The 144,179-nt window shown below is 38.1% G+C and overlaps 1 long non-coding RNA gene across 3 annotated transcripts; it reads left to right on the top strand.

The window, feature by feature from the left end:
* The first annotated feature begins 56,709 nt into the window (after positions 1–56,709).
* Positions 56,710–97,029, top strand: LOC126291888 (uncharacterized). 3 transcript variants are annotated; one of them, XR_007551905.1, is made up of 7 exons: positions 56,710–57,440; positions 64,426–64,696; positions 68,571–68,760; positions 94,383–94,682; positions 95,606–95,801; positions 95,969–96,335; positions 96,481–97,029. It is a non-coding gene; the product is annotated as an uncharacterized LOC126291888 (long non-coding RNA). The 3 variants fall into 3 exon arrangements; XR_007551904.1 differs by lacking the exon at positions 64,426–64,696 and adding an exon at positions 68,834–68,942 and having other exon boundaries at positions 56,954–57,440; positions 96,481–97,010; XR_007551906.1 differs by lacking the exon at positions 56,710–57,440 and adding an exon at positions 68,834–68,942 and having other exon boundaries at positions 63,818–64,696; positions 96,481–97,010.
* Positions 97,030–144,179: the final 47,150 nt, after the last annotated feature.

Genomic DNA, 144,179 nt, shown 5'->3' on the forward strand with positions numbered 1-144,179 from the left:
CACGCCAGGTGATACGCCAGTATGGCGATGACGAATATACGCTTCCAATGTGCGTTCACGACGATGTTGGTAAACACGGATGGGACCGTCATGATGCTGTAAACAGAAACTGGATTCATCCGAAAAAATGTCGTTTTGCCATTCGTGCACCCAGGTTCGTCGCTGAGTACACCATCGCAGATGCTCCTGTCTGTGATGTAGCGTCAAGGGTAACTGCAACCATGGTCTCCGAGCTGATAGTCCATGCTGTTGCAAACGTCGTCGAACTGTTCGTGCAGATGGTTGTTGTCTTGCAAACGTCCCCATCTGTTCAAAATGGTTCAAATGGCTCTGAGCACTATGGGACTTAACATCTGAGGTCATCAGTCCCCTAGAACTTAGAACTACTTAAACCTAACTAACCTAAGGACATCACACACACCCATGCCCGAGGCAGGATTCGAACCTGTGACCGTATCAGTCGCACAGTTCCAGACTGCGAGCTTAGAACCGTCCCCATCTGTTGACTCAGGGATCGAGACATTGCAGCATGATCCGTTACATCCATGCGGATAAGATGCCTGTCATCTTGACTGCTAGTGATACGAGGCCGTTGGGATCCATCACGGCGTTCCATATTACCCTCCTGATCCTACCGAATTCAAATTCTTCTAACAGTCATTGGATCTCGACCAGCACGACCAGCAATGTCGCGATACGATAAACCGCAATCGCGATAGGCTACAATCCGACCTTTATCGGAAACGTGATAGTTCACATTTCTCCTCCTTACATGAGGCATCATAACAACGTTTCACGAGGCAACGCCGGTCAACTTCTGTTTGTGTATGAGAAATCGGTTGGAATCTTTCCTCATGTCAGCACGTTGTAGGTGTCGCCATCGGCGCGAACTTTGTGTGAATGCTCTGGAAAGCTAGTCATTTGCATATCGCAGCATCTTCTTCCTGTCGGTTAAATTTCACGTCTGTAGCACGTCATCTTCGCGGTGCAACAATTTTAATCGCCAGTAGCGTATTTATTGCACCAATAATTATTATACTGCTTCTAACGAACCTATCAAAAAATTAATTTTTGCTCAAGAAAAATTATCACAATTTCGCTGTTGATTTGACCTAAGACGTTTATCTCGAATCCCATTTCGAGTTCGATTCTTCTTTATGCTGTAATTTCATTAATATTTGATGCAGAAATAGGACTACGCTTATCCACTCCAGTCATTATGAAAACATCAAACATTATAATCTGAACAAACTTGTAGCAATATTTTGCAAAAGATGGTTATTAATGCAAGTAGGAAAAGAACAGTGGAACTGCACATAATATGCTCCTGAAAGTTGATCAGCTGAATGGCTACAATGCCATTTAGTTTTATGGAGTTGCATTGTAGCTGCTAAAACATACAGTTGATGGGCCAGTGTCATGGGGTTAGGATACAAGTCAGTGGCCATTCAGGGTGAAGGTGGTATTTTGCATGTTGGAAGATGGGAGAGAGTGAGTCTCAGTGGTCGATAGATTTCTCTCCTACTGAATCGGATATCTATAGGAATTTCAAAATGCATTCCCATACATTGGCATTGGAACCTATTAATCTAGCAGTTCTGCAGCTTAGGTGGATGCCGCACTTGCTTGGAGAACGCCTTAGAATTTTTGCCATTTTGAGGCGCCATTCCGCCAATTTCTGATGCAGGCTACTGCATATCGATGCATTAACACCATGCTTAGTAGACAAAAAGTAGGAACCACCATGATGGATGACGAAATGGTGATCAACTGTACTGCAAGGCGTCCACTGGGTGATACTTGGTTGCCATTGCTGTGGTACCTAGTTATGAATGAGCTAACTGATAAAGGTTACTGCAGTGCAGACTGTTTAGTGAAATACTTGGAAAATTTGTAAATACTGTCAAAACTCAGACAAAATGTGCTCTGAACATTGGGGAACACTTGTGTTGGAAACGATCTATTGGATAGAACCAGGAAAATTGTTGCAGTACCGTTCATGAGGAAGCACACTGAGCAGATATATGGGAACCTAAAGATCGACACTGAAATTCTCGTTTTAGAGGGGATAGTGAAGAATCTTTGAATAACTATGAACGCAAAACTAACGTTAATCCTTTACATAAAGAAGATGTGTCCAAAATGAAAGTTGCTCTTACATGTACCAGGGAGCTGTGAGGAAATAAAACTGAGGTCTTACTCTTAAGGGAAATAACTGGGTTTATACCATTGTAAGAATACGTATGGTAATTTTAAGGTGACTGTAAGATGGCTTTAGGTTGACCAAACGCACCTGCTAAGCAGTTCGTGAAGGTGCAGCATATCGGCGATGACACCATTTTTTGGACCAGAATTGTTCTGTCACCAAAGTGATCGTAAAATCTACACTACAAAACTGGATAATGAGGCAGTAGTTAGACATTGTTGGACAAAACTCAAAGGCAAAAACATGGCAAGCTAAAGACGCTGAAGCCATGTTTAAAGAGAAGTTCCCTAAGGCTAGATTTGGCGACCAGCCATGGGAATTTCAAGAAACATTTGTGTACGATGAGAATAAAGAATCCCCTGAGGGAGACCATGTGGTAAAGTGGACGAAACAGCGCTGCATTTAATGATCCAATGGAAAGAACTCGAGTCAAAAAGATGGAGAATTCTTGTATCAGTTCCCCAAGGGAATGTTGCTGACACAGACGCAATAAAGAGACATCTCCGTTTAAGGGTAGAGGTTGGTTTCACGTGAAACATAGAGATAAGTCCTACACAATAAACTTTGATTCAGTACATGTAGCAGGGGCACGGCCACATTTTTCTTGTCTGCATGCCTAATCAAGTCAGATCAGATCAGTGCTGATAGATTATTGGAATACCATCGAAAAGATAAGGTAGAATCGATTGCAGAGGTCTATATAACTTATCTGTAATGAGACACTAAAAACTAAACATCGTACATTGAAGAAACCCTCATTTGATTAATGTGTATGAATATTTTTTTTAGTAAACTTTCCAATTTCTTGTGGTCTTTTTTCCTTAACGATGGAAAGCCTCCCTCATGAACTATTATAGCAAAATAAATTATGTCTGCCTATACGCCGAGAGACCTCAGTAGACACGTTAAAAGAGGGCGCAATTTATGATTCGAAGCCATTACGCAGCAGGTGGTATTTAATGAACAAAGTTTGCTATGTGACAAAATTCTCCATTTGTTAGCTTGATGTTTTTGTGTGTATCTTTTGTTTCTTTTTAAGTTCAAACTGTTGTTCACTTTTGTTTCAGAGTAGATTATACACAGCATTTTGTTTACTTAACATACATGGAACACATCTACAAGAAGAGAATGGTAAAAAAAACAATAATAGCAATAATGTGTTGTTAACAAATACAACTTGCCTGGAATTTTCCTTCATTGTCCTTCATACACGAGGATGTCGACAATTGACCTAAAACCTTCGGTGTGTCTTATTTCCCCCTGTTTTATTGTTTATAGTGTTGCCAACTGCCTCTACGTGTTTCTTAGTCGCCTTTTATTTGCATTGAGGCCTGTGCATGCTCTCTGACATTCATTTATTTGTTTTGAAGGCGCGTGTTTTATTATATGAAGCAATGGGGAAGTCTGAGTGGATGAAATTTAATTGTTTTTTATGGAAGTTTCTGTGGCTGGATGTTTTAGAAAGTTACTGACTGATCAATTTATGTTCTACATCGCGATTTGTTACTGTTATAGACGCTGTCGAGTTGTGAATCGTTAATTTTCTCATTTTTACTTTAATCTTCATTACAAGACATACTTATACATTAAAATTATCTTACAACATTTTGAACTTCACGGTAGATTGTTAATCCCCATGCTTAAATAGGTGATTACCAAAGGTGTACCAACTGTTTTCATTCGTCCAGGTTCGAATATGTTCTCCAATTGTGAAATTGCAGTGTGAAGAGTTTCTCTCTATGCTACTATCCACATGGCGAAATATATGTATTATTCCATCTAATAGTGTTCACTCTTATATTTTGTATTCTCAGGTGCATTATGTATGACTCATAAAGTTATTGTGATCAAGAGATAGGCGAAACATCACTGATTCACCTAATATATAATGTCCAGCAGATGTACATGGCGTTCTGGAAATTTCTCCACTCCCATAGTATGCGTGTGCAACAATCGCTGTTGGTCTGACATGAGTGTCAACAAGTATTCACTGCTGGCTCTGACTTCATGGCAACCACTATGTGCATTGATTGGGCTATTGCTTTGTGATAATATGGTTCATCTGTCACCCTATGGTGCTAAAATATCCGTACATATACGACAACTAATATTATTTAAGCTAGATGAGCTCTTTTTATCATGTCAAACGCTAACATGTTTCATCACAACGTAAATTACGTGTACATTCAAATTTCTCGACTCCACAAGTTGCATCAATAGAAATCCACCACCAGTTGTACCTAGATGCTGACATAAAATGCACCAAAAGTAATCTAACTCTTATATGTATTTTTAGACTAAAATGTAAGAAATATGGGAAGGTAAAGTAGTGTTGTGTAGAATGTAGTGATGAACAAGAGCTATTTCTATAGGTTTGCTCTGGTGACATCACACATCACAACACTGAAGTGTCAACTATGGACTGCTCACACGATTCTGTATCATTTCTGAGAAGCGACAAGTTATCTTTTACTAGTGATTTCCTCAGTGCATGCACTTAATTTTCGAATGACCTGTTTTCTTTCTGAGTAACTAATACTAGTTTTCTTTGTGTAACTGATATTATTCTCCGTATTGTAGGTAGTGAAAATATCACTCCCAAGTAATAACAATGGCAATGTTACACTATCTGAGTGCTATGTACCGGTACTGACTGTATCATGCAAAGAAATTACACCTTGTACCAGAGGATATGGTTAGCATAAAAACTTTAACAGAGAAAGATGGATACGTTGGACATAATTTGGACGAAAACAATATAAATGAAGCCATAAAACAGTCAGATATATTCAAATGACAAGCAGGTAAAATAGTGCAACAGGAAACAGACTTAAATCTTTATGGGAAAACAAAGAAGTGACCATTACACGTGTATTGTGAAACAATATGTATTCCTTCTAGCACCTATATTAGGAAATAATGTCCTTTTTCTAGGAGATTTATTGATGGACAGGAAAGAGTATTGCATGACCTTGTTAACAATTTAAACTGCCTTTCAATAAAATCAGTTGTTAAATCTACTGTACAAGTGTGCAGAAGTAAAAGCTTTAGTTCAAAATGACAAAGATCAGAGTGGGCAAGTACAGTGTATATAATTTTATTAAACTGTATAATGGCTTGAGCCTGAGGGCAGCTGGATACATGAGTTTGCAGCGAGCACTGCATTTCAGCAAGGAACAAAGCTAATGATTGTTTGAGATTGTAGGTGAACAGGTTGATAAATTCAAGTTTATAACAATTTATGATCCAAATAAAACATCTTCGTTCCAAAAACAACTGTATTACACATTAAAGTTTTATGTATGGGTCAACATCCGCAAAAAATGACCAAAATGAAAAGGGTGTTAACATGAGAAAAAATTATAATTACATTTAGTAGTACATTGTAGTAATGGGAACACAGGAAGAAAACTCTAAGCATGCGCTGTGTGTTATGTGAAATGAAACTGCATAACATTTACTCTTACAATTCCTTTTCACTGACAGACAAATGACATCAAATATTTGTGTCCCAGATTCCTGAAGGCACTGATGAGGAATTAGACATTGTAAAAAGTTCTCACACTGTTCAAGAATGACATGGAGAGATACCTTACAATAAACGAAACTTAGTGTAAGTTTGGGCAACAGGAGCCTATAATTAGAGGGCAGTCGAAAGTGAAACGTGTATACAACGTTCTATAAAAAAAATTTAAATACTTCTTCTATTTTAAGAACTCTGCATTTGATTGCTCTCTCATTCCCAGCTATTTCAGATATAATTAACTGTTACATTATTTGCAACCATTGTGTGAAAAAATTCAACTAACGATCAAGAAAGAAGATCACCATCTGAATGTCGATTTAATTGCTATAAAGCTCTTAATTTTTTATGTAGCAATTGCATTAGTTTTATCAACTGAAATTATTATAAAAAGATCAAACATTATAGATTCAGTAGCTTAGAATCAGTGTTTTGCCTGTGGCAAAACGGTTGTCTTACTCCCAAGAGTGTGAACTGGATATGCAGTTCAGTAATAAGACCTATAACGATTTATGGGGCTAGAGTACGATGGAGAAAGGTAAACGAGAAGGAGTTTGATTAGGTACTGAGGTTATCCATAACATGCGGAATCAACAAACACACTGCTGGAATGTAAACCATGATGGACATGTCCTCATTACATCTTTAGGCTGTAACGAAAGTATTAGCAAGGATATAAGAAGTTAAAAATGGATACACGTAAGACATCTGGGATCCGACACTAATATAATGAAGTTGGTAAGTATAGAAACGTTTCGGGAAATACCAGCTTTGTACATAGTAACTTTCAGTTGCTCCAGTACACTTTCTTATGTAACGGTGTGAAGTAGGAAGCTGTAGAAGAAAAGACCACGATAACGCTTCGGTGATATAGTCCGATGAATTGGCGAATCGAAAACAGGCGAAGGTACTGGGACCATGGTACATGGGCTGCAGCATTGAGTAGAGTGTGTAGTCTCTGTAGAACCAGCTCGAACATGTCTGTTAGCCACTACAATGGGATCAAAGATCTCTTCAGAACCCCGTGAAGCTCTTGTGAGCTAGAAGAAAATTACACAGTAGAATTTCTGTGAGCTCCTGGCCACCCGGGAAATAGTGGCAACGAAGAAGCTGATAAGCTGACCTCGCTAGAGGTGACGACTCCGTTTGTTGGACTGAAAACTGTTCTATCACTAAGGTGTTAGTAAAATCTAAACTAGCTGGATCATGACGCAGGACGTAAATCAGTGTCGCAAACAACAATATGGCGAGCTAAATATGCCGAAACTGTGTTTAAAGAGAAGCACTCTAGAATGAAATTTTCACTCTGCAGCGGATTTTGCGCTGATATGAAACTTCCTGACAGGTTAAAACTGTTTGCCAGACCGAGACTCGAACTAGGGACCTTTTGCATTCGCCGGCAAGTGCTCTGTCACCCGCTGTGGATAGTAGGAGACGAGGTACTGGCAGAATTGGGGCTGTCGGGACATGTCGTTAATCGTGCTTGGGTAGCTCAGTCTCTAAAGCACTTGCCCACAAAAGGCAAAGGTCTCGACTTTGAGTCTCGGTCAGGCACAGAGTTTTAATCTACCAGGAAGTTTCAAAGTGCTCTAATCCTGTATTTGAGCAGGAGGCTGATTACTCTCACATTAAGTTTGATAACTGACCATGGGAACTTATGGAAACATGTGTACACGATCCAAACAGAGGAAAAAAGCTTCTAATTACGGACTATGTGGTACAGGAGATGAAACCACATCACTTTTAACTTCCATTGTCAAACGCTGGAGGGCAATAGACAAAAAATATCTGAGTTACTAATTCGTGTAGAAATTGTAGCTTACAGATACCTGGTAAATAGAGTCCTTCTGTTTAAGGCTACTGGTCAACATTACTAGAATGATAGGGAAAGTTATGGCACAAGACCGTAGTTCCAGTGTGGGCAACAGGAAGTTAAGACCACTTCTGTATTCTCTCCCTGGTTAAATCAAATGAAATCAAATGAATTGTCATTTAGTATTGCAGTGCAGTGAAGAAGATGTGGAGGAAGAACTACCTCGTTTCATTACACTTTATGAATATTTCTGTGGGAAAAGGTAGACTTTCGAAATTCCTCCTTTCCTTTTCAATTGAGCAAAGCCTCAACGATGAAACGTGAGACAAAATGAAATTATTTGTATCTACGTGCTGAGGGGCTTCACCGAATACTTAAAAAGAGGCTGGATTATTTGACGTGAACCCATTAGCTAGCTAGAGGTTGTATTTAATGAGCAAAGATAAATATGCAAGATGTAATAGAAGACAAAAGTCTCCATTTATTCCCTTGGTGTTATCGCCTGTATCGTGTTTATCTTTGGCTTCAGACTGTTGATGCCGCTTTGTTTACAAAGGAGATGATCGATGGGAACTGCTAGAACACAGCGTTTTTTTTTAGTTTGCATAGCTGTGCCACATATTCAAGAAATAATCATAATATCTTGGTATCACTGTTATCACAACGTGTCGTCCTGGAGTTGTGCATTATTGTCCTGCATACACCAGGATTCGAGGGCAGAATTCACCTCAACAATGCACTTTCACTGTTTGTTACTTGAACATATGTCTTATTCGTTTTTATTTAATATTTACAGTGCTGGAAACTGTTGCTGTGTGTTCTTCAGTAAGTTATTGTTTATGTTCCTGTACCTGTATGCAGCTAGATATTGCTTTATCTTTATCTTTTATGTACATGCATGTCCTAGATCTCGGTGTGTTGTTGTTTTTGCGGGTAAGATGATCAGTGAATTTTTACTTATATGACATTCCTCATTTACTACTTTCTTCTTTGTAGCAAAAACTCTTGTATGCGAAACCTAACTTGTAGTGTTATGAGGTTTTTGTTGCAGTTTTTATGCTAATAATTTTCAGATTTTGTTCCATGTTAGATGGTCCTTGCCAATGCTTTATTTCGTGTTCCATAAAGGTATCATGAGTACTATAATACTTGAAGAACTTAAGTGTTCTTTCTAACTAATTTTCATATTTCAGTCTGTATAATTTCCTGTGATTTAAAATCTACCTGGAGAAATTTATTTTCTGTTGCATCTAATAGTGTACTTCTTTATTTTATACTCTTAGGTGCACTGTTTATGACTCATAACTTTATTGGAATTAGGGGACAGTGCAATATGTCTCTGATTCCCCTCATATACAACGACCAGAGAAAGTATACGGTGTTCTGAAAACTTCAGCATTTGGGTGACACGAATGTGGAGCAATGGCTGTTGCCATGAATACAACTATAGGTTTCTCTCCTGCCTTTGACATCATGAGACTCTTCCGTCCGCCGATTGGTCAATCGCTCTGGAATACTATTGTCCATCTGCCATCCTGCCGTGCTCCAAATGTCTGGGCGAACTCTAAAACCAGTGTTCTGGAGGCTAGGTGAGTTACAGTGATATAAAACCTCCATCAGTTATAAATATCTGGGTCCGAATTATGAGATAAAAATAATATAAAAAGTGTCTTCATTTATGCACTCAAATCCAAAAAATAATGGAAGGTCGTGTAGTATGGGATAGCAGATATTGGACAAGAGCTGTTTCTAAACTCTTGTACTGCTGGCAGCATGTGTCACACCATTGCAGCATGAACTAAAGTAGGTCAAGACAGTTCACAAGATTTCGGACCATTAACAAATTATCTGTTCCTAGTCAGTGTTTTGGTGTTCAAAGATAACTTTTGATTCCTATATTTTTTGCAAGTAATATTAAATTTCTATTGTCTTTCATTTTCTTTTTCTGTATTATCTGACTGATATTATTTTCTACACTGTAGGCTGCGAGAGTGTCTATCCCTAGTAATGACACTGGCAATGTGACACTACCCCAGCACTACATTTGGATTATATCACACAAACAAAGTTCATGTTGTACCGGACAGAACAGGGAGCATAAAAACTTAAATTTGTACAGTATCTTCTTTTTTAACATGGAAAGATGAAAACGTAAAAGTCATAAATGGAAGGAAACACAATGATGGAGGCCGCAGAGGATTGTGGGATCTATTTTAGAAAATAACCAGTTTTCTCCAAGAACATGTGGTGATGGACAACTTTATGAAAACCTCTGAAGTCTTAAACCTGCAGCCAGACCAATATATGAGTTGTCGTGAGTAACAGGTTTTTTCAATCAATGAATAAATTGACAGATTAGCTGAAATAATGAAGAAATTAACATTTAAAATGGTTTATGTTCCAGAAAAAACTTTTTTCTGCAGAATCAACTATTTAAAAGAAGCAAACAATGGATAATCGGGGATGGAATTTAACAATAATCTGAAAAGGAAAGTTGCTACTCATAACACAGCACAGATTCTGAGTTACAGATACGCACAACAAAAAGACTGTCACAAATACAGCTTTCAGCGAGTAAGCCTTCGTCAAAATTAGACGGCAAACCCACACATACACACTAAACGCAAACGTAACTCACACACACATGACTGCAGTCTCAGGAAACTGAGGCCACACTGCGAGCAGCAGTAGAGCATGATGGGAGTGGCGACTGCATGGGGGTAAGGAGGAGGCTGGGACATGGAGGGAGAAGGATAACAGGGTAGAGGTGTCAGACAGTGATGTGCTACTAGGGAGCATGCAGGGATGAAGTGGAAAGAGGGTAAGGAAGCTATGTTTGACAGAGGGCAGCAGAGAGGTGGAGAGGGGGGGATAGCGGCAAAGGAGAAAAGTAAAAAGACTGGGTGCGATGCAGGAACGAGGGCTGTGTAGTGCTGGAATTGGAACAGAGAAGGGGCTGGATGGGATAGGACATAACTAACGAACGCTGAGGCCAGGAGGGTTATGGGAACATCAGATAAATTGCAGGGAGTTCCCACCTGAGCATTTCAGAAAATCTAGTGTTGGTGGGAAGGAGCCGTATGGCATAGACTGTGAAGGAGTCATTGAAATGAAGGTTGTCATGTTTGGCAGGGTGCTCAGCAACAGGGTGGTCCTCTTGTTTCTTTGCCACGGTTTGTCAGTGGCCATTCATGTGGACAGACAGCTTGTTGGTTTTCATGCACACGCAGATTGCAGTACAGTGGTTGCAGCTTAGCTTGTAGATCACATGACTACTTTCACAGGTAGCCCTGTCTGTAATGGTATAGTTGATGTTTGTTACTGCATTGGGGTAGGTGGTTGTTGGAGGATGTATAACAGGTCTTGCATCTAGGTCTATTACAGGGGTGTAAGCCATGAGGTAAAGGGTTGAAAGTAGGGGTTGTGTACAGATGGACAAGTATATTGTGTAGGTTTGGTGGATGGTGGAATACCACTGTGGAAGGGATGGGAAGGATAGTGGGAAGGGAATATCTCATTTAAGGGCACAATGTGAGATATTCGAACTCCTGGTGGAGAATGTAATTCGGTTGCTCCAGTCCTGGGTGGTGCTGAGCTATGAGGTAAATGCTCCTTTGTGGCCAGATCGTGAGAGACTGGAAAGGTAAGACCTGGGAGATCTGTTTTTGTACAAGGCTGGAAGGATAATCAATTAATCCTCCTGGCAACAATAATTATTGATGTAACAACAGGAATTGAGGTATTTAGCTAGACTCCATGGGATGAAGTTCAAGTTTAATCCTGTGTCTTTATCGACACTTGTAGCCATTTCTCCAATCAAAATTTCGCTATTAACATTGCTAACATTAGCAGATTCAGCCACTGGTAATGTTTTTCATGGCAGGCACTATATTTTTTCACCCTTCCATTTTCTAATATCAGTTTTACCTTTCATTTTCAACCAAACAGGTTGATGAATAATCAAGAAAACCAATTTTAGTTCTGTTTCACTATATGTCCTGCTCCAGTAATTGCCGTATTACTTATAACCATTCTCTCAAAAATTATTTCATGATTGTGAAAAAACAGTCAGCATTTGGGTGTGGAAGTGACCTGAAACATTAGCTCAAATACTATTTTACCGTCGATTATTTTTAATTGGTCTAATTTTCCTAGTTTTTATGGTAGAAATTGGATTAACCCGATGGACTGTCACTGTTATAAAACACAAAACATTATAATTTTGACACACTTGAAGCAGCATTTTGCAGAGGACGGATGTTAGTGCAGACAGAAAAGACCAATAAAACTACGTGTAATATGCTCCTGTAATTGTTCAGCTCAAAGGTCAGAAGACAACATCGTGCAGCTTCTTTAAGGCTCTCGAATTCGATAGTCAGAGGGGTTCCACAGAGGTGTATGACAACAGGGGGCTTCTCTTGACTAGTTTAAATGAAAAGAAATCAGTCCTGATATAGTATTGAAATTCTGTCCAGAAAATAAGGAGCAATTTGTCAGCAATAATTAAATTCTAATGAGACAATTAAAATAAACCTTCATTTCGTTACACTTGATGAACGTTATTGCAGTAAAAGGTAGACTTTCGAAATCTATCTGTTACTTTTCAATGGTGGTAAGCCTCAATGATGAACAATGATGGAAAAATAAAGTATTTCTTTCTGTTTGCTGAGGGGCATATCTAAATACATTGAAAAGGGGCTGGAGTGTATGACATGTAGCCATTAGCTAGCTGGCGCTGCTATTTAATGAACAAGGAGGACCAAGTGCTGTATAATAGAAGACAAAAATCTCCATTTGTTCCCCTATGAGATTTTTATTTTTTACTTCAGACTTCTACTGCGTTTTGTTTGCACAGGAAATAACCTGTGGGACTTGCAAGAAATCAGCTTTTTATTTAGTTTGCACAGATGCACCATATCTTCAAGTTATGCTGATAACAGCTTGTTAGTATGTATGTGTCCCACTGAATTTTGCCTGATTGTCCTGCTTACACATGATGTACTAATTTCATAACTCATCAGCATAAATTTACCTAAGGACTTCACTTTCACTGTATGTTATTTAAAAACAATGATGTATGTCTATGTTTCATTGTTCATAGTGTTGTCAACAGACATTGTGTGTTTTTCAATCGTCTTCTTTGTGCATTATGGTGACTGAATGCAGTTTGATACTCGTTTGTTTCTTATATAGTGGAGTATCTTACTATGAGTGATGGGAGATGGTAGGGGGAATCTGACTGGATGTAATCATGACATTTTATTGATGTATCAATGGGGTGGAGTTCAAATAAGTCATTAATGTACCTAGTTATATTCTGCAACGCTACTTATTGGTTTAGTGGCTAACATACTGATTGAGTTTTTACTTATTTAAGTTTTGTCATTTATTAGTTTATTCTTAATTGCAGTAGCCCTTCGTATCTGAAACTTATCTTTAAATGTTAGGAGTTTTCAGTTGCAATTTTTAATTATAATAATTTTCAGATCGTCTTCCATGTTAGATGTTTCATGCCCAAAAGTTAGAAAGAGTATTTTCAAGCTTCCAGATCTTTAGATATTCATTTTATGTAACTATGAAATATCATTCCGTAGATTTTCTTGCGGTCCTATACTGCACATGGCGAAATTAATGTACTGTTCACCTAATTAGTTTATACATGTATACTTTATATTGCCAGGTGATTTGTGTGTGATTCATAAATTTATTTGAATTAGGGAATAGGGGTATACATCGTTTCATTCATCTCATGCACAATGACTATCAGATGTACACAGTGTTCTGACTGCTTTGTCATTCAGGTGGACATGTGTGCAACAGTTGTTATTGTTCTGTTGCAAGTGCACACATAGTACTCACTCATGCCGCTGATGTCATGACATGTGTAGTGTGTGGGAATTATTTCGATCAATCTGTGATGCTATAGTCCCTCTGCCCTCCTGTGATGCTCCAAGTATCCAGACTATTGTGACGCCAGTTGTTCTGGAGACTAACGATTTCAATCACAGTGTTGTTTCTGTGTAAATATGAATTTTTCTGCTCTATGACTTACATCTATACATAATCATCATCAGTTATTAATATATTCCAAATTGATATGCAGTAAAAATAATCGAAAAGTTTTTGCTTTTATGCATTCAGTGCCAAAAATTATGGAATGTCGTGTGGTATTGATAACAGATGTATCGGACAAGAGCTGTTTGTATACTCTAGCGCTAGCATTAACATCCAGCACGCCATGACAATCAAAACTAATGAGGACCAAGACAACACACAACAGTCTGAATCAAAAGAACAGTGAATTTCCGACTGGGAATAAGTTATCTGTTCTTAGTGAGTTTTTCAGTACACTAAAGGTAAATAATATTACACTTTTATAATTTTTTTAGATATGACTGAAATTAGTCTCTATATTGTAAACTGTTAGAAGGTGTATCCATAATAATAACACTGAGAATGTTACACCACCTCAGGAGTACATTTGGATTGTATCACACATTCGTGTTGTACTGGATAAGACAGATGGCATAAAAACATAAATTTGTGCAGCATCTTTTTCTTTAACAGACAAAGATGGAGAAGTCAGCATGTAAATTGGAAGAAAACTACACAAGAAGGAAGTCCTAGAAAAAGGTCAGATGTCTTGTAATTACAAAGAGGGAAGTGTAGAGAAATATTTAGTTCCAAGAAGTGCATTAGATGATTTAAATCCTTACGGGGAGAGAGAAGTGTCACCTGTATTAGGAAGCAATTCTTTTTCCCAAGAAGATATAGTGATGGACAGGAAAGAGTGTTGTACCATCATGTTAAAAATTTAACAACTTTAAACATAGCTGTGTGCAGCAACTGTGAACTCTTTTTTGTAGTAAAGACAGCCCGCTGGTTGCAATGGATTTTGTAGTCGCATTGACCATGGTTTCGACTCCTAAACTAAGGGCGTCTTCATGAGAATTTATATTACATACGGAAAATGTTGAACATTGCAGCTCTTGTCATACAATTTTATCACCAAAAAGGCCACATCACATAAAAAATTACAGATTGTCACTAAGGGCTGCTTGTGTATACTAACTATTAACTAGAAATGACAGTAAAACTTTTACATAAGATGTTTTATTATGTGACGTCCTTTTTGGTGTTAAAATTGTATGACGAGAGCTGCAATGCTCAACGTTTTATGTATGTAATATATATTCTGATGAAGACTCCCTTAGTTTAAGAATCGAAACCATAGTCAATTCGACTATAGAATCCATTGCAACCAGTAAGCTGTCTTCACTAAAAAAAATTAAGAATTTAGATACGCAGTGTATGTCTTAGAGTAAAAATGAGTTCTTGGGAGTAGTGCATGAGTATGAAAAACGACTGAAGACGAAGCATTAGTTCAATAAGACCAAAATCAAATGTGTTAATCTGTCTTAGTATAATTTCACAAAGACTCAGAAAGAGCAAAAGATGATGATAGCTAAATTTGCAGCGAGCAACAGGTTTCAGGAAGGAACGAACTGACAGTCTTTGACAGAGTAGGTGTCGTGGTCGGCAGTTTAATATCGAATTGAAACTTTTCTCCTACAAAATTACGCAGTTTTCACACTACAGTTTCATGTCTGATGGACATCTCTAAAGACGTAATTACCAAAATTTAAGAGATGGAAAAGTATTAAGAAACCAATGAGCATATTCTCTTATAACATATGTTTTTTACTAATGTTTTATAGTGTGTCTTAATATTATGAATATTCGAATACAACCTTCAGTAAAGATTACTATTTAGAATAAACTTAACATCTCCATTTCTACCAGAACTTCCACCACATTGAGCTGAAGATTAATGTTAGGAGGAAGTTAACATGTGGTTGAAACCAGACACAACTTGGACTTACCAGGTACAAATACTGTACCGTCAACTACCATGAAACTTAGATACCATCTTACTTTGATTCTACAGGATGAGGTCATCCTATTTCATACCAATATTTTGTATAATTTTTTGGTCACCGAGACAATTATCATTTAATACTACGGGCATTCAGTATTATTTTACACATACAGTGTGAAAACAGTGATAAAAATGGTTCTCTTGGAACATTAAAGGTAATATATGCTATGTTTTCAACTGTATTAATAGTATTTATTGTATGATATCACCATTTATTTACAGCAGGAATGGATGATTAGATAAGATTAGATTTACCTTCATTCCAATTGATTCATAGTGAGGAAGATCTCCATGGTATAGAACATGTCAGAAAAACAACAATACATGATAAATATTATAACTCAAACAAATAAGCTAATGTACGATTTCACTGGTCCCAAGTGGAATTATTGTCATTTTTTAATGAACACTATATGAAAGGATCATTTTACAAATCTAATGCACTAAATTTAAATTAAAAAAGTTTATTTATTTATTTATAAAATAATAAACGTGTAATACAACTACTATAATACTTTACAATGTACACATTACTGCACTGAAATGGTGCAGAAGTTAGATTGTACTTAGACACACACACTTATTTACAATTAACGCACTACTGTACTAAAATTGTGCAGAAGTGATATTGTATTTGTATGTATACACACACAAGTCAGTTGGTTCTACTGAGAAATTCATCAATGAAGTAGAAGGAGTTGGCCACCAATAAATCCTTTATGCTTCTCTTAAACAGAATTTCATTTCTTGTTAAGCTTATCATGGCTGCTGGCAAGTTATTGAAAATGTGTGTTTCTGAATAAAGCACACCTTTTTGTAGAAGACTACATGACTGTAGATCCTTGTTAAGATTATTCTTATTTCTAGTATTGATTCCATGAATTGAGCTGTTCCTTTGAAAAAATTATGTATTTTTAATGACAAATTTCATTAAAGAATAAATATATTGGGAAGCAGTAGTTAGTATCCCTAGTTCCCTAAACAGACTTCTGCAAGTTCACATCAGATATTACTCTTACTGCACTTTTTTTTGCCCAGAAAACTTTAGCTCGCCTTGATGAAATATCCCAAAACATGATACCATATGACATTATGGAATGAAAGTAAGCATAGTATGCCAGCTTTTTCATTTTTATATCCCCTATGCCTGACACAATTTGCATTGCAAATAGAGATTAGTTAAGACGCTTCAGCAGTTCTGTGGTGTGCTTTTTCCAGTTGAATTTATTATCAAGCTGTAATCCCAAGAATTTAATACAGTCCAATTCTTCTAACTGCTTGTCACTGTATGTTAGGCATATGCTCGTGGGACACCCCTTAAAAAGTTTTGAACTGTATGTAGTGTGTTTTTCTAAGTTTAGTGATAAAGAATTGGCTAGGAACTAGTGATTAATGTCTACAAATATTTTATTAGCTGATATTTCTAAGACTTCACTTGATTTGCTATTTATTGCACTGTTTGTATCATCAGCAAACAAAACGAACTTGACATCTGGAATGGTTACTGATGAAAGGTCAAGTAAATACACAAGGATATATCATACCATTGACACTAAATTAGTCCCTTACCAAAAGGAATTAAGATATTTAGTCCAAGAACAAAGCTTAACTGTAATACTAGATTATTACAAGCAACTGGATTCATTTTCCTATTCAAAATTTAAAGACTAACAGATCTAATATTAGCAAATTCATCGATTGATATGGTTCCTCATGACACTTACTATTTTGTTGCCCACATCCACCATTTTAGTATTAACAGTACATTCAAATTTGAATCATAAAGCTTAATTATTAACAAAAATATCGATTTTAATTTCTGTTTTATGTTTATTGTTCCAGTAGTTGTTATATTCCTTGTAACTATTCTATCAAAAAATTAATTAAGCTTCAAGGGAAAAAGAACACCCTTTTTTGTTGATTTGACCTAAAACTTTAAGCTCAGATACCATCATGAATTCTATTCTTCTTAATACTGTAGTTTTATCAATTTTTAATGTAGAAATAGCAATACTTTCATCCATTCCTGTTATTGTAAAAAAAAACACTTTAACCAGAACAGCCCTGAAGCAACATTTAAGGATTGTTGTTAGTGGAAGAAGGCCTATGAACTTGCACATAACACGCTTCTTGACCCTGACTGGCTGAATATCGAAATTGTAACTCAGCTTCGTGACATAAAGGGTTGATGCGCCACTGTCGGGATTGTGAAGTACAATTCAGTGGTAGTTGACAGTGAAAGTGGTATTACATGTATGAATTCGGAGGTGAGTGAGCCTCAGTGATAGATAAACTTTTTCTGCTGATTTGGACACTTATAGAAGTTTCAAAGTGTGTATCTGTACTGTTGCATGGGAACCAATTAGTCTGGTAGTCTTGGAGCTTAAGTGAATACTGCACTTGCTCGCTCAGAGAGGGCCTCAGAATTTTTATCTTTTGAGGCGCTGTTCGGAACTTACAGAAGCGTTCTTCACAGTTGTCTCACGCTTGCTAGTGCATGTAGTTGCATTAAAACGATGTAGAAACCACCGTAATGGATGACAGAAAGGTGAACACCACGACTACAGGGTGACTGTTAGGTGATATTTTGTTATCACTGCTGTGGAACCTAGTGATGAATGAGCTCATTACGAGCTAATTGCTACAAGTTACGTTTTACAAGGGCAAATAGATGGTTTAGTGAAACACTTGGCAAACTTGTAAATGCCTTTAGGACTCTGTCACAATGCGCTCTGAACATTGGGAAAAACTTATGTAAGGAACAAGATATAAGGAACAGACCCAGGGAAACTGTTGTGCTGTTCACAAGGAAGTGTATTGAGGACACATCCTGGGACGTTAAGGTCTTCACCGAAATTCTAGCAGTAGAAGGGATAGGGAGGGATAAACATGAATGCTGGGCTGAAAACGATGTTACAATGGATGCAGCAGCTAGGTTATTATAGTTAAAAAGTGTAAAAACAGGAACTGTTTAGGCTGTGCAGTATCCCAAAATAACACTATCATTGTGGTAAGTAAAGGAATGTTCGTCGAAATTCCATGTGACTATACCATAGCTTCTAGCTGCTTAAGTAAACACTCTAGTGTAACTATAAGAAGTAGAAGCAGTGAAGTGCAGAACTAAGATAATACGCAAGGAACAGTCTGGGTTACTGTCGGGTTGAAAACAAACAAACTTGCTGAGGTAGGGTATGTGAGTCACAACTTAGAATGGAGCTCATAATTCTTCTAGGTAAGCAGAACATGATATATCAGGCGGAGATGTTCGTTATTAGAATTCACACAGAGGAAAATCTACATAGTGCTCCAAAGATAGAAGTATATACAGTCATTAAGAAAGTGAGTGGCTCTGATATCTCTATTAGCCCTTGCAACTAGTTTTAAGGTCGCAGTGGAATGTAATTACAACCTTGAGAGGATATGGAAAAACTAAATTTAAACTCATTGTGGTTCCTTGCCCACTCAAGTATTTGTGCTAACAAACAACCTGATAGGCTAGCCAGGATAGCGGCGATGACATCATCTGTTGAACTGTCACTAAGATTAAGGTAAAAGTTGCACTATATAGTTGAATTAGAAGGCAGCACTTAGATCACTGGACTAAAACCGAAAACAAAACTTGTTTAAATAGGACAGCTGTAATCCTGAGTTTGAGCAGGAGACAAAGTAAAGTACGTGGGAATTTCAAGAACATTGTTGCACACTTACTGCAGAGAATATTGTATGAGGGATGATACTGCATTCCATTTAATTATGCAATGCAAAGCATTGGAACTGAAGGACATAAAATTTTTGTTGTCGCTAGTTCCTCAAAGAATAGAAGCTGACAGAGACCTAGTGAATACCTATCTACTACCTAAGGCTTTACTTGTATGATAGGGAGATGTACTGCACAACAAACTTAGTTTCTGAGGATGCAGGGGGAGGCAAAGGCCACCGTTTCCTTTTCTCCATGGGTAATTCAATCAAATCAAACCACATGAGATACAGTATTGGAATATCGTCGATAAGATCAGTAGCAATTGTTTGTAGAAGTCAATATAATTATCCTCTAAGGAGACACTAAGATTAAAAGTAGTATATCGAAGAAACTCTCAGTCGATTAAACTTTGCGAATACTTTTGTACTAAAACTTAAACTCTTCGAATCCTCTAGTTTCTTTTTAATGATCTAAACCCTCACTGATGAAAAAATACAAGAACAAATTATTTCTATGTAAACACAGCAAAGCAAGTACATTAGTAAGGGGCTCAATTTTATGATGTGAGACAATTAATCTGCAGGAGGTGGTGTTTAACGAAAAAAGTTGACTATGCAACAGAATTATCCTCTTGTTTGCATGGTGTTTTTGGTTGTGTTTTTTTCTCCTTTTTTACTTCAACTGTTATTCCCTTTTTATGGACGCAATTATCGGTGGCATTTAGCAAAAACCAGCTTGTGATATAGTTTGCATACATAGATCACATCTTCAAGAAGAGAATAATAATAATATTTTTATTTATGAATTTGGCCAGCTATGGAAAGCGTACAACTTAAGACTTATGGTGTTTCTTTTGCTTCCTTTCTTCCCAGTACTTCTTCATTTTCTCTCCAACTGCTTGTCTCTGTTCATCTGTCCACACTCTCTTGGGTCGAGGTTTTTGCTCATCTTCTTCATAGTCTGCGTTTTCTTTCACTAGCCAGAAGTGATTCTTGTTGTGTATTATTTCCTCTGTAGCACCTACTTCGTTGACATCTTTCTTTACTGCTTCTATCCATCCTACAGTTTGTTTTCAGATTACTAAGATAATTAAAAATTTTCTTTGTAATCTGTGTTTCCTCCATTCTTTTTAATTGTGCATAAAATTTTAGCCATCTCTTCCTCATTGTATATCTGATCTTTTCTTTATTTCTGTAGGAATCTTCATTTCTCCTTTTAATCGACCTATTTTCATTGTTTTTCTCAGGACCTAGAATTTTTCTTAGTATATTTCTCTCTTTTTTTTCTAGTTCTCTTAATTCGACTTCCATATTCAGTGTTAGGCGCTGTGATCCATATGTATCCTGTGTCCTAATAACTGGAAAAAAACAACCATCAGTTGCGGAAAGTAATATTCAAAAGCTCTTAACCTAGGTTTCAGCTCATATAAATGGCCCTCCTTCAGAAGTCTTATGATGTTTTACATGCTGATCATGATGTGCCGCCAATAGGCTTACTCACAATTAGAACTGGCAGTAGTAAAAACAGCTTTATTGTTTTGTCCTACACAAAATAGTGGCCATATTAGATGTGGTGTGTGTGACCAGTAACACCTGTTGCTGCAGCCATGCTTAAGATTCTAATAATAACAATAATTCTAATAATAACCACGAATGTCTCGACCTGGAATTGTACCTCGATGTCCAGCATACACCAAGTTGTCAACAAATCACCTCAAACCTTTTGACTCTCTTTGCGTGTTATTTAAAGACTTGATGTCTGCCTCTGCTGTATCGTTCATAATGCTGCTAGTTATCGTTGTCTATTTCTCAGCCACCTTCTGTTTAGGTTGTGGTTTGTGTATGCAGTTGTATATTCATGTTTTGTTATGTAGGTGAGTGATTTATGTTTATTACTTCTTATGGAAGTATCAGTGGTGGGGAGACTGAGGAAGTTATTACTTGATCAAGTTACGTTGCACATCGTATTTTGTTATTGTTAGTGGCTAACATGATCAGTGAACTGTTACTTATATCAATTTGCTCACTTATTTACTTTCTTCTTCCTTGTATGTGAAAATTGTGTCGTAGTGTTAGGAGTTTTCTATTCAAATTATTCGATGTAATAATTTGCAGGTCCTGTTTCAAGTTTGATAGTTAATCCCTATGCTTAATTAGGTGTTTACCGAACATGGAGTGACTATTTTCATACTTCCAGTTTTTGATGTTGTGTGGATAGTTTCTCGTCACAGTATGATACGCAAAGCGAAATCTATATACTCTTCTGCCTAATGGTGTTACCTTGTGTCCTATGTATTCTGGCATGAATTGTGTATGACTGATAAATGTATTGGGAGAAGGAGATAGGCGAAATATATTTGAATCAACCTGTAAACCATAACAATTGCAAGTACATGGTAGTCTGAAATTTTTGGCACTCATATGATACGTGTGAGCAACCACTGCTTTTGCTCCAAAGCGAGTACAGACCCAGTATTCACTGTTAGCTATGACGTCATGACACCTGTTACTAGTGACAACCCAGCTTAAAATAATTACTTTAGTTCTCTGTACTACGAGGTAAATTCTATATGACTCATTTGGTTTACAAAACAGGTGAAATATAGTTCACTCACGTCATGTACAATACTTTGGTTCTTTGTACTATGAGGTGAATTCTATATGACTCATTTGGTTTACAAAACAGGTGAAATATATCTCACCCATGTCATGTGCAATGATCACTGGAAGTACACAGCACACTCAAAATTCCACCACTCGCATAGTATGGGTTTACAGTAATTGCTGATACTCTGACATGTGAATACACTGTATTCACTGCTCCCTGTGACATCATGGCATCAGTGTGCTGATTAAACCATCACTCTGTGATGATATGGTCCATCTGTCTTCCTGCACTACTCCAAATACCCAAATCTATTTGACAGTAACTACTGTTTGAAACAGGTGAGTTCTGTTGATGCTATCAGATTCCAACGTGTTTTCCAAAAAGTAGTTTATTTGTAAATATAAATTTGTCTGCTCTGTAAGCTGCATCAGTATACATCCACATAACTATAATACAGCCTCTGAAGATGGCCGATGTGTGGCTAAAGCCTAACACAACTTTATTTCATCACTTTATCTTGGGAATTAATTTTTGAACTTCCAGTTCTAGCACATGCTAATACTACTACACTGTCAATATACCAAAACTAGGATACATCTTGCTCTGAACTTAAAGCATCAGGTTCTCCAGTTCTATACAAACTTTTATTTTTATTCTTTTGTCATTTGGAACTTGGCATTTTAATTGTATAAATTCCACATTAACAAGTTGAAAAAAGGAAAAACACATGCAACAATAAGAGTAACACGTGATATAAACAGGATAAAAAGGGACTTGGTGATTGAGCACACCAAATATTTATGGTATGGTAGGTAAGACTGTAAATACATGAGGATACTTCACACCAGCAAGAATAAATTATTGTCTTACAAAAAGGAATCACTGTACTTAGATCAAGAAAAAATTGAAGTTTATTCCTAGATTGCAGCGCCCACTTGGATTCCATTTCCTGTTTAAAATCTGCAGATCAATGGACCTAACATTAGGAAATTAAGCTATTAATATTGTTCTTCATGACACTCTCTATGATGTTGTGTACTTCCCTTTTTCTAGGATAAATAGTACATTTGACTTCCAATCAAAATACTTGATTACCAATCAAGAAAATCAATTTTAGTCACATTTCACTACTCTTCTTTTGTTATGTTATTTGTGATCCTTCTATTAAATAATTAATGGTGAAGATAATGGATCACTGTCTGAGGATTAGACCTTAAAAGTACAGCTAAAATACCATTTCAAATTTGATTTTTCTTATCTGCAGAAATATTCTTAATTTTGTTGTATAAATTGCATTAATTTGTTGTAATAACTGGCAAGATTAGAATCTGAACAGATTGAAGCAGCATTTTGCAGAGGACAATTGTTAGTACAAGGAGGAAATGGCCAATGAAACTACACATAATAAGCTCCTTGAAGTTAATTTGATGAAATGCCAGAATGCAACTCAGTTTCATGGAGCTGATTTGGAGCTCGTGAAATCAGTAGCTGATAGGCAGCTGTCCTGGGTGTAGGGATCGAGTCACTGGCTTTTGGGGTGGAGGACGTAATTAAGAGTCTCCCATCTCCGTAGCTGGACGTGTTAGTAACTGACGAAGTTATTCTTCTGATATGGGAACCTGTAGGGTTTCAAAGGCGAGTTATATGCGTTATCACATACCTCTATTAATCTATCAGTTTTGAGTTTTAAGGACCATGCATGTACTCATTGGGAGGAGGCTACAGTATTTCTGCCCTTTTGAGAAGATCAGCAAGTCTTACATGAAAGTTTTCTGATGCAGATGTAACTGGATTAGGACTATGCGGAGTCGACAAAAGATAGAATGATGAATGCACTCGTTATGAAGCAAAATGCTAAAAGTTAGTTTTACCAAAAAGCAGTCAAATACTTGGCCAGTTTATGAGTACCATTAATACATGTGCACAAAGTGTTCTGAACGTTATGGAAAACTGATGTAGGATAAGGATCTTAGATTTAGTCCCAGGAATACTCCCATAAAAGTATTCATGAGTAAGAATACACAGGTTAAGGTCGGGGCAAGCATATTCAGGACAAATTGTGTGATTGTAACCACTTCTATGACATTCTAGCTGTAGAGGGGATTGCGAAGTAGTGAGATATCTAGGGGCAACCATGAATGCAAAACAAATGTCCATCTGACACAAATAAAATGAGTTCCAAGACGAAAAGTGCCCTCACATCTACTAGGAGGACCTATAGAAACGTGTTCTGTGTTTGAAAAACACTCACATTGAAGTCATAGGAAGTTCGATGACTGGACATGAGGACATCAGGAAACATCTGTACACAATGGAAATAGGGGAGAACATCTAAGTATAGACTGTGTTACAGGGTACAAAAGAAGACCACTATTAATCTTATAATGCAAAACACTGAAGGCTAAACGGCTTAAAATGTTTGCTTCCCTAATTCTTGAAGAAACTGTTGTTGAGTGACACCTTTTAAAGGGGCCCTAGTATCTACCGTGTAGCTATAGTAGAATGACAAGGATAGAACCATCACAATGAACTTAGTACTCTTGTAGCCACTAGGAGACTATGACCGCTGTTTTCTTGTATCCTTTGTTAAATCAAATCATTTCTTACACAGTACTGGAATTCTATCTAGGAGATAAGGAGTAGTTGACTGTGACATACAATAATAAATAACATATAATGAGAGAATAAAACTGTAACTGCTACATAGAAGGAAGCCCCATTTGATTAAATATTATGAACAGTTTTGAAGTAAAATATAAACATTCCAAATCCATGTCTTCCTTTTCAATGATGGATAGCCTCACTGATGAACAACGATAGAGGAACAAATTATTTCTATCTATACGCTGAGAGTCCTCAGAAAATACACTTTGTGACCAGATTGTATGATGTGAAGTCATTACTCAGATGTAGGTGGTAACTGATGAACAGAGTTGACTATATGACAAAATTATCGAATTATTTCCTTGGTATTTTTGTGTGTTTCTTTGGTTCCTTTTTGACTTGAAACTTTTGTTGTCCTTTTTTAAGGGAGGAGACTGTCGGTGGAAGCTAATAGAAACCAGTTTTTTTTAGTTTGCATAGATTGACCACGTCTTGAAAGAAGGATAATAATAATAGCAAAAATTATAATAATATGAAGAAGAATGTTAAAAATGATAACACTAATAACATCTTGTAATCACATAGTCTCACCCTGGAATTTTTGTCCTTCAAACACCAAGATGTCGATAGTAATGCTCAAACCAACACATTCACAAGGTATAATTTCAAAGATGTGTGCCTTTGTTTTATTGTAGTACTGCCAACCATTGCTGTGTGTTTTACTGTGGTTTGTCTTGTGCTGTGCATATGCCGTTTGATAGTACTTTGTGTGCTATGTAGTGCATGTCTTATTATGTGTGAAGGAAGAATTGGAGTGGATGGAATTACATTATTTTTATCGAAGTATCAGTGGTGGCAGACTGAATAAATTGTTAATTGATCAAGTTTCGTTCTAAATCGCGTTCTGTTACTGTTTTAGTGGCTGACATGATCTGTGATTTGGTAGTCATATTAATTTGCCTGTTTATTACTATGTTCCACATTTAGAGGGCTTCTTGTTTGCAAAAATTGTCTTGTGATGTTAAGAGTTTACCGCCGCAGTTTTTAGTTATAATAATTTTCAGATCCCATTTCGTGTTAGATGGTTAAAACCTATGCTTGATTATGTGTTTAGTGAAGGTTGAGTGATTGTTTTCATACTTCTGGCTTTTGGGTGTGTTCTTTGTCTCTAATTTTTAAATATAAGTGTGAATAGTTTCTCTTTATGCTATTGGCGAAATTTATGTATTATTCCATGTATTCTCGTGTACATTGTACTCCTAGGTGATTTCTGTACGACTCATAAATGTAGTGGTATTAGGAGAAACATGGTTGATTTACCTCATATCCAATTATGAGTGGAAGTAGATGGCATCTTGAAAATTTCGACTCTCGCATGATGTGTGTCAAAGTAATGGCTTTTATTCCACCACGAGTATAGATACAGTGTTCACTACCATCTATAACGTCAGGACACAGGTTACGTCCGCTGACTGCCCAAACGCTCAGCGTTGACATGGTCCATTTGAACTCCTATGGTGCTTCAAATATCCAGACACATTTGACAGCTACTATTGTTTAAACTTGGTGAGTCTAGTTTATGCTATCAAACTCTAAGGTTTCTTTACAATAAAGTTGATGAAAGGTAAATATAAATTTATCTCCTGTGTAAACTGCATCGATATACAGCTGCTGACAGTTATAACTATAATATTTAATATGAATAATGTGCACTGAAAACAGTCAATATATGGGACGTATTTTTATACCAAAAAGTGAAAAATATGGGAAAGTTAAGTACAGCAGTTGGTATTGGACAAGAGCTGTTTATAAACTCTAGTTCTACCTACAGTGCATGTTTGTGACGGACGACAAATTATTTATTACTGGTAATTTTTTTTTGGTGTATGGACCTAACTTTTAAATGTTTTGCTTTGTTTCTGAGTAAGTAATAATAGTTTTTCTGTACAACACTTCTTCTTCTCTAAGTCGTACACTGTGATGATGTCTATCTCACGTAATTACATACTGATTGTATCACAAAAAGACGATTTCACATTGTACCAGACGAAATGGATAGCTTAAAACCTTAAATTGTGCAGTATCTTTCTGTTTAACAGGGAAAGATGGGCAAGTCAGACATACACGGGATACATCAAACAAAAACTGGATGAAAACAATATCAGTGAAACCATAGGAAAAGTAAGAGATCTAGAAATGATATTCAGGGAAACAAGTGATGGATATTTAGTTCTTAGAAGTACGTTAGGTGATAGACATAAAACATTATGGAGAGAAAAAGGGGCCCAATGGCACCTGTATTAGGATATAATCCCTTTTTAGTACCCTTACTGATAAACAGTATCAGTACTGTATGATCATGTCACCAATTTAAATAACCATGTTATCTCTATGAGAATAATGAGGTGATAATTCTACTATACAAGTCCGCAAAACTACTAAAAGTAAAGCATTAGTTCAATACAACAAAAATTAAAGCAAGTAAATACATTTATTGTATTTGTAAGAAAACACATAAAGACTTAAGTCTGAGGACAAGTGAATACATGATTCTATATTGAGCGCTGCATTTTTGAAAGAGGCCAGTTGACTGATTTTTTAAATAGCAGGTGATCATACTCACAAAAATTAAAATTAATAACACATTTAATACAATTCTGCACATTCTCAAATAACCGAAATGTAAAAAACAGGAAGACACAAAGAATGTACAGTTTTATGACACCAAATTTGATACTTATATTAAGTAATAGACTGTTTATTTTTTAGTGTACTGAATGTTCCACTACAACCTTCAGGAAATATTATAATTAAGAAAACGATATGCGGTCAGTACTACCAGATATTTGCCCATAATCGTCACCGTAATGCGTTGAAGATTAATGGCATCTGAAGATGGATGAAAACTGACACAATTTTCTCTCACCACACTATATTGTGAATAAATATTGAACTTCTAATTTTAGGATATCCTAATACTATATTTTCGACATTCTGAAACTTAGAAACATCTTTCTTTGACCCTGCAGTAGCTGGAGATCGTACTGTACGCCAACATTCATTTAGAGTCTTTAGTTGTCTGAAAATTTACATTTCAGTTTTGCATGTAGCAGATCAAGAAACTGAAAAAAGAAGAACCATTTGGGCCAAGAAGAATACGCCATGCTATCTTATGATCTGAATAAACAGGATTCTCTGAGCGAGCACACCACACCTATGCAGTAGGAATGGATGTAAATACATGGCCACACTTCACAACTTCACCAATAAATTATTGCCCTACCAGCAGGAATTAAGGTATTTACCTCAAGAACAAAGTTCAAGTTTAATACTAGATTATTAGGAGCCCCTGCATTCATTTTCCTATTCAAAATTTGGGGAGCGAGAGAGCTAATATTAGCAAACTTATCCACTGATATTGTCCTCCATGACACATAGTACACCTCCAACTCTCTGGTGCAAATAGTAGATTTGTCATCCAATCAAAATGCTTGACTACCAATCAAGAAAAACAATTTTAATTGCACGTCATTACACTTATAGTACAATAACTGTTATATTACTTTGAACCAAATAAATAAGTAATTATGAAGGAAAAATCACTGTTTGAATGTGTATTTGAGCTAAAAGTTCAACTCGAATACTATTTTGCATTTGTTTCTTCTTAGTGGAGTAATTTTAATGATTGCATTGCTTTTATCAGCTGCAGTTATTATAAAACATCAACCACTATAATCCAAACAGACCTGTGCAATGCTTAACACAGCACACTTGTTAGTGCAAGCAGGAAAAGGTCTGTAATATGAAACCATGAAGTTCATTGGCTGAATGACCAGAATGCAATTCAGTTTCATGGAGCTGCTTTTTGGTGTGTCACGATCATGAGTGTGGGGTTCAAACCAGTGGTCTTTTGTGATGAAGTTGGTATTTTATCTGTAGAATGTATGCAGGCAGGAGTGAGTGAGCCTCTGTGATTCATAAAGTTTTTTTGTTGTTCTGATTTTACAGTAATTTTGAAGTACATTTTAGCACAACGGTGCAGGCAACTAGTAATCTAGCAGTTTTATGGCTTAAATGAACACTGCACTTTCTCGTTGCAAAAAGCTTCACCATTTTTGACATTTTGAGGTACTATTCTTAACTTTCACTAAAGTTCTTTACAGTTTTCTGAGACAGACTAATTCATACAGGAGCAGGAAACCATTCTGAGTAGCCAACAAATAGATACCACCATGATGGATGACAAAAAGATGATTTACATGATTACTGGGTGGCCACAGTTGTAGAACCTACCCATTACAGAGTTAAATCCTAAAGGTAACTTTCGCCAAGGACATATAGACTATTTACTGAAATAATAGGCAAATTTGTAAATACCATCCTAAATCTGGCACAATGTGCTCATAACACTAGGTAAAACTTGTGTAAGAAACAGAATCTCTTATTGTACCATTACGGGAAATCATATTGTCGAGATATACTGGAACCTTAAGCTACTGAACGAAATTCTAGTAGCAGAGGGGATACTGTAGCGTATAGTGATAACCAAGAATGCGAAGGTAGTGTGGACCCCTTAGATAAAGTAAATGTGTACCAAGACAAAAGGTACTGTCATGTGTACATGGAGGCGATGTGGAAGAAAACTAGGGTTTTACTGCCAAGACTATAAATTGGATATACACTTTAATAAGAAGCCTTATCATAGATTTAGGACTACTATTATTTAGGCATAACAGGCGGAATTAACACTGCACACACTACTGGGTTGGACATCATGCTGGACACAACCCTATTATACCTTTGCTTTGTATACAAGTTAGAAAGTGAAAAGGACTGAAAATCTTTAGGATATCTGGAATCCCATGATAACATAATGAAGTATAGTATTTGTGGGCGAAAATACAGCTGATTGTATTGTAACTTCCAGCTGCTTCAATAAACATTTCAGTGTAACTTAGAAAGTGTGAAGCAGTGGAATAGGCAACTACGACTGTGTTCAGGTTGTAGTGTGGTTTACTGGCAGTCAGAGACATATCCGCTTGCTTGGGACAAGAGCATGGGCACAGCCTGAGACTACAGAACTCAGTCTCTCTTGAGAAGGGAACTATGTAATCCTGAGTTTGAACTGGAGGCACGTCAAAGCCATGGTTACTTCGGTGACTGACCATGGTTACTTCAAGAAACGTTCTTACACGACTAGAATAAAGAAACAAGCCACTAACTGTAGATCATGTTGTACAGGGATGAAACTGCACAGCATTTAACCATGCAGTGTGAAGTACTGCAAGCCAGTAGAAACAAGATTTTTCGTTCAGCAGTTCCTCAGAGAACTGTGGCTGATGGAGACCTAGTAAAGGGTCATCTTCTATTTAAGGGTACTGGTTCGCTTCAGTTGAATGACAGGGAGCGGTCCTGCACAATAAACTTACCTTCTGTGCATGTCGCTGGGAGCTTAGGCCTTTGTTGCCTTGTCTCCATGGGTAATCAGATCAAATCATATCAAGTCTGGTACAGTACTGAAATTCCATCGATAAGATTTGTTTGTAGAAGAAGTCAATATGGTTAATCTCTAATGAGACAATAAAATTAGAAATGATACATACAAGAAACTCTCAAATGACTTAACCTTATAAATATTTTTCTATTAAAACATAGACTTTCCAAAACCTTTTTTGCTTTTTTACTTTTGAACAACTATAGAAAAACAAATTATTTTTATCTATATGCTGAGATACATTAAAAAGGAGCCTGAGAGTATGATGTGAAGTCATTAGTCAGCTGGAGGTGATATTTAATGCAGAAAGTTAACTATGCAACAAAATTCTCCATTTGTTTGTGTGGTGTTTTGTCTGTGTCTTTTGTTCCTTTCTGACTTTAAAGTTGTATTCCGTTTTTTAAGAAGGCGATCATCGGTGGAATCTTATAGAAACCTGCTTTTCGGTTAGTTTCGATCCATGGACCACACCTTCAAGAGTAGAATAATAATAACAGTAATAATTTCTTGTTATCACATGTGTCTCACCTTGGAATTGTGCCTCGTTGCCCAGTGTATAACACGACGTCGACAATTCACCTCAAATCTTTACTTTCACCATGTGTTATTTAAAGATGTGTGTTGTTTGCCTCTGTTTTATTGTTTATTTTGGTGTCAACAGTCCCAGGATGTTACTCAGTCCTCCTTTGTTTGTGTTGTGATGTACTTGCAGTTTGATTTTTATTTGTTTGTTATATAGGTGAATGGTTTATTATGTGAGATGGCAGAAGCTATGGAGGAAATTAATGGATGGATTTACATCATTTCTTTTGTGGAAGGTTCAGTGGTGAGGAGATAGAATGTGTTATTAACTGACCAGTTTTGTCCTACACAGCAATTTTTTATTGTTTAGTAGTTAACATTATCAGTGAATTTTTACTTATATTAATTTGCTGATTTATTTTCTTCCTTCTTCACTGATATTCGCCTTCTATATGAAAATTGTCTCATAACGTTAGAAGTCTTTCGTCGCAATTTTTTAATTATAATAATTTTCAGATCCTATTTCATGATAGATGCTTAATCCTCACACTCAGTTAAGTGTTTAGCGAAGGCTGCTTTTATACTTCCAGCATTACACGTGTTCTTATTTCTCTAATTTTTAAATTTCAGTATGAAGATTTGCTCACTATGCTGCTATTCCCATGACGAAATTTATATGCTGTTCCACATAATTGTGTTACCTTGTATCCTTTCTATTCTCAGGCAAATCTTTGTATGAATGATATGTGTATTGGGATAAGGAGAAAGGCGAAATATAGTTGATTCACCTCATATACAGTAAAAAGTGGAAGTACATGGTACTGTGAAAATTTCTGCACTCTCATGCTATGTGAGTGAAGCAATGGTTTTTGCTCCAAAGCCGGTATAGAAGAAGTATTCACTAACACATGTGATCTCATGACACTTGATACGAGTACCTATTGTCCAATCGTTCTGTGATGGTATGGCTCATCTGGCCTCCCATGATGCTTCAAATATCTGGACATATTCGACAGCTATTGTTGTTTAAACTAGGTAAGTTCGGTTTATGCTATCAACTCTAGCGCTTTTCATCACAAAATATTTTGTGTGTGAATATAAATTGTACTGCTCTGTAAGCTGCACTGATATACTCCATCAGTTATACCAAAATATGATTAATATGCACTGAAAGTGATCAAAAACTGGGAAGTACTTTTACACCTACATGCCAAATATATGGAAAGGGGGAGCAGTATTGGATAGCAGACGGTATTTGACAACAGTTATTTCTAAACTCTAGCGACAGCAGATGTTGCACCACTGTAGTATGGACTATTGAGCACCATGACTGCTCACAAGATTTTGAATAGTTTTTCAGGCACCGAGTTATCTATTACTCGTGAGTTTTTTGGTGTGTGAAACTAACTTTTGACTGTTGTGTTTATTTCTGAGTAAATAATATTACTTTTGTTTAGATAAAGTGCATAGTAATCTGTATATTGTAGGCATGACAGTGTCTACCTCAAACACTACCACTGGGAATGTTAGACTACATCAGTGTTACATAGTGATTGTATGAGTCCAAGAAAATTTCGTCTTGTGTCAGACAAAACAGATAACAAAAAAACATAAATTTGTGCTGTATATTTTTCTTTAACAGGCAAGAGTGGATAAGTCAGACGTAAATGGGATCGAAACAACATCAAGGTAGCCTAAAAAAATCGATAAATGCCAATCAGGGAAACATCTGAGAATATTTATTTCTAAGGAATACTTAAGGCGATAAAGGTAAATCGTTACAGGAAGAGAAAGAGGTGTCCATGACACCTATATCAGGAGATAATTCCTTTTTTTTCTAGCACAGTTAGTGATGGGAAGAAAACGGTATTGTGTGGTCAACTCAACAATTTTTGTATGGATGTTATGACTTTGAGTAAAATGTATTGTCAAATCTACTGCACAAGTGTGTAGAGATACTGAATATAGAATTTTTATTGTATATGATAAAAATCAAAGCAGGTAAGTATGTTTACTATATTTTTATGATTGCACACAAAGATTTAAACCCGGGGAGAGCTGAAAACATGAGTCTGTAGCGCGTACTGCATTTCAGCAAAGTGTGGACTGACTGATCACTTGAAATAGTAGGTGAATAAATAGAAAAATTCTGGTTTATAAGAACTTAATGTCCAGTTAATACATTTTGCTGCAACAATAACTACTTTACGCATTACAAACTTATGTAATATAACTCTGCAGAGATTGAAATGCTGAATACGTAAAAACGTGGTAAATATGATAACAAACAATGAATGTATACACTTACGAAAACAGATTTTATGATTATACTGTGTAATACATTTTAGTATTGTTTAGGTGTTCAATGTTCCTTGAAGCTGATTAGCTGAACGGCCATAATGCAACTCAGTTACGCCTAGATGCATTAGTGCTCCTGAAGTATAGAGTTGCTGGGTCACATCAGTGGCACTGGATTCACGTCAGTGATCCTTCGAGTTGGAGGCGGTATTTTACTTATCATGTGTATGAAGTCAGGAGTGAGTCTCAGTCATCAATAAAGTTTTTCCGCTGATGCAGAAACTTATAGGAATTTGAAAATGTGTTCCATCACATTCTCGCATAATGTGCTCTGAACGTTGGGAAAAAGTTGTGCAACAAACGGGAACCAATTAATAGGCCGAACAAAACTGTTGTTCACGATGAAGCAAGTTGAGGAGATGTGATGGAACTTTAAGTTCTTCGACAAAATTCTACTAGGAGAGATGACAGTCTAGGAATAATCATGAATGTGAAACTAAAGCGGATCCCTTTTGTAAAAAAATGTATACCAAGACATAAGGTGCTCTTACATGTATTAAAGAGGGCATTTGGAAAAAGAAACTGGTGATCAAGTCCCAACTGCATGAACTGGATATACATGCCTGTAGGAAGAAGTATGGTAACTCTAGGTTGACATTAAGGTAAAATAATGAAGGACAAATGGGGCTGTTAGCAGATCGTGAAGGGGCCCATTACACATTACAGTAACAACAGATGCAGCAGCAGAGTTTGTATACGAGTTAAAAAGTAGAAAATTAGAAATTTTTTATGATATCCGTAATACCACAATAACACAATTAATTTGGTAAGTATAGAAATGGTCGGTGAAATTCCAACTGAATATACCATACAGATTAAACTTGTTGTAGGTTTCTGGCCACTCAGGAATTACTGTTAATGAACGAGCTGGTAGGCTGGCCAGGGAAGGGTCGGTAGTTCCGTTTGTTGGATAGTAATCTGCTCTGTAACGCAGCTGGGGTAAAATCTACACTACACAGTTGTATTAGAAGGTAGTACTTAGATCATTGGACAAAAACGATTAGGAAATACATGGCAAACTAAATACGCCAATACCATGTTTAATTAGAAGTTCTATATTCCTGGGTCTGAACTGTAAGCTGATTGATCTCATGGTCACTTTGATGACTGGCCATGGGAACTTCAACTAACATAAATACACAATGAGAATAAAGAAAGAAATTCCTAAGTGCTGACTGTCTGTTATGGGGAATGAAACTGTAATATTTGGTCATCCAGTTCGAAGAACCAGAGGCAACCAAACAAACAGAAAATTTATACATCACTATTTGCACAAGAAATTGTGGCTTTGGAGACATAGTGAAGGAATATCGCCTATTTAAGGGTACAGGACAGGTACTGAACAATAAAATATGATCCTGTGTCTCACAGGGGGCTAAGTCAACTGTTGTCTTGTCTCCATATGTAATGAAATCACATCAGGTGTGAAATACACTCCTGGAAATGGAAAAAAGAACACATTGACACCGGTGTGTCAGACCCACCATACTTGCTCCAGACACTGCGAGAGGGCTGTACAAGCAATGATCACACGCATGGCACAGCGGACACACCAGGAATCGCGGTGTTGGCCGTCGAATGCCGCTAGCTGCGCAGCATTTGTGCACCGCCGCCGTCAGTGTCAGCCAGTTTGCCGTGGCATACGGAGCTCCATCGCAGTCTTTAACACTGGTAGCATGCCGCGACAGCGTGGACGTGAACCGTATGTGCAGTTGACGGACTTTGAGCGAGGGCGTATAGTGGGCATGCGGGAGGCCGGGTGGACGTACCGCCGAATTGCTCAACACGTGGGGTGTGAGGTCTCCACAGTACATCGATGTTGTCGCCAGTGGTCGGCGGAAGGTGCACGTGCCCGTCGACCTGGGACCGGACCGCAGCAACGCACGGATGCACGCCAAGACCGTAGGATCCTACGCACTGCCGTAGCGGATCGCACCGCCACTTCCCAGCAAATTAGGGACACTGTTCCTCCGGGATATCGGCGAGGACCATTCGCAACCGTCTCCATGAAGCTGGGCTATGGTCCCGCACACCGTTAGGCCGTCTTTCGCTCACGCCCCAACATCGTGCAGCCCGCCTCCAGTGGTGTCGCAACAGGCGTGAATGGAGGGACGAATGGAGACGTGTCGTCTTCAGCGATGAGAGTCGCTTCTGCCTTGGTGCCAATGATGGTCGTATGCGTGTTTGGCGCCGTGCAGGTGAGCGCCACAATCAGGACTGCATACGACCGAGGCACACAGGGCCAACACCCGGCATCATGGTGTGGGGAGCGATCTCCTACACTGGCCGTACACCTCTGGTGATCGTCGAAGGGACACTGAATAGTGCACGGTACATCCAAACCGTCATCGAACCCATCGTTCTACCATTCCTAGACCGGCAAGGGAACTTGCTGTTCCAACAGGACAATGCATGTCCGCATGTATCCCGTGCCACCCAACGTGCTCTAGAAGGTGTAAGTCAACTACCCTGGCCAGCAAGATCTCCGGATCTGTCCCTCATGGAGCATGTTTGGGACTGGATGAAGCGTCGTCTCACGCGGACTGCACGTCCAGCACGAACGCTGGTCCAATTGAGGCGCCAGGTGGAAATGGCATGGCAAGCCGTTCCACAGGACTACATCCAGCATCTCTACGATCGTCTCCAGGGGAGAATAGCAGCCTGCATTGCTGCGAAAGGTGGATATACACTGTACTAGTGCCGACATTGTGCATGCCCTGTTGCCTGTGTCTATGTGCCTGTGGTTCTGTCAGTGTGATCAGGTGATGTATCTGACCCCAGGAATGTGTCAATAAAGTTTCCCCTTCCTGGGACAATGAATTCACGGTGGTCTTATTTCAATTTCCAGGAGTGTAGTATTGAAATTCCGTTGAGAAGATAAAGACCAATTGTTTGCAGAAGTCTCTATAATTAACCTTTAACAAGACACCAAAGTTAAAACTGGTATGTAGAAGAAACTCTCATTTGATTAAACTTAATGAAGATTTTTGTAGTAAAACGTAATCCTTGTGTTCCATTATAATGTCCTAAAGCCTCAGTGATAAATAACTACACAAAAATAAATTGCTTCTTTCTACCTGCCGATAGGCCTCACTAAATACATTAAAATGAGCTCAATAATACTAGTCAGCTAAAGGTGATATTTAATGCAAAAATTTAACTGCATGACAGAATCTCCCACTTGTTCCTGTGGTGCTTTTCTGGTGTGTCTTTGTTCCTTTCCGACTTCTGCCTTTTATTCCCTTTTTTTAAGTAATCGGAAACTACTTTTTATTTAATTTCCATACGCTGACCACATCTTGAATATCAATATCAATAATAATAATAATAATAATAATAATAAAATCTTATCACAAACATCTCACCCTGGAATTGTGCCTCACCATCCTGTGTACACTAGGATGTCGACGAACCACCTCAAAGCTTCACCTTCACTGTATGATATTTAAGGATATGTACTGTTTGGGTCCGTTATATTGTATATAGTGCTGCCTAGAGTAGCTGCGAGTTATTCGTGATCTTTTGTTTGTATTGTGGTGTATGTACGCAGCCCAATATTCATGGGGTATGCACTGGGGCAATATGAATGGATGGAGCTGCATTATTTTTTGTGGAAGCTTCAGTAGCGGGGTGATCGAGAAAGTTACTGATTGGGCAAGTTATGCTTTACATCGCATTTTGTCATTGTTTAGTGGCTAGCGAGATCAGTGAATTGTTGTTTATATGAATTGGCTCATTTATTTTCTTCTTCTCCAATTCATTGGCTCCTTATGCGTGAAAATTATCTTGTAATGTTTCTGGTTCAGTTTTTCAGTATAACAGCTTTCAGAATCCTGTTTCATGTTAGATGCTTATCGAACATGAAGTGCCTGTTTTCATGGTGATGTGATAATTTTTAAATTCCATTGTGAATAATTTTATGCTATGCTATGATCCATGGGGAGAATATTATATACTACACCAAACAGTGTTTACTTGTGTAAACTTACGTATGACGCATAAGTATATTGGAATTAGGCGATAGACGAAATATAGTTGATTCATATCATATCCAAATACCAGGGGAACTACACAGCAATCTGAAAATTTCACCATTCACATGATATGCGAATGCAACAATAGCTGTTACTCTGATAGGAGTATAGACCCTACTGACTGTGACATCATCAAACCAGTTTCACGAGCTGATTGGCCAGTCACTCTGTGGTGGCTTGGTCTATGTGCTGTCCAATGGTGCTGCAAATATCTGGACACATTTGACAGCTACTATTGTTTAAATTAAGTGTATTTGGTTTATGCTATGAAACACTAACATTCTTCATTAGAAAGTAATTTACGTGAAAATACGAATTTGTCAGCTCTGTAAGTTTGCATCGATATAAACCCATCACTTATAACTATAATATGCCCTCTAAAGATGGGTAATGTGATGCGATTTACTCTGACCACTTCATGTTGCGAATAAACATACAAATTTCCAGTTTTAGCACATGCTAGTATAATACTGCTGAAAGTTAGATAATCTTCCTTTTACAAGGTAGTGTACTAACCCCACTACTGTGGAATCTAGTGGTGAGAGCACTCATTGTGATGCTAAGTACTAAATGTTCGTTTTGTCAAAAACTGGGAGTTGATTTAGTCATGTGGTTGCCCAGTTTATGAGTACCATTATTACACTGGCACAAAGTGTTCTAGACATTGTGGAAGAGTTGTTTATGAAACAGGATCTAAGGATTAGTCCTAAGAAAATTCCTGTAGACCGTTCATGAGTATGCATATATAGGATACAATCTGGAATTGTAGGCTTTTCGACGATATTCTAGCTGTAGAGGGGGTAATGAAGTATCTGTGTATCACCATGACACAAATGTGGTTCTCCCACATAAAGAAAATGAATCCCAGGACAAAAGGTGCTCTTTCGTCTACAAGGAGGAATTGTGGGAAAACATTATGCATTCTTTTGTTTGAACAAGCGGCAAATTAACGTCATGGTAAATTTGGTAAATGGAGATGTCAACCTCAAGAAACATCTGTACACGATAAGAATAGAGAAAGAGGCGCTAAGTGCAGACTAAGTGGCATGGGATATGAAACCAGACCACATTTCATCTTACAATTCCTAAACATTGAAGACCACAAGAAAACAAAAATATTTGTTTCTCTAATTTTTAACCAATTGTTGCTGAGCTAGACCTATTAAAGAGACCCATACTGTCTGTGGGTACTGAGTAGCTATTGTAGAATGACAGGGATACATACCACACAATAAACTTATTACTGGTACTGGCACCAGCAGGCTAACAGAACTGTTGTCTTGTATCCCTGGTTAAATCAAATCAAATAAAAACAGTTCTTATATAGCACTGGACTTCTATTTAGAAGATAAGGAGCAGCTGATTGAGAAATAATAATTAACTTCTAACTAGACACTAAAATTAAAGGTGTTACATAAAAGAAAGGCCCTTTTGATTCAACTTCATAAATATTTTTGTAATAAAAGGTTAACTGTCCTAATCCTTCTTCTCCTTTCAATGTGTGGCTGAATGTGTGACTGAAACCAGACATAATGTTCCATCACTGTTCTATATTGAAAATAAGCTCTTGAATATTCAGTTTCTGAGGGTGCTAATACCATACTATCAACAGCCCAACACTCAGACGTATGATTCTCTGACGCTACAGGATGAGGTTATATTATTTTGTAATAAAATGTAATTTGAATTTTTTATAACCTCCACATAAACATTTTAATTTTACCAGTTTTCGGTATAATTTCAGGTATTTGAATGAAAATGAAAGTAACAAATCAATCACTGGGCACATTACAAATAATTTATGCTGTTAGCAACTGGATTTATAGGTATTTGAATGAAAATGAAAGTAACAAATCAATCACTGGGCACATTACAAATAATTTATGCTGTTAGCAACTGGATTTATAGGACTGATTGTATGAGTGTACCACTTACTTACTGTAGAGCTGGATGTATATATGTGAGCATAATTAATCCTATACCTCACGTTTTATCCTACATTCTTATCAGCACTAGAACTGATTTCCCTATTCAATGTAGAGAGATTAATTGGGTTACTACTAGCAAATTCAACCACTGATATTTATTCTTCATGGCACTTAGATGTTATTGCACACTTACATTTTTTATTTAGAACAGTACATTTCACCAACATTCTAGTATCTTGATTACTAATGAAGGAAACCAATTGAAATCCATTTCATTACATTTATTGTACCAATAATTATTATATGTAATCATTTGATCAAAAAATTACTTAATGATCAGGGAAAAAAGATATAATTTGAGTGTAGAAACGACATAAAAAATTCAGATCGAATACCGTTTCATCTTCGATTCTTTTAAAGTACTACAATATTGTCGTTTTTCTGTAGATATAATGTTGATTTTATTCATGAAATTTTTGTAAAAGTATAACTCTGCAATTTTTACAGATGTGAAACATTCATTTTGTAGAGGATGGTTGTTGATATGAGCTACAAATGGCCATTGGAGTTGCACATAATATGTTCCCTGAAGTCAAAATGCAAAACAACTTTGTGGAATTTGTTTAGAGCTCCCAAAATACAGAGTTTTTGGGCCACCATTGGGTGTGTAGATTTCAAGTAAGTTGCACTTTGGGGTAGGGGAGCTATTTTGAGTGTGCTGTTTATGAAGTTGCAAGTGAGTGTTTCTTAGTGACTGATAACTTTTTCTGCTGCAATTGAAGCCTACAGGAATTCGAAAGAGGATACCGGAGCTATTTTGAGTGTGCTGTTTATGAAGTTGCAAGTGAGTGTTTCTTAGTGACTGATAACTTTTTCTTCTGCAATTGAAGCCTACAGGAATTCGAAAGTGGATACCTGGGCATTGGCATGTAACTTTATTAATCTAGCAGTTTTTGTGATCCTGCATTTGCTCAGCAGAGAAGGCCTCAGTATATTTGCCTTTTGAAGGCACTGTTCCACTATTCATAATAGTTCTTCGTGGTTTTCTGATGCAGACTGCTGGCTGCAGGTAGATTAAAATCGCGCTGAGTGGATAAAAGACAGATTCCATCACGATGGCCGAGAAAATGGTGATAAAGGCCACTACAGTGCGCCCAGTGGATTGTGTGTGTTTTTTTTCATCACAACTGTGGAACCGAGGGGTGTATGAGGTCATAACTGTGCTAAATGCTAATACTTGCGTTTCCAAGGACACGCAAACAATTTAGTCACACACTTGGAAAATCTGTAATCCTCGTTAGAACACTAGTCACAATGGGTTCTTAAGATTGTGAAAAACTGTTCCAGAAAACAGAATGTAAAAGTTAGTGCCAGGAAAACTGTTGCAGCACTGTGAAACAGGGTGATTCACGAAGATGCGCAAAAATTTTGAAATGTTATTATACAAGTAGACCAAAAGAAACACGTTCATCTAAACTTAGATCCGCAAATGTTTAGTTATTGAGTTACAGCTAAAACAGTATTTGGCCTGAAATTTAGGAATGTCGCTAATATTAAGTCATTGCAAAACTGCTTGAGGTTAAAGTAGAGTACGATTTCCATTTATTTTGCTGTTATTGGTCTGATGAATCTCATAAAACATGCCCAGGCGTGTGCCTGCAGTAGTTTTCCAGAACATCCAGAGAAGAAAAGATTATTATGCAAGCAAATTTGTTTACTTTCGATTAAGAATGTAGAAATGTTTATGTCATTGTTGCAACTCTTAGTGAGTTGTATGAACACTGTATAACTTCCTTAACACTGAGCTTTGTTTTTTCCCGTTTAACATGAATTCATATGTGCTATGGTTTTAATAAAACATTATCTGACACATTTATACAGTTTCAGTTAACATTATTACCATCATTTTTCCAAAATTGAATTCTCTACAACTTCTGTTGAAAACATTGTGCAATTGTCTGGAATTTAAAAAACAAATTGGGCCAAGTAGTTAATAAATTAAAAAAATTACGAATTAAGTCTTTACTTCTCTGGATATTCTGAAAAACTACTGCCGATACATGTCTGGGATATGTTTTATTAGATTCACCAGATCCATAACAACAATATAAATGGAAATCTCCCACATGAACCTTGGACCTTGCCATTGGTGGGAGGTTTGCGTGTCTCAGCGATACAGATAGCTGTACTACAATTGAGGAGTATCTGTTGAGAGGACAGAGAAATGTGTGGTTCTTGAAGAGGACAGCAACCTTTTCAATAGTTTCAGAGGCAACATTCTGGATGATTGACTGATCTGGCCTTGTAACATTAACCAAAATGGCTTTGCTATGCTGGTACTGCGAATGGCTGAAAGCAAGGGGGAAACTACAGCCTTATTTCTTCCCGAGGGCATGCTGCTTTACTGACAATGACAATGACATTCACTTGGGTAAAATATTCCAGAGGTAAAAGAGTCCCCAATTCTGATCTCTGGGAGGGGACTACTCAGGAGGATGTTGTTATCGGGAAAAAGAAAACTGTTGTCCTATGGATCACAGCATAGAATGTCAGATCCCTTAATCGGGCAGATAGGTTAGAAAATTGAAAAAGGTAAATGGATAGGTGAGAATTAGTGAAGTTCGGCGGCAGGAGGAACAAAACCAAATAGGGCTAATGCAAAATTAATTATTTTTTTTTGGTCGTCAGTCTACTGACTGGTTTGATGTGGCCCGCCACGAATTCCTTTCCTGTGCTAATCTCTTCATTTCAGAGTAGCACTTGCAACATACGTCCTCAATTATTTGCTTGACGTATTCCAATCTCTGTCTTCCTCTACAGTTGTTGCCCTCTGCAGCTCCCTCTAGTGCCATGGAAGTTATTCCCTCATGTCTTAGCAGATGTCCTATCATCCTGTCCCTTCTCCTTATCAGTGTTTTCCATGTATTCCTTTCCTCTGCAATTCTGCTTAGAACCTCCTCATTCCTTATCTTATCAGTCCACCTAATTTTCAACATTCGTCTATAGCACCACATCTCAAATGCTTTGATTCTCTTCTGATTTAGTAACTAACAAAAAAGTATGAGCACGGGTCAGCTAATACAAACAGCATAGTGAACCCATTATTGTAGCCAAGATAGACGCGAAGCCCACACCTACCACAGCGGTAGAAGTTTATATGCCAACTAGCTCCGCAGATAACGGAGAGATTGAAGAAATATATGAGGAGATAAGACAAATTATTGAGATAGTGAAGGAAGACGAAAATTTAATAGTCATGGGTGACTGGAATTCGATAGGAGGAAAACGAAGAGAAGGAAAAGCAGTAGGTGAATGTGGAATGGGGGTAAGGAATGAAAGAGGCAGCGGCCTGGTAGAATTTTCACAGAGCATAACTTAATCATAACAAACACTTCATTTCAGAATCATGAAAGAAGGTTGTGTACGTGGGAAAGACCTGGAGACGCTTCAAAGTTTCAGACAGGTTATATAATGATAAGACAGAGATTTAGGAACAAGGTCTTAAATTGTAAATTCCTAGGTGTAGTTATGGACTCTGATCACGATCTGTTGGCTATGAACTGTAGATTAAAACTGAAGAAACTGCAAAACGGTAGGAATTTAAGAAAATGGGACCTGAATGAACCGAAAGAACCAGAGATTGTAGAGGGTTTCAGAGCCAGAATTGGGGAACGATTGATGGGAACAAGGGAAAGAAATAGAGTAGAAGAAGAATTGATAGCTTTGAGAAATGAAACAGTGAAGGCAGCAGAGGATGAAGTAGGTAAAAAGACGAGGCGTATTGGAAATCCTTAGGTACTACAAGAGATACTGAACGTAACTGATGAACAAAGAAAATATAAAAATACAGTAAATGAAACAGGCAAAAAGGAATACAAACTTCTCAATAATGAGATCGACAGGAAGTGCATAATGAATAAACAGGGATGGCTAGACAACAAAAGTAAGGATGTAGAGGCATACCCTACTAGGGGGAAGCTAGATACTGCCTACAGGAAAATTAAAGAGATCTTTGGAGAAAAGAGAACCACTTGTATGAATATCAAGAGCTCAGATGGAAACCCAGTTCTAAGCAAAGAAGGGAAAGCAGAAAGGTGGAAGGAGTATATAGAGGGTCTATAGAAGGGTGATGTACTTGAGGGCCATATTATGGAAGTAGAAGAGGACGTAGGTAAAGATGAAATGGGAGATATCATACTGCGTGAAGAATTCGATAGAGAACTGAAAGACCTAAGTCGAAACAAGGTCCAGGGAGTAGACAACTTTCCATTATAACTACTAATAGCCTTGGGAGAGACAGCCCTGACAAAGCTCTACCACTCTGTGAGCAAAATGTATGTGACATGCGAAATACCCTCAGACATCAAGAAGAATATAATAATTTCAATCCCAAAGAAAACAGGTGTTGTCAGGTGTGAAAATTACTGAAATATCTAATAAGTTACGACTGCAAAATACTAACAAGAATTCTTTACAGGTGAATGGAAGAACTGGTAGAAGCCGACCTTGGGGAAAATCAGTTCGGATTCTGTAGAAACGTTGGAACACGTGAGGCAATGCTGACCCTACGACTTATTTTAGAAGATAGATTAAGGAAAGGTAAACCTACGTTTCTAGCATTTGTAGACTTAGAGAAAGCTTTAGACAATGTTAAGTTTAATACTCTCTTTCAAGTTCTGAAGGTGGCAGGGGTCAAATACAAGGAGTGAAAGGCTATTTACTATTTGTACAGACACGAGATGGCAGTTATAAGAGTCGAGGGGCATGAAAGGGAAGTAGTGGTAGGGAAGGGAGTGAGATAGGGTTGTAGCCTATCTTGGACGTTATTCAGTCTGTATGTTGAGGAAGCAGTAAAGGACACAAAAGAAAAATTTGGCGTAATTCTGTCAGAGACAGCAAAGGACATGGAAGAGCAGTTGAACGGAATGGACAGTGTCTTGAAAGGAGGATATAAGATGAACATCAACAAAAGCAAAACAATAATAATGGGATGTAGTCTAATTAAATCAGGTGTCACTGAGGGAATTAGGTTAGGAAATGAGACACTTAAAGAAGTAGATGAGTTTTGCTATTTGGGGAGCAAAATAACAGATGATGGTCGAAGTAGAGAGGATATAAAATGTAGACCGGCAATGGCAAGAAAAACGTTTCTGAAGAAGATATATTTGTTAACATCGAGTAAAGATTTAAGTGTTAGGAAATCTTTCTTAAAAGTGTTTGTATGAAGTGTAACCAAGTATGAGTGTGAAAGATGGACGATAAATAGTTTAGAGAAGAGGAGAACAGAAGCTTTCGAAATACGGTGCCACAGAAAATTGTTGAAGATTAGATGAGTAGATCATGTAACTAATGAGGAGGTACTGAAAATAATTGGGGAAAAGAGGAATTTGTCGCACAACTTGACCAGAAGAAGGGATCAGGTGGTAGGATATGTTCTGAGGCATCAAGCGGTCACCAATTTGGAATTGTAGGGCAGCGTGGAGGGTAAAATTCGTAGAGGGAGACCAAGTGATAAATACACTAAACAGATTCAGAAGGGTGTAAGGTCCAATAGTGCCTCGGAGATGAAGAAGCTTGAACAGGATAGAGCAACATGGAGGTCTGCATCAAAACAGTCTCTGGACTGAATACCACAAGAAAAACAACAACAACAAATGGAAATAGTGCTTTACTTTAACCTCGTGCAGTTTTGTGATGGCTTCAGATTAGCGAAGTTGCTAAATTTCAGCCAAAATCTTTTATTATCCGTAACTCCGTAAGTAAACATTTGCAGACCTATGTTTATCTGAACTTTTTCTTTACTTTCACTTGATAAATAACATATTAAAATATTTGCATATCTTCACGAAACACGATGTATAACTCTGTAATAGAGATGTCATGATTTATAGCGCTACAATACGGTGAAGTGAAGTAAAACAAAAGTGGCTGTTAAAGAACTTGGAAGAGCGTAGAGATTGGTCTGTATGGCTGTAACTGGTGGAATTAGCAGCACACACACACAGCTGGGTTGGAGACCATTCTGAACCTTCCGGTATTACATCTTTGGCTTACGGATGTAAGCAGTGGCAGCATCACAAAAACTGTAAATCGTTCGGATACCCAGAACCGCACGCTAATATACTAAATGCTTTAAGTACTATGAATGATTGTAGAGGGTTTTAATTGCTTCTGTGTCAATGACAAGAAGCAGTGGGAGTAGTTACCACGATAATGTACAGGTAACATTGTTTGGCTTACCGATGGTTCGAAAACAGAGAAAGGTGTTGGGGCCCACGCTATACATGATACAGCCTGAACCACAGTGCAGGCCAGAGTGCAGGCCACTGTATTCCAAGTGGAGGCAGTTCTTATCACAGTTTGCGTGGAGGATGATGTATGTAGTTTCTACGTGAATTCTCACAGCCAAGCATATCTTAAATTTCTAATAGTCACTGTAACGAAATCATAGATCGTTGCAAAATGCCATGAAAACCTCACGAGGGTATGGGAAAGCAAAGTAAACCTGCTGTTATCCTCTGGTCATTCAGGTATTAGTGGTGATATATGAGCTAATAGGCTACCGAGAACAGGGGCAACAGCCCCATTTGTTGGACCAGAACCTGTCCCAACGTTGGTGGTAAAACAGAGCTATGTAACTGATCGAAATGTAACCCATAGAACTTTGTACTACCACTGGAAAACAGAAACATGGCAAGCTATTGATGAGTTCTGTAATTCTAGGTTGGAACAGGAGCAAGATTAAACACACAATAAGTTAGATAACAGGTCACAGAAAATCAAGAAACACCTTTGTATGATGGGCATAGAGAAAGAAGGCCCTAAGTGCCTGCTGTGTGGAACCATGGATAAAACAGCACTATGTTTAATCTTATAATGCGTCCAAAAGGTACAAAATATTTTGGTCACTGATTTCTGTAGAAATTGTGGCTGATGGATACCTAGAAAAGGGACTCCTACTATTTTCCAGTTGTATTTAGCTTTACTAGACTGACAGGGAGAGGTACCACATAGTACAGTTAGTATTGGTGTGGGAAACATGCGGCTAAGATTAAATCAAATCAGTTCTGCTCTACTAGTGGAATACCATGGGGAAGCTAAGCAGCAGTTGAATGTAGAATTCCGTAACAATTAACTTATAATTAGAGATTAAAATCAAAACTGTTATGTAGGATACACCATTATTTGATTAAAATTCTTGAATACTTTTGTATTTTCGATGGTGGCAAACCTCAGTGATGAACAATGATGGAAAAAGTAAATTATTTCTATCTATGTGCTGAGAGGCCTCCCTAAATACCTTAAAAATATCCCAGACATATGATGTAAAACCGTTAGTTAGCAGGAGATGGTGTTCAATAAACAGGGAAAATATGTGAGAACTAAAAAAAAAAAAATATTTTTACTGTTTTTATTATGTGTGTCTTTTGTTCATTTTGAATTCAAAGTGTTATTCCATTTTGTTTCTAAAGGAGGTTCTTGGTGCAATCTGCTAGACCATCTCTATTTTAGTTTGTGCACCACAACTTCAAGAAATTAATAATAATAATAATAATAATAATAATAAATCGACATCTGACTTCCAAAATTGAAGAGCACAATTCACCTTAGCACTCTACTTGCCCTGTGCATTATTTAAAAGCATGTGTTCCTTGTCTGTGCTCTATACTTTACAGTGTTACCAACCGTTAATGTTAGTTTTTCAGTCATGTTTTTTGTGTGTGTGTATGAATGTATGCATGTGGGGAGGGGGGTGTTGTGATATCTGTATACAGATTGATATTCATTTGTATGTTAAGTTTGTGCGTGTCTCATTATGTGTGATGGGCAATGCAATGGGGGTATTTGTGTGGGTGGAATTGCTTTTTTGCATGTCAGTGGTGCGGAGGTGAAGCTACTAATGTCTCTATTTATGTTCTATACCATGGCCTCTTATTGGTTTAGTGGCTAACATGATGAATGAGTTGTTACGTATACTGCTTTTGTCATTTATTACTCTCTTTCTCACTTCAAGGATTCTTCATAAATCAAAATGTCTTTGAATGTTAGGAGCTTTGAGTTGTAATTTTTCATTCTTATAATTTTTATATCCTCTTCCAATGAGAGGGTTAATGCCATCATTTATTAGGTGTTCAGCAAAGATATAATGAGGATTATTATACTTCAAAGTTCTTACATGTTCTTGTATCCTATTTTGAAATTTAGTTCAATAGAGTTTTTCGCGATTCTATGATCCACATGGCGAAATTTATTTACTATTACACCTAATGATGTTTACACTTGTATTTTGCTTGCTCAGTTGAATTGTGTATGACTCTCTAATTTATTGGTTTTAGGGGATAGGAGCATACATGATGATTCAGCTGGTATACTATGTCCAACAAAAGAAAATGGCGTTCTAAAAATTTCGCCACTCGGGTGTTGCATGTATGCAAACAATGGCAGTATTTCCGACGACTGGAAGCACAGTATTCACTGCTGCTTATGAAGTCATGATAACTGCTGCATGCTTTGCTGGCCGGTCAGACTCTCACGGTATGGCCCATCTGCCATCTACGGCGCTCCAAACATCCAGACGAATTCGACGGATACCATTCTGGAAACGAGTCGAGTTAGATTTATGCAGTCAAAGTCTAATGCACGTCATCACAAAGTAGACTGTGATTTAACGTCAGTTCATCTGGTCTGTAAGTTCCATAGATTTACAACTATCATCAGATAAAATTCGATGACGAATTGATATGCGCTAAAATTAATTTTAAAAAGTTGTTTATAGTTATGCACTAAAAGGCCAAAAAGAAGGGAACTTTGGATAGGCTGGACATCGGATTGTATAGGACAAGAATGTTTCTAAATTCTGGAACTAATGGCTGCACTTAAAAATCTTTCCTTCAGGGGAGACCACAGACATATAAACTTTTTTTAAGGAAATTTCCGCCACTTGTCTGTTAGTTGGTCATTTAATTCACACAATCACGATTTCGGTTTTGTACCCATTCTAAGTGTGTGTTGAACTTAAAATTAGAAAAGCATAATCGTATATATGTTAGAATGGAGGGGATAGAAGCGAGGGGTTATTAAGTGTTGTCATCACTCAACAAACATTTCTTATGTCTCATGGCAAAGTCAGTTGACCAACAGAAGTCATAAATGCAGGGCACAGGAATACATTAGCTGTTAAATACGCCACTGCATATTTTAACGGTTTCTCTTTGTACACAGTGTCAGCCACATTATATATTTTCGATACATATTCGTATTCTAAAGTACAACAAGTAGTCTTAATGCTAGAAATATTTTTGTTTCACAATGACACATCACGGATAGGTCAGACATATTTTAACATGGAATTAATTTTTCAGTTAGGTAATAAATGCTTGTTTCTCTGCTTTGTACTGTGCTTGATTAATTTTCAGTTCAACATTCACTTCAGAATGGCTGCAAAACTGAAATCATGACTGCGTACATTAAATGAACCATTAACAGTCAAATGATGGAAATTTCTTAAAAAAGGTGTGGTAGCACTTGTTGTGCCACTGCAATATCAGCTGTAGAAGAACGACACCACTCACGTGATTCTGAATTAGAAAAAAAGTGCACTTCAGAGTGGCAACAAGTTATCTGTTCAAAATGAGTTTCTTGATTGAACAACTTCACTTTCAGAATCGTGTTTCCTTTGAAAGTAATTAATACTATCTTTATTGCATCTTTAAATGCAACTCATGTTATATTCTATACTGTAGGATATGGCAATGTCGAACCTATGGAATAACAACAGGAATGTAAACAACCACAACAGTACATTCAGACTGCATCAGAAAACACAACTATATGTTGTTCTGCACATAACTGTATAAAACTTTAAATTGTATGACTTTTTAACGGCCAAAAATTGAAAAAGCAGGAATCAAATGGAACAGAAAATCATGAAAGAAGATGTTGAAAAAGTGAGACTGCTTGAAATTCCAATCAAAGAAGTTAATGAGAAATATTCAGTCGAGGAAGTGTGTGTTAGGTGCAAACAACGAAAACAAAAGAGAGCGGCTATGAAACCCCTTTAATGAAATATTAAGTTTTCATGCGTACATTAATGATGAAGAGGAAACAGTATTCTGTATTCATACTAAAATTTAGAGAGCGTGCTTATGACTTCGCATGTAATTGGGATTTTAAATGTAGCATATATATATATGCAGTGCAACTGAGAATAAAGCAGCAGTCCAGTAAGACAAAACTGAAAGCACATAGCGTTTTAGTATAATTTTATGAATTCATAAAGACTTTATTTCACATTACAGTTTTACGCTCAGTATAACTCTCTCAATATTTAAACGACCATAATACAAAGGGTTCGACAAATATTTAAAAAAATCAACAATATTGGTTCTCATGACATCGAGTTTCATAATTCTATTAAATAATAATAATATATCGTGCTATTGTTTGGCATGAAGGCAGTTTCAAGTATCCTCCAGGAAAGTTACAATTTAGAAGAAGCTTACATATCCCATACAACCCAAACTTCCTCTATGACTGTCATTAGTTATAACTAGATACTGAATTGAAACGCTTTAAAAATAATCATAAAGTATGCATTTATAGACTAAAATGGCAAAAATATATATTGAAACTCTAAAAATATTTTCCATCATTTGCAAAATATGTAAAAAGAACACCGACCACAAATTTCAAACACACTGATAGAAAACAGAAACGTTTTATAGGCTGAAAGACTGTGCTGACAATTTCTAATATCAATGGTAATCATTTCACCTTTCTAATAACGTTTTGCCATGTCAGCTACAATACTGTCGAAAACTATGCTGCATGCAATGAGGAGTGACAGTTGGCGTCGCTGGCTGTCTTGCTACAGATGGCCAGTTCTAATCCGATCACTACTAAATGGTTATTATTTACTTTCTATCGCTTTGAGAACCTTCCATAACTGCCATAAGCACCACATTTGGGAGACGATGAAAGAGGTATGACCGATTCCCTAATGTGGTCTCTAGGGAGTCGTGATCTCGCTTCTCTAAGTCTCCAGATAGTGAGAGACAAGATGCATCAGTTTATGACAGATGGAAATGTTGGACCAAGTATGCAAGATATGGCTGCAACGAATGTCGATCTCATATGTTAGGAGGCAACAGAGGTTGTATAAATCTTCAGCACCAATCTTCACCATGAGTTAAATGCGCCAGGAAGAATGGACCAAACCAATTCGCACTTTGTCTATCTCAATACCAATCTCTAACTTCAGTCAAATGCGCATGAAAGAATGGACTTGACCAATTCAGACTTCATCAGTCTTCAACGCCGAATTTCCAAGATCAATCAGATGTGTCAGGGAGAATGGACTAGATCAACATGGATGGAGTTCAACATGTCGAACGTGCCAAGAAGAGTGGATTCGACCAGCATTGATGTATGCCACAGCTGTCGAACGACACCCAGCGCCATACAAATGCAGGTACATCTGACTCTTCTGTCAAGAATAAAGCCTGGCGGAAGAACTGACATATGGAGAACAGAGTACAACAAGGCAGTCTTTTTTCACTGTGTACCTCCAGAACACATTGTACAGTACTGCAGAGAAAGAATTCGAGTGTTCGATAGCTATTACACCAAAAGACCTCAACCATCACAAGAAGTCATAAGCATGGCATTCAGCTGCTGACGATTATAGTAGACGTGTGTGACGAAACCGTCTCCATACCCTGGAAGAGGTCAGTCCCCAACATGCTATAGCTGCTCCCTGTCGCCACACAGAGCAACAAGCCACTCGCATAGCTGACGAATCGATGGAGGTGAGACCATTAGAAACGAATGTGATCCGTGGACGACAGTTACCAAGATCTCAGGCAGTCTCATCGCCATCTTTATCAACGATTACAGTGTTGGATCATTAGTCTATTCAATGACTTCTTTTTCCATAATCACCTAAAGAATACTATGTTCCATAAAATGAGAACGATTGTACTGAAGTCGAGAATGAGAAATACATCCAGTCGACAAAAACATGTTTTGAAAGAATAACTATCAATTAGAGAAACAACCTTTCAAATTTATCGCTTTAACACAATGTAATCATAATGTTATGGCTGCATTGAACTCCTTGCAGACATCACAAGCAATCAAAGACTGTGGCAGATCATACCTCCAGATTGGTAAAGGAATTCCAACAAGCACACAGGACAAATACTACACTAGGTAGTTGTTTGCTGTTGAAGTAGTCACAGTGTCATCATCAGTAAGATGGATTCCAGTCCTCAATCTAGATGCTAAAGCAAAACTGCAAAGCTTTTGTCGATTGGATACAGCTACTTGGGTTCCCAAAACAGATTTACATTCCAGAGCAATCACAAGCATTTTAGGTGGTGAAGGAGAACCTTGATCCCTAAATGTCATAGGCAGCAACAACTCATCGCAAAAGGTATGTGTGTTGGAACAGGAAAACCATACAGAAAGGGTAGCAATGTGTCATAGAAGATTCATTCTGCTCTCTTACAGCTGCAGACAGCACGGTGGAGGTAGTTACTAACAAAGTGCCAATAAGATCTGTCCTGAATGAGGAACAGCCTGGCATGTGTCGGCCATTCTGACACAGTTTTTGGATGCTTTCAAATCTGAAATAGGGAAAAGACAGGCCGAGCAGACTATGATAAAACAACATATTAAAACCAGTGGGGATCATCCACCAATTATCTATTGTTCATATAGGTATCACTAACTGCATGACGCATAATTTTAAGAAATTAGAGAAGATGCTGCAAGATGACATCATTGAACCTCCAGACAGCTCTTAGTCTGTCGCTGTGGCCCTTGTGATGAAGAATAATGGCACATAGCGTTTCTGCACGAGTTACTGATGACTGAACAAAATCATGGAAAAATATGTCTGCCTGATACTGTGCATTGATGGCGATGACACTCCAGATTGGTTAAGAGGAGCAAAACATTTCTAGACTGTGGATGTGCAGACAGGCTGTTGGAAAATCTGTGTTGATCCAACTAAACTACTCCAAAATGTGTGAGTAACATTTGCATCTTCCATAATCGTTGAAGTAATCATAGTGGAAATATTATCCAGTCACCTATATTTTCAAATTTAAGACCACTAAATTCTTGTTTATTGTGTTTACTGAAACACAAACAAAGTTGGAGTTTCCTTCATGGACAATATGATAACACTACCTAGGACACATATAGAAGTTACATAACGAGCCACGGATGAAGGATGAGTAAATTTGAAAGACAACAGATGTATTGCAGGATGAACCATCAGGCACTTGGCTTGCGAATTCATACCACCAAGATACCGAGATGATGCAAATTTCAATACACATTAAATGTTAGATCACAGAGACTGGAAAATGATCCAGCAGCCCTACAGGAATGCGACAGCAGTTGTCAAAATGAAACACAGTGATGCAAAACTCTACAAGAGTGAGTTAAGGTTTTCCACAGCGATGCAACTTCCTCTTCATTCTCCAACACATATGTTGAGGGCGCAATACACAAATTTAAAGATACATATGTTAAATGGAGAAATAATAATACGGCAGTACAGGTAATACGGCAGTGCTAGAGAATTTGAAAATAGCCTCGAAACGTCAATAGAAGGCTAGAACAAGGTGCTTTCAGAAACATACAAAATAAAAGTGAATGAAAAATAACAGGTATCCTTATGTGTAGTATGGTTCCAATATCAGTAAACGTACGTCTGGATGGAGAAAATCTGATGCAAGACGCCAGCTTTATTTACATGGTATCAGAATAACAAAGTACTGTAGATAATGCCAGGAGATTTGAAACAAACAGCATCCTCTGTACTGGAAAGGCTTGTGCAAGACAGTGAAAAATGGAGAACGAAAATTGTTAACCTTCAACCTATGGATTGAGGAAAAAAAAAGTGTTGACTGAAGATCATGGATCGAGAAGGAAGGTAGACTTATGGAATGAGCATGCAAGTTGCAGAGTGGTTACAGCTCCCTGACGATAGAGGGCAGAGATGTGGCAAGATGCAGTCATTCACTCTGTAAATGGTGCAAGTCTTTCATTGGTGACAGCTGCCAAGCACATAGTGGAACTACAAAATGAAGTATTAATACTGATATACCTGAACACAAGAGGAACTCGAATTAAAAAAAAATTAAAAATCAGATGTAGTGAAACATTCTTTAGGGTATGGAGCACTCCAAATAAAATTCTGTGTGATGTGAATTTTAGACAATACATTACAATGTAATGCAAGCTTGTATAGAGACACAACAGAAATTCGTAAACACCATAACAATTTTTCACAGGAAGGGAGAGGGGGTTAAATAAAATGAAAGATGGATGCTGCATTATGACGAAGAGAGACATTGTAGCAATCACTTACTTTTAAACAAGAAAGCTGTCACTCATCAGAGACATTCATCATGACATCACTACATAGTTTATAATACCCCTGTCAATTCGGGCCTTTTTTAGTTTTATTTGCATTTGCTAGTGTTTATCCCTGAATATGTGATGAAGAGATTTGGAGGAAACATTAGTGAATGCTTTTATGGGATTACCTTGACCACTCAGTCAGGACATTTGAAGACAAGTGTTGTGAACTGTTTAAAACCTATTACAAACTCGTGTAAATTGATTGTTATGGGAGGTGTTGCAGGCTGTGGTTAATGCATAAGTTAGCAAATGAATATCAATATCTAACATATAATCACTGCAATAAAATTAAACCATTTAAGAAAGATAATAAGCATATGATTTGCTCTGTTAGTGATTCCACCTGTCCATTGTATATATCGATTGCGGCACATCATATGAAGAAGACCAACCACTACCTTTGAAAATAAAAATAAAAATTTGAAGAAATGTCTGAGACAATAGTAACAGACGTAGAACATGTGTGTGTCAAATTACAAACAAGAAGTGTTGTGTTGCATTATTGAAAACAAGTGAAAAACTGAAACTCAGATTGTGTGCTATAGAAATATCCATAAAGAAGTGCATTCAGCTTCCAGCTACGAAACATCTGGGAAGATGCTAAAGTAGTATTGTTGTTCAAGAAGGATGACTGAGAAAATCTTGATAATTATTCCTCAGTAAGACTTCTAACGCACCAAATAAATTAGTAGCTCCATTCCTGACAACCAGTCGAACATGCAGGACTTCACAAAGGTTTCTCAACTGATGACCACATGCAGACCACCTGAAGTGTGCTTGAGTAACCATAAAATGCAACTACAGCTTACAGTTAATATTCATCCATTGTCGTAAAACGTTTGATTCAGCAGAGGTGTGAGCAGCTATGAAAATAGGATTAATGGTGTCAGTGAGAAGTGCTTATGGGGTCACAAATGACATTTACAAACTGACAACAGTGGTGGGCTGGGTAAATGGAGATAGTATAATAGACAAGATATCAGGGGGTGAAGGAGTTTACCGTATATGTACAGTACCTCAAAAACCTTTTATTATGGCCACAGAAGATGTCATCAAAGACTTGGTCTAGGATAGAAGCATCTAAATTGATGGCCAGTCACTGAATCACCTTCTATTTACAAATGTCATTGTCGTTGTAAACTGAAGACCTTAAATAAACGACAGCCCTGACTAAAGAACTGAAAGTTATATCTGCAACAGTTTATTTTTAGCTGATTTTGGTAGAAGCTATAATTTGAGTCCAGACAATCAGCTAAGTATAGTTGACAATGAAGCTACTAAAGTCGTCTCCCAGTATATCAATCTTGGCCATAAAAATCAGCTGGACAAAATCAACCTAATGGCTAAAATCAATGACCTGGAGTTGGACTGCATTCAGAAAGCTTCAGTGCATCCTCTATGGAACGAGTGTTGTGATAATTTTCAAAACAAAAGTGTACAATATATGCTATGCATTCTATCAGTAACAACGTATAGTTAAGAAATATTCATTTTCACAGAGTCACCTATTCATAGGTTGTAGATTACAGCGTGTACTAGCAACAATGGTGATGTTAGTGAAGGGCATTAACAGCAGAGACAAGATCAACAACAAGTCATCGGGAGAGCAACACAGTTACAGACATCCAAGAGCAAAGTACAAGACATAAATGCCAGTGGGTTTACGATATAGCTAAAAGTGGAAGAATTTGGAAGTGCCCTTCATTTATCAAAGGATGAATAACGTCTTAGGATGAAAGAAAAGAAGAAAACTGACAGTTTGACTGTCACTCAAAATTATTTGGAATCTTGACAAACTATTTTACCTTGAATGATTTATTCTGTCACTTCACAAAATATCTGTCTCAATCTTCTTGTGCTGTCCTATACAGATTACACATACTTGGAAAATGGAAGACAGTTGAGAAAACCATTTAGTTAAAATCAACATGTGAACCACAGTAGGACGTACTCCAATACATTGGTAACTGCAAAGTAACATCAAAAAGGTCCAAAGTATACTAGAGGATGCTCGAAGGAACTATGAGGTAAGTAGGATGCCGAGTATCTTATCGGTTTAGTAGTGAAAACTGTAGAGACAAACTACAGGGATGGCACTGACATAAGCTGGAGGACAGTATGTGAAATACAAACACTATTTTCCACTGCAGATGCCAACTTACCTTGCATTACTATACTATCATACACTCTGGAATATTAAGAACTTTCAAGTCACAGTTGTAGGTTGATAGATATTGAAGTAGCTGCCATGAGCGACAGGACGGTAAATAGGTAATTTCACATCATGAATAATCTACCAGACATCAGTCAGTTCTATAAAAAATGTAATCATATTAGAATGAATCCAAAAAATATAATATTGAAACAATATTTAGGAACAGGTATCAGCCAATGCAATTAAAAAATGTTAGGTAACAGAGCGATACCTGTCTGTAAGTGTAACAGATTAGGAATTTTCAGAAGAGGAATTTTTAACTATAGGGAATTATAGGAAAAGACATGTAAATGGATAATTTAGGTTTTGTCTTTGCTTAAAACGTTTTTATTTTTTTAGTTTTATTGTTTCTCCTTTCTGGTGCCCAATTCCTTTCTTATTTTCTTTGATTTATTTTAATACTTCTTTTGTCCATGTGTCTTAATTTGCTTTTAGTTTCCTCTTTCATTTATGTACATTACCTTTTGCTGTTGTGTTTTACTGAACGACCTACAACCACCTTTTATTTTTTCAAAGGATTCTTCAGCTCTTTCTGTCAATTAAATACTAATCAGGTTTCGTATGTGCATGCAAAATATAAATATTTTTCTCCAAATTTCATTCATAACTTTTTCCAGTAGATTTGTATCGTTGTGTATTATCTCTTATTTCAAATACTGGTGCTATTGTTGTATTGTTTAATATCATACCCAACATCTTTCTTTCTTCTTCCATGATGTTACTTTTTTATCACTTCTGAAAGTAGTTTCTCTGAATAATTACTTTCTTGTATTGTAGATTTTTTTATGTCTGTAGATGGTGTTGTTCTTGTAAGCATTTTTCTAGATATAATCCTAAATTTGACTTCCATAATTTTATTCTGACAACTTCCATTTCTCCTCTGTTAGGATTGTCGAATTTTTTCCAATATATATAATATGATTCTCATGTTTTCTTTAGTCATTTTAATTGAGTCTCTTTATCATTACTCAACACCAGTTTTTGTAATAATTATTATTACCAAGCTATAATTAATTTCGTCATTTTTACTGTTTTCCGTCTTATCCTTTAGTTGCTTTAAATTCGTGGAGGTATGTGCCGTCTATGCAACTAAATGAAGGCAGTTTGTTTGTTGCCATACGCGTTTCGCTTCATTTATTTGGGAAGCATCATCAGTGGCGATTTCCAGCACTGCTAACACATATATGTGTTTCTGGAGATGTATTTGTTGGTCTTCATGCTCCAGTTAGCCGAATCAGGTGTTTTTTAGCCACTTGTCACATCACATTTCACTTTCACTGCCATTTGGCGATCAACATATGTGTGTTTGCAGTGTGACACTGCAAACACACATATGTTGATCGCCAAATGGCAGTGAAAGTGAAATGTGATGTGACAAGTGGCTAAAAAACACCTGATTCGGCTAACTGGAGCATGAAGACCAACAAATACATCTCCAGAAACACATATATGTGTTAGCAGTGCTGGAAATCGCCACTGATGATGCTTCCCAAATAAATGAAGCGAAACGCGTATGGCAACAAACAAACTGCCTTCATTTAGTTGCATAGACGGCACATACCTCCACGAATTAATTTGCCTCCCAATACATATGTTAGATATAAAAGACAATAAGTTACAGATAAAAATAAGATGTTACCTACTTTTGGGAAAGTTTGACTAAATGTTACTGTGTCCTGTTTGTATAGAGCCTTTCTATATGTTTCACTGCTGTGTCTATAGCTTACAGCAGTCACAGAATTGATATGCAGACTTTTTTCTTAGCACAATTTAAGTTCAACATAAGTAACTAAAGAGAACTTCAATCTTTCTTGTGAGCACAACTTCATCACTTACATAAAGCAGTTATCATTGTGAACTAAGAAAATCGTATTACATCTCCAATTGGATCTTGAGTCAACACCTACATATTATTTAACTGTTCCATATGCCTGAATGTGTGAAACAACCAACTGGAGATCTCATCAACCCTACACTGTGTGTCAAGAGCTGGCTGACTTTACAGTGTGACCCTGGAGTACTACCTCTTTCCTTCAGAGTACAGCTTTTTGGTTCAATGAGGTGAGTATTCCTTGCACAGGACGCATTCTAATACTCCTGTAATATGGGAACTGTAGGTGTCGCTGAATACACATTATTGCCTTTTCTGTACCATTTATTTCAGTATAAAGAACAAAATCTGTGAGCAATACTGTAATGTGTGAAAATCACAGTATAAAGTCATTTTCTGTTGATGAATGGTATAAAATAGTGGTATTACAGACAATGGTGGCTGCCTCATAAAGAAGACTGAAAATAACTGATGAAGCAGCAAACAGAAATATTAACAAAGAAAGGGAGCTGCAAGGACGTAACAGCAGTTAGCAAAACTGGGCTATCATTAATGATTACTTGGCAGCTAATTGTAGGCTATACAACTGAAAGTGCTTCCAATGTCGCCATGTGCTAAGAGATTCTAGAGATTAGACTGTATTAAAATGCTGCCTAAGGAGCTTTAAATATACACCCTTTACTAAATTAGTTCCATATAACATCCCTGACAAAGTGTGACATGTAGAAACGTGAATTTTTTGAAAAAGTTTGGCTATTTTTGAGATACTATAATTACAGTTTTGATCTCTCAATTTGTTTGTGCACATGTCATCCTGTGACTCCTAGAGTTTATCTTGTCTGAGATACCAAAGAATGGAATGGAGCATCTGAAATAATTCCCTTTCCATTCTAACAAGTATTTGTTACTTGCAAGTCATGAGTTAAGTTTGCTTTAAACAAGGAACTTTACAAGCAATCTGATGACTCCAGCGACATCTTGATTCTCTTCATGGTGCAAAAGTTGACAACCATTTATATATATATATATATATATATATATATATATATATATATATATATATATATATATAAGGTGCAATAAAAAACTGGATTTTTAAAAAAAAAATAGTTCTATTTATTCATTTTGCCACTAGAAGCAGTCCCAACTGGATATTATGCACTTATCCCAGCATGTAGTGCAATCCCCAAAACTCTCTGCGAGCTCTATCTACAGGACAGCTTTTAGCTCTGTCAGCATTACTTTCTAATCTCATCTTGCTCGTAAAACGTAGGCTCTTTGAGAGTTTTTTTTATTTCGTGGGACACTCAAAAGTCACATATGACCATGTCTGGGACGTCATTGTGATATTCCTTTCAGCCAAAAATTAACAAACATGGAACAAAGTGCGAACAGATTCATTACTGTGGTGAAAAAGCTACGAATTGTTTCACAATAAACGTAGTCATTTCTTTAGGACCGCGTGACGCAATCGGCTTTGCACTTATAAGCAGTATTTCTTACTGAAAATTTGGCCACTAAAATGAAGAACACCATGAGCAAAATAGTGATATCATTCCACATTTGTCGAGCACTTTTTCGGTCATCGCAATTCAGGATGCTTTCACTCAGACAACTGAAGCACAGTTCCAACGTAATACCCATAAACGCCATTCGTCACCTGTTATGACATGTGTCAGTAGATCTCCATTGTCGTAAACCTCAAATAAGAACACCTGAGAAAACTGCATTCGCTGCTGCTGTTGGTGTTCTAAATTCAGCACTTTTGGAACAGATTTCCCTATCGAAGTTTCAGACCCAAAACAGTCAAAACATTTCATATCTCGAGCCAACTCATATTACAGTACATTACATTAATCGTATTCCATGGCTACCATGGAACGTCGTCTCCAGAAGTCAATGATGTACATTTCATTTAATGTAAACACAGTACAGTGAAATGACTTTGCAGTATTGTATTACAGTGGTAATTATGACTATAGACTGGCCATAAAAGTTAAATTTAAGTGTTTCAGTGAAGATATCCTTTGATGGAGTAGGAGTTTCCTAACATAAAGCTCTTCAATACAGTCTTCAACTACACTAAATTATCTACATGACATTCAGAATGCTTGAGTAGGTTGCTCAATGCATGTGTATGATGTTACTGACTCTGTATTAATGTTAACACCTTGAACTGATTCTAGAGATTGTTTTTAGTGCTAGTCTTGCATTTTCAGTATTTTTACAGAAAAGACAAATATTGGTAATGACAAAAGACGTTAACGAATATATTTATTGTGAGGTACTTGTCAAAACTCCCTTTTTCCTGAAGAAAGCTTTTCAGTCTGTTCTAGGAAATAGTCAATAAATGCTGAGTTCACTGGAAGGTAATTCCCTAACCTCTTAGTGAGAGGCTTTATGCAAAAATAAACTATTTTCTTCATTTTTAATATCAGTGTAACAGCAATATTTGTACTTCAAACAAAGCTGAACAAAGGTCATTCGTTAGGCACTGTAAGATTTTACTCTTATGTGGAGCCACAGTAATATAAAACTTTTTGAAAGATGTAAGCACCAATTCACTGTACAACAGATTTTAATTCCACAGTCTAGATTATGTCTTTAGGCCTTAATCAAGTCTTATAAGTATCCAAAATCGTTAGAAATATATCGAACACAAGTCACTGTCAAAATGTGTATATTCGATTACATAAACTAATTTTGTCAAAAGTAAATGTGGGAACATGGTGTAAAAGGCTAATTTACTGGCAATTACTGGCAAACAGCTTAGACACACCGTGACGAAGTTAAAAACCTGTCAATTGTTCATCTGTTTTACCCCACAACCATATAAAGTGAAGCAGTCATGATAATTGCCAGAAAATTAGCCTATTACACAAATGTTATCTCATTTACTTTCGACGACATTGCTTTATATAACCAAAGATACATATTTTGACAATTACTTGTGTTCTACTTAAATGATTTTATATTATCTTGTAACACTTCATAATGGTCATAGGCAGAAATGTGAATTGTGGAATGAAACCTGTTGTACAGTAAAATCATGCTTATATCCTTGAAAAAGACTAGGCATTGTGTTTCCCAATATAGATAGTGGTCCAGGTACAGGTCCAAAATCTTTACACTTTGTACTTCTATTTCGTTGATAAACCTACTTCATAGTATATATAAGCTTGATGCTGATTTACAGCTCACATGTGAATCATGATATGCCAATATCATCAATGATGATTTGTAGTTGGTTCATAGCCCTTTATTTCATCCTTTCCACGATTTGATTGCCTTTGATATGCTGTGGCAGCCAGGGCATTTGTAATATACAATGTCTTCAAGAATTTCTTCAAAACGCTTATGTCGCTTTTAAACCATTGTCTTACTCAAAGCAGACTCTCCAAAGCAATGTTCAATATTTCTAAGTGTTTGCAGCATTTCATTCCATTCTTGTTAAAAAAACTTTGAGTTTCTCTGATCTATTCTATATAAAATAAAAAACTGCCAGTATTACCAAATCACAGCTAACAGCAGACAAAGTATCTGATACCACTTACAATGAACAGACTTTCTGGACATGTTTACCGGCATAACAAAGAAAGAATACTCTGTAAGATAATCAGAAGAAACCACAGATTTCACACAGACAATTACATTTTTTGAAGCTGTGTTTAGTGTTAACATCGGAAAGGAACTCAAATAATTGTACAGTAAAAGTTTCACAAATATCATATGATATGCACAATAGTGCGCTACTGCAATAAAGAAACACAGAAGTGTGAGCTAGAAACAAATATTGAAGTTTGTTAGATTTTTCTTAGAAATTTCAAATGTTCAGATTTGGCTGATATACTTGTATAGTGATACCTCATTTTTTGCTTGTTTTGCAATGTGTATCACATATTCCCAAGACACTATAAAAATTATTTCACTCAGAGGACTTCAAGTACACAATAAGCGAAATTAGATATTAAATTTGTATGTAATCTCAGGAATAGTAATATCCTTGTAAATATTTTTTCTGAAATGCATTGTAATTTTTAAACATTTATAGTATATGGATGTAATCACTAAAAAACTAAAGTGATGCAAATACCTTACAACTGCTGATATATCTATAAATGAGTTTAATTGTGTTACCTTATAATAAGTTTTGGTTGATGAACACATGTGAAAAGAACTTCTCTGTGTTTGTTTTGTTATTTTGTCATTCTGTATATTGCTACCATCAATCTTCAGGATTTGTTTTTTCCTGTAATCAAAGGGTCAGTCCTAATGAGAAATTTATTTTCTGAGAGTGAGTGCAGTTTTTCGTAAGGGAATGCAGTTAACTTTTGTATCATTACGTATCAGCCATTCAGTAGTTTTATTCCATTATTTTTTGGTAAACGAATTTTCATTTAGTTCTGAAAGAGAAACAATCACAAAAAGTTAACACTTCTTCATTAGCTCAGGGATAATAAGATATTAATGCTAATAAACCGAACACTATTCCTTAAACATGTTGTTACCATTAATATCCTAACACCATCCCTTTCAACAGCTGTAGATGGCTAGAATACAAAATAAATTGTGGTTATTTTCAGTCTTCAAGTTCGTTTCATTCATGTGATATCAGGTTTTCTTACACAGTAGCTTCACTGAAATACATATTAAAATGATCAATACTTATCCACTGTGGTATGGTTCATGGAGGAATTAGAAAACAAAATTGTTCCACTTGTTGTAATTACAGCCATTTAACTCTGTAGTTCGTGTTTTGTGACCAGGTACTCCTATTAAACACCTCCAAGCAAAATTGCTAAACGACTTCATTAGAAGTACTATTAGAGGTTCTTAATGTTAATTTTTATATCTATAATGTTAGTATTTACTTCTAAAAGTATCAGTTTTAGGCAATACTTTGCAATGCTTTCCATAACATGAAGACATCAGTGTTTTATGTTTCGTTGACTGATGTTGCAAATTATTGAGTTTAAATGAAGCACAAAAAGAGAATTCATGTTCTTGAAATGTTTAATTGGTATTCTAACTCATGTCATTACAAAGCATGAGAGTATCATGTTAGGTAAATGACAATATTTTAAAAATGATCATAGCTTCAATATCATAAATGGATATAGATTTTATACCATTATAAGTTAATAGAAAAATGTTTTACAAACAAAAAATTTCAATAGCCTACTTTTAGATTAGTTGAAAGTTCATAACAGGCAGGCACAACATGAACACACAAAATGAAAGATTTTGATGTGGCTACCTGCAGAAGCGTATATTACATGACACCACTCACTGATGTTTGGTGTGAACCTGTATGCAAAAAGATCACATCAAATTCATCAGATCTAAGAATGTGGTTATTTAAAAAGATGTAATACTAGTTGAAAATATTAATCATCAACTGTCAATTACAAAAAGTGCAAATCTGCTAAGCGAACTGGTTTCTCTGGTACATTAGGTTTGAAAATATAACACAAATGTGTACTATTTGGCAAATTTCTGTGTCACAAAAGAAGAGAATTTATTCATGTATGTATGTTCTGTCTTTTCGAGTAAATGAAATGTTGTCTCTTTTTGTTTTTTGGCAAAAAACGAACTGCTCTTCATTTAGTAGCAAAGATAGAACATACCTCCATGAATAGTGATGCAACTAAGGAATGATGGAAAAAAGGAAAAAATGACAGTATCTAATATTTTCTACCAATAACCATGTCGCTGTTTAACTTGCATTTATTTGTAGCTTTAGACAGCGTAAAATAAATTAATGTTGATCTGTATGGCCCTATTAGAGTTGTACAGTTTCCTCTGTTCAACTCATAAACTGTTTTTCTTAACCATCACTGAGGGATCTCCGGTTGCTTCCATAATTCAAATCACACCTTTCTACTTAAATATATACAAAAAATACCGAATGTAAGATTTTTCTGTGACAAGAGAAACGTAGGATCAACTAAAGATCGAATAACGAACATAGAGACCTATATTTCCCACTTGTGCACTGTAACATGAATCCATACACTGAGGAAACTAAAGTAACTTTCAAGCATTGATTATTGTGACTAAACTAAATATCTCAGTGTAACATTATGTAACTGCACTTCAGTGACTGTGTTAATAACTATAATAATCATCATTACCATATTTTTGGAGGCCAAAAACACACCAGTAATGTTGGTCCCTGTATTGGCTGTAATCTGTATGACTTTATTGACAATTTTCTCTCATATAGTTACAAGTTCTGTGTACTGTGTCTTCATAGCCAAATCCTCCCCCTTTATTGGTTTTTGAACAGAGGAACTTTCTCAATCAGACTGAAAAATGTCTGTAAAAAAAACAATCAAAACACTGTACATGTTATGGACATGAAAGATTGTAGCATCTGGAAACTGATGATGATAACAAACTAGGTAAAAATAAAAAGTAAGAGATGGAATAATTAAAACTTTGTATTAGATTAGGATTAACATTTAAATACCCACAGTTATCAAAACAATGTTATCAAATGTTCGAGACTAAGACTACAGGTAACTGGAAAAGTCTCAAAGGAGCCTTAGCAGAAATCAGTAGTATTATAATATTATGAGTGGTCACATACATGAAATTGGACTTGGTTAATCAGCACAATATCGCTGAAGAGCTTGAAACACTGAATATTTTGATGCTGTAAACCATTACAGGGAACAATATTGTGCCATGACTTACAGATTTATTCCATAAATAGCCACAGCATAATTGCACTGAAACTGTGTGCACTGGATGAATAGATGGTTGTGTGACTGCTGCACTGAGCTCTAGAACTTTCTGCTCCACTCTTGGTGTTGTTCATAGACAGTATTGTAATATGTGATATATGGTGAGTCATTTTGACATATTGAATCTGTAAGACTCTAATGAATTAACGTCATAGCTGTGATGCTCATCCAATGTTTTCATGTTCTGCTGTGAAAAATGGAACTAAAAATTTTCATGTGGCTGCATAACATTGTTTTCTGAACAATAAGCACATATCTGAGCTCCAGTCTGATGTACAAAGTTTCCAAAGTAGTCACTATGAAGGTCCTGCAAGACTAGAACGTTGTGCAAGTAAGTGGTAACGGTATTTGTAGAAGTTACTGAGATTAATGTTGTTTGATCCAGTTACTGCGCACCTGCACGAAAAAAATGTTGGGAGGATAAATTGGGGACATTACTCTGACGTGCTTTTTGTTGCCTTTACAGATGGAGTGATATTTGGCTATGAGCATCTGTACCATATTTTCTCAAAACACATGCAATTAGAGATTACATATACTCTTTCACAATTCACCTCTGTCATTCATTATTGTAAAATTTTAAAATCAAACGGTTTGGATGGCAACTGAGAAGTGTCTGAAAAGCTGAAAATTTGTATTGATCGATGAGACATGTTTGGAGTATGTGTCAGAGCACTGTTTGTGAAAGACAGAAATCCAAGTCCTTCAATTTTAAAGTGTCTTACGCTACAAGCACAGTAAGTACATTACACACAATAAGTGTTTTTTTATCAATATGTGTGATTGTCCATTACATGTTAACACTGTTATTAAAGACCTGAAGTGCTGAGTGCTCACTGAGTACAAACCATCTCTCTAGAGTTTTACATTCATTTTCAGGGCAGTACACACAATAGCAATTTCATGCCTACAAAACATTTCATGTCTTTGTGGGATTCTTAGGCTTAGAAGCAATATTCTTTTAAGTTTGTCGATAAGTTCATGAACATTGAGTCATAATGTGCACATTATGCACATACTATTGAATCTTCATAGCTAAAGATTCTATAAAACCTAGGACAATATCATGGCTGAAATCAAAAGCAAGATTTCATGAACTGAAAATTTAAGCAATATTGAATATGTATAAACCTGAGCTATATCTTTGATATAATACTCAAATAGACTAACAAAGCATTTTGTTACTAAGAAGAAATTTACTCTTTCATTTCTGGACTTTGTACCTTCCAGTAATAATGCATGATTATAGTCAGCTGATTGTTGTGGATCCATGAATATTCTCTAATTATATCAAATTGGAAATGCAGTGATGGCACAACAGTTACGCTATTGATGCATAAAGACTCATTTTAGAGATAGAACGAATCTAAACACAAGTAAAACAACTCACAACTTTTACTTACATCACAATTTGCGCATAGTTTCATTTCAAGGCAGAAGTTCCTAATAACTTTCAAGTTTATTGTTCGTCTTTGTCAATAGAGGAATTCTAAATGTGAGAGGTAATGTAAAAAGAAATTATATTTTATACATTAACTGTTCTTACATACTCTATGATCTATAATGATTCTTTGCTTATTAATAGCATTTGTTTTTGAAGGTATTTCTTCTTCATTTAGAGTGAGAGTATGTGAATGTCGGTAACTCCTTCTCAATTCCTAAATAAATCGCTTAGCTTACTAGGCAATGCCTTAAATTATTTAATTCCAGCATAAAACACCCTGATAAAGAACCTAGACATAACGTACATTTATTGATGGGTTTATATTAATCAGGAAAGTAAATATAAATATGTTGCATGATCATTGTAGGAGAAGCATTTCATTTAAAGCCAGCTAACGAAATAACCTTTCGAAATTTATTAATACTTAACTGGACAAGTAATAGCCTATACAATTCAAAGCCAAATGCAGCTGAAATTAACCTTTCTAAACATTAGTTATTAGGTATTTGTTAAATCTTAGTTTTCCATAAGAAGGAGAAGTTCAAATATAAATTAAATGCTGATTATATGATTTCAGATTCCACTATTCTTTGGTTAACATGGTTATGTGGAACTTGAAGTACTTTATCCTAAAAGCTGGATTTCGTGAATCAAATACTTCATGTGGATATAGATTATTTACTTGTTGGGCGTTTTACATTGTAATATGGTGGAGAAAGTTTCATTTAGTTTATACTTCAAAGTAGTATTTCTAAAGATACAAGTGGTAATTCCAGCAGGATATTAAATGTTCATCTTTTAGCTCTGTTGTGATTTCAACTTACACCTCAGAATCACTTTTTAGATTTTTTGTTACTGTTATGGTAGTAGGTTACCTGTTGCCATAACACACGAAAATCTAAACTTTCCATTCCCAAAAAATACTGTCTTACAATTTGAAGTTGTGTAGACAACACACTATTATATATTTTTAAATGTTTTACATGGTCATTACTAATTTAGGTCCTAACTGTATGAAACATCTACAGAGTAATAAATTATGATTTCAATAAAATTCCATTTTCGCAATGGGTACCACTTTCAAAACTAATATTAGGATACCAGCATTTTCACTTCAGTTTTCAGGTTACTAAAAAGAATGTAAATTGTCCATTACAGTCATCTTATCAATATTTTCCTTAATGGGAGTAAGAACAGAATTTTTTTCACTTTTTTGGATTTGTATATCACTATAAAATTTGTAGTTTTCTGAATAAAATGATATATATATATCACTTATGAAAAAACATGGGAATTACTTTATTTTATGGTTTTAAATATAATATACATCGATTGAAAATACTAAAATTTTTATGTGCATTACTTCAAGATCTAACAAAATCGATAATTTTTTATGGAGAAGGCTGTGGATTAGTTAAGTGTTTGTATTAGTAGCACTGTGAAAAACATTATCGCAATGATGCACATATTCTGAGTCTGCTGAACTAAAAGGAGAACATAATATTATGTATAATTAAAATTATTTAGGATAACATACAAAAAAGTACAAAAATTTTAACTTTGTAATTGAAAAATTGTATTCCCGAAAGCAGTGGCTGAAATGCAATTATTGTAGTTCAGTAGACTCAGAACATAAAGATTAATGTCCTGCAAAAGTTTTATGTAAATGGCTACTGTGGTTCCTGAAATACAGGAATGCCAAGGCGCTAAATTTAACTTTGTCAGGATAGGACATTCCAACTCTTCTTAACATCAATGTATATAGTAACTCTTACTTACAGGTTTCTGATCTATGTTAGGCACATAATTATTTCCTATAAAACTACTACAGAAGTCACAAATAGTCAGTTATGAAACTTTTGAAAATATGCTTAGTCTAAGAATATTTCTTTTGAGTCATATGTTCACATTGTATGTGAAAGAAGGTATTTCATCTTATAAATAAATAAATCTTCTAAAGTTATATTTCCATAAAGTGCCATCATTATTCCAAACATATTTGGTTTAACTTTCTGTGCTCTATTCAATAACGAAAAGAGATTCTTTCCTACATGGCCCACCAACAAGACTAACAACTATAGCCATTGCAATCATGTATGTGTTGTGTTATTTTTTTATCTTTTCCCTCTGTCATAAAAACTAAACTCTATGTTTGTCCTTGATAGGGATCATTTTACCTCTCTTATTATTTTCATTAACTTTTTGGCATTTTTGGCATGTCATGCAGCCTTAAACAGAGAGATGTCTTGAGAATATTTAGTCTCATTGAAAGGCATAAACATTCCACAGATTGGTTAGAAGTTGCGTTGAGCTGATTGAAGTGGAAAAGAGAAGTCCATTTAGTAGATATTGAGGACAGATGTGCATACATGATACTAAAATATTGAAAGTGCAAGTTAACTGAATACAATCTTTCTGTCAGAAGAACTGTGTAAGGTATTGTAATTAATGGTTACAATACCATGAATGAAACTTCACAATGTAATATGCCATCATCAGTTTAAATATAAACTAGTGGAACAGAACAACTAGGGATGTAACTTAAATATGGCTTTCAGGATCTTTCTTATCTCACATCAGAAAACAAACAGTAAAGATATATCTACTTTCACTTCATGATTAAGAATAATATATGACAGCCCATAAATCGTTTATATCATAATAACTATCTTATTTATATTATGTTAACTGCAATAATATCAAAATTTGAAATGAGAGAGAGTGTAAAGCCAACAACAGAAAAGAGAAAGGAAAAAAATAAATAACTTTATAATATCTCAGACCTGTGCCTGAAAAGGAGATGGTAAGTAGAAATTATACACTGCATTTAAATCCAGAAATCACAAAGCTGCTATGTAATTTTATAAAAGAGCTTAAATTAGAGTCCCTATTACTGAGGAACCACTTCAGTTGCCAGAACGATTTTATCAGTGAATCTTAATTGTTCTTATATCATTTATTAATTGCATACGTTCTACCTCACATTGATTGAGCATACTGTGGCACTGTATTGACTTTTCCTGTAGCAATTTAATATATTGTATAACGCCATTATGCTACACATTGCATAACATCGAGTTTAAAATTTGTACCATATATTATATTGCTGAACATACCTGATAGAACTATTTAAAAGTGACATTGTTTTTCACGACTATTTTGTCTAGAGTCTGCTACGGCTGTTGGTTAACCAGCAAACCTGACTGCCATATTGATGACACAGGATGTGCAATTGGTATAGCCAGTGGTTGCCTTTGTTTGAGGACCAGACTGTGGTAAACCCCACTTGAAGAAAACAAGGATTCATTTGGAAGAGAAGTAATCGCAGCAGTACCACACATGGCATTAATGACTTCTGTAAGTAAGCTCCATTGACTAAAAATGAGCTATCTCTTGTGTCTAAGTTTACAATGAATTGTCGATGTTGCAGATAACCTGTACATGGTGGTGAAGGAGGTAACGCTTTGTGAGTTATATAGAGCAAAAGACCAAAGGAACAGAATGGCAAAGGAATGTACTCGTTTCCAAGCATACCAAAGGTGATCAAGTGACAGACACTACAGATGTACTATCACATGCTGTGTTACACAGTTATAAGAAGATGCAGATGTTTTGATCTACTAGGAGTTCCTACTGAAAGTGCAACTCAAAGACTAAGGGCCACAGGCAAAATGGGAGAGATATGTCTTGACATGCAAAAAGTTTAGGACTCAGGACACACCAGTGACTCCTAAAAACAAGAAAAAGGAAAAAAAGATATCCTCATTTGCAACTGAATCTCTGAATCTGAAATGTGATCCTCAAAACCCAACATGTTCCTCCCCTTGGAGAAACGTAGATCTCTGTAGTTATAGAGATTCTCCAGTGCAGTGTAGTACAGACATTATGGTCCATGCAACGTCTTGACCACTTAGCAAACTTCTTAGCGAACTCCTTTTACTGACACTGAGAGAAAGTGTCATCCAAAAAATTTAATATCCATTTGGATGTGTACAAAATATCTCTGTGTTGTAAAGGGTAGCAACTAAACATTAATGTGGTTATTTGTTCATTTCATGATACATAAAAACATTTTGGTCTTGGACTAGGACACTAGCATTTCACAAGTGGAGTCAATCAGGCCATAGAGATATTTAGAAGCAACAATGCTTTAGATATGATGCATGACAATAATGCAGTTGTAGATAAATGAAATGACATTTTTCGACTCATTCTGTGCATATTGGGATCTGCAAACTGTCTCCATAAGTTTTGTTTAGATACTTGAGAACTCATAGTGGTATGCACCTCAAGAGTACAGAACCTATGACAGAACAAACTAACAGGGAATGCGAAGGACACAAGAAAAGCAACACAAAATATCTCTTGTGTGTTTACCTAAGTGCAGAATGTAGAAAAATATCGATAAACTTCAAGTCGCAGTTAAACAAAAATGATACAAAAGCTCTCTATATGACCCACTAACAAAATAGCAGAAACAGTATTCAGAATATCATCTGTTCATTTTATATATTGCCTACATCAATAAGCTTATAGAATCCTGGAACACAGAATTAGATAAGTAACTGTATGTTCAGACTTAAATTACAAATAATTTGTCCCACATTCCATTTATGACTGTATGTAACATATGAAGACATTGAGCATATGTCATGATTCACCAATGACAATCACTTTTGTACAACACTCAACCACCCCCCCCCCCAGTCTTATTTCGAAATGAAAATTCTGAATAGAATTATATGATGTGGACAGTTTGTATCCTTATCACTGTCTTGACAAATCTAAAACTAACTCAGAGGAAGGGGAATTAACTTAGCTTCTTTTTTTACTGGAGATCATCAAACTTTTTTACCATCAGTCATTGTCCTAAGTTTTGGTTCGTATTTATTGTCCCTTCACACTATAAAAAACGCTGTATCTACTACTGAAACATTAGTAAACTGGTTCAACATACAATGCTAAAACTTAAAATTTTTCTGTCAACAAAGTATGTCACCCAGTATGGTCTATCCTGAAATGCCTATTTCACTTGCTGACAGTTCTCATTGGCTAGCTGTCTACATTGTTAATCATAGCTGTGGTACAATAACTGTCAGTTTCATCAAATTTAGGTTCAATTTAGAACATCCTGCCTGTTACTTTTTTTGGAGGAGATGAGTACAGAATCGCCACAGGTTAAATAAAAACTGACAATATGACATAATTGGCTATTACTAGCCACAGATTTGCCAGTTACAGAGAGTTCATGGATATCAATAGTGGTCCACATATGAATGTAAATGTAGTATCTTGTCAAATGGATTAGGAATCTGCCAATACATGAGTCATGTCTAGAGTAATGTTTACTGTAGAAATTTTGTAAGTCCTCCAAGAAGATAATGCTCAAGTTGTATTGCAATCTAGCATATACTACAATATAGTTGCACATATAATTTAATTATATGCTGAAGATCTGCTGAAGGTAATGGTAATATTGTTTCACAATGGATATTCGAAGCTCTTGTACAAACAAACGTTATTGTTTCCTTGTGATCTAAATGATGAATATAACACTTCCTGTGTAGTTACCAATTATGTCATTTCTAATATTCATTGGAGTTGGAAATGGAATATCATGAGAATATTGACAGAAGAAAAGCCAATAAATTATGAGTTTGACCTCATTAAAGTGAATAACAGTATAATTAATTGAAATTTATGTCAGTAGGACCTCTCAATAATTACTTTTCAAAAACGGGTTGGCAAATTTTGGCATACAGGGATGAGGAAAATAAGTATAAGAAAGGAAAGATGGAGACAAAATTTCATAAGACAGTAATTTCTCTTAAATACACAACTGTAATCATCAAAATCTTCAAAAGTAAAATTTAATACAGAGTTCATAAAATTTTGAATAAAATACAAAACATTGCTTTGAGATACCATATGTGCAACACATAATTCGAAATAAGATGAAAAACATTGGAACCTAGGATAAAGACAGAGTTAATTTTTTGTAAAATTTCAGCTGTAAGTTACTGTATTCTCTGTTGGAAATTTTCGCAGTGCACCTTATGGAAGAAATTTTACTTCTTGGTTTCTAACAATATGGAGAGTGTCTCATTGGCTATGCTAGCTCGTTTATAGTCCATAACTGGTTAATAAGGTATGGATTGTGTTGAACTGTTCCTGAATAGAACAGTTATTGTTTGGGATAGCAATTAGTAGATTTCACACTGATGAGTCATTGATTCTTTGAGACTATAACTTATCAGTAATCCTTTAAGCACAGTTCTTACATAGTATTAAATTTGTAATTTAAAATTTTAATATTGCACTTAAGTCATTAAATAACACCTCATAATAGCTATCGTTTGGTATTAACCTCTATCTTTGAACAGCAAACGATAACACATTAGTAGGTGATAAGAATTTTTGTGCTTGATTAAATTGATGGGTGCTTATGCCTTTCGTTTGTCCAGTCATTTCAGTTTCATATGCTGAACAGTGATGTAGTACAGTTAGCCACAGGTTGTTAAAAGTAAAAGTTTGCTATATCATGTAGTCACTGTATGGCTTCAATTCAATTAAAGAGCTAACAGATCTGCCACTAACATCAAAACATTAAGGCCATCTCATATTATTATGTGGCTCATATTGGAGTTGTTGTTCATAGTATATTTTGTCAAGCATGTCCCCTTTGCGGACATAAATTATTTCATAAGGTCAGCTGACCGGTTCCAGTGGTCTATGTCCAGAATCACAAAGAAAAAAGTGAGAAACATTTGATTGTATAGAAATACTTACACCTACAATTTGATCAAAGTGTCACTAGTATATAGTTGCAATTGACTATTTTACAAAATTTCAGTTAGGAATATTGAGTCTGAAGATGCTAAAAAACCACTTGTTTAGAGGCATATTGCGTAACTAAATTAAGGAGCTGCATATTAATGATACTGGTCAACAGAAATGTAAATGTAACAGTATAACACAAGCGTAAGATTTGTTGATCATACTTACTATGTAGATATCTAGCAAGTGGAAGCTACTTAATTTAGTACCTAGTGGTTCCTACACCAATCACAGCATTAACATTCATGTACATGATTTTACTGTAGAGCCTTCAAATGTTTTATTATTTTGTATAACAGTAGTGGAACTTGATACTGTTTCAAAGAAACAAAAATGTAAATGGCATGAAGAGCGACATACACTGAACAGACTATGAGCTATCTGCTTGTCATACTGTCTGTATAAGATTAAGAGTCCTTGTGGCTCATTGCTTAAAAGTGTATAAAACATGTCTCGCTTACAGTGGGGAAAGTATATTGACATTTTGCACAATGTGTCTTCAACCTACTAGGATCATTATTCTATGTTGTTGCAATTTATCATATATGCGTTTACTTTTGTGCTTTATTTTTTAATAAGTTGTGGTTAATCATTCCAACATATATTTTCGTTTTGTAACAGTTTATCAGTATGTGTATGGGCTTATGCAGCTGCACCATGCTAAACAATAACCGATTTTGATTTAAATGAGAAAGAAATCTTGGAAGTACGTTGTGTTCATACTAAAGTAAAGTACGATTTTTAGGCTAGGGTCGTTTTACAATATCAGAAGTGAATGAGTGATAATTTGTTCATCAGACATTTGTATGTGATATACATTCTTCCCTTACTCTCACCATTGAAGTGATTCCATTTTAATTTTTTTCGTATGTATTTGGCAGAAATTATTTTTGTTTTTTAGAACTAAAACATCATTATTATACTAAAAATTTAGTAACTACAAGGATATCTTACAATCTTATTGTAGTATAATTTCTATATAAAATTTAAATAATTATTTTCTTGGTTGTGGAAGTTCACTGGGTTCTGTGTTTCAGTTGACTTATGTGGACAATATGTGAGACCAAAAGGCTTCCCAGTAATCACTTTTGTTTAATACTTTTGTCCATTTTATATTGTAACGAATGCTTCTTTATGCTATACAAGATGTACAACTTTCACCATTCACCATTATTTGGAATATTGTTTTGTTTTTAACCCATCATAATTGTTTTCAGGCATGCATTTGATTTAAAATTACCAGTCCAGAATTATTTTGACTGTATGTATCACAACATCTTTTCACTGTGTGCAGAAAACTACACTACTGGTCATTAAAATTGCTACACCAAGAAGGAAAATATATTATACTATAACCGAAATGTGATTACTTTTTACGCAATTTCGGTGCATAGATACTGAGAAATTAGTACCCAGAACAACAACCTCTGGCCGTAATAACGGCCTTGATACGCCTGGGCATTGAGTCAAACAGACGTTAGATAGCCTGTACGGGTACAGCTGTCCATGCTGTTCAACACGATACCACAGTTCATCAAGAGTAGTGACTGGCGTATTGTGACCATCCAGTTGCTCAGCCACCATTAACGAGATGTTTACAATTGGTGAGAGCTCTGGAGAATGTGCTGGCCAGGGCAGCAGTAGTAAATTTTCTGTATCCACAAAGGCCCATACAGCACCTGCAACATGCGGTCGTGCATTATCCTACTCAAATGTAGGGTTTTGCAAGGATCGTATGAAGGGTAGAGCCAGGGGTCGTAACACATCTGAAATATAACGTCCACTGTTCAAAGTTCCGTCAATGCGAACAAGAGGTGACCAAGACGTGTAACTAATGGCACCCCATACCATCACGCCAGGTGATACGTCAGTATGGCGATGACGAATACATGCTTCCAATGTGTGTTCACCGCGATGTCGCCAAACACGGATGCGGCCATCACGATGCTGTAAACAGAACCTGGATTCACCCAAGAAAATGACGTGTTGCCATTCGTGCACCCAGGTTAGTCGTTGAGTACACCATCACAGGCGCTCCTGTCTGTGATGCAGCGTCAAGGGTAACCACAGCCGTGGTCTCCGAACTGATAGTCCATGTTGCTGCAAACGTCGTCGAACTGTTCGTGCAAATGTTTGTAGTCTTGCAAACGTCCCCATCAATTGACTCAGGGATCGAGACGTGGTTGCACGATCCGTTACAGCCATGTGGATAAAATGCCTGTCATCTCGACTGCTAGTGATACAAGGCCGTTGGGATCCAGCACGGCGTTCCGTGTTACCCTCCTGAACCCACCGATTCCATATTCTGCTAACAGCCAATGTATCTTGACCAACGAGAGCAGCAATGTGGCGATACGATAAACCGCTATCCTGATAGGCTACAATCCGACCTTTATCAAAGTCGGAAATGTGATGGTACGCATTTCTCCTCCTTACACGAGGCATCACAACAACGTTACACCAGGCAAAGCTGGTCAACTGCTGTTTGTGTATGAGAAATCGGTTGGAAACTTTCCTCATGTCAGCATGTTGTAGGTGTCGCCACCGGCACCAACCTTGTTTGAATGATCTGAAAAGCTCATCATGTGGATATCACAGCATCTTCTTCCTGCCAGTTAAATTTCGCGCCTGTAGCACGTCATCTTCGTGGTGTAGCAATTTTGATGGCAAGTAGCTTAGGTCATACAGAATTCATAAAGTAGTGTAACATCTGCTGTCCTTATTTGGGAAGTGGCATGGAGTAAGAGTCTTTAGTAGCCATGTTAGTTGTTGTATGTGACAGAAGACAATAGCTTTTGATACATATCACATAGGTTACATCTCTTCCATTTGACCATTCATACTCTTTGTCATTATTTTTTCATTACTACCAGAGAACAAAATATAATGCCAGCAGTCAGAAGTAATGAATTCAGAATAGTAGTGAAAGAAATAATTTTAAACTAAGGTCGGTGTCTCTCTGACTACATCTTAAAAACTACATTATTTCTTATTTTGACATCTTGAAACAATTTATAAGGATTTGAAAATTCTTTTAGTGATAAATTCTTGGTTAAAAGTGGGCCTTCTTAGATGATCACCATCATCCTCCATAGGAGTTTATTCTTGAAGAAGATGACGAATATCTTCAAAAGCTTGAGCTTAAACATAAGTACATTGACTTGAAAACTAAGAGGATTTTACGATGATTGACGCCATAAAAAACAATCTCACTTTACAGGCATATTTGCTGTAACATATGAATGAAATATATTTTGCCACATTTTAAAAATGGCATTACATCAGCTTTCTTTATTCCATTCTTAAGGAAATGTTGCTATGATATATGCAAATGTACTAATGAGTTAAAAATTATGCAAATATGTATATAAAAGTTCTGAGATATTGGATATGAAAGTTTAGTTTCCTTAGTATTGAAATGTTTCGGTGAACATTATGGAAGATAGTTTAAGTAGTTTACACAATGATGATTAATAATTTCTGAAAAGCTCTGCACCCTCATCTGTGACGGCATCTTTTCTATATACAAATTTTGTACTAATAAGATCTGTTCCTGTTATTCGTTTCTTTTTATGTCAATCAGATTTATTTAGGAGAACAGAAATTCAGTAATTTTCTGCATCTACAAGCTCCAATATTCCAACTTTTCTTTACTCATATAGGTCGGTACCTCTTCATTTACTACTGGAAATATATATATATATATATATATATATATATATATATATATATATATATATATATATATATATATTCTGGATTCTGAGTTCATTAATTCTGGGTGCTGGCATTTTATTCTCAGAATACCACGAATTTCATACAGGGTTTTTCAATATATAATGGTGCTGAATTCTGGATTGACAACTTGCATGTACACATTATAGTACTGGAACTGAGGCGACAATGACTTCAGTGCTTCAGCTTTATATCACAGTATTTCACAAAAAATAAAAATTTTTTGTTGAACGCCTCCTTATATGGTCATTGATTTCAGGTAACCTAAATTATCAAAAAATTCTCTTTCATTCCTATCAAAAAAGTAATCATTTCTTTACTTTTCCAGCTCTATTGGTAAGTTTATGCCAACTACCGTTTTAAAAGTGCTATTAAATGGTTCTCCATCCTTGTGAAATGAGTAAACAAAATCGTGAAACTACACTGAAGTTCTTTATCTGCAAGACAGATTTCCACTGGGCTTCATATGTTAACCATCAATGTTATTGTTTTTTACTGGTTACAAGTGGTTTCACCTCACTTCCTAAATGTCAAGAATAACAGATAATACAATGAAATTTAGGAAAAGCTAATTAATCGAAATAATTACACTTACTTTTAAATTTCTTTTTAGCTATAGAAATAATATGTCTATATGGTATATATATATATATATATATATATATTATGAATTGTGGGATGACATTGAACATCTGAAATTTTTCGTATGGTGTTCTATTTACAGTTCTTTACTGTAACTGAACTACATTTGTTTGAAAATTGTTTTGTTCACTCTTGCCTCATTGTGGTATCATATAAAGTGGTTCAAGCAGATGTGAGCACTATGGGACTTAACATACGAGGTCATCAGTCCCCCAGAACTTAGAACTACTTAAACCTAACTATCCTAAGGACATCACATACATTCATGCCTGAGGCAGGATTCGAACATGCGCCCTTAGCAGTCGCACGGTTCTGGGTTGAAGCACCTAGAACCACTCTGCCACAACAGCCGGCTTATCATATACAGCCCCAGAACAATTGTTTCAGTTTCATTCATACATATTCAAAACATCTCATATATATATATATATATATATATATATATATATATATATATATATATATATATATATATATATATATATATATATGCTTCCTGTTTGGAGAAGAGATGTCTAAGATGACACGCCAGGTAAAATTTTAGACAAATTTGATATTTGTGTCATGTTATTCACAGCATATGAGCTTATACGACACATGTGAATGTATAAATCATGTGAATGTTTGCATTTAAATAGGTCCATTGATACCATTAATCTTGGTTCTACGCACAACAAATATCCTGAATATTAATGCAAAAAACTCTGTGGTACATGCTGATGTATGGGATAAATTAATATAGATTGCAACAGTTAATTTCATTACCATTTTTGAAGTATCTGTCACTTTATCAGATCATATTAAATGAATGAGAGGGCAAAATGAAATTCCTGGCAGAGTAAAACTGTGTGAAGGACCAAGACTCTAACTCAGGACCTTTGCCTTTCGCGGACAAATGCTCTACAACCTGAGCTACCCAAGCACGACTCACACCCCGTTCTCACAGCTTTACTTCTGCCAGTACCTCGTCTCCTGCCTTCCAAACTTACAGCAGTCTCCTGCGAACCTTGCAGAGCTAGCACTCCTGAAAGAAAGGAGTCTCGGTCTGGCAAGCAGTTTCAATGCAATATGAGCATTAGGCACTGTATAAGTATCACACAGTGTATTGAACATGAGTGAACACTGTTGCATCTAGCAGTCTGCAGTTAGGAAATCGTATTCCATGTTCTCTACAAGCAGCAATAGCGTTTTCATTACAATACACATACATTTATACCATACTGGTATACTCAGTATGTACAAATACATGAGGCAGGTTTACTCACTACAGTACAGTAGACGTGGCCAATTCTTCAACGTCAACTGCAGCACGACTTCACAATATGGCCATACCAACCCAAAACAAGCTGTGTACCAACACACAAAACGAAAATGCGTTGAACTCAGCTGTATATTTGTACTCAGTAAAATTTAAGCACATGCCATAGGATACTTTTCATTGCAGTTAGTCCATACAGCCACCTCCTACAATATTTATCATTCCTCCTGAAACATTCTGTATAAAAATTAGCTATAGTTGTTTAAGTTATTGAATATGTCTGTTCTTTATTCTCTGGAGCTAATCAGCTTCCTTTACTGTCAGTGGTGTCTTAAACTCATCCCACATAAGAATTTTGTGTTACTGAAATGTTTATTTTAGTTTGCTCATATTTACATCATGAATTTTATTCATGTAATCTTTATTTGTGCTAGTGAAGTGAAAGTCTCTTTATAGTCATTGGTTTTGTGTTGATTGAAAGCGATTTCTATTTGTTGTGTATGTCTCATTACCTCTGTCATACAATGACACAATACACTTCCTCAAGTGTTTCTTTGATATTATAATTTGATGATAAATATATTATATTTTAACATACGCTGGTACTTTCACAAATAATTTGAAGCAGTTATCTAAATACTGCATTTAGAAGAAAGAAATGTAATTCTACTGCTGCAGTTATTGTCCCTGTATATCCTGAACACTTTAGCTTCCTGAATCTCACCTACTGTTTTGTTTCCAATTTCTGATATTCTTTTTAGTGTAATAAGCTTTGTTCCACTGTACCATGTCATTTTAGGAGAAGTACAGCAGAGAAGTGGCTAGTAGTTGTTACACAGCATTTGTAATGTTCAGTCTCTGCAGCATAAGTGGCCTACTATCTTCATAACAGAAAAAGAACATTTCATTGTTTACTTAATTTATTGACATCCCTTATTATTACTTTAATAAAAGTGTGATTTGTATTTTGTTTTCCAGTTTGTCATCAATGGTGGCGTTAAAAACATGTATTGCACATTCCAGTGATTCACAATTATTTTTGTGAATACATAGGGCAACAGTATATTTTATAATGTACCTCCTCCCTCTGTTTATGTTACTTCACTAATTTTGTCACAAATTTGTTCAAAATTTTCTTCAAAGGTTATGTATATATCCAACATTATTTTGGCTGTACACTGTTATTTTTTAATCAATATATGCAACTTTCCTGGTCAGCTTCATTTTTTTAAAAAAGCTTCACAGTTTTCATAAACTGTAGCAGTTATTGTGGTCCTTCCTTGTCTTTTACGTTAAATAAATCTGAAAAGATTTTTTTAAGTTTCATTGTATGTCCCTAATCAGAAGTTTCTAAGTGTACCTACTACTTTATCATCTTTAGAGCACTTTAATATTCCTACCACTTCCTGACTTCTGGTGCTTGATGAAAACAATTATATCTCGTGTAGGGCTCCTAAACATATATGCACTGTACACCAGAATCAGTCTCTTATGTGGTAGGATATGAGTAGAGTGTGTTCATGCATTTCTGCAGGTTGAACAAGATTGAGAACTTCCCAAATAAACAACTGAAAGTCAATAACGTTTAAAATCGTATTTTAAAGACAATATTGAGAAAAAAGTGCTAAAATTGTCTACGTGTTTACAATAAAATTTGAAAATCTACCTCCCTACAGATAACTGCATTTTAATTATACTACATTCTGAGAGTTAACTCACTAACCATGCATTGTGGACCATGCCATACATTTAGGAAATTTAGCCACCAAGAGTGTTCATCCTACAGGGAACTTGAAGCACTTCACTTCTGCAACTTTTTCCCACAGATCTTCCTGTTCTTGTCTTTAGGGTAACACATCTGTAAAACAGTCCTTAAGAAAACAAGTGGTATTAATAATATTATACAGCATTCCCTTTAAAAACAACTTCCAGTGGTTTCACTTTTCCTCTCTACATGATTCAAAATAATGAACACAAGGCACCGTCTAGAGAATTGAATTCTTGCCACTGTTTATCCATTGTTTGCTTGTCAGCTCATTTGACAATAATTGATACTTTATTCCTTGTGAGGCTTTCTTGCATCACACCTTCCAGTCCATATCACACTAACTCAAATATATGTCGCAGGAGACAAACGACATGCCTCATATTAACATACCCCTCCAAAGCTATAGAATCATACGTTACCATGATTTTGTAACCCCTTACAGGGAACAACAGAAATATACCTAATTCCATGTTAAATACCAACTAGTGAATGCAAAAAGCAATTTAAAACATTTGTCTCCTCAGGAACTCTCACAGTCAGTTGCTAAAGCGTTAATAAATTCAGATACACAGTCAAACAACAAATGTGGGAGAGGCAATAGAGGAAAAGCAACAGTAATGAGCTAAGCAGAAAATTTCATATTGGAAATTTATATCTTCGAGATGATTTAACGTCTCAAGTCGAGAAATTATGTGAAAAGCAAATGACAGACATGTGAATTAAAATTTAAGTGGGATACATTCAAAATCATAATTGGAAAACAGTATGTGGAATACTTACAGGAATTTCATAAGGAATAAGATGTACTGAAATCGCATGAAAGAAAAAAAAAAGTGAGTAAAGCTGAAACGAATAGAGATGACCACAAGAAATTTACATGCCATCCATATTGCATTTTCTAGAGAAACTCTGAAAGATTCTTTTTTTTTTTTACAAACATTCGATATGCGAACCATGGGTGACCTGGCAGATGTCAATTTGGTAATTGAATTCTAGCCATACCCATCCCAGCATGGCATCACTGACTGTATTCCCTCCTGGAGCTCTGCTACATCATGTGGTAGAGGCGGTATATATACCAGATCTTTAATGTGTCCCTATGAAGAAAAGTTACAGATCTGATGATCGGATTTCATGAAACAGCAGTCCCCTTCTGTAGCACACACCTGAACTCGCCATGTTTGGGATTAGCGCTAACCATCAGCATTTAACCAAACTATGCTGTGGTGGTATACATGAAAAAAAGCTTTTACGGTTTCCCTTCAAAATAACATATATATGATATCTGTACAATGTTTGGCTCTTGTGCAACAAATAATTGAGACTGTTCCTGGACTTTATGTACACTCTGTATTCAGTTCATTTCATAGCCAATAACTACAATATGAAAATGCCCAAAAACAGCCAAGAAAACTAATTCTTTAGATCAATAATAAGCAGTTTCTTCATAAATGTGTCAGTCCTTACGTGCTGATAACTTCATACAACTGATTGGAAACCAATGAATGAACTTTTCAATAACAAGTACAGCATGGGAGGTTTACAATAGAAAAGTCATGAGCTGCAGATTAAGACCAGAAGTAAAAATGAAACATTATTCTAAAGCCAGGGAAAATTAGAAGAATCTGGAGAGACTGTTTTAACACTAATAGCCATGGTATGTGAACAAATAAAATGTGAAGAAGGTGGTGTCATGTATATCACTAATTACTCATGTCTTTAATAAATATCTATAACCTGAATCAATAATGTGGACAAGTTCAGTCTCAGTGAAGTACAAGGATAATGTTATTAGAATTATTACTTATCAGTTTCTCCCGTGTTGTTGCATGTTCAGTAAGATGGCAGAAAGACCAATAGCTTCTTCTCAGGTTCAATTCCACAGAACAAAAACTTATCATTAAAATTCAGTTTGGTCCAGACAAACTGACACACATACCAAAAAACAAAGAAAACCTACAGGATAATTTGTAGTGTTAAAGCTTTTATCCTCATTCATTGATAGTAGTTTACTCATCATCTACAATTTTGCATTTATTGTACACTGATCAACCAGAACGTTATGACAACATACCTTATAGCTGGTAATCCTCCTCTGTCATAGATAACAGCAGTGGTGCGTCTTGGTATGAAAGCACTGAGGCCTTGAATGTCACTGAAAGGGAGTTCACCTGTACACACAAATACTTTGACTCCCTCTAAATTCCGAGCAGGGTCACGATGAACTCTGATGCGACGTTCAGTCATGTCTCAGATGTGTTTGATATGGTTCAAATGTAGCGAGAGACCAGCACATGATCTGGAACTCGCTTATGTGTTCCTCGAAACACTCCACAACACCCCTGGCCTCGGGACATGGTGGATTATCTTATGAAAATTGCCACTGCTGTTGGGAAACATGATCATCATGAAGGTCTGGAACCAGTGCACAATATTCCTTGACTGTCATAATGCTTTGCATGAATACCACTGGGTCGCAGATGCCCATTTAAATGTTCCCCACAGCATAATAGAGCCACCACTAGCTTGTCTCCAGCACACAGTACAGGTATCAAGGAGCTGTTCCCCTGGAAGACGACAGATTCCCCCTCACCCATCCCCACCCCATAGCCGTGATCTAGAAGGTATTGGAATTCATCAGACCAAGCAACGCTCTGTCACTGCACCAGCGTCCAGTACCTATGGTCAGATGCCTATTTGAGCTGCCGTTACCGATGTAGTGACGTTAACATTGTCACATGCTTGGCTTGTCGGCTGCAGAAACCCATAATTATGAGTGTTCGGTGCACTGTGTGTTCCGACACAGTCTGATGTTAGTTCCGCCACAGTTCTATGCCTGTCCTGTTTTATGTGCCCATGCTATGATGTCTGTGATGAGGGGTGACCGACCGACCTCATGATGTCTGGACATGGTTCGCCATGGTTTCACCACGTGTTGAAGAGACTCCCTGCAGTGCTCCTCGAATGCCTGACAAGTCGTGCAGTTTCCGAAAAGCTCGTACTGAGCTTCCTGGATATCAGACTCTATTCTCGGTCAAACACAAATAACAGCACACCTCTCCATTCTACGCATGGACAGCATGTTCACTGACACTACATACACCATGTGGGCGTCTGATTAGCAGTCATTTCTCGCCTGGACCTGTTTATACCGGTGGTTACAATATTCTGGCTGATCTCTGTATATATGTGAAGGAAAGATGAATTATCTTCTGCCTCCAGAAATCTAAATATTAACAGTACTTTAAATGTCAAAACAGTAAATAAATTGATATATTATATTTCCTAATACGATAGTTATCTCTTTTTTAAAAGTAAATTACAATGGCACCTAATGATGAACATACATACTTCTAACACAATTAATGTTTCATACACTGAAATTAAAAAGTGTCTGATGGTGTCATTGAAATGAAAAAAAAATACAGTAATCTGTTATCACTTTCTCAATATGAACGCTATTATGTGAAAAATTATTTATAAAACATGAAGCTTCACAAATAAACTCTGGTCAACTTATAATTTTGCAATGTTGCACAAAAAAAATGGTGTTCACTAAATGCAGCAACTATCTAGGTAGAATGTAAAAATTACTTAATAAGGGTTATGAATATGAAAATATTTCACATGAAACAGAGAACAAGGTGATTCCTGACAAAGTAAGGTGCTATAAAGATAATCCATAGCAATAAGGAGAAATTTATCATTCAGTACCAAAATACGACATGATAATGTCACATTTAACGATTTAATGGACATCATCTGCCATCAACAGGCAGTCAGTAAATTAGTCATCGTTTTCTGAGAGCCTAGATAAATTTGCAGTTGTTCAGGTGCTGTTCTATTTTTTATTGTTCTTCCTTTTTCCCTATTTTTATCTTACTTCTTTGACATTCTATAAATATTGACTAAATACATTTCCAATCATTTGCCTGTTAGTATGCCTCCACTTCTGATAAAATTTATTCTTTTAATTTCCTTATGCCTATATCTTCATATTCATGCCACATGATACCATATGGGGTAAGGTGAAGTGTACTTTGGATGTTAGCCATTCCCAATCGCATTCCATTTGCATACAGACTGAGGGAAAAATAATTTCTGTGTCTCCAAATCCTTTTCACCTTATTCTTATGATGCCTATGAAAGATATATGACAAAGCCAATGTGATTGTTGTACAGTCTATTTATAATGTGGGACAATGAAATTCAGTCAACAAGTTTTGTGATGTACAAGTTACTATTTTCTCATTTTTTTCTGAATTCAGTTCATTCAACATCCCTGTTACACTCATGTGGGAGTTCTGGCAGCATGTTATTATCCTAGCAACGCCTCTGTGAGTTTCTTCGTTTTCCACTATCAGGCCTATTTGACATGAATCTCAAATACTTGAGCAGTATTACAGAATACATAGCACCAGCGACTTACACACAGTGCCCCTAATGGATCCACCCCATTTTCCTAGAGCCTTATCACAAACTTCTCTGTTAAACATCCCTGTTCCCCATTAAACTTGTTCATTTTAGATCACTCTCTAACCTTAGCTATAGACATTTGAGGAATGTTAAAATCTCCAGAAACTTAGTAATAATCTTATGATTGATGAATATTTGGTTCCTTGTCTAGCTTGAAGTATTATGTTAGAAACATCCAATATTAAAAACCAATTCAGTACACCAAAAAGTGATCCTGTGTAGGATCAGAATTTCAGTGATGGTAGAGAGTAGCATCATCAGTCACCAATGTGATACTACTACTAACTAACTGGTGAAGCGTTCCCTTCTATCAAAAATGTACACAGACTGGTTGCTTAGCATATAGAGTAAGTTAAAATGATTTTCTAGCACCCATATATGCCTTTACATAATAAATGTTAGGTGTCATATTAGTGGGCTATATAGGGTGGAGAAATAATGTGTCATGAAATTTTAACCCTGAATAGCTCATGCCAGTGAAAATCAAAATTACTAATTGAACGCCCTCTAAACCCGCAGAGCAAAACAGGTGATTAGGATTGTGGAAAGGGCCAAATAAGGTGTCAGTCAGGTTCAATCAAAATTGTAATTTATTGTAATTTGATAACACCTTTAAACTAAAACGTCAATTAGCCAAATCTTTAGAACTATGAGTTTCAAAAAGGCAATTATTTCACAGCTAAATGCCACTAAACAAGAAATCTTAAGAGTCAACAAAATAAAAAGAATGTTATTAAAATAGCAAATAAAATAAATATATATGCTATCACAGCGAGGCTGGAAAACCACAATAGAACAAACATATGCAAGGTGCAATACAAGCAGCTGAGGGACACAGTTAAATCTTAAAATTTCAAACTATATTACCATAATCGTTTAAGGCAGAAGGCCACAATGTTTCTGCTTAAAGCGTAATTTCAAGGATGAGGTCTTAAGTGGCTTAAGGTCCACAATTGATTTTCCAAAATTCAAAATCACATGAAGTATAGTAAAAAAAAGAATTTTTAAATCATTGGCTATGATAGATTGTAAACAGACAATTAAACACCGACGAGAAGGACAATAAAGGAAATGGCACTCAGAGGCCTCCAGTGAGATCCGTCTGCCCTCGTTCACTTAGGTGAGACCGGTGGTGAGCCCAACTACACTTGATCCGTCTGAACCCAATCAGGGGACAGCCACGGATCGGCTGACACAACCACTTGCTTGCTACCAATCAGTACATGAGAACTCAAACACAAAAGATACGAATGTGATTATCCACAATGAAATATGTATTAGCTGTCAAAACTACACACCAAGTTGGAGAGAGAGAACAGGTGAGGAAAGGATGCTGCCTGAAATTACGTTAGTAGCCAGGGCAGGCAATTGGAACACTAAAAGCCACAAGGCAGAAAATTCCTCTGGTACACTTAAATTTGATATACGGTAACATAGTTAACCTCACCCAAAAGGAACAATGAATAAAATTATGTGAGTGGCCAGGGCAGGTAACCGGAATACTAATGGCCACAAGACAGAAAATTCTGCTGGTGCACTCGAATTGTAGTCAACCAATATAGTTAATTGCACCGCATGGCGGATAATTTTAGCAAAATAGAAAAACTCTCAGGAAAACCTCCCCAACAGCGAACCACCGAAACGAACCACACAACGTGAATAGACGTGGCTCGGGTACTTGAAACCACTACTCAACTTTGACGTCCTGGGTTGGTGAACCACGAAGCTCGTAGCTAATGGACAGCTCCACACACGCTCCGACACTGGGTAGGGACTGTCAGTGGACCCAGCCGACTGCAGCGTGGGGAGATAACTTACCTGGTCCGCCGCAACCGACCGACTCACCGCAGACGCCCTAGCCGGAAACTATATGCACAATACCAAAGATGGTACATGGTGTAAATGTCGATACACATCACTGCTGCCACACGTAGAAGGAAGAAGAACCACGACGTAACCACAGGAAGGGCGGGAAACCAAACATAGATAGGCAGCGAAGTTCACGAAAACCCATAGTTGGGAGTGACTACGGCTCAACCTCCTCCCCCCCCCCCCCCCCCCGCCTCAAAACTTAACCCACTAACTATTGTTGTGTAGCTCGACAACGCACAATTTTTATACTACTGGAACTTGACACCACGCGCTCCGATGGGATTGCATTTTGCTGGATGCTCTGGATAACGCATGAGAGATGGCGATGTATCCAAGGCGGCCTGCACGCTCGGTGGCAGGGCGCCAGCCTTCCACTCTGGGGGCCTGGGGGCGTATCCCGCAGCGTCCTGGCACATCTATTGTAGTTTCATGATAAGATTTACTTGCAACAAACCCATCAACAGCTGTTAGTTCCCGTATAGAAAGCATTTAGAAATTGCATTGGCCTTTAAAAGGGCGTATTTTCTACCTAGAACATTGTTTACTTAAAGCAGGTGCTCGAACTGGTGACCCTCTGATGCGACACAAGCTTAGTAACCTGGAACGGTGTTTTGCCAAACTCTTTCAAAGATTCCTATCATTGCCCTGATGTGATTGGCGCTATGTTGAATGCAAGCCATGAATTCCTTTTCGTTTCTAGGCGGTTCCCGTCTGTGTGGGTGAACTAAAACGCTGAACAATTCCCACAGGAAAACGTTTGGTGGCGTGAGGTCTGGTGATCGCGGGGGCGATGTCCCACGAGCTCCTCTTCCAATTACCGAGCCGTCTAAGAGTTCATTTAAATATCTGCACACAGCATGACAGTTTTGTTCAGGCGCCCCATTACGCTGCAACCCCATGCATAGCTGTATGTCCAGGGGAACATCTTCCAGCAGGCCAGACAGAGTTTCTTGCAAAAAGTGAATGTAATTTACGCCAGTAAGTCGAGGAGGTAGAACGACCGGTCAAATTAGATGTCACCCACAGTGCCTACCCAAATGTTGAGCCAAAATTGGTCCTGGTGTCCGCGGACATAGGTGCCGTGACGTGACTCCTTGCCCAGTAATAAACGTTTCGAGTGTTGTAAAGGCCATCCAGATGGAAGGTTCACTCGTTGGTAAACAACACAACGGCGGGGAAGACGGGATCTCGTGCAGCATTTCGCAGAAAGTACCGGTAAAAACATAGCCTGTGTTCAGAGACCGCAAGAGGATTTAAGTCTTCGACAAGGTTGAAACTAAATGTATGCTGGCCGTCATCCCTCAAAACTTTCCTGACTACCCGATGAGTGACCCCTATGTCGCGTCCAACCACTCGAGTACTTGTCGCCGGTTCTTCTTCGAAGCGCTCGAGAACAGTCTCTTCGAATGCAACATCCTGTCATGTTCGAGGGTTTCCGGCATCCCACTAACGAGCCTGTTTCGGCAAGTCCCCGGTGAGTTGCTGTAAACGTTTGCGGTCTTGCTGGGTACTGTTTCTCGTACAATCGTCGAGCTTCATGCACATTTCCGTCGGCTAGACCACAAACAAAAGCCATATCTCCTTGTTCTTCCAACGAATACTATGCTGCTATGCTTACTGTATGACTATCGCGTGTGTGTGCTCCAAAGCGAAGCTTACGTGTTAAAGTCTCTGACGTGAAATGGAGACAAACGGCAAGACCTAATCGCACATCTGCATATAGTATTTGTACGTGTGAACTGACAACCATAGCGATGCCCGCCAACCAACAAACGGCAACAGGGCATTCCCACGGGCAATCGGAGCGAGTGGCGCCAAGTTCCTATAGTTTAAAAATGGCACCTTGTCGACCTACACAAAATTAGTAATTTTGGTTCCTACTGGCGTCAGGTATCCAGGGTTGAAATTTCGTGATACAATTTTTCTCCACCTTGTATAAACAGTGAATAGAGAATATTGTACAGTACGTTTCTGATCTCAGACTCAAACGTAAATCATGTATGCATATTCTTCATCGATGAAGCACTGTCTAAAATGCGGATAAAGCTTTATAACCACACATAAATACAATGTGATTAAATACTCAAAATATCTATCTCATCTATTAAGTGATCCATTTTCATTTGCAGATGAGACTTACAGTGATAAGAATGACTATGTAGAAACCTGTGTTGTTTCAAAATTTCATTTCCCTTTTGCTATAGTTATGTCGTAATAAAATTGAATGTACTACTAGATTACATATTGCTCTGTCCTTTAGACAATTACATTTAAGTGTAAGCACATTGAGAGTTGTGTGTATTTAATGTTTAGTGTTTGAATCACATACCTGTATGTATTGCTCACGCAAGAGTTTCACTTTTTATGTACCTAATGATTGAGTAATCTTCCTTGGTTTTCTAATGCTGTTTCGAAATAAATTATTCTTCAGCAGTTTATACATTTAGTTGTTTGAATCAAGTATGATGTATTTTACAGAATTATTTGTGCCACCAAGATTTTTATACTATCTTGTCTAAGCAATATTTTCTTGTAAATTACTTGAATTCTTATGTGTTCTCTGCTCAGTCGAAAGTGCACTTGGCAGAAGTTACTTTCTTATGTTTAGCCTTAATAATACCTTACCTTGATGATATTCCACATATGATCATCCTGCAATTATATTTCCCAACTATAAATTAAATACACATTAAACTTTTAACTATAGGAGGCTTAGCTGCATTTGTTTTCCTGTTGTTAATGGAATGAATTTGTGAGTAAAGTTTGGCAGTTGGTTAGCTGAGATTACTTGATGTAATTGTTTGGTCATTATTTACTTAGATTTTCTTTGTGGTCATGACTAGTAAAATGTTCATTAAGGACTAGATCACTGGGATAAAGGTCCATTTCTGTTCCTTAGTGCTGTTTCTACCATTTGTTGGTAGTAGCTCATTGTGCAGTGGCTCACAATTTATAAGTGGTTATGTCATTTTGTCTTGTCTTGTTGCTGGTCTCCTAAGAATGTTATGTTGCATTAGGGTTATAGTATTTGCAGTACCACAAAATACCTCAGCTTTGGTTTTTATATTATTTTTCTTGAAATTTTATGGTACCTTATAAATATTGTTATAGCTTTATTCCTCTGTACTGTTTACTTAACGATTTAGAATCTTGTTCAACTATGTGATGTGAAGTGGTACTTATACTCCATAATTTCCATATAATGTAAAATTCATTTTGTGAAATAATAGTAATTGTGTTCTGTACATAAAGTAACACAAACAGATGCGATGTGTTAAATATTTTATGTGAGTGGGATACTTTACAAAATTCTTGTATGCTTCTGCTACATTTCCAACTATCTAGTATTCACTAGATACCAATCAGGTATTCAAAGATCAATTTCTTATTTGTGTCAATAAAAAAACTATATTATTTGCGGTAGTATGTTCACAATCTGCTTTCATTAAAATCCATTCTCAGTACACTTTCTATATGTTTCATATATTTATTTCATATACGTTTGTACCTCTTTCTGCACAGCTGCTGTATATTTTATTGTGATAATCATTCCAAGTTAACTAAAATCTTAATCAATAAAGTGGCTGTTTTATTTGTGATAATCTGTTGGTTTCAGCTGTCTTGTTGTCAATTCCAAATCCCATGTCACCGTTACACTACAATACTGAAGGATATATGAATTCTGAGAAAATGTAACTGGTTTAAAAAAAATATTTTTTTATTCCAAGACTTGATGTATTACAAACTTTTTCACAACTAGAACAGTATCGGTAATGGAAACTTCGTGGCAGATTAAAACTGTGTGCCGGACCAAGACCCGAACTCGAGACCTTTGCCTTTTGAGTCTCAGTCTGGTACACAGTTTTAATCTACCAGGAAGTTACATATCAGTGCACACTTCACTGCAGAGTGAAAATTTCATTCAGTACCAGCAATTCTATGACAAATTAGAGAGAGACACCAGAAACATTTTAAAACACTGTGGTAAGAATCTGAAAGAAATACACTCATCATATGAGAAAGGTCTTGTGAATATTTATTTACTTACATCTCAAGTTTCGTAGGACCAAATTGAGGAGCCAATCTCCAAGATCATGGAACATGTCAGTACATGAAATTAAAATATGAAAGTAATAATAGATAAAATAAAATGCTTATGAACCCAAAATGTTAAGCCATAAATTTAAGTAAATGTATTCACCAATACAATTTTTGAAGGTTCTCCTCGGCAGAATAGAAGGAGGGAAGTCTTCAGTTTCGATTTGAAAGCTCGTGGATTACTGCTAAGATTTTTTAATTCTAGCACTAGCTTATTGAAAATGGATGCAATAGTATATTGCACACCATTCCGAAAGGAAAGATTACAAATATGGCTAAATACAGAGCTAACATATGCAGCACAGTACTTTAATATTCTGCTAGGCACTCCGTCATATCCATGAGAGTTCTTAGTCTTCAGTAACTTAATTATTGACACAGTCTCCCCCTTGCCTGTATCACTGAGGAGTATTTCAGACATCAGTCTCAGAATTGCATTTGCCAAGAAAGTTATATGATTCCCTGTAGAAACTAAATTTTTATTTAATTCAATGCTCATAAAATGATTCTTAAATTCTGTGCATATACCTGATTTATCAGTAGCAGAAATAATTTCACTATGAACTGACCTTTGCTGCTGACCAGACACTTCCTTCACAACTGTCTCTATGGTTTAATGTTATCCTGTGAATTACCTATTATATTTGCACACCACATACTCTTTGCCTACCTAATAATGTTTTTTATGTACCTTACAATACTATTGCAATGGGCTACTGGAGCTTGATTGTGACTACTACTTCTAACATTTTGGTATAATTACCACTTTGTTCTAGATTATATCCTTATCCTATTAGTCTGCCATCTGAACTGCCTATTACCCCATTTAGAGTGTTCTAATGAAAAGCAACTCGCAAAGACCATTGGAAAAGGATTAAGGAAAGCATTATACTTATCATCTATGTTATCTTCAGTATGAACATTGTGCCACTCTTGTTCCTTGACAAGGTTTAAAAAACTCTCTATTGCTGTTGAATTAACTTTCCTACAAAGTTTATAATTGTAAGTGACATTTGTTTGAGTACAAAAGCCTTTTAGTGTTAAAATTTGTGCATCATGGTCTGAAAGACAATTCCCCTTTTACTAACAGAATGCCTATTTACATAGTAATGAAGAATGAATAAAAATATTGTCTATGGCTGTGCTACTGTTCCCTTGCACCCTTGTTGGATAAAACACAGTCTGTATCAGATCATATGAATTTAGGATTTCTACCAACATCCATTTTCTTGCACCTTCATATTCAAAATTTATATAGAAGTCAGCACATGTAACTAATTACTGGTACTTGCCACAAAGTGAATCAAGAACCCTCTCTAGCTTGAGCAGAAATATTCTGAAGTCAGAGTTCAGAGACCTATAAACAACAACAATTAGAAGTTTAGTTTCTACCCATAGACAACATTCAAATATCTGTTCAGTGCAGTGTCATGATATGTTTATGGACTCAAATTAAATACTGTTTTCAATGTACGTACCCTCTCACACACCCCACAGCCAGCTAATCTGTATCCTGTATGGCAGCTTCTCAAATATCATGTAATTTGTAAGGAGTAAGAAAATTTCTAATTACTGTGGGAATGTATTCATTTATGTAACAGTAGCAGATTTGCAGTCTGGACAAATGGTCAAGCGACATAAACTGCTAATCTAGGACTTAACAGGGAAGTTATGTTCGTGATCCACTGTCGCATATTTTGACATATGAAGAATATTATCCTCATGTAAAATCAGAAAGTTAGTTGAATTTCATTCTACTAATATACTCATCTAGGAACTTATTCTAATTTTACTGACAGATTTTTAGTTTCTGAGAGTGTATGAATGAATTTTATAAATTAATTTAGATCAGTCGATGAATATACATTGTGTGGATGAAACTTAAACAATTCTTCTTTGTGGACATTAGTAAGTTGCTGGTAAGTTGATGACATTTCACAGTTTATTGACTAAACTATGTAAGTCAGTACAGTAATAGTTATTCTTAAACATCACTACAACTTAATATTAATCACAACCACTGCCTTCAAAATCTCAGACATTTACTTGCAATTTTCAGTCAATAGTGAAGAACACATAAAGATGCAGTATATAAGACAGATGCTATTTAAGAAGCTGCTAGTTACAGTTTTGAATTTGAAAGATGGTGTGTCAATTCCTAAGGGACCAAACTGCTGAGGTCGTCGGTCCCTAGACTTACACACTACTTAAACTAACTTAAACTAACTTACGCTAATAACAACACACACACTCATGCCCAAGGGAGAACTGAAACCTCCAGTGGGAGAGGGTGCTTAATCTCTGACGTGGCACCTCTGTGTGGCAAAGATAGTATTAATTTGCTTTCAGTGATATACACAAATTCTGTAGATATATTTTCAATAATTACAGAACTATGGCTCTGGACCAGTAACAAATGTTGTAGCATCAATACCAATAGCTGCCAGGATGGGGTAAATGTATGTGCTAAGAAGAGTTAAACTTCTAACAGAGACAGCAGCAAAACAAGAATGTTTTTTGTGAGATGTATCTTAGCAGAAAAAATTCAGATGCTCCACTGCATTTGCTTATGACAAATGCATAAAGAAGAGCACAAACAATAACAAGAAATTGCCAATGGACTAGTATAATAATAACCGGCATATAAGGTAACAGACTGGCATATACATGTGGAGTATAGATAAAATCCATAAAAATTTTGCAGCAGTACCACCATTAGTTTACTGGAAATAGTAGGTGAACAAAGAAACTGCTACCAAGGCCACCAGCTAGCCACTGTGGCCAAGTAGTTCTAGGCGCGTCAGTCTGGAACCACATGCAACTACAGTCACAGGTTCGAATCCTGCCTTGTGCATGGATGTGTGTGATGTCCTTAGGTTAGTTAGGTTTAAGTAGTTCTAAGTCTAGGGGACTGATGACCTTGGATGTTAAGTCCCATAGTGCTCAGAGCCATTTGAACCATTTGAACCATTTTGAACCAAGGGCACCAATTCATGCGGCTGGCTCCTTCATGCTAAGTTCTCAATGTAATTAAGAGAGATGAATAACTCCTGATCGAAACGTGACGCTAGTGGTGTGCAGAAACATTTTAAATGAAAAGAAATCAGAAGTATACATGATAACTCTGTTAAAAATTTTAGTCCAAAAGCGGATAAGACCATTCTCCAACAAGAAAAAGAAGCGACACAAGAAAATCTTCTACGTCACACTGATTGAAGCTAAAAAGCTATGATTTTATATTCAGGTGAATGATAAGTAGTTACACTGTAACAGTCATAGCTAGAGTTCGGATTTTGCATATTTTGCATATCATTTTTTTACTGTATCTGGTGTTGTATCTTTACAGATTATGATATTTTGGATGTACTAGGCTACTTTAAATTCAATTTTAAAATGCATATATTTAAATATTTTGGTGTTTGAGCATATTGTTGTCATATTTAGAGGAAATGGTCTTAAGGATGCATATTTTTGACATTTAGAAGTCATAATGAGATTCATTTATTCCCTGATAACCCAAGAACCTCCCAGAATTTTAGGCCAATAAATTTCCAAAATGAGATACTATGGGATGAGCCATCAGAATGAAAGCCTTTCAGGTAAACGAGGGTAGCTTATGGAAGGACATAGTCTTGTTTTTCCACTTACTTGGTCTCTCGGATAAGGATGCTAAAGACTTTTGATGGTTCATTGTTGCAAGATGGATTGTCGGAGTAAAAATGTGCTTCAGTATTTGTTGCCCACAGTTAATGCGTGTTCAGGTCGCTGCAGTGCGCCAACATCGCCCTACTAGTTGTTGTTGGCATTTCGGAATATGAAACATTCCTGCATGTGTTTCTGTGCTGTTCGCATCAACTCTTTGCTAGCATGCCCAGGCCAAAAAGCAATAATTTTGAGAAATGGATTATAAGCGATTGTGCTTTCACAATGGACAGAAAAATAATATTGTGCCAACTATGTGGCAAACAGATGAGTTTAATTTTGTTTTTCTCTTTTTTGATAATTTTTCAAAGACCTTAAAACAATTATTAAGTTCGTTTGTAAATTGACGCGCATGTTTCCTATGTGTGAATGGGAAGGAAAAAGAATAAACCCTTAGGAATTACCTTTGGCGATCTTCTAAATTAAAAAAAAAGTGTTAAATTTTGTGGGGGGATCGAAGTTCCAATTTTTATGAACTTATTTGTATTCTTAATTCACTTTTTTGAGTGACCATCTCGCAGGTACACACTTTCTCTTACATTTTTGTACAATTGTACATACTTATTGATATTCACTTCTCCAATGCTTTAGGTCCGGGTTGAGAAAAATTTTCAACTGGATCTGCATTAAAAAACATCTCAGCACCAGAACAATTTAACCAAGACACGGTTAAAAACTTCACAGCAACCACTGATATCATCATTTTCGATGAATGTGGACGACGAAAATGAGTTCAGTGAAGATCCTTGCAAGGCTTTAATAAAAGTGAACATCCCCTTGAATAAGTCGGAGAATGAAGTATTAAAGACCTTCTTGAAAAAATACTCAGGAAAAGATATTCATCATGACTCAACGCTCAGAAAGGACTATGTGGAACCATTGTATGAAAAGGTAAGGTTTTTCGGTAATTTTTATGAACGTAAGAATGTGAAAGTCAATGGATATAATTTGGTACATAGAGACAGACATCAGGATTTCCTTTCCCCTTCTCAGGGGACACTGGCTTAACATAGCACTATCCGTGTGGGAGAGGAGTTTTGCGTCCTCTGGATCTGGAGGGCCACAGGGGAGGAAACTGACGAAGTGTATCCCACAACGACCTGTCTCCTATCCTATGCTATCCTAAACCTTCCTTTTTCCCTGCCATTATCAACCCTTGCCAGGGATATGGCGAGGTCCTTGACGGCAGCTATGGCAGAGAAGAACATCTTTGGTATGGCTCAGCTGGCGGAGGAGGAACCACTGCCTTGTGATGAAGAGGGATCTTCAAAGGCTGAGGGAGCAAACCCTGAAATAAAATCCTCAGATGCGTTAGGCTTAGCAGGCCACCAGATGAAAAAATGTTGTTATTGCTCTCAATAAAAGAACGAGCTCTGGATTAAAAATACGTTAAAAAATTTGGTATATACATGGGCCAAAATAATAATCATTAATTTTAAAAAAGCTCTACAAATAAATTTAAATTATTTTTGAATGTTAATTTCTGTAAAATGAACATTGTTACTTGAAAGGAAAAAAAACTAAATTCAAAGTGAGTGAAGTTTTTCAAAAAAGGGAAGACAACTGAGGAAAGGACTTGAGACGGAGACAGTCTGTCTCGAAAAGTTCACTCCAAAAAAGAAAGTAAATTTATTTTTAAATAATGTAATTTTTGTGCAAATTAAACGGCTTTTATTTTGGTCAATGTATATACATGCGAAAACAGTCAAAATATAGGTCGGTGCTAAAACGCATAGAGTTTGTTTTCGTATGTATGTCTCCTATGCAGTGCCACTTGTTTATGTGTATGACTTAATTTAGATTCTCTATTACAGACATTGGAGAATATTATGAAAGAAATTGTCGATTCTCCAGTCTGGCTGTCCGTTGACGAAAGTGGCCGGTATATGGTGCACGCCATAGTTGGAAAACTCTCTGCTTACGAGGCTGGACGAGGACAACTCATACTGTAGAAAGAAGTGGAACGAACGACACACGCTACGATTGCACGCACAGTGCAGGAGGCATTGTGTAAGTTTCGCTAATGCTGAATAGTTTAAAATAAATTATAGATAAAGTTTTTCACATCAAGTCTCCAGCCAATAATTGGTTTTCACGTCATGCCCCTAGCCAATAAAAAAATAATAAAAAAATTTGTAAAAATGTAAAATTTGTAAAACCCTTTGATTTTCTTTCAGGCATGCTATGGAGAAGTGAGGACCAGAAACGTAGGGAGAACAAGGTTTTGGCCATTGTGACGGATAGTGCCGCATATATGCTGAAGGTTGCAGAGTGCCTACGGGCGTTTTACCCTATTTCACCTCACGTGTCTGGCTCATGGCATCCATCGAGTGGCTGAAGAGGTCAGAGCCGCATTGCCAGAGATTAACAGCGTTATATCTTCGGCAAAGAAGGTTTTCATAAAGGCACCGAGTGAGAGCTTTCAAGACTGCTCACCATGACTGTCCTCTGCCACCTGAACCAGCCTTGACGAGGTGGGGAACGTGGATTTCAGCTGCAAATTATGCAAATTATTATGCAGACAACCTCATAAAAGTTGAAGAGGTATGGATGCGAATGTAGTTATGGATAAATTGAATAAGCAAAGAAAACGGACACAACATACAATTCCAGTATTAAGCTTATTTCTCTGTACAGCAGTTTTCAGCTTGAAACCGACATTCACTAGATTTCTACTTTCTTGTTCTAGGTCCTAAAGGGCTTTGAAGATAGCAAAAACTTAGCCATTACAAAATCCAAGGACGCTCTGAAGAGTTCTAGCGTGTTACACAGCCTATCTTTCACCCGAGCGCAGTTTGGTGGCTTTCCAGACCTATCTGACAAACTTGAGACTCGTAACGTGGAAGCTACGAAGGCAGTGGCTCTCGTCGAAGGACTCAGGACACAGAGTAGGAGTTGGCCAGGTCCGATTAGTGAGAGACTTAGAAGAAAATCAGATGCAGTTCTTCATAGAAATCCTGATTGTCGTACGATTCGGAAGATCGCTCAGTTACTGGAAGGAAAGAAACACTCCCAGAATCTCGATGATTTTGCGTCGTCTGACGTCGCTGCTCCTAAATTTTTATCTGTAGTGTCATGTGATGTTGAACAATAATTTTCAAGACTGAAAATGAGGAAAAATTTTCATTTAGAGAATATGGAAAAAATGTTGGTAGTTCAGACAAATTTTTGGTATTTACCAAACTTACCATGTAAGTACTTCATTTTATTCATTGAATTATAGCGATTATTGAAAATATTTTATGGTTATTCATTAATTTTCCCAAGTAAGATGCATATTTTAAAGAATTTATCTAAGAGAAATGCACAATTAAAGAATTTTAGCTTCATATTTAAAGGCACGTACTGGGAGTAAGAGCACATTTTAACTGCACATTTAGAGGAGTTTTGGCTCGTATTTCGTGGGTTTTAAGTGCATATCGATACGAACAGTATTCATATTACGTTCCAGTGAGTTCAGTTGCGTACTTCCGCAGTGAAATAGGAAAGAAGGAAACGAAGCAAGCCTGTCGAATTAAGAATGACGCCTCATCACCAGCTATATACCAGTACCTAATGATTACAGCTTGCTCTCAAGAACTGTAACAGCACTGACTAGTAACCGACAAATAGTTAAACTGATGGAAAAACTTTCATAGGTTATTGTGTGACAACAGCGGTCTATAATTTGTGTTTGGGGAGTGTGGTTTATTAATCAAGGGCAGACTTCAAATGGTGCATTAACCTCGATGGCAGGGATTGTGATCATTGCTGAAATAATCGGTTTGGGGCTACATCTTTTGTTTCCAATGTCGGTTGAACCTGAGAAATCAAACCAGTCAAAATAACCGTTTCCTGAAATAACCGGTTTTATGTTTTCTATCGCTGTTATTTCCTGTAATAAACGTGGATATCGAACAATGATCGAAAAATTTTGACTCCTTCATTTTCGCGATACACAGAACCAAAATATTAAATAGTCAAATAAAAGAAAGCTTAGTTTGTTGTTCACCACTTTTCTCTAAAAGTGAGCAATTGTTGAATGCTGCAAAAACTCGCCAGTATTCTCCCATTGACTAATTTTTTGAAACTCCGCTGAAAAATGGAGGATATTACCGCTATTTGAGTATTACGAGTAGTTAGTGCTAAAGGGTGAAAACTGAGGCTGGACAACCCTACTTTTAGTGTTAATTTGTCCTTTTTCAAGGGGTACAAGCATATAAGGCTATTTTATGTAGTCACAGCAACAGATCAGCTGCTTTCCATTTTTATTGGAAACTATGAACGAGTTCAGAACGAAATTTTTCCTCTGCAGCGGAGTGTGTGCTGATACGAAACTTCCTGACAGTTTAAAACTGTGTAATGGACCTAGACATGAACTCAGGAACTTTGCCTTTTGCAGAAAAGTGCTCTACTGACTGACCCTACCCAAGAACCACTCACAACCCGCCCTCATAGCTTTACTTCCGCCAGTACATCGTCTCCTACCTTACAAACTTCACAAGAGTACTTCTCAGAAACTTGCGAGACTAGCACACCTGGGACAAACGATATTGTGGAGATGTGGCTTGTGCACACCCACGGTGATGTCTCCAGAATGAGATTTTCGTTCTGCAGTGGGAGAAAAATACCATTTCTTCCAGAAGTTTTGCAGAAGAATTGCTATGAAGTTTGGAAGGTAGGAGACCAGTTACTGGCGGAAGTAATGCTATAAAGAGTTGTGCTTGAGTAACTTAGTTCGTAGAACACTTGCCTGCAAACGGCACAGATTCCGAGTTCGAGTATTGGTCTGGCAATACAGTTTTAATCTGCCAGGAAGTTTTATTAATGAATTGTTAAGCTTTTTTTTTTCCTTATAAGACTCTCGAGTCGAACCAATCTAGCATTGTACTTCATTGGTACCACACTTCATAAACTACTTCCAGAATAGGAATGGTACCCCTCTGTAATACAGCTAATGTTTGACAACAGCAAGAAACTAACGTATACATCAGTTAGAGCAAGTCTCACACACTGAATGTACATGTATACTATCCAACAGGCCATGCCATGTGCTGATACGTATATTATTGTCTCAGCAGTGCTGTAGCAATTCTTATGCGACGTGTTGGCTACTTGTTTCTGCCAGTAATGTTATTAAAATAGCACTGATTACGTTTCCAAATTTTTATAATATCATAATATTTCAAGGCAATGGAAATTTTATAAATGAAAAAACTAGTTTAAAAATGTTTATTTAAAAACCGTAAGTTTTACCCTTGCTGCTGTGGTAAACTGTTTCTTTTATCTGGTTGTCGTTTAAAAAATTAAACACCTTTCATAACCAAGAGCATACAAATACTGAAAAATACCGGTTATTCAGAAGGGCGCTGAAAGGTATTGCCACTTCTGTCAAACTCTGAATCTAGCGGACGTGACATGAGTTCAGCCCTTGGTGGGTCACAATGCAAGCCACTATTGTTTTAACTGATCAGTTTTTCCCATCGCTCCTTTACTACTTTAAGTGTCTCATTTCCTAATCTAATTCCCTCAGCATCACCCGATTTAATTTGACTACATTCCATTATCCTCGTTTTGCTTTTGTTGATGTTCATCTAATATCTCCTGTCAAGACACTGTCTATTCAGTTCAGCTGCTCTTCCATGTCCTTTGCTGTCTCTGACAGAATTACGGTGTCATCAGCAAACCGTTAAGTTTATATTTCTTCTGCATGTATTTTAATTCCTACGAAAAATTTTTCTTTTGTTTCCTTTACTGCTTCCTCAATATACAGACTGAATAACGTCAGAGATAGGCTACAACCCTGTCTCATTCCTTTCCCAACCACTGCTTCCCTTTCATGCCCCTCGACTTTTATGACTGCCATCTGGTATCTGTACAAATTGTAAATAGTCTTTCGCTCCCTGTATTTTACCCCTGCCACCTTCAGAATTTGAAAGAGAGTATTCCAGTCAACATTGTCAAAAGCTTTCTCCAAGTCTACAAATGCTAGAAACGTAGGTTTGCCTTTTCTTAGTCTTTTTTCTAAGACAAGTCGTAGGGTCAGTATTACCTCACGTGTTCCAAGATTTCTACGGAATCCAAACTGATCCTCCCCGAGGTCCGCATCTACCAGTTTTTCCATTCGTCTGTAAAGAATTCGCGTTAGTATTTTGCAGGTGTGACTTATTAAACTGATTGTTCGGTAATTTTCACATCTGTCAGCACCTGCTTTCTTTGGGATTGGAATTATTATGTTCTTCTTGAAGTCTGAAGGTATTTCGCCTGTCTCATACATCTTGCTCACCAGCTGGTAGAGTTTTGCCATGACTGGCTCTCCCAAGGCTGTCAATATTTCTAATGGAATGTTGTCTACTCCCGGGGCCTTGTTTCGACTCAGGTCTTTCAGTGCTCTGTCAAACTCTTCACGCAGTATCTTATCTCCCATTTCGTCTTCATCTATATACTCCTTCCACCTTCTGCCTTCCCTTCTTTGCTTAGAACTGGGTTGCCATCTGAGCTCTTGATATTCATACAAGTGGGTCTCTTCTCTCCAAAGGTCTCTTTAATTTTCCTGTAGGCAGTATCTATCTTACCCCTAGTGAGATAAGCCTCTACGTCCTTACATTTGTCCTCTAGCCATCCCTGCTTAGCCATTTTGCACTTCCTATCGATCTCATTTTTGAGACGTTTGTATTCCTTTTTGTCTGCTTCATTTACTGCATTTTTATATTTTCTCCTTTCATCAATTAAATTCAATATTTCTTCTGTTACCGAAGGATTTCTAGCAGCCCTCGTCTTTTTACCTACTTAATTATCTGCTGCCTTCACTACTTCATCACTCAGAGCTACCCATTCTTCTTCTACTGTGTTTCTTTCCCCCATTCCTGTCAATTGTTCTCTTATGCTCTCCTTGAAACTCTGTACAACCTCTGGTTCTTTCAACTTATCCAGATCCCATGTCCTTAAATTCCCACCTTTTTGCAGTTTCTTCAGGTCTAATCTACAGGTCATAACCAATAGATTGTGGTCAGAGTCCACATCTGCCCCTGGAAATGTCCTACAATTTAAAACCTGATTCCTAAATCTCTGTCTTACCACTCTGTAATCTATCTGATACCTTTTAGTATCTCCAGGATTCTTTCATGTATACAACCTTCTTTTATGATTCTTGAACCAAGTGTTAGCTATGCTGTGTGCAAAATTCTACCAAACGGCTTCCTGTTTCATTTCTTCCCCCCAGTGCGTATTCACCCACTATGTTTCCTTCTCTCCCTTTTCCTACTGACGAATTCCAGTCACCCATGACTATTAAATTTTCGTCTCCCTCCACAATCTGAATAATTTCATCTGCAGAGCTAGCTGGCATATAAACTTATACTACTGTAGTAGGGATGGGCTTTATGTCTATCTTGGCCGCAATAATGCGTTCACTATGCTGTTTGTAGTAGCTTACCCGCACTCCTATTCTTTTTATTCATTATTAAACCTACTCCTGCATTACCCATATTTGATTTTGTATTTATAACCCTGTATTCACCTGACCACAAGTATTGTTCCTCCTGCCACCGAACTTCACTAATTCCCACTATATCTAACTTTAACCTATCCATTTCCATTTTTAAATTTTCTAACCTACCTGCCCGATTAAGGGATCTGGCATTCCACGCTCCGATCCGTAGAACGCCAATTTTCTTTCTCCTGATAATGGCGTCCTCCTGAGTAGTCCCCGCCCGGAGATCCGAATGGGGGTCTATTTTACCTCCGGAATATTTTACCCAAAAGGACGCCATCATCATTTAATCATACAGTAAAGCTGCATGTCCTCGGGAAAAACTACGGCTGTAGTTTCCCCTTGCTTTCAGCCGTTCGCAGTACCAGAACAGCAAGGCCGTTTGGATAGTGTTGCAAGGCCAGATCAGTCAATCATCCAGACTGTTGCCCCTGCAACTGCTGAAAAGGCTGCTGCCCCTCTTCAGGAACCACATGTTTGTCTGGCCTCTCAACAGATACCCCTCCGTTGTGGTTGCACCTACGGTACGGCCATCTGTATCGCTGAGGCACGCAAGCCTCCCCGCCAACGGCAAGGTCCATGGTTCATGGGGGGGATACATATAAAGTAGACTGTTGAAAATGCGAACACATTAGGTGACACAGACACGGGAATTTCTTCGAGAGGGTGAACTGAGACTATGTAAGGGCGACGGCGATCTTTCTTTGAGCTCTGCTCTTGCATGTTAACTAAAAGAATACCACATGAAGTGCCTGAAGATGTCTTACAAACCCGACTGATAAAAGAATGCCTCAACGTCGAAAACACATGGCGCATTCGGTCCCGGGAGAGAAAAACCACTCCATGAACTTTGGACTACTCTCTCGTGATCAAGAAACAAATGACTGCATCCAGAATGAGATTTTCATTCTGCAGTGGAGTGGGCGCTGATATGAAACTTCCTGTCAGATTAAAACTGTGTGCCGGATCGAGACTCGAACTCGGGACCTTTGCCTTTTGCGGGCAAGTGTTCTACCAACTGAGCGACCCAAGCACGACTCACGCCCCGTCCTCACAGCTTTACTTTTACCATTATCTCGTCTCCTACCTTCCAAACATTACAGAAGATCTGCTGCGAACCTTGCAGAACTAGCACTCCTGGAAGAAAGGATATTGCGGAGACGTGGCTTAGCCACAGCGAGTCTCGGTCCGGCACACAGTTTTAATCTGCCAGGAAGTTTCAAATGACAGCATATAAATTGTTTACAACTGTGGACATAATGGTAGGGAGAGGTAGATTACAGAGTAGTGCAGCAAATGTTGTCGTGGGAAAGCTGGACAGGAGCAGGTGTGATTAGCGGACAACTTAACACGACAAGGAGAAGATTTAGTGAATGACTGAAAACTAAATACAAGTAAGCAACAACAACTAGATTCTACTCATGCAATAGAAGTAGCTGTTCTAAGCACCAACGAAGGTGCTGCAGTCTAGTGGCTCCAAGCACAAGGAGACTGGGCAGCTGCCACCTGCCCTTCTATGTTGTGGCAACAGAGGGCGCTCGTAGTGCAGAGCCACAGGAGGCGTGGGTCAGCAGCAGTGCATCACTGGTTCCGCCTCGTCCCCCACGACCACTATCAGCGTCAGACGGAAACTTGACGTTGTGTTACCGACCTTGATGCACTGTGAGATGGTATCGATATGAGAGACCACGTTAATTAACAGTGTAGTTATTGATTACGTGATGGACGAAACAGAGTCCACCAAGATGTCCCCACCATAACCAGCTAAATGTGGAATCTATTTCACCTTCCATCACATGACAGCAAGCTGCAGTTTCCAACCAAAGTAACCTCATTGTGGAAGGGGAACTGACCACATGTGACATCAAGAACCTGGAGAAACGGGTGACCTGGGGAGGCGCCCACTCTGCCCTACCATACAGATTCCTTAGGAGACCCAAGGAGATGACAAGCGAGGAAGTTCACATTCCCATAAAATCAGAGAACGAACCTGCCCCCTCCCAGTGGCAGAAAGAATCCAGCAAGACTTCGTACTCAAAACTGACTTCATCCGAGTCGTCACAGCCACTTCAATCAGTCTGTTCCAGCACAGAAGAGAAGTTATCGGGACACTCAACTCTTCCAGCGAGTCCTCCATACATGTGTGAAGCTACACAAGCATCAGCAAAAAAAAAAACGGTGCACTGAACCATGTCCCTCCATACTTCATTCAAATGACACCATTGACAGAGCATGACATGGTGGCTGACTGCAAGGAGAGTTCAGTGCTTTCCTCATTACTATAAAAATGTATCATTATCTGAATTCTTTTGGATCATATATGCATTTCTGAAATTTCTGAAATTTTCTGTAGCAACAGTCAGGATTTGAATTGGTATGTGTCCAGTTGCAGTTCACCTCCTTCTTCTCATTGATGTCATTGATTTCAATATTTGTGATGACTTGATAATAAGCTTACTTGAAATTAAATTTGTCATGTTTGTTCTAGAAGCGTTTAACACTTTCATACACGTTATTCACCAATTAAGTTCTTTTCAGTTAAAAATTCTTCAGGTAACATCAATTTCTGAACTGCTTCCTTGTTTGAAACTACGAAAACTGTGATTCAGTCCACTAACTAGCCTGTGAAAACTACTTTACAGCACATGCCAGTGTTTAGAGTATCCTACATAGAATATAAGAGCTACTCCACTGTTTTATTGTAAGGGTAGCTAAATAGCTGAAAATCTCCAGCTACATCAGTGCTTTTCTGGAACTGAATATCCAGCTTAACTCCTCTCATACTTTCCATACAGTGGTATACATGCCTACTGTGCTACAGTACAGTGGTAGGAACTATTTTAGTATTGCTCTTCGAATGTAGATACAGCCACTGTATTGATACCTTACATTCAAAAGTAATGCTAACTCATATTGGCTTCTGTAAAGTGCTTAAAACTATAAATTTATCAAAATTTTTATGTAGCATCACTGAGTGGCAAACATCAGTGTGATGTTTTAACACAAAGTACAAGTTAAATGGTTTCCTGCAGTTCATGAATGTCAAACTAATTTACTATACAATTTTTAGCCGATTCAACTGTGGGCTCTTGCCGAAAAATTGTATATTGTATTAACTAAGCAAAACGCATTTTAGCCTTGTTTCACAAACTATTTTATCAGTGGTATACTAGAAAATGTGCTTATAACTCAAAATGTAGGTCATATAGTAATAATAAAGTCTGCAAAACAAGGCTAAACAGAGTGTTTCAGTTAATTAATACAATTATTGCACGATATTTTAAGTCACTGGTCTCATGTATATATTTGGTGTGGTTCTCAATTACTGTTCCTCACTTACAGTAACTTTTGATTTGAGTAAGTAATAAAGTAGCACATGTGTTCAAAAACAATTTATTTCCAAACTATGAAGAAAACATAGTTGTCTCACGTATTAGCTCTGACAATAAACTACTCTCTAAGAATTAAGCCTGCAACAAATATGTGATTTGGTAATATGACTAATTTTTGTTCAAATGATTGTGCTGAGGCCATATAGTGGCAACACAACTGACCGGAATGTTTTAACCCAAAAAATGTAAGAAAAAATTTGAGTTAATCTACAGTTCTTTTCTATAAGACTAAGTCCTCACCTTACAGAAAAACTATATACAAGCGACAATTGCTCCTACAGGAATGAGAAATATTTCAGTAGCACAATAATCAATTGACCACTGTGTATCTGCAGTCACAGTGATGCATCTCCTTTATGGGGTGACAAGTTTCACATTATAATTATCTTCAGATATTTGAAACAGTTAAAATAATATCATATGAGAAATGTTACTGAAAGTAAGTCTAATTGGAAATTGTCGGTATTAAATACTTTTTATCATTATAGAGTAATCTGTTATAATATGATTGTATTTAAGCATAAATAGACATATCATCCATTCATTATTTACTATTTGCCCCTGATATAAAAGTGGATTGGAGGTAAAGGGGATATTGAAGGAATGAGAGGGAGAAAAGGAGTGAGGTGATGGTGCAAACACCACAGAATAGAGCTACTACTGAGTTGTGTAATATGTGATTTCCTATTACATATTTTTTATGCTTGCTGGGAAATGAGCATGTGAAAAGTAACTGACAATGAGAATATGTTAAGATGCCACTCCTATCACAGGCTCAGTTTTAACAGTAATGGGGAGTAAACAAGAAATGAGACTCATAGCTTCATAGGTGACAGTAAATGGGTGCACAGAAGCTGACATTTCTTGGGGTTTGGTTTTGAATAATTTTTGGCAACCATTACATAGTCATATGATGTTATAAAAATAGTAATTTACTTGGGTAATACATTGGTAATTTGAAGATGATTTAAAAACCTCTGATCTAGTGTGTACACCTTGTTTTAAAATGTCTCCTACCATAAAAGAGCGGTTGCTTTGAATCCTATCTTCTTTCCTATAAATTGAACGTTTTTATGGTCTAATTTCAATGTAGAATGATTTCCATATTTTTTTATTATTAGCATTTACAGTTATTTTGTTTCCAATATCAGATCACATTATTAAGCCACTACTGCACTCCTAACTTTCAGTACATTATGAAATGATTATGTCATTTTAAAGGTAACAAAGGAGAGTATGGCCCTATTACTTTCCCGTTTCTGTTTAGCACCAGTCCATCAATATGAAATAGAACTAATGACAGAATTACTTGTTAGTAATAAGTTTCATTATATTTCTGAACATCTGCTCGTAAAATAATTTTACATTATGATGCTAATTTTAGCAAATGGTTTAAAAATTTTGTTTGCAGCACATATTAAAAAGTGCTAAATAGATATTATTACAATTTAAAACTACTGAATGAGATCAGTCATCTGATCCCAAATGTAGTTAATCTAATTTGTAGTCTATTTAGCTACAGCTAACTTCAACTACTTGTTCTTAACATTCTGAACATTATACATTGTCTAGACAAAATTCAGTGGAGCTTTATCACATCAGCCAGTTAAACTTCAAACTGAAGCCAAATATTTAAATACCAAGAAAAACAAATTTCTTGTTAAGAATGACTGGTTAAATTTTAAGTTTTAAACTGAGTGCAGAGTAGCTTTCAATCGATCGTGAATGGAAAAATTGCATCACAATTAAAATTTCTTATCTCATATCAACTTTCAAAGAGCAGTACAAGCAGTTGAGTTTGAACTGAATAGATAGTAACTTTAAATATCCTGGATTGAACAATAAATGCCAAAACACATTAATAAAGCATACTTGTTTTTTGAAGTTAGGTACTAAAGCTCTAGACTGGGTCCAGAGCTGAGGACCATAAACAAAATTGGCCCTGGCATCACAATCCGAGACATCCAAATTAGCAGCTTCTACAACACATGAAGTACAAATTTTAAGAGAAAGAGCAGACATATACAAACACATTGCAGTAACAAGCAGACGTAGTGACCCACAGGCTAAGCCAAGGAATTTACTTTTCTCTCGACAGTTCAAAACGAAAAGCCAGTACGTATCCTAAACACAATATCCACACTTTGATCAACACTCCCATCTTGAGCAAGAGTTCCTCAACCACAGGAGAATCCAAAGCGCTCGTACAACAGGAATTCCAGTTACTGGCCCATGTCCAAAGAACGAGTCTCATGTACTACGAAGGAAACAAAACATTATTTAGTAATCAGTGCATGAGCTCTAAGAAGGAAACAGTTAAATTTGAGTGCTGGGTGCTAAGACGGCCAGGAAGAAATATCAAATACGTAAATCAACAAAACGTTAACACACACGTATGTTAGGTGGAAAACAGTAAATGAATAACCAATAAATGCACTAAGAGGATTCTCCCCACAGAAGACTGAGTGTAGCCAAACTACAGTTGGAGTAATAACGGGTTTTATGGTCAGAAAAGGTCACTTCCCATACACTACACGCAAACAGGTTCGCACTTAGTGGTGGAGATGCAAGCGGAGGACTGTGTGACATGATAACCATACTAGAAACCACGTCACGTGGGAACTGAAGCCCAGCGTAATATTGCAGAAGCTGCCCACCTGACCTTCTGGGAAGGCTACTTTCGGCTGCAAGTTGTTGGCGGCGAGCGCCCCTGGAGCTGGAAGGCAATAGCAGAGTGCGCCCCTCGGTGCCCTGTATAGGGAAGGTACGGCCAGCTTCCCAGCGGCCGCCATTTCGGGTAGACTGCGCCGCTAGTGATAACACTGACTTCTGCAGCATATTTAGCCGTGTATGTTAAAGAGGTGCACTTAACCGTCTAAAGCCCTGCTAAGACAGATCAGTGGCTTCAAACGGAACATGTAGGATAGTTAGCAACAAAAAATCTCAACAAATTTAAACTCCGAAAAGCATTTGTTCTGGCGACCATGAAACACAGTTTTCTCCCTGCTATCCATTATTAATAGCTGAAGTACATTTCGCAGGAAGGGAAGATAAGTTAGGGATTTTTCTGGGACGTTCTGTCCTTTATCCACTTCCCGGTTCATGATTTTAGGTGACTGTATCTGAACACTGACCTTAAACGTGCAAGCTCTTAGGATAACTATCTGCACCCGACACTCTATGGGCCCTGTGTATAGGGATTTTAAGCACACTCATTGTTTGGAACAGGCCATGGCAATATGAAGAGTGGAAGTACAAATCAGTGGGCTTACGATAAACAGAATGTTCCAGAAAGTCTTCACTGTTCCATACAATCAGAGCATCCAGGAATGTTAGACAACCATCTTTCTCTAATTCCGTAGCAAATCGAATGTTCTCACAAATGAGGTTAAGATGGCATAAAAACTCCTTTAATTTACCTTCTCCGTCGGCTCGCACTATGGAAGTATCATCCACGCACCTCCAAAGCAGCCGGCCGGGGTGGTCGAGCGGTTCTAGGCGCTACAGTCTTGAACCGCGCGACCGCTAAGGTCGCAGGTTCGAATCCTGCCTCGGGCGCGGATGTGTGTGATGTCCTTAGGTTTAAGTAGTTCTAAGTTCTAGGGGACTGATGACCTCAGAAGTTAAGTCCCATAGTGCTCAAAGCCATTTGAACCTTCAAAACACAGATGGTTCAGGAACCGTTGATTTAAGTGCTCTTTCCTCAAAGTCGTTCATAAAAATGTCAGCCACCGGGGGAGCCAAGGGGCTTCCCAAGGTGACGCCGTCTGATCAAAATATTATTGGTTAAACATCAAATAGGTTCAGGAAAGAGAGTGACGGAACAAAGGGGAATTATCGTGGTGTGAAGTTTACTACGACCGTCTGCAATCCCGACATCTCTTTGAACATTCTATACAATGTTTCAATGCTATCTGGCATCATTTCATAAAAACCTGCTATATAAAGACTAAAAATGAGCCGTTTCCCGGGAGAGAACGACGAGGGAAGCTTTTTACATTAGTTTGAAGTAACTATCAAGATATAAAACAAAGCGTGTTTTAATGTGAGAACAAAAAACATTACGAATTTTTGTGTGAAAACTTTCATAGTACAACTTCGCAATTCGGTGAGATGGAAGAAGTTTTAAATTTGCCAGTAAATGAGGGAAAACTGTTAGAGTATGCTGCATATAGAACTAAACTCATATTCGATTTTGTAATGCCTCTGTTATTCTGATTACGATGCAAAGCCATTTGGATACGCATGCTCGCAATATGCGGGAAATCAGTTTCCCGGCCCGTCACAGATTTTCATGGTCGTTATTCCACTCTACAACTGATAATAGTTCTTATTCTCAATTGCGAATTCATTTGATGTGTAAACCAACTCTTTCTTGATATGGATTCAAATTCTGTAGCAACTAGAAGCTGTTTTTTCCCACCGAAGAATATGTTGCATAATTTCATAATAAGGATTTGACTCTAGCAAACCAAAGTAGTCACTTCATGATTTACGCTAATACACACATGACCAACAAAACTGTCTAATAGAAAACATAAGAAATAGCTCACTGGATGCATGCGTCTTTTTGGGTGCCATAAGTGATTCAGGATTGTGAGATATTTGATGAGAAATGGATAAGCGCAACAAGAAAATACAATTTCTTGTACTTCGTGTATGTCAATAGATAAACGGAGCAAAACAAGACAAAAAAGTCTACGAATCATGTGCTCTAAAACGCTCACGTTACGAGCTATGAAGACTTGCTCATTTTCGGTAGTGTGAAACACGATTCTTCTACTGCAAGCTCCTTACACAATGCCGTAAACAACTGTAAATACATTATTCTGTTACTGTGAAACAGCGATAAATGGAATCTGCTTGCTGTTATATACCACATCACACATCCTCTTACAACTCCAGGTTGGTCACGGATGCGCTGGCGCGTGTTGTTGGCCCCTCTATTATGTTTGTACATCCTTAACTGGACTTTTGCATACACTAAACACTGAAAGTGCCCCACAATCAAAAATTTAAAGGATTAGGATCACGGTAAAATACTGGAAATCCCCGACCAACCCGTTCTCTCTTAAATGTCTGTGTAAGGTATTCTGGGGCAATATGGGAGAAAATGGTGCCTGCCGGAGTGGCCTTGCGGTTCTAGGCGCTGCAGTCTGGATCCGAGCGACCGCTACGGTCACAGGTTCGAATCCTGCCTCGGGCATGGATGTGTGTGATGTCCTTAGGTTAGTCAGGTTTAATTAGTTCTAAGTTCCAGGCGACTGATGACCTCAGAAGTTAAGTGGCATAGTGCTCAGAGCCATTTGAACCATTTTTTTTGAGAAAATGGTGTGGTGTTCCATCATTCATGTACGGGATGTCTGGCGGTTGCTGGCCGTGTACCTCTTGTGCCAGGACAGTGTAGTTATTTGATAAGAACTGACGATACCGTGCACCAGTCAGCTTGTCAATACACACATAAAAAAAGTTCTTCATCACCCCTGAAGACAGACGTTGGATATTGTATCACAGAAACAGTCCCTTTGACTGGTCGGAGATGTCACTAAACCCGCCCAAAGAGGTAAACAACCACGCATGAGCAGCGCCTATTACACGGAGGGGGTCCGACACCCGTCCACTTCCAGCCATTCCGCCGAGAATGAGGTACACGGCTCTTGTTGTCTGTAGAATCCCTAGAGGGTCAATACCGCGGTTTGGCAGCGTCCGCATTGTTACTTTGTGCCAGAAAGGGCTCTCAATAAGGGAAGTGTCCAGGCGTCTCGGAGTGAACCGAAGTGATGTTGTTCGGACATAGACGAGATAGAGAGATAGGAACTGTCGATGACATGCCTCGTTCAGGCCGCCCAAGGGCTACTAGTGCAGTGGCTGACCGCTACCTACGGATTATGGCTCGGAGTAATCCTGACAGCAACGTCACTATGTTGAATAATGCTTTTCGTACAGCCATAGGAAGTCGTGCTACAACTCAAACTGTGCACAATAGGCTGCATGATGCGCAACTTCACTCCCGACGTCCATGGCGAGGTCCATCTTTGCAACCACGACACCATGCAGCGCGGTACGATGGGCCGAACAACATGCCGAATGGACGGCTCAGGATTGGCGTCACGTTCTCTTCAGCGATAAGTGTCACATATGCCTCCAACCAGACACTCGTCGGAGCCGTGTTTGGAAGCAACACGGTTAGGCTGAACGCCTTAGACACACTGTCCAGCAGGTGCAGCAAGGTGGAGGTTCCCTGCTGTTTTGGGGTGGGATTATGTGGGGCCGATGTACTCCTCTGGTGGTCATGGAAGGCACCGTAACAGCTGTACGATACGTGAATTACATGCTCTGACCGATAGTGCAACCATATCGGCAGCATATTGGCGAGGCATTCGTCTTCATGGACGACAGTTGACGCCCCCATCGTGCACATCTTGTGAATGACTTCCTTCGGGATAACGACATCGCACGACTAGGTCAGCCAGCATGTTCTCCACATATAAACGCTATCTAACATGCCTGGGATAGACTGAAAAGGGCTATTTGTGGACGACGTGACACACCAGCCACTCTGAGGGATCTACGCCGAATCGCCGTTGAGGATTGAGACAATCTGGACCAACAGTTCCTTGATGAACTTTTAGATAGTTGGAACGACGAATACAGGCATGCATCATTGCAAGAGGACGTGATACTGGGTGTTAGAGGTACCGGTGTGTACAGAAGTCTAGACGACCACCTCTGAAGGTCTCGCTGTATGGTTGTACAACTTGCAATGTGTTGTTTTCATGAACAATAAAAAGGGCGGAAATGATGTTTATGTTGATCTCTATTCCAATTTTCTGTACAGATTCCGGAACACTCGGAACCGAGGTGTGAAATATTTTTGTTGTTGTGTGTGTAAACGGTCATGTTCGTCTTGGGCAAAAAATTATTGCCCTTACATTAGCTAACTGAAAATCGGCGTTGATGGATTGCTTTCTCAACTGCGTATGGATTTCTATCAGCCCACATGCACCAGTACCATATTTCTATGCACCAGGAATTGCATGGCGGTGGCTTTGAACGTCGTGTACAGTTCTGCCACTGGGCGCAAGAGAAATTACGGGCCGATGACAGATTTTTTGCACGCGTTCTATTTAGCGAGTAAACGTCATTCACCAACAGTGGTAATATGCACTATTAGTCAACGGAAAATCCACGATGGCTGCGACAAGTGGAACATCAGCGAGATTGGCGGACTAATGTATGTTGCGGCATTGTAGGAGGAAGGATAATTGGCCCTCATTTTATCGAGGGCGATCTAAATGGTGCAATGTATGCTGATTTCCTACATAATGTTCTACCGATGTTAGTTACTACAAGATGTTTCACTAGATGACAGAATGGCGATGTACTTCCAACATTATGGATGTCCGACAGATAGCTCACGTGCGGTTGAAGCGGCATTTAATACCATATTTCATGACAGGTGGGTTGGTCGTCGAAGCACCATACCATGGCCCGCACGTTCACCGGACCTGATGTCCTCGGATTTATTTCTGTGGGGAAAGTTGAACGATATTTGCTATCGTGATCCACCGACAACGCCTGACAATATGCGTCAGCGCATTGTCAATGCATGTGCGAACATTACGGATGGCGAACTGCTCGCTGTTGAAAGGAATGTCGTTACACGTATTGCCAAATGCACTGAGGTTGACAGACATCATTTTGAGCATTTATTGCATTAATGTGGTATTTACAGGTAATCACGCTGTAACAGCATGCGTTCTCAGAAATGATAAGTTCATAAAGGTACATGTATCACATTGGAACACCCGAAATAAAATGTTCAAACGTACCTACGTTCTATATTTTAATTTAAAAAACCTACCTGTTACCAACTGTTCGTATGAAATTGTGAGCCATATGTTTGTGACTATTACAGTGCCATGTATCACAAAGCGAAAAAAGTGGTACAACTAACACATTCATAATTCTTTACGTACTACACGAATATGTAATAAAGTGGTGGTTCCTATTTATAAAAACGCAGTTGATATCCATTTGACCTATGACAGCGCCATCTAGTGGGCCAACCATAGCGCCATCTGGTTTCCCCCTTCAAGCTAGACAAGTTTCGTTCTTTGTAGTTTTTTGGTTTGACGCTTATTTCGTGAGATATTTGGCCCGGTCACTATCAATGTACCACCCTGTGTAACATATCAGAGTTGCAGGAAAGAAAGTAAGGAACCGTACATTCCTCAAGGCACTTGTACATGAACTGCAGTGTCGGATCTTTAATTACTTCGCTTGCCATTTGGTACCCCGCTCAAGAAGGATGTCCAAAGACGGTTTACACCAACTGGTGATCATTCAGCCTCGTTTCAACGCTTAAGACCAGGCTCCCATTCAAAATGCATTTTTGAAAGATGTATTTGTCTAGAATGTTGGGACGAAGAGTCATTTTAATCTATGCGTTACGAAAGTTTGTGCAGCACCTCGCCTGAAGCAGTGTCACCGCCACCGTGGGGCGCTCTCGCCTGGAGACGCCTGTCTCAGGTGGAGAACTCATCGTGGCGTGGCGCACGTACGCACAATGATTTATAGGATTGCTGTTGTTGTGGTCTTCAGTCCTGAGACTGGTTTCATGCAGCTCTCCATGCTAATCTATCCTGTGCAAGCTGCTTCATCTCCCAGTACCTACTGCAACCTACATCCTTCTGAATCTGCTTAGTGTATTCATCTTTTGGTCTCCTTCTACGATTTTTACCCTCTACGCTGCCCTCCAATACTAAATTGGTGATCCCTTGATAACTCACATGTCCTACCAACCGATCCCTTCTTCTAGTCAAGTTGTGCCACAAACTTCTCTTCTCCCCAATCCTATTCAATACTTCATCATTAGTTATGTGATCTAACCATATAATCTTCAGCATTCTTCTGTAGCACCACATTTCGAAAGCTTCTATTTTCTTCTTGTCTATATATCTTCCACGTTCACTTCCATACATGGCTACACTCCATACAAATACTTTCAGAAACGACTTCCTAACACTTAAATCTATACTCGATGTTAACAAATTTCTCTTCTTCAGAAACGCTTTCCTTGCCATTGCCAGTCTACATGTTGTATCCTCTGTACTTCGACCATCATCATTTATTTTGCTCCACAAGTAGCAAAATTCCCTTACTTCTTTAAGTATTTCATTTCCTAATCTAATTCCCTCAGAATCACCCGACGTAATTCGACTACATTCCATTATCCTCGTTTGGCTTTTGTTGATGTTCATCTTACATCCTCCTTTCAAGACACAGTCTATTCCGTTCAACTGCTCTTCGAAGTCCTTTGCTGTCTCTGATAGAATTACAATGTCATCGGTGAACCTCAAAGTTTTTATTTCTTCTCCCTGGATTTTAATACCTACTCCAAATTTTACTTTTGTTTCCTTTACTGCTTGCTCAAGATACAGATTGAATAACATCGGGGAGAGGCTACAAACCCTGTCTCACTCCCTTCCCAACCACAGCTTCCCTTTCATGATCCTCGACTCTTATAACTGCCATCTGGTTTCTGTACAAATTGTAAATAGCCTTTCGTTCCCTATATTTTACCCCTGCCACTTTTAGAATTTGAAAGAGTGTATTCCAGTCAACATTGTCAAAACCTTTCTCTGAGTCTACAAACGCTGGAAACGTAGGTTTGCCTTTCCTTAATCTTCCTCCTAAGATAAGTTGTAAGGTCAGTATTGCCTCAGATGTTCCAGCATTTCTACGGAATTCATTTATAGGGTAGCATGCAGGAAAAGGTATTTGCCGAAAAAGCTGGTGAACAACGTGTGCAGCCTGCTGAATGCAGCATATCCAGTTCAGACAGATAGGCTTCTGCCGGCAAGAATACCGAGGGAATTGCTCTCCAGAAACAAGTTAGAGGAAGCGATGATATAGTCCTGTTATTTCAGACTAGACGTAAGTAACGAAAACACTTTCCTGTGTTGAAATTTGAAAAAGTACGAGCCCACGAAATATCAGACCAGCTGTGTGGCTGGATTCAAGAGTTTTCAGCAAACAGAGCACAGCATGTTGTTATCAATGGAGAGACGTCTACAGACATTAAAGTAACCTCTGACATGCCACAGGGGAGTGTTATGGGACCATTGCTTTTCACAATATATATAAATGACCTATCAGATAGTGTCGGAAGTTCCATGCGGCTTTTTGCGGATGATGCTGTAGTATACAGAGAAGTTGCAGCATTAGAAAACTGCGGCGAAATGCAGGAAGATCTGCAGCGGATAGGCACTTGGTGCAGGGAGTGTCAACTGACCCTTAACATAGATAAATGTAACGTATTGCGAATACATAGGAAGAAGGATTTTTTATTGTATGATTATATGATAGTGGAACAAACACTGGTAGCAGTTACTTCTGTAAAATATCTGGGAGTGTGTTTGTGGAACAATTTTAAGTGGAATGATCATATAAAATTAATTGTTGGTAAGGCGGGTACCAGGTCGAGATTCATTGAGAGAGTCCTTGGAAAATGTAGTCCATCAACAAAGGAGGTGGCTTACAAAACACTCGTTCGACCTATACTTGAGTATTGCTCATCAGTGTGAGATCCGTACCAGATCGGGTTGACGGAGGAGATAGAGAAGATCCAAAGAAGAGCAGCGCGTTTCGTCACAGGGTTATTTCGTAACCGTGATAGCGTTACGGAGTTGTTTAGCAAACTCAAGTGGCAGACTCTGCCAGAGAGGCGCTCTGCATCGCGGTGTAGCTTGCTCGCCAGGTTTCCGGAGGGTGCGTTTCTGGATGAGGTATCGAATATATTGCTTCCCCCTACTTATACCCCTAGAGGAGGTCACGAATGTAAAATTAGAGGGATTCGAGGGCGCACGGAGGCTCTCCGACAGTCGTTCTTCCCGCGAACCATACGCGACTGGAACAGAAAAGGGAGGTAATGACAGCGGCACGTAATGTGCCCTCCGCCACACAACGTTGGGTGGCTTGCTGAGTATAAATGTAGATGTAGACTCTGTTTTGCAACCTCCAGCTGGAAAGTTGCAGTAACGTTAGACACACCATGTACTCATACCGTTCTATATCTATAAGAATGACCTTTTTATGTTCTCAGAATACTGAAAATACTGAATACGGGGTCCCATTACGACGAAATTTTAAGCAACCTGGCATACTGTAGATAGTTTGGTAGCATTCGGTCAAGGCGTTCATGTTCTTACATTTTCCATTTCCATCACTGTATTTGCGCCGATGCAAGACCTGATATTGAATCAAGTGAAGAATTCAAAGCAGAAAATGTTGTCATTCGTGCTTGATAATGTTTTGGGTTTTCAGGAACTTGATTACCTTTCCGGTCAACGAACTTGATGTGAACGGTACGAGACTGACGACATTACTCAGTGATGCGAGTTGAAAATTTGTAGCATGCTGGGACTCGAAACAAGATGGTCCCCTTCTGTACAAGGGTTGTCTCAGCTGCCTCGACCACCCAGACAATCTTCTAAATTGTTCAGATGTCTCTGAGCACTATGGGACTTAACTACTTTGGTCATCAGTCCCCTAGAACTTAGAACTACTTAAACCTAAATAACAAGGACATCACACACATCCATGCCCGAGGCAGGATTCGAACCTGCGAACGTAGCGGTCGCGCGGTTCCGGACTGTAGCACCTAGAACCTCTCGGCCACCTGGGCCGGCGACAAGCTTCTAAATGGTTCAAATGGCTCTGAGGACCATAGGACTTAGAACTACTTAAACGTAACTAACCTATGACAGCACACACATCCATGCCCGAGGCTGGATCCGCTCGGCCACAACGGCTGGCGACACGTTTCTAGGCCGACCGTAATTTCCCAGCTCGTCATACGCCAAAGCGGCGTCCCTGCCCGTGTAATCCTCGATCGCAGCGCCCCACGTTTTTGCGCGAGAGGAAACGAAACTTGGTGCGCACGCGCAATGAACGAATCATTGCAGAGTGAAAATCTCATTCTATATGTAGGTGGTATTACTGAGGGGCACATCGGTGATTCCTGGGCGTGGATCCAGCAGTATCCAGACGATTCGAAGGCCTGAGAGAGTTTACAAACTTTTGCGCCTCCCTTTACCATAAAAAAACGTTTCTGCAGTTATTTCTACACAGAGTTAGAAAATTTTATGATATTTTAAGTAAGCTTAATAAAAGAGAAGAACTATTAAAAATCATTTAGACCATGAAAATATTTATGAAACAATCAATTTAATGGATTAGTTTAGTTGTTGTTGTTCTGGTCTTCAGTCCCGAGACTGGTTTGATGCAGCTCTTCATGCTACTCTATCCTGTGCAAGCTTCTTCATCTCTCAGTACTTACTGCAACCTACATCATTCTGAATCTGCTTAGTGTATTCATCTCTGGGTCTCCCTCTACGATCTTTACCCTCCACGCTGCCCTCCAATACTAAATTGGTGAACCCTTGATGCCTCAGAACATGTCCTACCAACCGATCCCTTCTTCTAGTCAAGTTGTGCCCCAAACTCCTCTTCTCCCCAATCCCATTCAGTACCTCCTCATTAGTTATGTGATCTACCCATCTAATCTTCAGCATTCTTCTGTAGCACCACATTTCGAAAGCTTCTATTCTCTTCTTGTCTAAACTATTTATCTTCCTCGTTTCATTTCCATACATGGCTACACTCCATACAAATACTTTCAGAAACGACGTCCTGACACTTAAAGCTATACTCGATGTTAACAAATTCCTCTTCTTCAGAAAGACTTTCGTTGCCATTGGCAGTCTACATTTCATATCCTCTCTACTTCGACCATCATCAGTTATTTTGCTCCCCAAATAGCAAAACTCATTCACTACTTTAAGTGTCTCATTTCCTAATCTAATTCCCTCAACATCACCAGACTTAATTCGACTACATTCCATTATCCTCGTTTTGCTTTTGTTGATGTTCATCTTATATCCTTCTTTCTAGACTCTTCCAAGTCCTTTGCTGTCTCTGACAGAGTTACAATGTCATCGGAGAACCTCAAAGTTTTTATTTCTTTTCCATGTATTTTAATACCTACTCCGAACTTTTCTTGTGTTGCCTTTACTGCTTGCTAAATATACAGATTGAATAACATCGGGGAGAGGCTACAACCCTGTCTCACTCCCTTCCCAACCACTGTTACCCTTTCGTGCCCCTCGACTCTTATAACTGCCATCTGGTTTCTGTACAAATTGTAAATAGCCTTTCACTCCCTGTATTTTACCCCTCCCATCTTTAGAATTTGAAAGAGAGTATTCCAGTCAACATTGTCAAAAGCTTTATCTAAGTCTACAAATGCTAGGAACGTAGATTTGCCTTAATCGTTCTTCTATGGTGAGTCGTAAGGTCAGTATTGCCTCATGTGTTCCAATATTTCTACGGAATTCAAACTGATCTTCCCCGAGGTCCGCTTCTACCAGTTTTTCCATTCGTCTGTAAAGAAGTCACGTCAGTATTTTGCAGCTGTGACTTATTAAACTGATAGTTCCATAATTTTCGCATCTGTCAACACCTGCTTTCTTTGGGATTGGAATTATTAAATTCTTCTTGAAGTCTGACGGTATTTCGCCGGTCTCATACATTTTGCTCACCAGATGGTCTTGCTCACCAGATGGTAGAGTTTTGTCAGGACTGGCTCTCCCAGGGCTGTCAGTAGTTCGAATGTCTACTCCGAGGGCCTTGTTTCGACTCATGTCTTTCAGTGCTTTGTCAAACTCTTCACGCAGTATCATAGCTCCCATTTCATCTTCATCTATATCCTCTTCCAATTCCATATTACTGTCCTCAAGTACATCAGCCTTGTATGGACCTTCTATATACTTCTTCCACCTTTCTGCTTTCCCTTCTTTGCTTATAACTGGGTTTCTATCTTAGCTCTTGATATTCATACAAGTGGTTCTCTTTTCTCCAATGGTCTCTTTAATTTCCTGTAGGCAGTTTCTATCTTACGCATAGTGAGATAAGCCTCTACAATCTTACTTTTGTCCTCTAGCCATCCCTGCTTAGCCATTTTGCACTTCCTGTCAATTTCATTTTTGAGACGTTTGTATTCCTTTTTGCCTACTTAATTTATTGCATTTTTATATTTCCTCCTTTCATCAATTAAATTCAATATTTCTTATGGTGTGTGTTGCTTCTGAGCACTATGGGACTCAACTGCTGTGGTCATCAGTCACCCAGAACTTAAAACTACTTAAACCTAACTAACCTAAGGACATCACACACATCCATGCCCGAGGCAGGATTCGAACCTGCGACCGTAGCAGTCGCAAGGTTCCGGACTGCGCTCCTAGAACCGCGAGACCACCGCGGTCGGCTATATTTCTTATGTTACCCAAGCATTTCTACCAGCCCTCGTCTTTTTACTTACTTGATCCTCTGCTGCCTTCACTACTTCATCCCTCAAAGCTATACATTCTTCTTCTACTCTATTTCTTTTCCTCATTCCTGTCAATTTTTCCATTATACTCTCCCTGAAACTCTGTACAACCTCTGGTTTAGTCAGTTTATCAAGTTCCCATCTCCTTAAATTCCTATCTTTTTGCAGTTTCTTCAGTTTTAATCTATAGTTCATAACCAATAGATTGTGGTCAGATTCCACATTTGCTCCTGTAAATGTCTTACAATTTAAAACCTGGTTCATAAATCTCAGTCTTACCATTATAATCTATCTGAAACCTGTCAGTATCTCCAGGCTTCTTCCATGTATACAACCTTCTTTTGTGATTCTTGAACCAGGTGTTAGCTATGATTAAGTTATGCTCTGTGCAAAATTCTACCAGACAGCTTCCTCTTTCATTTCTGCCCCCCAATCCATATTCACCTACTACGTTTCCTTCTCTTCCTTTTCCTACTACCTAATTCCAGTCACCCATGACTATTAAATTTTCGTCTCCCTTCATTATTCGAAAAATTTCTTTCATTTTCCTCATACATTTCTTCAATTTCTTCGTCATCTGCAGAGCTAGTTGGCATATAAACTTGTACTACTGTAGTAGGCGTGGCCTTCGTGTCTATCTTGTGCACAATAATGCCTTCACTATGCTGTTTGTAGTAGATTTCCCGCACTCCTATTTTTTTTGTTTATTATTATACCTACTCCTGAATATAACCCTGTATTCTTCTGACCAAAAGTCTTGCTCCTCCTGCCATCGAACTTCAGTAATTCCCACTAGATCTAACTTTAACCTATCCATTTCCCTTTTTAAATTTTCTAAACGACCTGCCCGATTAAGGTATCTGACATTCCACGCTCCGATCCGTAGAACTTCAGTTTTCTTTCTCCTGATAACGACGTCCTCCTAAGTAGTCCCCGCCCGGAGATCCGAATGGGGGACTATTTTACCTCCGAAATATTTTACCCAGGAGGACGCCATCATCATTTAACCATACAGTAAAGCTGAACGCCCTCGTGAAAAATTACGGCTGTAGTTTCCCCTTGCTTTCAGCCGTTCGCAGTACCAGCACAGCAAGGCCGTTTTGGTTAATGTTACAAGGCCATATCAGTCAATCACCCAGACTGTTGGCCCTGCATCTATTGAAAAGGCTGCTGCCCCGCTTCAGGAACCACACGTTTGTCTGGCCTCTCAACAGATACACCTCTGTTGTGGTTGCACCTACGGTACGGCCATCTGTATCGCTGAGGCACGCAAGCCTCCGCACTAACGGCAAGGTCCATTGTTCATGGGGGGAGGGATTAGTTTAGTAAATGAGTTAAAAATTGTATAAACTTTCTAAAACATTGACAGCTACTGTACATTGGTTTTTGTATAATACATGGTAAACAACGGTTTGTATTTGATCCTGATGAATTCTCAGAAATTTTTTATACTGCATAAAATATTAATTATAAATAGAAGGAAAAGAGCTACATGTAAGAGTTGATAAAAAATCTCTTTTATATTCGTTTACACAAGGATTCAACTGAGATGAACAGTATAATTGTCCATAGGCACAGCACATTACAAATCAAGTAATATTAATCCAACACAATATACGTATTCTTGTAATCTATTTTTATTTGTACAGCAAAGCGTTCCAAGAGAAACTTTAGGAGCAGTGAAAGTACTAGATAGAGGGGCAAAGTAACTTACGTATCTCCTCTACTTTTGGTACTTACTTCGTCCAGTTTTCAGTAGATGTAAATGGAAAAAATTCCGAATACGTTAGTCAAATAGCATAATATTGCTGCAGCTCCTGGTCGCCGAACTCTGAGAAGCAGCAGTAAGAACTCCACCGCTGGACACGAACGAGCGAGCTGTGTTATGTGTCACCTGGCACCAGCGACGCGCCTCTGTTAGTAGCAGCAGTTGCTCTGTGGCGCTACTTGCACGAAGTGACGCTGTGACAACAGCACGCGCTTACAGATGCAGAGCGAGGGCAAGGCTTCTACTCGTAGGCAGAAGACGAGAAAGCGGAAGGATAGGAGCACTCACATGCCTCTCCTGGTCTAACGTTTTTGGATGCACTAAAGTGCGCGTCATTTACTCGTATGACGGCGGCCGAGTTCAGGTTCGTTCTGCGCATCTGACGTCACAAAACACAGTCAGCCAATGAACAGAGAACGACGTTGCCAGAGATCGACTACATTGCAGAGCATGGACGAGTGTCTGTTTTAGATACGTTCAGTCATAAATAAAGTAATTGAACAAAAGCAATGTGTTGATAGCAGACATGTTGAACGACGAGCTAGCCGGCACGGTAGCTCAGCGTGTTCGGTCAGAGGGTTAGCTTCCCTCTGTAATAAAAAAACTGAGTTCATCGATCAAGTACGAATTTAACCGGATGTCTTACGATGTCCGCCCCGAGCAGATGAAACGAACACAAGCGAACAAAATGACATTAAAAATAAAAAAAAAGCTATGTTGGGGTAGTGGTTAAAGTGTATGGCTTCTAAGCAAAAGGTTCTGAGTTCAAACCTTGATCGATGCTTAATATTTTCTTTATTTAAAAACAATATCGAAGTTTCTTACTTCATGAATTTTTTCGTTTGAATTTAATGTTTTGAAATTGCTAGTGGCAACTATAATCGACCGTACGGAAAGTATATGCTATGGACTTTTACCTGTGCAAACTCTTCAAAATTTCGTGCAGTGGTTTACTATATCTAATGCTGCACAATAACTGCGTTGAAGATCAAAACAAAATTAAGCCATTTATGGGGGGGGGGGGGGGAGGGGGAAGGTATCAGTCACGAAGATGTGTAAAAATCAATAGTTTTTGTGAAATCGAATGATAAAGTGTGTGAAAGCAGTCGAAACATCATGTGTCTCCACAGGCGAGCATTGCAGTGTTGACAAAATCGCGCACAGCCCAGAATGCTGGGAGCACGTCTCTGTAGCAGCGAAAGGGTTAATGCGGCTGTGGTGGCTTTAATTCATAAACTGCGCTCTCCCCCTAAACGTAAGTTTGCGAACTATACTACGGCGCTGCTTCTCTTGGCGCCAACTGGCAACGCAGCAATCTCTCGCGTCTTGGCGGTCACGCGCGAACCGCCAAGATAAAAGAATTGAACTATAGTACGAACCAAGGGGGACAAAACAGAGGAAGCAAAAGGTTATTTACGGCTTGTGCAGTTATAAGAGTCGAAGCTATAGTTCAGAAACGAGTGCGACATTTAAGCCTACCGCCGTGTTACTTATTCTGCACACGAAGCAAGCAGCTAGGAAACCAAACAGAAATACGGAAAAACAAAGTTCAGGTATAGGAAGTAAGGACTTACGCCCATGACACTGAGCTTAACAAGAACAGTGGAATGCAGTCGCATTAAATCAGACGATACTTAGGGGACTGACTTGGGAAACGAAACACTGGAAGAAACAGACGAGTGTTGCTATCTGCACAGCAAAATAACCGATGATGCTCAAAGTAGAGAATGTATCAAATGCACACTGGCGATGGCAGGAAAAGCATTCCTACTATCAATTTATGTGTTAAGAAGTCTATTCTGAAGGAACTTGCCAGGAGTGTAGTCTGGTACAGAAGTGAGGTGTGGGCGGTAAACAGTTCAGACGAGAGGACACAGAGGCTTTTGTAGTGCGGTGTTACAGAAGAATGTTGGAGATTAGAAAACCTGATGAACAGGTACTGAAGAGAAACGGAGAGAAGAGAAATTTATGGCACAACTTGGGGAAGTAATCGGTTATGGGACACATTCTGAGGCAACAAGTGATTGTCAGTTTGTGTATTGGAGCGAAGTGTGTGGTGAGAGGGTGGCAGGGGGGGGGGGGGGGCGGGGGAGGAGCAGTAGGAATTAGAGAGAAAGGTACGGGAACGGTAAGCGGATTCCGATGGATGTAGGTTGTTTGTGTTAATCACACAGACACGAAGAGTTTTCAGTTAGCGTGGAGACCTGCATTCTACACCTACACCTACTTTGCGAATCACGCTTAACTGCCTGGCAGAGGGTTCAACGAAGGACCTTCGCCGTAATTCTCTGTTATTCCATCTCTAACAGTGCGCGGGAAAAAACCAACACCTATATCTTTCGGCACGAATTTTGATTTCTCTTATTTTATTATGATGATAGTTTCTGCCTATGTAGGTCGACGTCCACAAAATATCTTCGCAGTCGGAAGGAGATCGCCGGTGATTCAAATTTCGTTTGAAGATCCCGCTGCAAGAAGAAACGCTTTTGTTTTAGTGATGCCCACCCCAAATCCTGTATCATATCAATGACACTCACTCCCCAATTTGGCCTTATTTGAACTTTCTCAATGTACTCCGTTAATCCTATCTGCTAAGGATTCCACACCGCGCAGCAGTACTCCAAAAGAGGATGGACAAGGGTAGTGTAGGCACTCCTTTTAGAAGATCTACAGCATGTAAGTGATCTGTAGACAAAACGCAGTCTTTGGTTTGCCTTCCTCACAACATGTTCTATGTATTCTATCCAATTTAAGCTATGATTAATTGTAATTCCTAGCAGTTTAGTTGAATTTACGGCCTTTAGATTTCACTGATTTATCGTGTTACCGAAGTTTAATGGCTTCCTTTTAGCACTCATCGGACGACTTCACACTTTTCATTAGTTAGCATCAATTGCTGGTTTTCGCACCACACGAATAATTTTTATAAATAATTTTGCGGTCAGCCGGAGTGGCCGTTCGGTTCTAGGCGCTACAGTCTGGATTTCTGGAACCAAGCGACCGCTACGGTCGCAGGTTCGTATCCTGCCTCGGGCATGGATGTGTGTGATGTCCTTAGGTTAGTTAGGTTTAAGTAGTTCTGAGTTCTAGGCGACTGATGACCTCAGAAGTTAAGTCGCATGGTGCTCAGAGCCACTTGAACCATCTGATATACCCACCATCTGGAAAAGGGAATAAACAGGGAATAAAAAGAGGATAAAAAGGAAATACTCAGTTTGGAATCTACTTGCATCAAAAAGTGAAGGGGCAGAACGGATCACTGTCCCATTCCACCCGAGAGTACGTTTCATGTTAACACCTTTTATGGTGGATGGTAACTGATCGATTGAAATGTATTACGTAACTAACATACATGCTCTTTCAAATAACGTATCAATTAATGTCCTAAAATGAAGAAAAAACCGTTTGTCTTGTGTTTAAATTCACCACCAGTTATAAAAATACGGCAATGAACGTAAAGGATAACCATTCACTTACACATCGGACTCCAAACAAGCTCAAAATGAGTATCGCACCTTACCTTTCGTTTAGAAAAATAGCTGCACGACACTAGTGTAGATTGCGGAACTCTCCAGTGTGGGTGAGCACATGTTTTTCAACGATTGTTACCCATATATGAGAATGCAGGCTTTCTCGGCGAATCTTGATGATAAAAATCTTCTCGGGTTGACAGCCGAGTCAATGCGTTGTTCTCCAGCAACGTTTCAGCAAGTTTCTTACTTGCCATCTTCAGGCGAAGATGGAGAACAACGCATTGACTCGGCTGTCAACCCGAGAAGATTTTATCATCGATTGTTACCCATGTTTTCTATTCCATTTTATATTCCTGTTGTGGGATTTTTCTTGACACCCGTCTCACTAAGTTACTGAACGGGCGCTGAAGACCTTGCTGTCGTGCGCCCAAAACCCCTCTACCACCACTACTACTACTGTAGAATAGCACAGTCCCGTTATGTTCCGGGCCCACTTCCCCGTTTCGTCCTAAAATCAAACTGCGTGCACCCTTGGCCAACGGCACGCCTACTTTCTCTGAGAGTTAAGCCATGCATCGCGGCTTACAGAGACACCAAAAAGTATTGGCCCAGACACTTTTTCGCGCGTAATACAAAATGTATAAATACTAGGAACACTATACACATACCGTCAACCCTGACTCGATAAAGGAAAAAATTTCTGTATTAAAATATTTTCCAAGACCGCAAACAAACTAAATTAGGGCTTTCTCGTGCTCAGACAAGTTTTGGTACAGTGCACGACGTTTGTTATTGTAGTTCACAGACAGCGAAATCGGAGCTGACTAAGAGATCAGTCGCTTGCCTGAGTGGCAGGGTACGGGGCATTCAGTTGTCACGATGAGTCCGAAGGGGAAGAAGCACACCGCGCCGTTCGACAAGAAGACGGTTTTATTGCATTCGCAGGGTAAAAGCTACGGTGAGATTGGTAAAGAACTGTCTGTTAACTATACAACATTAAGAAGTCAAAAGACTGGCACAACAGACAATAAAATAAAATTCCTTTACTTCACGACTATGGTCACAAACTTTTTGTCATCAGACTTCCGATTTCGGTCTATAATGACCGTGTTCAGATCTGTTTTATAAAAGCTTGTGCTAATATACTGGAGCCATAGTGGCATCGTCAAATGTTAAACACAACATCGCCAGCATCGTCAAATATATATAAATATATATTTGACGATGCTGGTGCTGACGTTTTGTTTAACTTTGACGATGCCACTACGGCTCCAGTATATTAGTACAAGCTTTTAGAACATATCTGAACATGGCCATTATAGACCGAAATCGGAAATCTGAGGACAGAAAGTTTGTGGCCATAGACGTGAAGTAAAGGAAATTTCTTCTGTATTAGGGTCACTGTTTTATTCGTGACCATGTCGCAACTTGTGACAGACATAAAGGCAGATCTGGAAGTCCAAGAGTCCTTACCTGTGGGAGGTGGGGTGGGGGTGTCGAAGGACTGTTCGTCTTGCACAAAAAGAGTCGTTTAAAAGTGCAGGGTGGTTTGTGTGACAGACAATAAAGGCAGATCTGGAAGTCCAAGAGTCCTTACCTGTGAAGGGGAGGGGGGGGTGGGGGTGTCGAAGGACTGTTCGTCTTGCACAAAAAGAGTTGTTTAAAAGTGCAGGGTGGTTTGTATGTGACATCCTGTCACATCTAACAAACACGTCAGTGCTAAAACTATAAGGAATGTTTTGAACGCAACTTATATTCACGACAGATCTAGAAAGAAGCCATTTATTTCGGAAGTAAACTGAAGAAAAAAACTCTTGTGGTTCACCAAAGATTTTGTCAATAAATCGAATGAATTAAGAATGTTGTGCTATTTTCTGACGATTCCCAGCTTAAGTTGTATAGATCTGAGGGAAAGGGAAAAGTACGGCGTAAAACCAAATACAGAGCTCCAGTCACAACATGCCCTACCTACAGTAAAATATGTGGGAGGAAGCATAATGCTTTGGGGATGCATGGTAGCTTTTGATGTTGGTGACTTGGCAATTACGTACTGTTCTGAGAAATCGAGAGCGGCTACTATATAAAGCTCCAAGAAGGCTTTTCACTCTACTCGAGAGTCTTGATGATAATCCAGCAGGGATCTTTGGGCACAGTTGGATACAAAAGTTCAAAAACGTCGTTATACAAGAAAGCGGGAGTTTCAGACGGTGTTGTTAGAAGAATGGTCCAAGATCTCACTAGGTATTACTCCCAGCTTGGTTCACCCCATGTCAAGTCGTCTACAGACTGTTATCAATGCAGACGCTATGCACACAGACTACTAGAATTGAGTTACGTGAATTGTAGGGACTTCAACTTCATTTTTGTGTAAGTGTACCAACACTCTTTTGATGTCTAGAGCAACTGATCCCTGTTTTTAATGTTTTTGTTCTAAGAAGCCAATTGTACTTGAAGAATCTCATGTTTTCTGCTTTTTTTAAATAAATATGACAGTGTCTTGGCATCACCTTTATTTGTTTTTGTGTAATGCTAGGTGTGCCACTACTTTGTAGTGCAGCCGTATATTCTAATGTGAAGTGACACTAAGTTCCACAATATATATGTTCCACGTGATGCGTGACGTGAAACATAGTTCTGCGCTGTTAGCGACCTCTGCTCTCCACTGATAGATTTTGCTGGCGGTCATGCTTCGCCTGGGTGTGCAGACTGTACCGTTGATCATCTGCTGATGGAGGAAAGTCTAACTATCAGGAGTTGCGAGTTTCGGCCACAATAGTACGCACCTGCGAAAAATGACAGAAAATCGGATAAAATTTGAATGTGTTTACAATATGGAGGTGGTTCAGCAGGATTAGAGATACTTCGCGTGGTAGGGTGCGAGTAACATTAAATATGGGAGTCTGGGAGGCAGAAGTAATAGTGTAACGAGATGTTGATGTTCATATGACATACGGAGCACGCAAGTCAGCGTAATTTTTTTGGACATGGTGTGCCCCAAACGAATTTATGCTTGTGGAGTACGTTTGTGACAGAGTAGGTTATACACTCCATTTAAAACTTCCGGGCTGATAGGCCTTGATCGATGTATAAAACTCTCCTCTGACGTTTCGTCTCAGACTGAGGGAGACATCTACCGTGGAAAAGCGCCGAACTGCAAAGAGAATTCGAGGAAGCACTGGTAGTGTGAAGAGGGCTCCACTGTCCACCACGTAGCGTCGGTGATGTGACTGTCTCTGATAATGCCAACATTCTCGATTGAAAGTAATCGATCGTCACGCTTCCGTTGCAACACCTTCCTCTTTCTTGTTAAAATTATTACTGTCTATCAATCTTGACAGCATCTTTATACAAGCGCGCATAATAATGCGACGTTTTATGTATGACGCTCGTCTCGCTGAATTTTTCATGATTAACTTCCTGGTAAACATGTTCTGTTTCGGTCGATCTATTCGTGTGACCCAAGCGGCAATTCCTGTTATGTTCAACACTACCGCTGCAGGCGGTCTCACCCAAGAGTTAGTTTGACATCTTGCCTCATTGCTGCAACCGGATGTTGACAGGACTCGCAGTCGTATCAAAAATTCAGTTCATTTCATTGACAAGTTAAAGGAAAGGAGCGTAGGAACCGCTGATATCCTCGTTAATTTTGATATTGTGTCGCTATTTACCATGATTCACGTAAAAGAAGCTATCTCGTGCATAGCGGATATTTTTCCTACCAATATTGTGTCATTATTCCGACACTGCCTCACCACAACCTGCTTTCAATACTATATGGATGGAATGATTATGGGCAGTCCTCTTAGCCAAAATGGTTCAAATGGCTCTGAGCACTATTGGACTTAACTTCTGAGGTCATCAGTCCCCTAAAAATTGGAACTACTTAAACCTAACTAACCTAAGGACATCACACACAACCATGCCCGAGGCAGGATTCGAACCTGCGACCGCAGCGGTCGCGCCGTTCCAGACTGTAGCGCCTAGAATTGCTCAACCACCGCGGCCGGCTCCTCTTAGTCCTGCAGTGGATAACTTGTTTATGGACACTTCTGAACAACGGATGTTGCAGGTTGCCTGTAAGAGACGCGCCAGATGCTGTCGCCATGTCGATGACACTTTCGTAAGACGGTCACACGGAGCAGAGCAGTTGGATGTCTTCCTCTTACATCTTAACAGCATTCATCCGAAAATCCAATTTACTATGGAGACGGAAAGTAAAGAACAACTGAATTTTCTGGATGGGTCTGTGACTAAACGGCGGGATGGAACCTTGGGCCATAAGGTGTATAGAAGGGCCACATTTACTGATCCTTATCTGCATAGAGATTCAAACCACCATCCTAAACAAAAAAAGTGGTGTAATGAAAACTTTGGCAGACAGAACGTACAAAATTTGTGATAAATGAAGAACTGCTATTATAGTAAGGACACAGATCAAGGAATTCGCTCTAGGCAGAGAATCAGGAGCAACGACAAACAAGAGCCGTCCAAGGGCAAGGTTTTTCTCCGGATCATTAGTAAGGTCACAGATCGCATTGGGAAAGTGTTAAGCAAGCGTGGGATGGAAACTATTTTCAGACCCACCAGGAAAATAAAAGAATATTTAAGGTCGGCAAAAAAATGCACGACATCCTTTGGCTACACCTGGGGTATGTAAAATTACTTGTAGTTGTGGACAGGTTTATATTGATACCACAAAGAGAAGTGTTAACATCCGTCTTGTCGAACGTAAGAGGAATTACCGCCTGGGTAACACAGATAAATCGGCAGTAGAGGAACACGTTTACCAGGAAGGTAATCACGAAATAAAATTCAGCGAGACCAGCGTCATACACTGTGTGATCAAAAGTATCCGGACACCCTCAAAAACATACGTTTTCCAGAATAGGTGCACTGTGCACCCACCTACTGCCAGGTACTCCATATCAGTGAGCTCAGTAGACATTAGAGATCGTGAGAGAGCAGAATGAGGCGCTCCGCAGAACTCACGGACTTCGGAAGTGGTCACGTGATTTTTGTGTCACACGTCTGTACGCGAGATTTCCACACTCCTAAACATCCCTACGTCCACTGTTTCCGGTGTTATAGTGAAGTGGAAAACGTGAAGAGACAAGTACAGCACAAAAGCGTACAGGCCGACCTCGTCTGTTCGCCGACAGAGACCTCCCACAGTTGAAGACGGTCGTAATGCCTAATAGGCAGACATCTATCCAGACCATCAAACAGGAATTCCAAACTGCATCAGGATCCACTGCAAGCACTATGACAGTTAGGCGGGAGGTGAGAAAACTTGCACTTCATGGCTGAGTGGCTGCTGATAAGCCACACATCCCGCCGGTAAATGCCAAACGACGCCTCGTTTGGTGTAAGGAGCATAAACATTGGACGATTGAACAGCGGAAAACGTTGTGTGGAGTAACGAATCACGGTACACAGTGTGGCGATCCTATGACAGGGTGTGGGTATGGCGAATGCTAGGTGAACGTCAGATGCCAGCGTGTGTAGTGCCAACAGTAAAATTCGGAGGCGGTGGTGTTATTGTGTGATCATGGTTGCGTGACACTATCACGGCACGAATCCGCCCGGCGGATTAGTGTCGAGGTCCGGTGTGCCGGCTAGTCTGGGGATGGTTTTTTAGGCGGTTTTCCATCTGCCTCGGTGAATGCGGACTGGTTCCCCTTATTCGGCCTTACACCAAGTCGGCGATTGTTGCGCAAAAGCGTTCTCCGCGTACCCGTACATCATCATTGCTCTACCACGCAAACTTTGGGGGTTACACTCGTCTGGTGTGAGACGTTCCCGGGGGGTGGGAGGGGTCCACTGGGGGCCGAACCGCACAATGATCCTGGGTTCGGTTTGGGGCGGCGGTGGGGTGAGTGGACTGCTGTAGCCTGTTGTGGTGTTGTGTTCCACTGAAGCTACTGAGGGGACGAAGCCTCTCCGTCGTTTCTATGTCCCCAGTTTCATACAATACAATACAATGTAACAATTTTGGCATTACCAGATACACCAGCGCCACCAGCGCCACATGATCGATAGTGGCGCCCTCTTCACTGCCTATATGATCAGCACTTCCTCAAGTTCCCCGCTTTACCTCGGAGGATGTCTCTCGCAGTCGGAGCCGAAACGTTAGGCGAGAGTTTTATACATCGACCACGGCCTATCAGCCAGGAAGTTTTAAGTGATTTACTAATTTCTCTAAGGTTTGGCAGGTTTCAGACATTTCGGTCGCCCGCAGCGCACCATCGCCTTGAATGTATCCGGTAACACACTGAATCTTTCCCTGTTCGGACAGTGCCTTGGGCAATACATACCTGAATCACTTGATAAAAATAACAGAACGTAGTGATTTGCGTTCGGGGATAAACACCTGAAACTGCCGATGTTTTATAGGACTTTCTTCGATCAGAGTTGGTTCTACTGTGTCTGTTTCGTATTCACACTCTGATGACGTTAATTGCCGTACCCGCCGTAGTTAGACGAATACATATTAACATTGGTACTAGACAGTCACTGTGTACACTGTCGCCCTTACATGCACGCATGTTTTCAGGTTCTTCCTCTTCTTCTGCGTTCCTATGTTGCGCCTTAATGTCATGAAGTTACCTGTTATTTTGCTCTATGTCCGTATGTAATTTCGTAACAGATGTGTTCTATTGAGTATAAACTAGTTCCATTGTGTTATTTATAGCTTTCTGTAACTCTGTTTCTAAATTGCGGTTGATATGGATATCGTTCTCATGAAAAAATTCACCAAACTGCCGCTCCTGTTTTATAGTTACCTCTTCAACTTGAGTGACAGTTTGCTGCATTTTTGTGTTAAATGTTGTTTTGCTGTTGTGCTTTCGAGAAATCTGCAACATGTTGTCAGGACGCGAGGTAAGTGGATATTTTGCTTAGGGCTTGATAATTGTTTCACTTCACTTGCGCATTTAATATAAAGGCAAGTTATATTCATACCAGTTACAGTTCATTTCAAATCAGGTTCTGTTTTGTCAAAGATTAGCATACGAGCTTAAGTTGGATAATAGTTCGTGGGTACACAGCTTTGGTAATATGAAGAACTTTTTGATAGAGTGGGAGGTAAATTTGGGCTAAATTTCATACAGAAACACATAATTAGAAGCTTACATATGTCAATCTTTTCAGCCATGATAGTTCGTTGGTTCTTTTGGTAATATTCAGTCAGACAGGGTTCAGTTTCCCGAAAACAAAAAATACCGCTTCGTTAATTTTACTAATGTAGTACTTGTTCCAGCATTAGAATCGGAATTTAAAAGAGCTTTGGAGGACTTACGGTCAAATAAGGCAGAAGGGATAGATAACATTCCATAAGAATTTCTAAAATAATTAGGGGAAGTGGCAACAAAACGACTATTCACGTTGGTGTGTAGAATATATGAGTCTGGCGACATACCATCTGACTTTCGGAAAAGCATCATCCAAACAATTACGAAGGTGGCAAGAGCTGACAAATGCGAGAATTATCGTACAATCAGCCTAACAGCTCATGCATTGAAGCTGCTTACAAGAATAATATACAGAAGAATGGAAAAGAAAATTGAGAACGCGCTAGGTGACGATCAGTTTGGCTTTAGGAAAAGTAAAGGCACGGGGGAGGCAATTCTGACGTTACGGCTAATAATTAAAGCAAGGCTAAAGAAAAATCAAGACACGTTCATAGGACTTGTCGACCTGGAAAAAGCGTTCGACAAAATAAAATGGTGCAAGCTGTTCAAAACTCTGAAAAAAGTAGGGGTAAGCTATAGGGAGAGACGTGTCATATACAATATGTACAACAAGCAAAAGGGAATATAAGAGTGGACAATCAAGATAGAAGGGCTCGTATTAAGAAGGGAGTAAGACAAGGCTGTAGCCTTTCGCCCCTACTCTTCAATCTGTACATCGTGGAAGCAATGATGGAAATAAAAGAAAGGTTCAGGAGTGGAATTAAAATACAAGGTGAAAGGATATCAATGATACGATTCGCTGATGACATTGCTATGCTGGTTGAAAGTGAAGAAGAATTAAATGATCTGCTGAACGGAATGAACAGTCTAATGAGTACACAGTAAGGTTTGAGAGTAAGTCGGAGAAAGACAAAGGTAATGAGAAGTAGTAGAAATGAGAACAGCGAGAAACTTAACATCAGGATTGATGGTCACGAAGTCAATGAAGTTATGGAATTCTGCTACCTAGGCAGTAAAATAACTATTGACGGACGGAGCTAGGAAGATATCAAAAGCAGACTCGCTATGGCAAAAAAGGCATTTCTGGCCAAGAGAAGTCTACTAATATCATATACCGGCATTAATTTGAGGAAGAAATTTCTGAGGATGTACGTATGGAGTACAGTACTGTATGGTAGTGAAACATGGATTGTGGGAATACGGGAACAGAAGAGAATCGAAGCATTTGAGATGTGGTGCTATAGACGAATGTTGAAAATTAGGTGGACTGATAAGGTAAGGAATGAGGAGGTTCTACCCAGAATCGGAGAGGAAAGGAACATGTGGAAAACACTGATAAGGAGAAGGGACAGGATGATAGGACATCTGCTAAGACATGAGGGAATGACTTCCATGGTACTAGAGGGAGCTGTAGAGGGCAAAAACTGTAGAGGAAGACAGAGATTGGAATACGTCAAGCAAATAATTGAGGACGTAGGTTGCAAGTGCTACTCTGAGATGAAGAGGTTAGCACAGGAAAGGAATTCGTGGCGGGCCGCATCAAACCAGGCAGTAGACTGATGACCAAAAACATTCTTTGTTGATGACCAGAAAATAAAGTACTTGTTTTTCAGGTAATTCATTTAAAATGTTGTCTTCAATTTGCGAAATTTTGTGGTGCGACTATAATCGATTACTTTTTAATGTAAACAGTTGGAATAAGGGTACAGGTTCTGTGTGGATCTCATTCAGTGTCGAATATTTGCGTGCACAATAGCATAGTTTATTTCGTTTCTTTAGTCACTGCAGAAAATTTGTTTTTCCAAGAAACAGTATTTCATCAGTTTTGGCAGTACAGAAAACGAAATGAAAGTTCATCATAGCCCATGACAACAGAGGGTGTTACGGAATAACTAGCCGGTACAGGATAAGATAAAGCATCTTGTGCAATTAGCATCCACTAGTAGTTTATATGAGACTGCATGAAGTTGCATGGATCTGCAATTAATAACCAGCTTAGTGAACAATAATGAAACATAACAAACGATGAGTAATGAACACACAAATGCTGAAGTTGAGTCGGTATGTGATGAGTTGCTACGGTCTAGCGAAAATTTACAACTACTGGTAACTGACACATCAGGATCAGTTTTGCGTCAGTTTTGTTTCAATGAACATCTTCAGTGAATACTTATGTAGAACCACAACGCGTGAATCCGAACCTGGCTGCACGAATGGCAAAACGTCATTTTTTCGGATGAATCCAGCTTCTGTTTACAGCATCGTGATGGTCACATCCTTCTTTGGCGACATTGCGGTAAACGCACATTGGAAGCGTGTATTCGTCATCGCGATACTGGCGTACACCTGGCGTGATGTTATGGGGTGCCATTGGTTACACGTCTCAGTCACCTCTTGTTCGCATTGACGGCACTTTGAACAGTGGACGTTACATTTCACATGTGTTACGACCCATGGCTCTACCCTTCATTCGATTCCTGCGAAACCCTACATTTCAGCAGGATATCGCACGACCGCATGTTGCAGATTCTGTAGCGGCCTTGTTGGATACAGAAAATGTTCGACTGCTGCCCTGGCCAGCACATTCTCGAGATCTCTCACCAACTGCAAACGTCTGGTCAATGGTGGCCGAGCAACTGACCCGTCACAATACGCTAGTCACTACTCTTGATGAACTGTGGTATCGTGTTGAAGCCGCGTGGGCAGCTGTTCCTGTACCCTCCATCCAAGCTCTTTTTGACTGAATGCGGAGGCGAATCAAGGCCGTTATTACGGCCAGAGGTGGTTGTTCTGGGTACTGATTTCTCAGGATCTATGCACCCAAATTGTGTGAAAATGTAATCGCATGTCAGTTCTAGCACAATATATTTATCCAATGAATACCCGTTTATCATCTGCATTTCTTCTTGGTGTAGCAGTTTTAATGGCCAGTAGTGTAGATGTTTACCTACACGAAGTGTTGAGTGCTTTGACAAGGGATTTCAAGCTGATTTGGTTTTTCTAGATTTCCAAAATGCTTTTGACACTGCACTACACAAGCGGCTTGTAGTGAAATTGCGTGCTTATAGCATACTGTGTCAGTTGTGTGATTGTATCGTGATTTCCTGTCAGAGAGGTCGCAGTTCACAGTAACTGACGGGAAGTCATCGATTAAAACAGAAGTGATTTCTGGCGTTCTTCAAGACAATGTTATAAGCCCTTTGCAGATCCTTATCTACGACGTAGGAGACAATCTGAGCAGCTGTCATGTGTTTTTCCAGATGACGCCGTCGTTTGCCATCTCGTAAATTCATCAGAAGATCAAAACAAATTGCAAATCGATGTAGAAAACATATCCGAATGTTTCAAAAATTGGCATTTGACTCTAAATAACGGAAGGTATGAGGTCATCCACATGAGTGCTAAAAGGAATCGTTTAAACTTCGGTTAAATGATAAATCAGTCTAATCTAAAGGCCATAAATTCAACTAAATACCTAGGAATAACAATTATGAACAACTTAAAGTGGAAGGAACAGATAAAAAATGTTGTGGGGATGCTAACCGAAGACTATGTTTTATTGGCAAGACACTCAGAAAATGTAACAGATCTACGTAAGAGACAGCCTACACTACGCTTGTCCGCTCACTTTTAGAATAATGCTGTGCGGTGTGGTATCCTTACCAGATAGAACTGACGGAGTACATCGAGAAAGTTCAAAGGAGTGCTACACGTTTTGTATTATCGCGAAGTTCGGGAGAGAGTTTCATTGAAATGATGCAGTATTTGGGTGGACATCTTTAAAACAAAGAGAATTCTTCACAGGAAATTTCAGTCGCCAACTTTGTCCTCCATATGCGAAAATATTTTTTTGACTCCGATCTACATAGGCAGAAACGTTCTCACAGTAAATTAAGGGAAAGCAGAGCTCACAGGGAAAGACATGGGTGTTCATTTATTTGTGCACTACGAGATCGTAATAATAGAAGATTTATTGTGAAGGTGGTTCGATGAACCCTCTGCCTTTGTTGGGTCCATAACGGTGTTCCCAAACAACGAAATCATGTCTCAGGGCCACAACTGTTCACGGTTGGTTTGAAGATAATTCTGTACAAGTCGAACGTATGATCTGGCTACCCAGATCGCCTGACATGACTTTTACTGAACATAATCGAGAGGACACTTGATGCTCAAATATCGTGCACCGGCAACACTTTCGCAATAATGGAGACAGCCTGGCCAACACGACGTTATCATATGAGTCTCGTCACCTCAGTGCGTCCAGCATGGCAGGTTCTTCACTTTGTGCTTCACAGTGCAGCAGAATGTGGAACTCCACCCTGTGATGTTTCCAGCTCCTCATGCACACACTTCTGCATGTCCCTTGACAGGATGGCCTTACAGAAGGCTTTTGGTGCTCACCAGCCACCAACTGAGGGAACCTGGGATCATCAAACTGTCGCCAGCAGACAAATGCTGAGCTTCCTTTGGTGCTCGCCATGAAGCACTACCGGGGGTATCGTTGAATGCCAAGGTTGTGGTGGTCATTACCCAACCCCCTTATTTCTTACATGAAAACCTGGTCCATAATTTCCTCCAACACGTAATTTCTATCTATATTGTAGCGCTGTCCGCCTGCTTAACTGGGTGGTAACATGTTCGCCTCCCATGCAAGCGGTCCCGGGTTCGATTCCGACCGGATTGGAGATTTTCTTTGCTTGGGGACTCGGTATTGTGTGGTCGCCATCATCATTTCATCCTCAGCACTGGCGCACAAGTCGCCCAATATGGCGTCAACTGAAACAAGGCTTCCCCTTATGGGGCCTCCCAGCCAATGATGCCATAAGCTCATTTCATTTTGTAGCAGTAACCGGATCTACAACCAATTTCTGATACACAGCCTTGTATAAATCTGCAGCCAAATTTTCTGACTGCTTCTGTACTGACATTGTCATCATTCTCATAGCACTGACACGCAAGGTGCTTCTTCAGGTGGAAGAAATAATGACAGTCACTAGGAGCTACCTCAGGGCTTTACAGGGGATGATCAAACTGTTCTCAAACACTCAGTGCAGTGAACTGCATGGGGACAGGCTTTGATATGCTGGGAATGACAGTAGTAAGTGAGTACTTGGAGCACACTAAGCATGTTTTTAATGCATAATCGTTTTATGAAATAATTAAATTAGTTATATTACATTACATAAAATTTTTTCTTGTAAAATGTTTGTAGAATATAACATAATATTAAATGATATAATTAATTTATTTAATTTATAGAAATATTGTCTATTAAAAACATGCCTAGTGTGCTTGGTGTACCCACTTACTAGTGTATACAAAAATCCAAGCCAGTTTTGAGTGCACTAGAATTAGATGAAATGTTAGTTAAACATAATGGGCATTTTGAGTGTACTGCAATTAATTTAAAAATACATTCTGGAGTATCGAATATCATGTTGGATGACAATTCAAAATTTTGAAATTTTTTAAATAATAATAAAACTGAGTATAAAACCAATTAAATATTAGTTGTACAAACTAAATAACGTTCATATATTTACACTATAGTAGTCATTAATATTTAAAATTTTTCTGTGTCAAATACTAAAATAATTAAACGTTAATTGTAAAAAAATCATTTAATATATTTTGGTTTTAATTATCATTAAGATTTTAAATCTTATCCATTTTGGTCTATCAAATTTAGATGGGGATGACCATCCCCCATGAGATTACCATGAGAAAATCAGAGCAGAAGTCTAGACCATGAAATTTATTATCATTATTTTCATGGTTCTTCATTCCTTTATATCACAGTTTAATAGTCCATTCTTAAAAAACTGAAAATCGTAACCACTAATTTATTTCAGATGTCTGTTAGACAAAATAATTTTAAATTTATTATTCAGTTCAATACCTTATTTTAATCTCTCTATCTTTATTCGAATATTCACAACTAATAATGTTCAATGAAAACTTTGCTCATAGTTCTCTAATCTGTTTAAACACATTAGTATTGCTAGCATTGTCAAGCCTCTTCAGTAAGCCTTATGTGTATAGAGAACAAAAAATTGTAAGAAATTTTTAAAATCAATATGGTATTATACTGTAGTTTTCTAGAACAATTCTTTTATAATAATGAAATGAGAATTCTTTCCTAACTTGCTTGTTGATTAAATTTTTTAGTATTTACATCTCTAGTTACCCAGCTGTGCATTAATTATATCTTTTCTTTCAGTTCATCCTCAATCTTGTTGTAGACTTGACATTCAAGTTTTGAATATTCATATAATTTAAAGTGAAGCCTTTTATCTTCATTACAATGCTTTTATCGTTTTTCTCAAAATAGCAACTTTAGGCCAGTTGGAACCTAATATGTAATCCATTTATTATCTCCTAATTCATCTGTCCATCAACTTAAATAAATCCTTTTTCTACCATGTTTTACTGTCTCCAATTTATACTATACTGTTCATATTAAAATATATAACTACTTCTTGTAGTTTATCTAACATGTCATACAACCTAAATTTGTATTTGATGTAGTAAATGCTGGTATAAATATATTTGTAGCTGTGTTATTTTCGAAGAAATAAACCTTGAAATTCTATTACATCTGTACCATATATCAATTGATAAAATTTATATCGATATTATCTAATTGATCATGCAACAGTATCTCATAAAACTACTAAGTCTATCAAATACTTTATTTTACTCATATTCTGCCAGTGTTCGAATTTTCCCTTATGAAGATCTAAGTCAGTATCCCAGTTTTCTTTCAGTTCTTTGATATACATCTCAATGGTTTCAAAATCATGGAAGGTTCCTAATTTTATTTCTGTAAAGTCTTTTATGTAATTTTTAAACAACACATTGCTCTTATTTCTAAAATCCCACATTTTATAGACATCTTTACTTTTATATATCTATTTTCTACAACTTTTTTTAATTCGTCAGTTGTCCAAGTTCCAGTGAAATGTCTTTCATTATCGTTGTGATAACATTGACTTATTTTCTTTTCATTACATTTTAAAAATAAAGGGAACAACAGTTTTTTTCATTTTTATAAATCTTTATTTGCACTGGTAAAATTAGGTAATAAAATCTGCAAGGTGCCACTACTACACATTTTACAAGCCCATATCAATTTTTAGAGTAACATATTGGCTTATTTACCTTTGCTGGATTACCTACAAGATAATAATCTTCGAAAACATCACAAATGTATCTCCATTGCTCCATCCATTGTTTAATTGTTCATGGTGGTGCTCTTTCCACAAGCTCAGGTAGTATCCGTTTTCTTCCAAGAATACAAAATGGTGGCAGGTAATATCCAGTAACACTAACGCTGCAAATTATGATAACATTCCTTCCTCTCTCCGCTGACACAATTTTGGAAACTCTCTTTGTCCCTGTGGGTGAAAGGACGTTTGGTAACTTATTAGGCACAATGGAGAGTCCAGATTCATCTGCATTGTGAATGGCAGAAGCAGTAACTTTATATTTCTCTCGCACTTCTTTCAGTACCGAGAAGAACTTTTCAACACTTGGCTTGTTAAAACCCATTCCTCTAGCAATCGATGTTGCCTCGGTTTTCCGTACACTGAATTTAAATTTTTCCATGAAATTTGATAACCAGTGATGATCTGCCATCCTGGTAACAGGGAACAGGGTTGAATGGATGGGATATCCCACACTGCTCTGCATAATGAAAGAGAAGCCTTCTACATTGCTGCTTCGTTATTCCAAAACACATTTTATCCATTGTTGTCACATAGCCCTTTAGAGCTTTTAGTTGCACTTCATTAAAAACTTCTCGAAATCGTCCCCCATGAATAGGTATTTCCTATGAAAATTAAAAATAAATAAGCGATCTGATCCCAGGTCCTACATAGTCTCTAAATATTATGTCATGGCAGGCGTATTTATTATATTATCTAGGCCACATATAGGCTACACATCACACACACAGACATATGCAAGCGCGCACGTGCAGACATACAGATGCAAAAACGCGCGCACGTACACACACACACACACACACACACACACACACACACACACACACACAAGCACACAAAGGTATAAAAATATTTATGCGTGTGAAACAAACATTCAATTCTTAAGTCATCTGTTTTCTTCAAATGACGACGTAGTGTTACTTCAGGGATATTGTAAACCCAAGCAGGTTTTTCTTCCTTCTTTGACACCTGTTATTACACCAGCCGTAGCATTTCGGTTCCACTCGCCTCTGGAGGACCTTTTTTTTATAAGTTCTCACCATGTCTGGATCATAATGTGTCATAAATTAGTAAAGTAGCCCACTTTCAGCATATTAAGAGATACTTTGTGAGCCATGAAAGTCAAGACTGTTACACAAAACACAAAAAAGGCAGTCATAAACTGTAACAGGCACTCTTTTAGAATAACGTGATGTGTCTATCTCACGTAAAGTTTAAATGAAACTGGATGTACTCTCCATTAGAGTCAATATAGCAAAATAAAATTCACCACAGACGTCAGCGAAGTGTACATACGCACTTTCAGCACTCTATCTGATTACTCATCTCAGAGTAAAAGCCGCACATAAATTCACGCTTTTTCATGCATACAAAATTTAAAACACCTTTATATTAAACAAATAAATTATGGCATTTAATTACTAATTAAACATTTTTGATTCTGAATAAACTTCCAGAAATTGTATTTCATAATCAATAAAATTTAATCGCTTGAGAGAAATTATAAGTTTACTAAAACGGATTCAGATTACACTCAACTCGTGGCTGGACCTTGACGTCACAAATCGACACTTGCTTGGAATGGACGAAATACCTGTACTGAAAAATACTGTCCGTTGAGTAATTTACTGACTTTTATAACAAATTTGGCACCTCTTTCACCGCTACATCTCTACAGACTAGTTCGAACAAGATTGGGACAAGGTATCTATGGAAAGTTCTGGGAGTCACGTGATGCTGTCTTGGCTCATGTGTTCAAAGACAACTTGAAGCAGACCATCCTTCTCTGGTGGGATGCTGTCCATCATCTGTCACTGTGCCATTAGGACAACTCCAGACCAATGGCTGCTGGACACTGAAAAATTCTGCCAGTTTTCTCTTCTGTACTACAGTGCTTCGAATTATGTTTGCATAATTGGTCTGATTTTCCCATGTGTGTTTAGAAAGAGCTCTCTTCCCCAAAACAAGAATGTTTTTATGATTAACGGTGTTTACACAAGCATGCACAGATGTGATGGGTAACGTGTGATGGTTAGGGTGCCTTGTTACGACCATCAGGAAGAATGCATTCAGTGCTATTCTGGGCTATTTTCGTGAACAGGTCCTGTTAATACAAGAATTTCCGTGTGGACTGGCTGAGACATCCCAAAAGCCCCTACAACAACAAATGCGACCGTTAACTATTTCTGTGACACTTTACGATTTCTGAGAGGTAGACTTCTCTCCAATTTACATAGAAATGTGACATCAGAATAAACCGACAACTATTAGTTGAGCCTGCGAGAGTGTGTTGCTGTGCAGACATCTCTTTCGACACTGGACCCACAGCTATGAAAGCTGAGCATTAGCCGCAGTGGCTAGGTAAACACATGAGTGGCCAGAGGCATCTCACATGTGGTATTGGCCATCCCATTAGGATCACTAGGAAGAATGTATCCAGTCACCACTCCACCTTGGAACTCTGTAGGGAACAGTTCACTGATTGTCACTGTCAAACACCTTAACGGTAGTCCAAGAGCGTTTTTATGTGCAATGAGTGTTTGTGCACTGAATTATTTCGACTGTTTAAACATTGTGGGCGTGTTTGCAGAGCGTTATACATGCACTATTTTGCCAATTTTAGGTACAGTGAAAGTGTCTGTGTATTAGTTTACGGCATTATTTTGTGAACACGTCTGTAGGCTGTGCAATGCATTATTTCGACAGTTTACAGTTAGTGGGTGTGTTTGAAAAGAATTTTACATGTATTATTTTGACAAGTTACGACTTTTTTGCGTGTCTGTACATCAGTGTACTGCATTTTTACGGTAATTTACCAACAGTTTGCAGGTCTGTACGCTATTTACAGTGCCCCCAGCACTCCAGGGTGATTGTTTTGTATCAGCATAATAAATGAACTATGTGAAATCCATCCCTAAATAAATTCTTCGAACTTCCCACTGAAGATAAATACAGTGCACTCCCTCCTCTCCAGCATCTTGACACATACTGACTCCTTTTCTCGACTTATTTTCCCAGGTAGCCATCTTGGACATGGGAGGGACAGCAGTGCTCTCTGGTGGCGGTCCTGTGTACTAGGTCAGTTGGACTCCAGACCTCATGGTGAACACACTGGTCGGAGCTACTGCATGGGACAACTCAAATTGTTTACATAAAAAATGCATGTAAAATAAAGACTTTTGTCAATCCTATCCAGCAGAGCAGCACAGTCTGAGTCCTGTTCCCACCCATTCCAAGGAAGATGTTGTGGTTGGATGACTTAAGTTAGTGGGGGTAGCCCAACGACCTTTTATCTAGCCAAAATTTTCCCACGATTTTCTTGTGTTAATGGACGTAGCACAAGTAACCTTTTTTCTGCCAAAATTTGAATTTCATGCCAGTCTTGGGAATTGGGAGGGAGGAGAAAGAGGAAGGGGTTAGGTTAGTGGAGGCAGCCCCGTTGACCTATTTTCAATGCAAAATATGATCTTACCACCGTAACGTCATTGTGATGTTTCTACATCTATCGCCGCCATGTTGGATCCGCCATCTTGAATAAATTTGGCAACAATACAGAGTGGGGTGATACGAACTTTTCCCTACCACTATCTGACAGGATTAATGGAGTACATCGAGGAAGTTCAATGAAGAGCTGCACGTTTTGTAATATATTGAAACAGTAGAGATGCATTTACTGAGATGATGCAGGATTTGGGGTGCATATCGTGAAAACAAAGACCTTTTTCGTTGCAACACAATCTTCTCACGAAATTGTAATCACTAACTTTCTCCTCCGAAAATATTTTGAGACTCCTACCTACATATGGAGAAATGATCATTGTAATAAAATGACGGAAATCAGAGCTCGCTTGGGAAGATACAGATATTCGTTTTATCAGCGTGTTGTTAGAGATTGTAAAAATAGGGCCAGATGCACTGGAAGCCTTCCACGAGGCTTGCATATACACAAACATACAGAAAACAGAGCAAACGGTCCACAAATGTGGGAGTGACTGGATACAGTCGAGTACAGTGCTACATCACGCTTCCCAGTGTATTTGGGCTGGGTGTTGGCAGCTGTGCTACATTTACAGGCAATTTTAGAAGACAGAAAGAGAGGTTATGTCAAGACCGCATGGATACATCACACATAAAATCGATAGAATTGCTAAAAATGGCGAGTGAATAAGTAGAAATTGACCAAATATACACCGAAATGCGGGGAAATTGAGGAAGTACTTGCGTATCTTCTGGTTCGCGCAGAACAATTTATACATGGGAACAAGAGGAATCCGAGAAAATGTCGACATGGAAACGAAGGGAATAAGGGAGGCAGTCAATTTTTTCCCGTCGAGGCAGCTCTATATTGTATGTACATTGAGGTACCAGTGATACACGCGAGTTGACTACTGTATATGATGCTTTTCAGGAGTACTGAGAACCAGTCACCTCTAAACTTACCTGCATCTGCGTTAAAGGATAACAAAAAGTGAACGGGATCATAGATTGAGATGGAGCTGTAACGAGGTACGATTTAATGGTTGACTGATGCATTCTAGAGAAGGGGAAGTTGCTACAGGTCAATTTTTCCATATTCAGTGCAGATGAATCAGTCGCGTGACATAGCCTGCGTTCTAGTCGTATACAGCCACGTGTTCTGTATGTGGTTTAAAGCACTGTCTACTTGCGATCGTTAGCGGCAAACCTGTCGGTCACCAGAGGACTTCCATCGGTCACCAGAGGACTTCCATCTCATGTGTGATGAAACATGACACATTCCCCTAAATTAACTTTGATTTATGCGATGTACTTCATCCCCCCTGCCGCATCTCTGGTGGTAAATCGAGACTTCAGCGTCATAACTAAGGTAGCGATAGGTGCTTGTGAGGTGCTGCAATCCTTGTGTGCACATCGGCCCGACAGATGTGCTGCTAGCAGAGTTAGTGACGGAATGACTTGTGAGTTTCACTTGTCGGGCACTGCTGCTATGTGTTTATCTGTTTCCTTGTAGGAGGTATCCCCCGCTACTAACCATCATTTTATGTGCCTGATGCAGGCATCGTTTAGCTTCTGAACAGATGTGGTGCACACTATACGTCTCCAGAAAGCTATAGTGTGCTCGTATCAGAGAGAGAACAAGTGTTTTACGAAGTGGTTTTTTTTCGTTTTACGGTTCGATAACATAGTTTATCGTAGAGAAACCGGGAAGAAGGATGTATGTCATGCTCTTGAAATATATTTCTCACAATTAAATATTAACAACGCTACATTCCATATGACTGATAGGTCGAAAACACACGTGATCTAACATTATATCCTGTTTTAAGTGCAGAACGTTGTAGGCTTGTGCGTGTGTTTATGTTTTATCTTGCCAGGCACCGATCGTAGACTCTAGAACAGTACTTTAGAGTTAATAGCTTGGTTGACTTACGTAAAGGTGCGTCGAACTCTTTTACGAAGTGGTTTTTTTTTTCGTTTTACGCTTCGATAACATAGT

Source organism: Schistocerca gregaria, chromosome 9 (assembly GCF_023897955.1).
Source record: "Schistocerca gregaria isolate iqSchGreg1 chromosome 9, iqSchGreg1.2, whole genome shotgun sequence".
NCBI lineage: Eukaryota > Metazoa > Arthropoda > Insecta > Orthoptera > Acrididae > Schistocerca > Schistocerca gregaria.